The 113,631-nt window shown below is 41.1% G+C and overlaps 3 protein-coding genes and 2 long non-coding RNA genes across 13 annotated transcripts; 2 read left to right on the forward strand and 3 right to left on the reverse strand.

Moving 5' to 3' along the window:
- The first annotated feature begins 528 nt into the window (after positions 1-528).
- On the forward strand, positions 529-5,137 carry IFIT5 (interferon induced protein with tetratricopeptide repeats 5). The gene is made up of 2 exons (XM_061358857.1): positions 529-678; positions 3,107-5,137. Exons 1-2 carry the CDS (start codon positions 566-568, stop codon positions 4,542-4,544), a joined length of 1,551 nt encoding a protein of 516 aa, XP_061214841.1. The 5' UTR covers positions 529-565; the 3' UTR covers positions 4,545-5,137.
- A 5,554-nt stretch (positions 5,138-10,691) lies between these two features.
- On the reverse strand, positions 10,692-44,339 carry SLC16A12 (solute carrier family 16 member 12). 9 transcript variants are annotated; one of them, XM_061358862.1, is made up of 8 exons: positions 44,244-44,339; positions 28,341-28,492; positions 20,515-20,735; positions 18,315-18,418; positions 16,970-17,113; positions 13,959-14,550; positions 12,516-12,775; positions 10,692-11,419 (listed from the first exon to the last, which is right to left on the reverse strand). In XM_061358862.1, the coding sequence occupies exons 3-8, from the start codon at positions 20,622-20,624 to the stop codon at positions 11,157-11,159; spliced, it is 1,473 nt and encodes a 490-aa protein (XP_061214846.1). In that variant the 5' UTR covers positions 20,625-20,735; positions 28,341-28,492; positions 44,244-44,339; the 3' UTR covers positions 10,692-11,156. The 9 variants fall into 9 exon arrangements, with proteins under 9 accessions (XP_061214846.1, XP_061214844.1, XP_061214843.1 ...); XM_061358860.1 differs by lacking the exon at positions 44,244-44,339 and adding an exon at positions 42,217-42,370; XM_061358859.1 differs by lacking the exon at positions 44,244-44,339 and adding an exon at positions 37,128-37,252.
- Positions 44,340-55,150: 10,811 nt separating this feature from the next.
- Positions 55,151-85,619, reverse strand: PANK1 (pantothenate kinase 1). The gene is given in 9 exon segments (XM_061358868.1): positions 55,151-56,664; positions 57,237-57,362; positions 64,504-64,627; positions 65,035-65,211; positions 67,444-67,507; positions 67,510-67,696; positions 75,972-76,324; positions 85,258-85,315; positions 85,317-85,619. Coding segments are annotated over 9 exon segments (1,350 nt in total). The 5' UTR covers positions 85,518-85,619; the 3' UTR covers positions 55,151-56,604.
- Positions 85,620-89,201: 3,582 nt separating this feature from the next.
- On the reverse strand, positions 89,202-96,298 carry LOC133215103 (uncharacterized). The gene is made up of 4 exons (XR_009726311.1): positions 95,742-96,298; positions 94,435-95,488; positions 90,659-90,771; positions 89,202-89,617 (listed from the first exon to the last, which is right to left on the reverse strand). It is a non-coding gene; the product is annotated as an uncharacterized LOC133215103 (long non-coding RNA).
- Positions 96,299-104,652: 8,354 nt separating this feature from the next.
- On the forward strand, positions 104,653-111,387 carry LOC133215117 (uncharacterized). Its single transcript, XR_009726318.1, has 7 exons — positions 104,653-104,799; positions 105,718-105,775; positions 108,476-108,632; positions 109,144-109,230; positions 109,350-109,466; positions 109,660-109,798; positions 111,198-111,387. It is a non-coding gene; the product is annotated as an uncharacterized LOC133215117 (long non-coding RNA).
- Positions 111,388-113,631: the final 2,244 nt, after the last annotated feature.

A 113,631-nucleotide genomic window follows, 5' to 3' on the forward strand; every position in this document is an offset into this window, starting at 1 on the left:
TATCTAATTTGTTTTACTTTTATCTTTGCACAGTACAACTGCAGTTTGCATAGAGAGCAGCAACAAATAGTTGCTCTAGGTGGGATGAGATATTTAGTACTCTCACACAGTGACATAACACAGAGAAATACAGGCCTGGTACAACAGCAGATACCTTGCAATGTGGAAACAGAGGATGGAGTGCAGGCAGGGGCAGTAAGACATTGTGTGACTGTTATGTGGATAACACAATACCAATAAAAAGAAAGCCTAGATCATGATGCAGAACTGTGCAAAACTGCATCAGCAGAGGCAGGAGGGAGAAACGACCCTTCCCTAGCCTAGGCATGATAACCAGGTCTGCCTATACTAGCCTGAAACATTCTCCTTATCATAGATGCCTCTGCATTTGAACAAAGTAAAAGCTGGAAGCTATTAGGAGCTGTTACCACATTCTCCACAACACAGAGTAATGCATGGCATGGAGCCAGGCTAAAAAAAGCAGCTTAGTGAGAAGTTTCTATTCCCCACCAAGTGGCTCTTCTGCTTCTGCAGATTCGGCTAGAAGCTGAAGTTTCGCTTTCTCATGGATCACGTGGGGCTGGAGCATATAAAAGGAAAGGCACAACAACAGCATGTAGCACTCCCTTGGCTTTGCAGCTGCCTTAAGACAAGTGAGCAGAGAAGGATAACCATGAGGTAAGCCACCAACCCAGTCTCTGAAAGATGCTTTTATGCTATGCTATGGGAAAATAAAGCTTATTATTTACATAAATGTAAGTAGTGAGGGACTTTTTTTGGGATCCAAGCAGCAGAAAGTATTTTACAGAGTATTTACTGGAAGATCCAAAATAAAATAAGGATGCTACTTGAGTATTGTTATTGCTTCTCTGACAAGGAACAGTGTCTATGAGCAGAATTTGCAGTTTGAAAATCTGTATGCATGCAGTTCAGGGATGAAATCCAGGCTACAGCCATGGCTGGTGCTCAGTCAGATGGATGACTAGCACCACTGCATTTGAGAATTTACTTTGATCTCTATTAGTTTGAGGACCAGCAAACAGGGCAGTGCAGGTCCTGGGCTGCAACTTTAAGCATTAGAGTGGAGGTGACATTTTCTGAAGACTGCCACATACGCACAAGAGAGGCACACACACTCTCAAATAGGGCAAAGCCAAGATGTTTATGACAGTTTTGGAAACTACATTTACCAGTGACACATTGAACTAAGCTAAACTGTATTTAACCTGTATCACAAATCTGTTTCTGTGACATTCATGAATATTCATTTTCCACCACGCAGCTGCTTGCTCAGTCCCCCCCCTCCCAGAGGGTTGGGGAGGAAAATCAAAAGAATGTAAACCCTATGGGTTGAGATAAGAACAGTCTAGTAAATAAAGTATAATACAAAACTACTATTATTATTAATAATAATAAGGGAAATAACAAGGTGAGAGAATATAAAACTGAAAAGGGAAGGGGGGGAAAAGAACACAATAAGCACAAGTAATGCAGCCTGACTCAAGCAGCAGTCTGGGTCTTCCAGGTGACTCCTCCCAGTTTGTATACTGGGCATGACGTGCTGTGGTATTGAATACCGCTTTGGCTAGTTTGGGTCAGGTGTCTTGCCTCTGCTTCCTCCCAGCTTCTTACGTCCCTCCTCACTGGCAGAGCATGAGGGACTGGAAAGTCCTTGATGAGGGTAAGCATTACTTAGCAACACCTAAAACATTGGTGTGTTATCAGCATTGTTCTCAGACTAAAGCTGAAAACACGGCACTGCACCAGCTACTAAGAAGAAAAGTAACTCTTAGAGCTGAACCCAGGTTAGGGGAGTTGTTTGGGAGCTGCCAGTCACTGCTCCAGGATGGGCTGGGCATCGATCAGTGGTCAGTGAGCAGTTTCATTGAGCATCACAATGCAATACACACCCTTGTGTTTCTTAAGCTTTATTCCTCTCTTTATTTCCTATTATTATTATGAGAATATTTTACTTTATTTCAATTATTAAACTCTTCTTATCTAAACCCACGGGTTTTTACTTTTTTTTTTTTTTTCCCCTCTGATTCTCCTCCCTATTCTGTCGGGGTGGGGTGGGGAGAGCGTGACTGGTTGTGTGGTACCTAGTCATTAGCTGGGCTTAAACCACAACACCTAGTCAGGGACACAAGCCCCTACCCAGCCTTCCCAAGGGACCCTCAGCTCCATGGGCTAGGGGAACACCAAGGACTAGGGGTCCACTAGGGTGCCTAGGGAAATGTGACACATTACAGGATGCAGGGAAAAAAAGTGTTTGGGGATTGCACAGGTCTTGTTGCGGGACCAAGGGCAGAGAAACAAGAGATCTGAGAGATTTGCTGCAAAATCACATAGAGGGACCAGTTGTATCTAAACAGGGTCTGGTCATCATGCCTGCGCGTGTGTCTACGGGTGAGCATCTGCATGGAAAGAGGATTCCTGACCAGCTACTGGATATCCAAAGCCAGTTTCTGCAGATCTATAGGGTGAATGAGTGTGCGGTCTGTACCAGCAAGCAGAATGGGCTGGCACCCTTGAGGGCCTGTACATTCAAATGCCAGTAACTGGGGAGACTGGTGAGATCTGGGAGTCAGCTACTGGATACATCAGTATAATCCTGCATAAAAATGGTGCTATGATCTAACAAACAAGGATTTACAAAGGCAAGAAATTAAAAATTAAACTTATAATCCAATCCATAAAGAATACGGGCACATGGGAAAGCAAACATATCACTTTCACTATATTTTGAGGGAAGTTTTTTATGTGAGTATAATTTCTGGGTAGGTCTCAGAAGTTGTTACCAGCACAGGAAATATGTTCCTCTGGCCCAGAGGTGGGCCAGCTTTACCACAGATACTAGCTCTCCTCTGATATCCAGGCCACCAGCTCTGTTGCTATGTAAGAGGTGCCCTCATACACTGCAAGGAGAGTTACTAAAATAACTATTCAGATCTTTAGACCTCCAGCTTCCCACAGCTTTTGCTTGTTTGAAGTATTGTCGACTAGTGGCACCAGCTGTGGTATGGCCTACTTTATGTCTGGTTTAAAGACAAGAACAGCAAAAACCAAATGGGGTATAAGTATGTTTTTCTCTGATTTCTTCTAGTATCATCACCAAGAATTCCTTGAAGAGCTCCTTGATGCAGCTCCAGTGTCATTTTACATGGACTTTGCTGAAAGAAGATATGGATCTAGATAACCTAGAGGAAACAATAGGTGATCAGATCAGGTTTTTAGCAAATTCCAACATTAAAAACTATAATCTACTGTCCTACATATGCTATCTAAAGAATTCAAACGAGGAAGCCCTGAAATATCTCCAAAAAGCTGAAGAAGAAGTTAAGAAAAACTACCCAGATGAAATCGCCAGGAGAAGTCTTGTTACCTGGGGGAACTATGCCTGGATCTATTACTACATGGGAAGATATGAAGAAGCTCAAACTTATGCAAGCAAAGTAGAAAACAGCTGCAAAAAGCTTTCAAGTACTGCTCCAGGGAAGATTCAGCTTCCAGAGATCTATGCTGAACAAGGGTGGGCATTTTTAAAGTTTGGGAGAAAATACTATGAGAGAGCAAAGGATTGTTTTGAAAATGCTCTGAAGAATGAACCCAATAACCCAGAATTTAATGCTGGCTATGCAATAGTAATGTATCGTTTGGAAGATTTTTCTCTGAGAGAATGTGAACATGTAAGCCCATCAATTGAGGTCCTGAAGCGTGCAGTAGAACTGAATCCAAATAATACTTTTATTATGGCCTTACTTGCATTAAAACTTCAGGACATGAAGCAAGTTGATGAGGGGGAGAGGTACATTGAAGCAGCAATGCAGAAAACACCTGATTTTCCTTATGTCCTGCGATATGCTGCTAAATTTTATAGAAGGAAAAGAGAAGTAGACAAGGCACTGGAAATTTTGAAGAAGGCCCTAGTGGTGACCCCAAAATCAGCCTTTTTGCATCACCAACTAGGAGTCTGCTACAAAGAAAAGCTGTTTCAATTGAAAAAGACTACAAGATATCCACCTCAAGAGCAAGTGGAGGAACTCATCCGACTTTCCATTTTTCATTTTAAAACAGCGACTGACCAAAACACAAAATGTTTTGTTGCCTATATTGGCCTTGCAAACATGTATGCACAAGGAAGGAGGTATGAAGAAGCAGAAGAGACATTTCAGAAAGCATTTCAGATAAATATTCTATCCTATGCTGACAAACAGGAATTCTATTACCATTATGGCAATTTTCAGCGTTTTCACATGAAATCAGAATCTGAAGCCATTAGGAATTACAGAGAAGGGCTGAAAATTGAAAAAGGTTCCCGTGGAAGACGAAGTTGCATTAATGCCCTCAAGCAATTGTTGGAAAAGAGAATTCAGGAAGGTGTGGGAAATGCAACAGATTTTGGTACACTTGGATTCATTCACAATCTAGACAAAGAGAAACATAAAGCAATTGAGTGCTATGAGAAAGCCATTGCATTGTATCCCAACAATGAAGAATATGTGAGTGCGTTATGTAAGCTACAACTTTCCATCACAAGCTAAAGCTCCACAAATCCTGCATAAAAAAAACACACCTAAATCCCAAACCCAAGGACATTTCAACAGACTCTCAAAACCTTTTTTAAGGTTGAAGTTACAAGCAGATGAAACATCTGGTAGCATCGCTTTCTAGTGACAATGTAGAAACTGCAGATGATGATTGTTCATTTGTTTATTCACCAACAGAGCATGCTTGGAAAGATGAAATAATAGCTAGGCTGTCTTAGTCTTCAGTGCTAAAACACAACCTTTCTACCAGTGTAAGTGGTATCTGTAGAACACAGAGCTTTGAACATGGAAATCAGATCTTACCTTCAACTGAAAAAAAGATGAGGAGAAAAAAGAAAAGTAACATAGTATTTCATCTGTCCACTTAAAAGGCATGCTTATACACAAGTGGAATTTCTGATGCTTTTTCAAATATTTAAAGGATATCCTTTTTAGTGTTATTTAGAAGAAGCATTTGTTGAAGACTTCTTTAGTTTACTAACTTGTATGTTGTTTAGCTATGAAAAATAACCACTATTTGAATAGTTTACTGCCAAGCTTGCAAAGCATGTATTATTGTTCTGAACTATTAAAGAGCATTGCATCTATTGGCTGTTGCTTCTGGTATTTCTCTGCTGACCAGTCCTCGTGTTAGTAGATAAAAGAAAGGGAAATGGCCATTTGAAAAAATAACAAGGATGAAGTTTTGGCAGGATATGAAAGGGTCAGGACATGGCCCCATTTATTTTCCCAAACTCTCAGCAAAGCTGATTTCAGAGGTGTTGCACCAAAGAATTAACAGCATCCATCTAGTTTACTCTAAATCACACTCTCTGGAACTGCTACAGCAAACACCTGGAGAGAAAGGTAAGGCAGTCTTTGAAATGCCAAAGAGATGGTTACCTGCAGTCGTGCTGGTGAAACAAACCAGGGACAGAAAACAGACACAAGAAATGCACCAAACTGGGCATAAAGGGCAGAGTGCAGCTAGAACAAAATTTGCATGAGCACTGAAGAGCAGGGCAGTAGAACACAAAGAGCATATGGGAAAAGGGGTGAGTGCCCACAGAGTCTGTATGAGTGGAAGGGCTAAAAGGACAGGGAGAATGGGTGGAAGAGGCGATTGTCTCAGATACCCAACTAAAATTTAGTATTCTTTGTAACAGGCCAGACTAATTCCACAGTATTGTACCTTGGTATGATAGGTCATAGTGCTCAAAGAAAATTAACACTGTGCTTCCAAAACACTTCTGAGCCCTAGCAGTAGCTCAGAATGAAGCAGAAAGGTTCATTCAGAGACAAGAGCCCATCAGGAGGGATGCGCACTTTTATTTCCAGCCATCCTGGAGCATTCCTGTCCCTGCAACACCAGTCCCATGTACAGTCACGATGACAGGCCTGAAGGAGTGTAAAATATGATGCCAAATTGTAGAATCATAGAATAGTTAGGGTTGGAAAAGACCGTAAGATCATCAAGTTCCAACCCCCCTGCCATGGGCAGGGACACCTCACACTAAAGCATATCACCCAAGGCCTCATCCAACCTCTCCTTGAACACTGCCAGGGATGGAGCATTCACAACCTCCCTGGGCAAACCATTCCAGTGCCTCACCACCCTAACAGGAAAGAACTTCTTCCTTATATCCAATCTAAACTTCCCCTGTTTAAGTTTTAACGCATTACCCCTTGTCCTATCACTATAGTCCCTAATGAAGAGTCCCTCCCCAGCATCCCTATAGGCCCCCTTCAGATACTGGGAGGCTGCTATGAGGTCTCCATGCAGCCTTCTCCAGGCTGAACAGTCCCAACTTTCTCAGCCTGTCTTTATATGGGAGGTGCTCCAGTCCCCTGATCATCCTTGTGGCCCTTCTCTGGGCTTGTTCCAACAGATCCATGTCCTTTTTATGTTGAGGACACCAGAACTGCACACAATACTCCAAGTGAGGTCTCATGAGACCAGAGTTAAAGGGGCATGATCACCTCCTTCGACCTGCTGGTCACGCTCCTGTTGATGCACTCCATGAAACACCAGGAAGCCTCTCCCCACTCAGCTCAAAGAATCTTTCATAACGCAAGTGAAAGTGATCAGGAGCTTAACAGTGTACATAATCCAACCACACCTTCTTCCTAAGAAAGGGAGAAAAAACATCCCAGTTTCCCAGCTGCCTGCCAGCTTATCTCTTACAAGCAAGGGTGGCCCTACCTAGGGAAAGAGCAGGGATGGAGGAAGAAAGGAAGAACTGTGAGCAGGACTGACACATCACTCCTGAAAGCTGGTAGGAACAACAGTAGGGGTGATGCCAGGAGCTAGCAACTACTTCTGGTAGCATTCTCAGTTTTTAGGGCAAAAGAGTATAAAGTAGGTGATCTCACTGCCTTTCTCAGTCTTGAGGCTTCTAGCCCCAGCATCATTGCCATCCAAACCCTCCTGAGGGCATGGACAGCAGCAGGGAAGAGTTTGAAGAAGAAATGGTGGTGCAGGTTCCCAAAGCCATGGTGGCAAATCCATGCTCCCCTCCACATCCCACTATCAGGGCCTCTTCTTGTCTCTCTCCTGGAAAATGAACCTTGCAGAAATAAGAAAGAGTACTTTGGGGAAAACGTGTGCCTGGTTGTTTATGAAGAGTCAGAGCGGCTCAGTCTTGTCCACAGCAAAAAAATTGATTGTGGGGTGTAGTAGTGCAAGGAATCTATTTATTGTGCCTGAGCTGCTTCGGGCTTTGGAGGATTGCGCTGGACCATGGTACTGCCCGTGGATATGCTGGTCAAACACTGCTTTCTAGCTCTTGCGCAGTGTCTTGTAAATGAGGAGAAATATTATTTCCCACAGGGTGGTGCTGCTGCATTGTCTGGTGCAACACAGGGAAAGGCTGAAATTGAGCTTCAGCAAGAGGAAAAAACACCCATTTTGCAGTGTCCAAGTCCAGTGGACAACACCCAGAACCACACAGAAGCTGAACATCTCTCAATTCACACCCAAGTATGAATACATGACTGGAGCCTATGCTAGTGGTGAAGGGAAAACAAGAGTGAAGATAACCTGTCAGGAAGTATTCACTTACGATTCAAAAGCACTTTCTAAATTACATTGAAAATGCTACTGGAATACACCAGAATAGTCACTAAAGAGATCTTATTTACTGAGGGAATTACAACTAAGGACTTCCTTATGATGACCATGAAGTCCTGTTACAGCTTAACTTATACAAGCTCTTCCTTCTCACATAAATTTGTAACACTTCAGAAAGCAAACCAGGAACTGTTGTGGCAATATAAAATATATTCCCCATACAGAAGCACAGACAGCTTTTGTTTTTCAGAAGATAAAGTATCATCCAAGCTGGCAGAAAGGTTCCAGGCTCAAAGTTTTGGGTTTTCTTTTCTTTTTTCCCCCTGAAAACAGGGCTGTTTTATTTCAACAGAAGGGACTTGATTTTTCCAATGCTGTTTTCACACAAGGTACAATTTATTAAATGTTCCAAAGCTGATTTGGTAAAATTTACCATTAGAGCATAAGCAAATTCAAAGGAATGATGATTTCGACATTTCAAACCTCATGGAATGGAAACAGGTGGAATAACTTCAGCAACTGTAAGCAGTTTCACTTATGCGGAATTCCCATTCTTTGTACAGAATAGAGTGTTATTCCAGGCAGGATTCATCTGAGGTAGGATCCTTCTGTTTCTGTCTCAGGCATATGTTACCCCAGCCAAGTCTGACCATGGTTTCCTGGGAAGGCAGACAGGGTCAGTTGTGCAGTGCTCTGTCCAAGCTCACATCCATCAGTGTTCAGTAGGGCTGGTGAGCACATGCAGTGTTAGCCTGGCAAATTGTTCACAGCTAGCCCAGGTATCTCTGCTTACTGCTGCACAGCACCATGCCAGGAAATATTCTCCTTGGAGGACAGCCTGACAGTTTCCATTGCGTGGACCAGGGGGTGGAAGTTTGGCATAAGGCTTCACAAACCTCAACTATATTCCTATTTCTTCCACTCGCAGTTTATGCTTCCTTCCTTCTGCTTCTTACTGGGGAGATTCATATCTGATATTTCACAGTGTGTTTTATGCACATTCTAGTAGGTAAGTTTTTAGCCATTGGCTGAAGTCAAAGCAAATACAGTGATAGAAAACACTTAAATAATTCTACCATTTTCTGCAAAAGGTCTATGCATCAAAGCAGTTGAATGTTTTCTGATGAATTAGATATTTAAAACAAGAAATACTGCTGTGAACACATAAATGGAAAAAAATCCTGTGAAAAGAATAACTTGAAATAAAAAAACTACTTTAAAAATGCTAATACTGTATTACACAGTGTTGTTTACTAAGATAAAAATGCATATACTATTATTACAATGGGCTTTTACAGTATGCATTTCTGGTGTGAACAACTGCTGATGTGTTACGCGTTAAACAAAGTAATTAAATTCTTGTGAAGTAAATGACAATGGTAATTTACAACTTTGGAAAATTGCTTATCTTTTGTGTAGACCACGTTATTCCCTATATTTTTATATTAAAATTTTGCATTGAGATCTAAACCAGCATCTTCATAACTTTTAATTAATAAACCCACTTTGTCTTTTTCCAAATGTGCGTAGTTTTCCTAACTCATTAAGAAAGTCATGGATAATTTTTCTCCTTTTTCATGAACATATGTTAAAACCAAGCTTAGGGCTCAGGCAGAGCTGAAAAAAAATTATGTCATTAGTTTTAAGCTGTCTTTGAACTCCCATCCATCTCTTATTCTGTGGTCTGTGCATGTAGAACATGCTACTGGCTCCAACCACACTCCTAAAGCAGGGCAGCAGGAAATACTTCGTTTGGGCACAGACAGCTGAAGACAGACAATTTTAGTATGTTACATTTGAAATATGCATGAATAATAAAACTACTTGCCACACATACTATTCATATATATATATATATTCTACTCCTACGGCTATACTCTTGATCTAAATCAACTTGGTGAACATTAGTCTATGTTATTTTCCCTTAAGTGGCACAAAGTACAATAGGACATGATAAGCAACCATTGAATACACTGCAGACAATTACAAAACTACCAGTTCAGTACTGGTGAAAATTATTTGGACTCTGATCAATTTGCTTATCAAGAGAATACAGATGCATACAGCATCAAAGCAGAGAAATGATTCACATTGCAGAATGTGAAGTTCCTCCATTGCTGTCAACATTTTCACTCTGGAAACATAGAAACATCCCATTACATTATGAGATCACCAGTAATTTACCCCATGAACTACATTCAGTCTGTAGCTCCTGTGAAGCAGCCAGCTATAGCATATTCCTCACACAAGTAGAAGGAAACCCATGCAAATCACAGCTGTGATGTTCTGGTCATCCAGGACAAATGCCCTGATCAGCTCTTCAGATGGCACAAACAAGTAATTTGCTCTAACTGAGGCTACAGCTTCTGGGCCTGAAAAGAGGCAGACTTGCCACTGCAATATGCAGAAACAACTTTGCTAACATCCTCTTTCCTAATGGTCTCTAGAGTGGGCAGTCTCACAGTCACCTCTCACAGCACAGACTCATCAACAGCTGCTGATTTTATAGGGGGAAGATGCTCTGTGTTTGGAAAAACAATAGAGACTAGAGGAAACACTGCTCAAATCTCCAGAGCTCCCTTTGAGCTTCTTCCACTCATGCAGATAAAGCAGGTTTGTCTATCATCAAACCCAGTCCCCTGGCACAAATTTACTGCTCTTCAGACAGCAGACTGGCGATGGCACCTCTTTCACTCTCCCAGAAAAGGATCAACCGGAGGATCCTACCTGGAATGTCAATGTGTAGAAATTCAAGCTTTAAAGGTATCCAGGAAAAAAAAAAAAAAAAAAACAACAAAAAAAAAACAGCAGCCACCCAAAAATTTTGCTGTAGGGGGCTTGGGAAAGTCTGTCTAAAACTGTTTCTGAAATTAAATTGCAATGTGTGAACAAAATTTAGGCACACCATAAAAATTAAAGCTGCTCCAGAGACACTTTCCGCATAAATCACAGATTCCTGCCAGATCTAAACAAAAAACCAACAAAAAAAACCCAAAACAAAACAACAAAAAAAAAAAACCCAAACAAACAAAAAGCCAAGCCAAAACCAAGCCACCCCAAATTAAAACAAATGGCTTGGGCATCTGACACAGTTATTTGCAAAGAGTTTAATGCAGAATGATACATGAGGAAGGTTTTTGGTGGTGTGTGAGTAGTCCATTGAAACATAATAGACCAGAACTCTGAAAGGTTTATTTCATTAATACTGTTTTTTAAATACTTCAAATTTTATTGTTCAGTTTTTGTGAACGATTATAGGTTTTTTTTTTATTACAGCCAATTTTCATCTTCTAGATTACCTGTGGAGGCACCATACTGCATTTCAAACAAATCTGTGAACATTTGTATCTACAAACTCTATTTTTAGTCTAGTTTTCTATTACTGCATTTACTTGTATTACTAATGCTGTATGTAGACTTTAGCCAACTAAAATGTGCCAGAAAAATCTAATTAAGAGATGCCTTGTTTCACAGGAGTAGTATCTTCAGCAGTGTAACACTATAGAGCCACCTCTGTCTCAGTCACGGCTGTGCAGTACTGAATCTCGATGCACTTGTCATCTGTTGTTGTAGCTGTTTATATCCACAGCCAAAAATTGAACATCTTTTTGGTCTAATTCTGCTGTGACAGAATAAGCTATTGCTCCATTAGTCCAGATGTGCTGTTTTGTGCCCATGTCATTGGTGAGTGACAGCAAATGAGTTCTTTTGATTTTCTTTGCTAGATTTGCAAAGCACAATAACGTCGAACTAAATATCATAGAAAACCCACACAAGAGGAAGGATGCAGTGTAACTGCCAGTTGTGTCTACAAGCCAACCTGTAGGAAAAAAAGTCATGGGTTTTTAAAGGCCCACCAGAATTCTGATAATTTACAAATCCTGCGATCAATAGGGGTTTTATAAACTTCTGGAGTTATCACATATACATATGATCAAACAATACAGGCTTACATCACCATCACTATACTTTTACTTCCTGGGGCAGGGAGGGATTTGTCCTCAGCAGACAGGTAAGATTTTTATGGACTTTTGTTTGAAGGTCCAATCCATGAGAAAAGGCCCAGAAGTCATTGCCACAACAGTAAATAGGCATCTTTCAACTGGATGGATTTAGGTGGCAGTCTAAAGTCATGCTTAGAGAGCCTTGGGATTAAATATTGTGTGCATGACATTCTCATACATAAACATCTAATGACATATGCCCAAGGCTCATGTATCACTTCAAATAATATCACTTTCCAATGATTTCTGCTATGGCTAATTAAATTAAAAGATTCAAAAGTAGTGATTAACCAGGAATTGATGTGAACAGCAGACAAAATCCAGAAGACATATATGTACATGGAAAAGATCTCTGACCTTCCACAATATTTAAAACTTTCTGCTCTTATCCTTACTTCACTGTGATGGAACTGATGGGGAAAATGATGGTTAGATATTACAGTGATGAGCTTGTGACCAAAGAGTACTGAAGCTGACTCACCTACCTGTTCAAAACAGTTCGGAGATGAAAAGATCAAGTCCTCTGCACCAAAAAAAACCCACCTCGGAATGAAATCATCTTTGCTTACATTTTCAAAATCATGTAATTTCACAGTGAAATTTTACCCCTTCTACTTGCACAATTTCTGAACTATGTGAAGTGGTGATGAACTAAGTGAAGCTCTTAGAAGTCCCATTCCATACTGTTTTGCTTCTTAAATTTCAACTCACTCTATATGTAGAAATCATCCCATCAAGACAGGGCTCAAGATGATCTAAGAATCTTATGAAGGCCTAGGCATATTATTTCTCTGCCCAGAGGCTACCTCCACGTTTGGTGTGCATTTGCTGTCCTTCCTCTCCTTTTATGTCACACTGACAGGCAAATCTGTCTTAGCGATAAGATTATAGGAAAGTCATTTATGCACTGACCTGCAACAGGCGGGCTCACTAGATATGGTATGGCATGCAGAAAATACACAACACCCAGTGCTGATGATAAAGAAGAAGTTCCCACTACATCTGCTGTTATGACAGGGATCAGTGTTACGTAGGCTCCATCGAAGTAACCAAAGGTAAATGAGAAAGGCACAAGCAAGGGGAAGTTTTGGAGAACTGGTAGGAAAAGACAACAGAGGCCATCCATTCCCACAGCAAAGAGGTAGCAAAAGTGACGATGCTTCTTCAGACACCTGCAAATTTCAAAACAGAAAAGAACAAGATTATCACTGGGCACAGCATCTGTTTGTATGCCTTGGCATGCAGCACTTCAGTCTCTTTCTCTTATATAGCTCAAAGTTAAGTCCATTTTCTTGCAGAGTCTTCAAGATAAAAAACTTAGCACCAATGAGCTCAGGTAGGGAAAACTGCACATCTACACCTGCAGAAACATCTGGTAAGCTGCAGCCCATGCTGTCTGCAGTGGGTTTTGGGATGCTGTTAATGAGGGGAACCACCCTGCCACCAGGATTTCACAGCCTCTGAAGTTTCAGTGTTCAAAGCAGTATTCCGTTGGGCTTTACATCTCAGCTCAGCAAGGTGCTCCCAGTATTGTGTAAAAATATTGCAGTGTAGGTTTCTTAGATGTCATCCTTCTCATCAGCCCTTCAACGCTGGTGTTAGTGTAAGCTAAGTGACACGACAATTCCTTTCTCCCTCCCCCACAAAACCAATAATTGATTCTCCCACAAACTGAATAACTGAAAAGAATGTGTCCTTTAGAATAAAAATCCTTCTTAATTTAACCAGTCTCTATTGATGTTACAGATGCTGCACACAGATGTCTGGAGTGAGCTGAGTTAACAAAACATAGTGGAAAATGTATAACAATTTTATGATTCTATGATTCTATAATTTTAGGTCAGTTCTGAGTATCTGCCCAACAGTGGTGGGCCAGACCTTTGACCATTTCCCATTACTTTTGTGTCTCTCCAGCAGCACACAAGAGTTGTAAAGGCGAGATCCTCTAGGAAATAAGAACAGAGGATCATGCTCATCATACCTCAGAGGCAAGAGCTACATTTCCACTATCAAATGCAAAAGAATTAAACAAACTCAGAAGAGACAGAAATATTAAAGGCATTTTTAACAAAAACATTAGTAGGCATTTTTGACAGCTAGAGTGTGTGCTGGGGGTTTGGGTTGTGGTGTTCGGGGGGGGTTGTGGTTTGGATTTTTTGCTTGCTTTTTGTTAGGGTTATTGGGGGGGGCAGGGAGAGGTGTTTTTCTCATTTATTTATTGTTGTAGGTTCAGGGTTTTTTCAAGTTACACGTTACAGAAAAAATCCATAACGTTAACTTTTATTTCTGTTATACCTCACTTGCAGCAGCCTCCCACTAGCTAAAGCTTACACTTGCTTAGCCAAAAGGCATTACCTTCTGTCTGTTAGCCATCCAAAGGTGATATTCCCAATGATGTCTATGACACCGAGTATGGACATGAGGAAGGCAGCCTGGTGGTGACTCACTCCAACGCTCAAAGCATAAGGCACTAGGTAGACAAAAAGAGGGCTACAGCCATATGCCATAAATAAAACTGACACTGCCAGCACCATGAAGCCTGGCATCAGCAAAAAGTTATATTCCTTCCATGAACAGTAGCATAAACATTCATGAGACCACACTTTGATTAAGGGTGAACAAAGGGGCGTTCGCTTTAAGTCTCGTTTCTGTGCTTTGGGAACATAATCCTGTTCAAGAAACTCAGGAGCAGTTTTACGGTCTTCCTTAAGAGCAATGGGCCGCATCAAGGCACCACAGACACAGAGGTTTAAAACAAAACCTCCCAGGATGAGTAAAGCTCCACGCCAGGAAAACTGCTCAATTAAGAGCTGGACCACAGGGGCCAGGATGAAGGTACCGATTCCGCTTCCTGACATGGCTATTCCATAAGCCAGCGCTTTTCTTTTGTTGAAATATTTGCCCACCATTGCAATGGCTGGAGAATAACAGAGTGCAAACCCAAGACCTAGAAGAGAAAGCACAGTGCAGATAGCTTAATACAAAGCATGACATACGGAACACATTAACTCAAACCACACAAACTACTTTCATTAGCACAAAAAAAAAACAGGAAGCTTTTTCTGATCCTCTACTTCACAGCCCAGTCACAGTGCAAAGAGAAACTAGGATGACTCCTTTCCTCCATGTCAGTCACTGATTTGACAAACGTAATGGTTCGTTGTTAATCCACTATAACAAGCCTCAGAAAGAAGTGATGGGATTCACTTAATAAGAACAGGGACAATCAATAAACATCAGAGAGATGGTGTGTCAGCCTCTTCTGGATGCCAGATGAGGCATTGCCCTGGGGTCTGCACAGATGCTGGCACTGGATATAGTGTCCTGATGAGGTACCACTTTGTTTTTCAGCCTGCTACAACCCTGAACATTAATTTTCAGGTATCTGAAACCCAGTACAAAGAGTCTGTCTCTGTTACTAATGTTCTACAATAAACCTTTTTTAGGCAGCTAAACAAACTCCATGCAGCAGCTGCTTGGAGTCCTGGCTATTTTAAATCCCTGCCTACAAACAAGGGAGTGGGGGGGAAGCCTCAGAAAATAAAGCCACATCCAATTTACTAAACAAATGAGATCCCTCTCTGGGACTGCGAAAAAGATTGTGGTCTTTGCTCCAGAGCCAGAGAGCAGATTTTAATCATCAAATGCTTGCCTTATCATTAAAATGTGTATTTCTGAATGAGCTGCAGAAATGAGTTCCTGACCAGGGTTTTGTACCACGTCCCGCACTAAGGGCAAAACAGTCCTCACTGCTTTTGGCAGAACTGGCCAATACAGGAGATAATCACCCAGTGCTGTAACCAGCTTGCCACATTCTCCTCAAAGGCCACACTGTACGGGGCAGGCACTAAGCCTGCCCAGACAGGATAAGTGGATTAGAAGGACTATGGGCAATGAGTGCCAGCTCTGCCACCCCTCAAGAGGCAAGGGGAGGAGCAGGGGAGAGAGCTGGGATTGGACCTGTGTGGGCAGCCGAGCCAGAGGAGCAGCCCTGAGCTGGACATCATTACTCGAGAACTGTAAAAATCATACTCTATTTGGTGTACACACTGCTTATTTTTTTGTGAGCTGGTGGGGGAAATGTGCCCACAAAAGTCAGCAGTAATAAATGACCTGTGAAAAGCAGTAATGCAAAGCCTGGGGCAGGAAATGTTTTTGTGCCTCGCAGAAGAAACTCTGCTACTTACTGACACTGTGTATCTCACCTCTGCTTCACTCTTCACAGTTTCAGGTCCTGAAGCCTTTATGAATTTAGACAGTCACCAGTTATGGTCCCACCCCCTCTCTGGGCTGGGGCACCAACCCAGCCTTTACCAAGAGTTCACCTCTCCATTAATCAATCCCCACAGACTGGAAGTTCACTGCTTGTAGAACTGGCTCTTTACAACTTCATGTACAAAGTGCAACCGCTTTTCCACTTCAGTATGCACTGTGGTTCTCACGAAGGAAGCCTTAATGGCATTAGTGTGGTATGTGGCACAATCCCTCAAGTTACAAGGAGCCTTTTTATTTGTTATGAACACATTTGTCAAAGATTACCACTGTAATACAGGAGTGACATGCACTACTATAAGGATTTTTATTTTTTTTAAGACAAATAAGCTATGGCAGCATGTGAACTGCAGTAATTCCACCAACTCGTTACTAAACAGCAGGAGACCAGGTACAAGGGCTTATATCACCGTGGCTACCAGGTCATTATTAATGAGGAAGGAATGTCAGTGTGACCATCGGCACCTCTCAAGTTCCTCTGTGTGCAACAAACACAGAGAGACAAGGCAAAGACATTTGTTATCACCACACCTGAACACAATTGGAAGAGCTGCTACAGCAACACTACCAGCCAGCACTTTGTTTGCTTTTCAAGTGGAATATAATGTAGACAAAAATAAAGTGCACAGTTGAGGAAGCAAGTATTCACCCAGTGCACCTTTGCCTGATTACGCTTCTGTTTAGATTATTTTTTTTTAACATGCAAATATTTTTGGACAATCTGGGACTCCTACTACAATAAATTCCTCCCAGATCGCAGGGGAAAAAAAGAAAGGAAAACTCTTTGTGTATCACCTACAACAGCAGTTCTTCCTGACCTCCCATCATCTCAGCACTTCACCCATAGTCCTCTCTCTAACAAAAGAGTTGCTTTTTCAGAGTGCTGCGTTTGGGCTGTGTGAGACCCACTGAGTGCTGAAGCCCTCACAGGTTCTCTTTTTACAATGAAGGGAACAACTCTGAGTATTTCCATTTAACAGTGTGGTAGCAAATGACATGGAGAAAAGATCACCCCTCTTGAAAGGAAGGACCGTTATTTTTAACATTCCTGTGATGTTTTCCTGGCAAGAACAAAAGGGCTGAATGCCTCCTACCTGTAAGGACTCCTAATGATAAGTAGAGATGTTCCAGGCTGGTGGCAAATGAACTCAAAATTAGTCCAGTAGATGCAAGCAGCCCTCCTAACATGATGCCAACTTGGCAGGATACATGATTACTGATCAAACTCCCAAGCGGGGCTTCAAAGGAACAAATACAGATGGTAGTTAATGACAGGTCCTCACCCACAGTTCATTGCAATGGTCATCACCAAAAAGGAAGCAGTAGGCAGGCAGCAGAAAACGATGATCACATACACAGAGTGGTCTCCCAGCATCCCCCTATCACAATGCTGTGAGCACCAAAATCTTGTAAAATCGTCTTCCTGAAAGTCAGGATAAAACTGAAATTTCAAATAGCTTTCTCAGCAGCCATTTGTGTACACCAAAGTCATTATGGGACACAATTAATTCACAGTTCTGGTGGCCGAGAGAGGCCACAGCAACAGCTCACACTCTTCATTACTCCATGCTTACAACACTGAGACCATCCTCTACCTGGAATTTGCACTTCAGCCCTCATTAAATTCAGGTGTCCTTCCTCGCTCCTCCCTGGCCTTGTGGGCTCTGCATCAGACCCAAACAGGAGAGGTCTCACACATTTTGGACCATCTCCAAGGCTTCTACCCCTCTTTTGCACTTCTTCAATGTTGATGGCTCCCAGATCACCATGCCCCTACCATGGGGTATCATCACCAGCCCTCTCCCTCTCTCCTACCTCTAATGCCAGGGCTAGGTTATCCTTATTTCTTTTTTTTAACTCAAGATATAACCTGGCTGATACAGAAGAGTTGCTATGTCTCATTCTGGCTGTGTCCTTGTGCTTTTGTAGCAATTCTCATGGATTAACCCTCTTACACAGGGTGAGAAATTGGGTACAACTACTGCATTGATACATGTCATTTTTAGTAACACTGGATTTTCTTTTAAGGGAAAAGGCTGCTTGTAAACATACAAGTGTCTGTGACTTGATCTGAAGGCAAGACGTATATCCTGTACTAAGTCTCAAGTATGGTTCCAATCAGAAGGTAAGAGAAACAACTGCTCAGTGAATAGATCTCGAACATGACTTGTCCCACTAGACCTCGACAAAAGTACATTTCTGGAAACTTAGATCATTTGTCAAAAACCACAGTTTTACTTCTTTTCTGTAACATTTTTCTGCAATACAAAGACACTCCCTTCCTGCAAAGCTATGCTGGAGGAAGCAGCTTGAGTATACCATACCCCAGAGAGCCCACAGTATCTGTTTCCCAGCTGACTCCACCAACTTGTGAACATGCTAAAACCAGATGGAGCTGAAGAAAAAGCAGCCATACTAGTCTTAAAGTGTAATACACACCACAGAGCATCGTAGCACAGTCTACAATGGAGTGGATCCAAGCTGTTCTGGCATAGTCTTGCCCAAAGTATGTCTGGAACTCCACAAAAAAAATGGAGATGCACCTGGGAAAGAAAACATGAACTTGTTGAACATAGGATATTTGCCTCACAGAAAACAGCAGTCTTGCTCTTCAGGTGTGAAGAGTACCCACTAGAAGGTCCTCTCTAGCTCCCAGGAAAATCAAAACTATGATTTGTCTAAATCCCAAAGAGATGGAAACATTTTTAACAGTTTCTAAGGGATATTGGAAATGAAGGGCTACAATGAAGGGCTACGTTAATGCATAAGGGGCAAGATATGAACTGATGTGTGCAAGCTGAATAATTCCAACAGTACTCTGTGTAAGACACCTATGCTAGGGTGATTCAGCTTGAGAAGAATCCTTACTTTGCACTGGTAACAACTGAGTCACAAATTGCTATCCAACTATTATCCCAATCCAGTGAGATTAGACAATAAAGCCAAATTACAACCTAATTCAGACAGATAACTACTCCAGAGAGATTCTGAACATTATAATACCACATTTCTCACTGTAGTATCTGATGTTAGGTTTTTTAAGACTCCTATTATTTTTTTAACTAAAGTGAAATTGAAGTTGTAATTATCACCAGCAGTTTATAGCCCACATCATGATGTTGTTTCCCTTGTACACAAAGCCCCAGCTCCCCAGTGTTTCACTGACCTGGTTGCTTGTTAACGGTGGCATCCAAATCTGCACCAACTGGCTGGGCAGGGCCAGCATAGTAGGCCTATAGAGCTGACATCCCTATAGCTATGTGTTCATGGACACACAAGTGCAAAGTAAAAGCAACTCCTCATGAGCAGAGAATCAAAACACAGCAGGAGCCCATGGACCTTCCAACAGTTTATTAAAATGCTTCCAGGAGAGATTACTTTGCTCTGCTTAATGAGTCTTATTTTCTACCTGTCTCTGCAGGGGGACAGATTAAAAAGCTGTATAGTTTTATTCTGATGTCTGGGTCAGCAAGAGATCCGTTTTCCCCCTGCAATGAATGGCCACTCTCTTAAGCCTTTTTCTTTCACATTCTTCATTCTTGTAGATATTATAGATGTGTGCCAGCCATTAGATGACTTACTGGATGTAAAACATTTCACACATGAAAAAGGAATTAAATCCGCTAGGAAATCTCTAGTGTTATTATGGAATTAGTACTTTTGCATAGATAAACTAACACTGTGTGAACGTTTCCATTCCCCTTTTATGCTGTTGACTCCAAGACCCTAGAACTTAGATCCCTAAACATGGCAGGTTCATTTTAAAAGAAATGTAAAATGTAGGTGGAAAAGACTGTATTTACATTATACTGACTGTCCAACAAGACACTGTCTCAGTGTTTCTCACTTACCAGGGTGCTTCTGTCTCTGCTTAATATAGCTTAAATGTCCATGTTCACACACACCAGGCTCCTCTGTCTCCAGCCGACATCAAAGTCACTGCGGAAGCTATCTCACCCCAGATGTATACATTATGTTTATGCAGGGCAGCAGTCTATTCTTGTTCTTTCTATTTTTGAGAAGTATTTTTGAGAAAATGCTTTGTGCATATTTCAGATACCAGAGGGGCACAGAAAGGGGCCCCGGCCCCCCTCTCTAGGGCATGGACCTTCTCAGGCAAGACAGTAGTTGAAATGCTTGCAGTAGGAGAAGTGGGTATTTACAGGCTTCTCAAACTCAGGAGCCAAAGAAATCCACTAAGACTACTAAACATGAGCATGGCTTTGGGGTCAGAGGGACGCAGTGGACGCAAAGAGACCCTGCATGATTTCTCCCTCCCTGACCAAACCATCAGAGCCTGAAATAATGCTGTGTGCCCCAGCCTTTGATTCTGTAAGAAATCAAGGAGATAGAGCAGCTGTCAGAGGAGACGAGACTAAAACCAGAAGGCTTATAATCTCTCAGCTTCCCCCACAACCTTGAGGATTTCAGGAAGCCTTTAAAAACATAGCAAGAGAGAGTTTTGTACCTAGCCAGAATAACATTAACCCCTGCAGCTGTGGGACATCAGAGGAGATCCCAAATCCTCCTCCTAAACAAAAAATAACAAAAAATAAATGACCAAAAAAAAAAAAAGAAAAAAAGAAAAAAAAATCTAATGCTACAAACAGATCAGAAAGATAAGAAGCAGCCCCTTTACCTCGTCACAGCCCTGGTACAGATAGTGACAAGGAAGCAGCCGGCAACGATCATCCATCCCCAGCCTCCATCAGGGGGGCCGGCATGTTGGGTTGACCGCGGTGAGGCCATGGCACAGGATGGGGTGATTCCTCCCTCCGTCCTGCCTTAGTGGCAGGGACTGATTCAGGCTGGCACGCCGAGCACAGGCCCTGGCTGACTGGCACATGGGTTGCTGGCCATCTGATGAGAGAAAACAGAGAGTGCATCAGGGTAACCTGCGCAGCTGGGCTAGGACGTACTGCTTTAGCTTTAGTGCATAAAGGTGAGGGCTTTCTTTCAAACGCAGCTTACAGAACTTTTTGGAAGCAAAAGTGCCATTAGAATTTGGTCCTCTGTCCTGTATCATTTATTTCAGGGTAATTTTCCCAGCAGTTCCATCCTAGTGAATGGCAAAGAAAACCTTTCATGATCTCACAACAAAATGTGTGCTTGTCAAAGCTTTTGAGCAGTGATTTAAGGTGACCAGGGTTGAAATAATGGCCTTGAAAAATATCAGTGAATAAAAATATCCACCAAAAAATGGCAAAACTATATTATACTGCCATCCAGTTACAGAAGCTAAAAAAACCTACCATTAACTATCTGTTCCAGGTCTTTATGTATTCCTCAAGTATCATTTATTTTTGCCTCTGTGCTAGTCAACACGTTTTACTTTAGGCCAAAAATGCTGTATACTGTTTGAAATAAAACTTACTGTCCTATTTTCTCTCTTCATTTAATAGGCTTTGCTAAGATTTATATGTAAGTAAATATTTGTATAAAGCTCTCAAATAAATCAGAGCCCAAAGCAATGCCCACAATAAGCATTAGAACATGTACTAATGCTGTCTTTATTATTCTTTTTCCCTCCTTGTCATAAACATCTGTTTCTTTGTAAGTTAAATTGCATCATAAAGCTTTCTAAAGTCTGTGTTATTCTCTGTGTTCATATGGAGTCTAGCACAATAAGGATCTTCGCTGCAGCATGAAGTGTTATTGCAATATAACCTGCATTAATGAACTAGAAGAGAGCTCAGGTATGATAAAAAGATAATCTCTAATGATCTGCTTTCATTGTCAATTCTGTGGCTGTTCGGAGAGGTACACAGTGCTCTGCTCTGCCTGATAATGTAAATGCTTCACTCTCAGTATAAAGAATAGGTCACATCTTAAATGGGACAGCTGATACAGCTCCGGTTTATATTAGATAGCAATGGTCAAAGCAGCTCATAAAGATCAAACATGAATTCACAGCTGGGGTTACAAGAGGTTTTGTAAGCAGTCACCAAATGTGGCGCAGCAGCTCCTAAGTGAGTTTAAAGGGTCCCAGCTGGATGCAGTCGTTACAAGTCCACTCCTATAGCTGATTAGAAAAACCACACAAAGCAAATGAGGTCCAAATGAGTTTACAATTTCAAACCTCATCTTTGAAGTACTCAGTTGCTAGGATGTACATATATAAAAGATCACCGAAAGCTCTAGAACGGAGACCAGGACAGTTTGCCTTTTCTGACACAACTTTCTAATACAGAGCAGAAAATGCCGTTGCAGCTGAGAGAGCTTTCTGAGCAGTCTCTCTAGGTACTCCCATGACCCCAAGGACATCCCTGGCCTCTTCACAAGCCTTGTGATGTTTTGCTTGAAGCGTAAAGTCCATTTTTTGACCTTACCCATTTGCTTCAGGACAAATACACAGCAGTGCCAGTGTGTACCCAAACCCCCTTTGTCCCCCTTCTGTGGTCTGAAACAAACTCCCTGACACAAACACAGAAAAACTGAGGTAAAAAGGAGCAACAGCCTGGCTAATGCAGTAGAAGAAGAAAGCACATGTTGTGTAGGCAAGTATAACAAAATCTGTGAGGGAAGCTGAAAATGTTTGCATTCAAGTGAGTTAGAAGGTGCTAGGCACGTGATACAGAAGACACATCCATGAACTTGCCATTTGACACGCACATTCTGTATTTGCATTCCAGCATGTGCTGCTAGTCTGTGAGCAGACCATACAACTCATGTATTGATTCCACCCAGGCGACAAACAATTTTGTGGGGCTTATGTCACATTTTGAGTCAGCTGACATGAACTAATGACTTTATTTTTAACTAACGGAATCAGTTATATCTCCCTTTCTGCGTAGCTTCAAGCAACAACTGTCTTATTAGATACGTGCGAGTATTGGATCAACAAGTTATCTGATGGCTAAGGCAGCGATCACATGATTCTTCTTGTTGGATCAGTGAATGTCCAGATTATCAAGCAATACAATTTGATGCAAACCACCACCACATCCCTGTCTACTTAGATGGAAAATAAACTTCGATGCTTTTTTGGGTGTCTGCATTTGACCTAGCCACAGAAAAGCTGATATCCAGTCTAACATGAAGCCAGAGAGGCTCAAATAGGTTATATCCTGATTTGACAATCAAGTCTTACATTATATTATCCTGCCAAATTCACTTGAAGTAGAGCAAGTACCAGTGCTTTGCATCATGTGGCCACCACTTTTTGCATCTAACACTAAGGACCTCAGAATTGTATAATTGTATAATTTATATTGTATAATTGCAAACTTGTATTACTGCAAGTTTAATATGTTATATTCAAACGCCTGAATGATTGAATAGCCCATAAGAATCCAGCACAGCCACGTGAATTAACAGGACACTGAAAAAGTACAAATTACTTTGCTGAAGGTTTCCTAGCAATCACAAATAAGGCAGTTAGTTAGGTGGAGTTTGCATAAGCAGATGATATATAAGAGGGATTCTAAGCAATTCAGGCACATATCTGCAGCCCATTTGTGTAGTCTTGGCAAGGCAGGGTTTCTTATTTTAGATCTGAGCAGTACCTTTCACTGCCTCTTCTGGAGAGATGAAGAACTCATTTTAAATTCTGATTATTAAGGGTGGAGGAGGAAGTTCCAAGAATGCCAAAAGGGATAACAATAACTCTTCCATAAGCAGAAATGTACACAAAACTTTTCAGAGGAGTCAACAACCTCCACATACAGAGCCCTAACTAATTTTAATGCACAAACAGCAATAGCTGGGTGCCATGACCTCAGCCTAGTTCTCTGGCCCTGCTTCCCAAGCAAGCTTCAGATTGGCCCTGAAACCCTAGTTCACATTTAACTGTATGTTAATGTACTTGGGAAATATTTGATGACATACCAGGTTAAGCAAACATAGATTAGGTATTTGGTTACATGATTACTTGCTGTTATATTCTCAGAACCTTGCCTGCCAACATACACATGAGCAGGAAATATTTAATGAGGTTACAAGCAACCAAAACCAACCATATTATAAGAAATGTCCAACCGACACAGAAATAGGCCACCCAGACTCCCCTTAGTAGGACCAGCGCAAACCGTATCTTGACTTCACACTCCCTTCAAGGAGCACTGTGCTTGTCGGTCACTGAAGTGATAGGCAAGTTAAATAATTACCTTTCTTGTTGCTGCATATATCTAATAAATAGTTATTACATCAATCTGGCAATTTTATTCTGAGGTTAGAAAACTTGATTTACTTAAACCCTGGTGCTGTTTTCTAATTAAACATATAATGGATAGCACAGATTTAGACTCTGCAAATGAAGTCAGAGACAGAAAGCACATACTTTGAGCAACTGTGACCTCCCCTTCCCAACCCTACCTTGGCTTACTCTCATTCTGTATCTTTTTCTTAACCTTTCTGATTCAGGATAAGACTCTAACTGTGTATCTGTTCCACCTTTAGCACTGGTCTGATGCCCACTGGCAGCATTAGTTGTTATTATAACACACCTCAGATGTGCACGTAAGTTCCTGCTGCTTGAGATGACTAAAGGAAAGCAGGGCTAAAAGAAAAGCTCATAAAACAGCTCTTGCACTTTGAAACCTTTGCTAGATGATTTTTACTCAAGCGTTAAGTAAATGTGCTTTGCCACGAGTTTAAAGAAGATGTAAGTGGGGTGAAGGTGGCAACAAATTCTGCTGATCCCCAAGAAAGCCTTAGTTACACAGCGTGCCCTGACAGCTCACTAAAGAGTGACTCTGTTCCCCAAGTTAATACATTAGGTTTAATCTAGTAGGATAAATAACCTGTCAGTTAGTTTATTTGAAGATAAAACAGCATCTCCCTTACTCAGGCTGCTCAGCCAGCAGAAAGGAGTTGGTGAGGTTACTAAAAAGGCACTGCTATAACCTTGCACCACATCACGAGGTCTTTTTTGCGGGGAAAGAAGCACAGAAATCCATGGCAGCCTAGCAACTGGTCAGCACAGCGACAAGAGCCACTGACCTTTTAGAACATGGCACGCAGCCAGCAAAGCACTCGCTGCCCCCTCCACCTGCCCCTCCTTCTACTGTAAAGATTTTCTTCTTTAAACAAATTGATTTAATAATGATATCACAACAGTGTGAAGATGTAAAACATTTGTGTGACGAAGGACAGAGGAACAGCAGGTACAGTCCTGCTGGCCTGCCTGGAAGGTTGCTTTTGTCCTCCCTTGTTCAGCTTCTCCGTTTACAGCATTGATGTACCTGGGCAGCTCGAGATATGCCACTCCACCTGCCAAACAGTTTGGATGTGCCATTTGTAGAAGGATATGGCTTCGGATAGAAGGTGAGACATTTGAATAGGTTGCCCAGAGAAGTTGTGGATGCCACATTCCTTACAATGTTCAAGGCCGGGTTGGATGGGGCTCTGAGCAGCCTGGTCTAGTGGAAGGTGTCCCTGCCCATGGCAAGGGAATCTGAACTGAATGATCTTTAAGGTCCCTTCCAATTCAAACCATTCTATGATTCCATGATAGAACCACCGGCACAAGGGCACGTTTGTACCACAGCTGCCTCATGGCAGGAGCACTCACCCCCAAGATCATACTGTGAATTTCACCCTGCTGCTTTCTGCTTCTTTGCACTATCCTGGCTACACAAAATTAAAATGCCTTTGCAATTTCTGTCAGAACTGCGAGGAAGTATTTTGTGCAGTTTGTCCCAAAGAAGCTGGCCTAAATATGTGTACCAGCACAAATAAGCACAGAATCCAATACTTACTTTTACTTGTTTGATAATACAGAGATGCACATGAGAAAAGAATGACAAGCCTTGCCAAGAATTGTCTTTCAGTGCAAGATACATACATAAACATAAACTGTACATACCATTTGCTACCTTTCCAGAGGTGCTGGATTGGGCGAGGCCTGAGGAGTCTGTGACAGTCTCTATGTTCAAAATGTCAGAACACACTCCCAAGGACGGGTTCATCCACACCAGTGAATTTAAACTCTGTTTTTCTTGTGAACAACAACACACACAGCTTTCACAGTCACTTTAAGAACATCTCTGTATACGAATTTTACAAAGGACAAGACTAAAGCAGTCTAAGATTTGCTAGAGAAAATCCATTACTGCTTAGTGTGAAAGGTAATGGAATTTCATGTATTTAGTACATTTACCCTGTGCACCTAACTCTAGTGCAGTTTTAATATTTTCCCGTATTTACCCGATTCACATAGCTCTAAGGATGGTTCTTTCTTACTTTTCTTGTTCTTAAGATTGTACCAAGCATATCTGTAGGCATTTGCTACAGTCATGTTCACCTCCTGTTTGTGTTTCCTTTTCTTTGACTGCTGCATCTTCAATAAAGAGAAAAACAACTATGAATAAAGAAGGAACACAAACAATGAGTACCAGAGGATAGAAGAGAAAAAGAAAAAAATATAAAGTATTGTATGTACTATATGATAGTGGATTGTAAAATGTGTATAAGATTAAATATTTCAGAGGTTTTGAAAAAGTTAATTTCTTTTGCATGTCTTGAAGGATCAAGGATAACCACATCTGACCACTGATAGCTGTCCTCCCCAGAGTCTTACTAGCCCCTTGACTCATTCCCTACAGGCAATCAAATACAGTAGAGCTTATGTAAATGGGGCACTGTACTTGATACAAGCACAGAAGATGCCGAAAGCTGCAGAAGCTTCTATCAACTGGATTATTAGGAAATGGCATTTTTTTAGCCTCCTTTTGCTTCTCTCTGTTCCTACCACACCAACTGCATACCATCTAGATAACTGCAGTGAGCAGTCTGACAAGACATCTAAACTCCAAGTTGTTTTTAAATACACAGAAACTAGATTCTTTAATTCTGTACAGCTCTTGCAATTCAAAAGCTATTTCTAATCTATTTTCTTCAAAGCAGAGCTGTCTCATTCTGCAAACCAGGTTAGCTATTTAACTGGAAAAGAACAGCTTGGTTTGATTTCAGCAGAAGCTATTTGTCAAGGATTGTATTAAGAATTGCTTAAAAACAACCCAAGAGATCCTTTCCAATCCTTTGTTCCTAAATAAAAATAATTCCACTGACCATCTTAAAGCTGCTACTATATTCTCAGCTCTCTTCTCTGCTTAAAGATGTCTCTGTCTAGCCTCTAGATAAAACCAAAACTTTTCTAAAAAGACTGGCAGATGGATCCACACAAATTTCCCATGTGCAAGTCAATAATCTTGAGGATTATGTGTACCCATGTAAGAAGGGTACACATTCAGCTTCTCAAGCATCTACAAATTCAGTAGCTCTCCAGCCCTATTACAAACGGTTAGCAACAAGAGCCACTTACCTGGAAGTCCATTTAGGAAACTGTACCAGAACCAAAGTAAAAAAGTTTAAAAATCCCAAACAAACAACCCCATCCTTGCCTTTTAATTGCTGTCACAGCACTAACACAGGAATCACATTACAACAGATTGTAACAACGTTTTCCATTTCTTAATCTATAGTATACCTGCATAAATCTGGATGGCTTACTCAGCAAACTCGTTAATCTCTTATATACTTTTAAGGAGGGGCTTACCCTACGATACCAAATAAGAGAAACATTAATGACCTATTTGTATTCATGCAGTATTTTGGGGCTTCTAATCAGAGAGTGGATGTCACAGTGCTAGGCATCATATAAATATCTAATAAAACTTGCCTGCCAGCCAAAACCTATCAAGATAGAGAAGATGAATCATATAAAAACCCATCTTATTGACTCTCATCACTATGCTAAGCAGAAAATGTTCATTTGCTTCAGTTTATGAGGAAAGGAGACAGCTGCTGAAGAGGGTGGACTGAACAGAGCATAAATGTGAGAACACGAGAAGGAGCATGGAAACCAAGGGATGTTAAACAGCTAGTAGAGAAGAGAGCTGCCAGAGAGGGGTATAGGTGAGTGGTGTGGTGCAAAAGAGGGGCAGGAGTTGAGGAAACTCCTTTTAACTCAAGAGAGAAAATACTCAGAGGAGAAATGTGAAAAAGATGGTTAAAAGTAAGGACAACATCCATTAGTCACTCCTCTATCAAGAAGCATGTTACTGGCAAGGAAGAGCAGCACTGGCCTCCCATAATGATCACTTTGCAACACTGGCTCCTTAATTTGTCAAATTTGCCAGAAACTGCTAAAGCAAATGGCACGGACAGAGCCCTAGTAGAAATAGTTACTGTCTGCTGAGTCTCGGTACCCCTCAGATAAGAAATGTAATGTGAACTTCCTTTTTCTCTGGAAACCACTGTATGGGGCTAGCAGGAGACCAATGGCCTGGCAGGAGTCTACAAGATACAGCGGAAACTCTTTGACCCTTTAACATAGTTTCTGGCTAGGTTAGTCCTTGAATAATGCAGGTTAATTATAGCAGGTAAAACAATACAAAGGAAAAATTTTGTAGGAAAACCCCTTCGCACTGAAAGCTTGACTTCAGCATACCTAAGGCCACCTGGAAACATGCATTTTTGATCCACATTGTGAAAGGTTTTTTAATTACCAAGTGCAGTGCTCACCGTTTCACTTTTCACTGTGATGAAAACAACAGAGGGCTCAACTGCTTTCCTTGAGTCCACAGCTATTACTGAAATCCGAGCTGAGCCCATCAGCGTGCACAGCCTCAGCAAGGTTATGGTCCAGCATGTTCCATCAAACATGGATTTTCTCCCTGAAAGAAAAACACTAAGTATTACCTAACGGACAGCCAATAACCGTGCTGCTGTGAGTGGGACATGGTACCATCTCTGTCTTCATTTTAACATGTTTCTGCCTTCTTGCAAGTAAGTGAGAATAGCAGAAAAACTGTTACAAGAAGTATCAGGAAACCTTTTGGTGAGGAAAGGATCTGCCTCTGCTGTCCAATAACTGCAGTCATACACAAGACTTCTAAAACAATGCTTGGGAATTGCTGGTGTTGAGAGGTTGCTGATGACATACCAGTGTGTATTGAGAGCATGAGATAGTTTCACAACTGCGTGATGCTTATTGTTTTTCTAATATCTCTACATTTTTAAGTATTTCTACATTTTCCTACTATTTCTAATATTTCTTTTTACACATGATGGCATAACTATAAACATAATTATTTTTATCACGCTGTAAGCAACAGTTGTGGAAGGGGTTTTTTTGTTTGTTTACAGAGATACCTGTATGCTTATTGACTCATAATTACATTTATCTGTTACTTTTGAAATATATGACAAACCACTAATGATGACTAAACAAGTATGTGATAGTCCATCAGGCACTTATTAATATCCCATTATATCCTTAAAGAAATGGTCTAGAAATGAAACCATAATTGTCTGGAAATGCTGAAAGAGGATTTTATTCAAAGTGCTCTTCAGCCAACACTTTTCCTACATCTGGTATATTAATTTTCCATCTTCAGGAAAATCTTGCCCTGATAAAGAATACCACTGCAAAGCTACTGCGGAACATGTGGGAATAGGACATTTTTTCTCAGACCACTATGGAAATCACTGTTCTTTCCTTCTTTTACAGATTCTGCACCCCAGATTCTTCTTTGGTGATAAGGATCCAGAAATCAGCCTCTCATAGGTTGGCTGTAGATGACGTGGCAAAGGAGTTACCAAGAAGATGCTTTCCTGATCCCTCCAAAGAAAATCAGGATGTTATCAGGCACCCCTGGAGATCTCAGGTACCAATAGTGCAGCTGTACCTAGATAAAATTCAGAGGCTGAAGACTACAGAGATGCATCTTCCTGCATACACCTGGAAGTACCAAAGGCCACCCAAAAGCTGGGGTTGCTGCCAGCTTTTATACCCTGTCTCTGATAAGAAATCAATGTAGATGGAAACCAGTTCCAGCGCATATCCCTGGTGTGGGTCACAGCCTGGGGAAGTGCTGACAACTGTTCTGTGGTGTCCTGGGAGAGCTGCCACCCAGTGCTCAGACAATCCCTGGCAGAGGGGAAGCCAAGCAAGCAGGAGGCAGGACCATGGGAAACTATAGTGTGCCCTCACTTAGAAATCTTAGTGATGTACTTACAGAAAATGTACTTGTAGTTTGAACCCTTTCACAGTTGTCATCTTTTCAGCTCTTCCATTTATGGAAGGGCCTTATTCATGTTATGCAAAACTAAGATGTTTTATAATGTCCTTTAGGTTCCTGGTTGAGTTTTAGTAAAGTAAGGAACTGCATTTAAACAAAGACATCTTTTTCCCCTATTGAAGTGTTCAGAGCCTCAATAGCATTGTCAGGTTTTTAACAATTCACATGGAAAAATATTTTTCACTAATAATTTTCAAGATGTGAATCTTAGGGAAAGGAGATTACAGATTACTCTTCTAGAAATAAATCATCATACAGAACAAGCTACCCAGAAGATTGCCTCTATTTATCAGATGTTCTAGGGCTGCTGTTACTGTCAATTCATCATCTTCACCTTCAGTATGCACGTTCTGTTTGCAAAAACTAATAAGGCATGAAAAGGCAAGGTAGGTTATTTCCTTTTGTTCACACAAGCTTATGTTCTGAAACAAACCTATTAGGACACTTAATGCCAAACATGCTCTTCTAATGGACAATTTGCACCATATGATAGCAAATTGTCACCATGACCATTATTCTTCTTGGGAGGTTTTCGGCTGAAAGCTTAAACTCTAAAATTCAGATAGCCCTGCCATAATATCAAAGTCACTATTAATTTTTCTTTTAATAATGATATGATATAATCATTGTATATGCAATGGTACACTAATACAATCTCCAGCAGGAATGGAAGTCTCTAAATACTGAAAAGACAACAGTTTAAGAGAAAAAATCCATCTGCTGTTTGCTGAAACAGGCTCCTAATAGCAAGTACTAATGAATGTTGCTTTACAGGGTTAGGTATTTCTGAGAAGTCATTACTCAGATCACATTTAATACATTTAAAAAAAAAAGCATAATATAATATACTGTACATATTTTATATGTATTATAAATAAATAATATAGTTGTTGACACATACCAGTGAATATATGGAAGTGAGTACAGGAAGGCTTATATATATATCACTGCACACAAACTTCATAAAATGACAGGGAAGCTACTAAGCTTCCCTGGAAAGAAACATCAAATACTGAAATGAAAGACAAGGAAATAGATGGAGCCCAAGAGGAAAGATTCTTAGCATGCCATAAAAAAAAAAAAAAACAATAAATCTCTGACCAGGAAAAACATATTTGACAGCATGCATATCGTGAAAACATGCATCTACTCACAAGTAACAGTTTACCTTAGTGAAATCACATGCTGAACGTTAACAACCAACCAACACGTCTTGGGCAGATCAGCACATTCTTCATGCTCAGCCTTCCATTCAGCCTCACCAAGCCATCCATATTCCAACTAGATCCTTGCTTAACAGCTTATTTTAGCTTTAAGGGAATCTTTAAAGCTTTGAGAAAAGTGCCTCAAGTTCCCTCTGCTGAGTGAACACTGGTGCAGCTGCTTGATTACATCATTTGTAGGAGTGATCAGCAGGAACTTTCCATGCTACTTAAGGGTGTACTTCTGCTAATTACTATTGCAGCCCAAAAACACAGTTTCTCATTTTTTTATTAAAGAACATTTCTCTCTACAGAGAGAAATGGTGAGTGAAACACAAAAAAAATCTACCTGTCCTATTAAGTGTTGTTTTACCTTTGATCTCTGGATTTCTGGCTATTTTAATTCTCTAAAAGTTAATTTTCCATATTCTCTGATGTTCCCATACAGCTCCTCAGCTTGTATCCTCTTGGCTCCATAAACACAGAACTGTCAGCAAACCGAATATTAAAAGAGTTCAAACATGCTATGTTCACATTTAAGGAATAGAGGTGTAGCTGGAGAGAACGCTTGGAAAAATAGCTGACCACAAGCAGCATGGGATTAGCTTAACTCATAAAAAGCACAAGACCAAGGACTCTGCAACAAAGGACCCAAGAGCACCTCTGGCAGGAAAACTAACTTGTAAGTAAGGAGGACAGAAATTCTACAGGAGAGAGTTCGAGTTACGTTAGTAGTAAGGCAGTACATAGGAAAACAGGAAACCACTTTACCCAGATTCTGTATGTTTGTCTTTTCTCTTCAACAGCTACACTGAAAAGGCAGGTAGATATAAAAGACAGAGGAAAAGAGCTCATATGGAGCATCAAGAAAAGATGTTAGGAGTCATCTCACTAAATGGTAGACAGCAATGATAAGAGAGCCCATAAAAAGTGACATTTTAAAGGACTTGAAAAAAGAGAGAGACTGATGCTATCTAAGAAAAACAACCCAGAAATCTATGTCATAAAAGACTTTATAAAACTGCTCCATCTCTTCTTCCTATTAAACCCAGCCTCAACTACAGCAGCTGAGAGCAGCAGAGCATTTACAATCACGCAACCAGCCCAGCCTGCCAAGTCTCCTGTAAAACATCCAAATCCTTCTGTCAGTGAACTCTCAAATGGAAACACTTCAGAAGCAATCTGTGCAGGCTCTGCTGCTTCATGTGATCCTACAGACCAACTGCAGGCCATTTATCACAGCATCTTGGACCACTGCATTAGAAAGTCTGTAACAAGAAACATTGAAAGAAATTCAGGAAAAGACTGTGGAAGTAAATACAGCTTTCAACCTGATACCCTGCTCCCACAGGAGTTATGAGGAAGTTAAAAAAACAAAAAGTAGTCCTGGCTCCTCTATCTCAGCTACCTTATTGCTGTTACTGGTTAAGGAGCCAACATGAAGAAATGTATTTGCCACCTGTTCAGGTTAGACAGTCGTACAAGTATAATTTGGTCAAAGACTCACCACATGTCAACTTGGGAAACAAAGAACAAGAGACTTTAAAGGAGGACTCAACAGTCACCCTTTTATCCTGTTATTCCAGCCCACTGTTCCTTAACTAGATCCCATTATCAATAATCCTTTTAGTGGGATCAGTTTCACTTTAAGCAGCTTATTACATGGATGACAGATGAAGCTAAAACAACTCGAGAAGGACCAGACAACAAAAAATATGCTTAAACCCAATGTTTATATCTTGATACACCAAGGATGATATTCCTTAAAATCTTCTCTAGGTTAAATGAAGTTTTTTCTGTGAAAGAGAACAGACTCTAGTGATTTTTCTTTTCAATAACATGTTCTATTTACAATGGAATTCACTCTATATAAGGAATAAACTATGCCTATTATGACTGTAGTATTTAAATTTTATCTGCTGAATCACCTGAAAGAGTAACCTGGAGTATCCCAAAGAGCAGTTGCTACAGGGAACCGCTGGTTCACCCACAAGCTCATTGAGACCTTAGTATCAAAAGGATAATCTTTTTTACAATCTTATTGATCTCACAACAAGGCTGATAAAGGAAAATTAATGTCAAATAAAATTCATACCTATTTCTCAGCCAAGAGGTCTCTCACTGAGCTAAGCTTCCATTTCTGGTTAAGTAACACCTATGGATGCTGGCTGCCTGAAAAACACCTGAAAGATATTGCTTAGCAATGTCTGCCTATGAACCTTCCTGTATACAGCTCTGTTCGATGCTCTAATCCTGCATTGTTTTTCCTCTTGAACAGGCATTTCACACCAGGGTAGGGTGCATTTGATGCACTTTAAATTATTACAGACTTCCAAATCCACCTGAAAGGAAAAAAAAATATACCCCAACTCTCAATCAGTCCTCAAGGGCAGATTTTTTCCTTTTCCTCCTCCACAGCCACCCTCAGCCACACTCCACTTGTTTCATGCATTACCCTGCCTGTCACCACCTTCATGTCCTCTGAGGTCTTTTCCATTTTTCCCCCACCCAGTTCTTATTTAGTGCTTCTGTGCCTGACAGGAGGCACTGATATACTAAGTACATCATTTACATGCCTGCTATATTCTCTAGAAGCAATAAAACTAACCCTTAATTTTCATGGCTTTGCCCAAGGAGCAGCTTCATGTACCAGGTTTCACAGCTGTCTCCAAAGATTCAATTTGTCATTTGGATAAAAGTGAAAGAGTAAAGTTGTCTGATAAAAGAGTTCTGCAAAATACCTCGCCAATATGCCTGAGGTACCCATACAAGAGCTTTTACTTGAAGTAATTTATTATCCCATACTTTGGAATGTACGTTGGAAATGTGGCACTCCAGGGCAGCCTTGGATGCAACAACCACGAGATGGTCGAATTTGAGATCCTCAGGACAGTGAGAAGAGCATGCAGCAAGCTCACTGCCCTGGACTTAAAGAGAGCAGACTTTGGCCTCTTCAGGAACCTTCTTTGTAAGGTTCCATGGGATATAGCCCTAGAGGGCACAGGGGCCTAAGACTCTTGGTTGGTCTTCAAGGATCACCTGCTACAAGCTCAGGAGTGTTGCATCCCAACTAGAAGGAAGTGCAGCAGGAGGGCCAGAAGACCTCCTTGGATGGATAAGGAGCTCCTGAGGAAAATTCAAAGGAAAAAAGAGTCTTACAGAAAGTGGAAGCAAGGACAGGCGGCCTGGGAAAAGTACAGGGATGTTGTCCAGGAAGCTAGGAACCAGGTTAGGAAAGCTAAGGCCCAGTTAGAGTTTAACTTGGCTAGGGATGTTAAGGATAACAGGAAGGGATTCTACAGGTACACAGCAAATAAAAAACAGATTAGGGAGAACGAATGCCCCCTCAGGAAGCTCTTGGGAGAGCTAGCTACACAGGATTTGGAGAAGGCTGAGGTTCTGAATGACTTCTTTACCTTGGTCTTCATTGACAAAGGCTCTGACCACACCACCCAAGTCTTGGAAGGCAGACGCATATGAAAATGAAGACCTTGTAGGATAGGATTTGGTTCGAGACCATCTTAAAAATCTGAACGTGCACAAGTGCATGGGACCTGATGAAATCCATCCCCGGGTCCTGAAGGAGCTGGCAAATGAAGTTGCTAAGCCGCTGGCCATCATATTTGAGAAATCATGGCAGCCAGGTGAAATTCCCAATGACTGGAAAAAAGGAAATATAACCCCCATTTTCAAGAAGGGGAAAATGGATGACCCGGGGAATTACAGACCAGTCAGTCTCACCTCTGTGCCTGGCAAAATCTTGGAGCAGATTCTCCTGGAAGGCATGCTAAGGCACATGAAAAACAACAAGGTGCTTGGTGACAGCCAGCATGGCTTCACTAAGGGGAAATCCTGCCTGACCAATTTGGTGGCCTTTTATGATGGGGCTTACAGAACTGATGAACAGGGGTAGAGCAGTTGATGTCATCTACCTGGACTTGGGTAAAGCGTTCGACACTGTCCCACAGAACATCCTTGTCTCTAAACTGAAGAGACATCAATTTGATAGGTGCACCACTCAGTGGATAAAGAACTGGCTGGATGGCTGCACACAAAGAGTCGTGGTCAATGGCTCAATATTCGGCTGGACACCAGTAACAAGTGGTGTCCCTCAGGGATCGGTGTTGGGACCAGTCTTGTTTAACATCTTCATTGCTGACATGGACAGTGGGATTGAGTGCGCCTTCAGCAAGTTTGCCGATGACACCAAGCTGTGTGGTTCGGTTGATACGCCGGAGGGAAGGAATGCCATCCAGAGGGACCTTGACACGCTTGTGAAGTGGGCTGATGCCAACATCAAGTGCAAGGTCCTACACCTGGGTCAGAGCAATCCCAGACACAGCTACAGGTTGGGCAGAGAACAGATTCAGAGCAGCCCTGCGGAGAAAGACTTGGACGTGTTGGTCGATGATAAAATGAACATGAGCTGGCTTCACTGTGTGCTTGCAGCCCAGAAAGCCAACCGTATCTTGGGCTGCATCAAAAGGAGTGTGACCAGCAGGTCAAAGGAGGTGATCCTGCCCCTACTCTGCTCTTGTGAGACATCACTTGGAGTACTCTGTGCAGTTCTGGTGTCCTCAACATAAAAAGGACATAGGTCTTTTGGAACAAGTCCAGAGGAGGGCCATGACAATGATCAGGGGACTGGAGCACCTCCTGTATGAAAATCGGCTGAGAAAGTTGGGGCTGTTCAGCCTGAAGAAAAGAAGGCTGCGTGGAGACCTCATAGCAGCCTCCCAGTATCTGAAGGGGGCCTATAGGGGTGCTGGGGAGGGACTCTTCATTAGGGACTGTAGTGATAGGACAAGGGGTAATGGGTTAAAACCTAAACAGGAGAAGTTTAGATTGGATTTAAGAGGAAATTCTTTCCTGTTAGGGTGGTGAGGCACTGGAATAGGTTGCCCAGGGAGGTTGTGAATGCTCCATCCCTGGCAGTGTTCAAGGCCAGGTTGGACAATGCCGTGGGTGAGATGGTTTAGAGTGAGGTGTCCCTGCCCATGGGAGGGGGGCTGGAACTTGATGATCTTAAGGTCCTTTCCAACCCTAACTGTTCCATGATTCTATGATTCTATTCTAGCAAACAAGCGGAACTTGGAAACTCTTGACAAATGCCATTTTACCATCAGCCATGTGTGGGCCGTTTCTACGTAGCATGCACCATAAGCAAAAGGCAGAATTATGTCATGTGGGTTGTAACTCCACAGAGATTACTCTCCAGTCTATGAACTTCATTAAGAATAAACTAGCTGTGTGGGATAATTTACTCTTTCCAACTTGCCACTCCATCAGGCTAAATTAAATGGACACTGATAGAAAGAATTCTGTCCACAAACAAGGAGATGAAACACTGGCTCATGCTGCCTTGCTCTATTGCCCTACATACTCTGCATCTGGATCCCTAAGCAAACCAAAATGGTAACTGTTCAAAGGTTGGGTACCAACGAGCTAAAGAACAGTGTGTAGAAATAACAGTGTTTGCTTCCATAGGAAGCCAGCTCTGGCTGGGATGCAGAGATGTCTCTGCTACAAAGCTTTTCTTTGCTTTTCTTTTTCCCTAATTTGAATTGCAGCCACATGTCATTCTGCAAGAATGAAAATGAAATTTGACCAATTTAATTGTTCTTCAATTACATCCTGTTTTGACCACTGGAATTTTCACATATTTAGGGTGGAAGCCAGGTCCCTCAATACATAAGGACACAAATCGCTTACTTTTACTGTGAGTTTGAGGGCCCTTTGTGATCAGCTGTGCTGCTGCATTCAATACATTCTTCATCCAATGCAAATTTCTCTGCTGTCATCAAGTTCTATTCTATATCAGCTGCATTTCCCAAATTAAATATTTGGACCACTTTAATACAAAATATCAGCTGCACAGAGAAATACTCTGAACTGTTTGAGATGAGGAAACAGAAAATATTAAACAGAAAACGTTAATTCTATACTTAATAATGAAAAGCTTTTATACAAAAAGCCCCAGATGCTGCTGGAGCACAGCATTAATATCACTCAAGTGGAGAAACTACCTGGTCTTTGTAGTAACTCAGTCCCTTCACAAGAGGAAGTGCTGCTCCTCTCAGCTGGCTCTCCTTGCTCTGCCTGGTTTCCATTCCCATATTTTCTCTATCCACACAAAGGCTCTTTTCAGCCCCTTCAAAAAAGACACTTTTGCTAGCTGCTGGTAGTACCATGCTATAGCTGTCCCAAGGACCATCCAGATTAATTAAATAAACTCTGTGACAGAAGTTTAGCAAAAGAGAGAAAAAGGGACTCAACAGGCAGAGAGCATTTTATGAAGAAGCTTCCCAAATGCGTATTGCTTTTAGCCAAAACAAGTAGTATTGGCTTGTTAGATTAAGCAGGTTAGGCAGATAGTATAATTTTCAAGCTTTTATGGAAGAAAGTGTAGTCTAAGGGGATATTGGCATGAAAGCAGCATGGCCAACAGATACAGCCAGTAGGGAGAGAACTCTCCAGGAACATACTGCAGCACAGGACATGATCATAGTGAGAAGAGGTGGGCAGCAGTTCACTATCCAAACTGATGTGAGCTCATCTGGAAGGCTGCAGTGCTTAAAAAAAAGAGTGTGAACTACCGGAAATGAGGGAAGTTTTCTATAAAAACATGAAAAGCTGCTTCTAATGAAAAGTGTAGCAACATCAGCACATTCAAACAGGAATATTACATCAAATCGATTCCTGAAGTGCCAGCTCAGAGCACTAGGTTATAAACTCAAAAGTTAGCCCGTAGGATGAAAAAGGCAGCCCCTGTGCTCTCACTAAGTTCATTGCTTCAACGCGTTTTAAAACCTCCTATGGGTATTCATTGAACAGCAATGCTGAGCAGTGCCTCAAGGCTGTGTGGTGCCCCTGGCCCAGGAAATTTCAACCTCAACAGCTGAGACACCGGGTGCAGCATTTCAGTGACAAAGGTGAAGCTGGCACATGCCTTGAAAGTGGAACCATTTCTGGTTTTGACCCTTTTTATTTCAGCTCTTCTTTTCCCTGCTCTTTTAGTGGCTTTTATGGGGAAATAAAGGTGAACTTAAAGGGCTGATTATAGGCACAATCAAAGTAGAGGAACAAATACAAAGCCAAGAAATTACCAACCAAATACCCTGGTACATTGGGGAAAGCATATGAGTAATGCATAAGATTTCATGTGGGATCACATAGTCCATCACAGTATCAGCAAATGAAGACAGAGCAGAGAAGGCCCATAAAGAAGCAGGGCACAGTCCTGTACTACTGGCTTCTCAACTGAGCACTAACCAGCTCCAAACGCTCTGTAGAAAGAACTTGATGTTGTCAAACATTACAACTTGATGAGGTGAGTCCTAAAATGGACAGGAGGAGGAGGTATTTGCTTAGGTCAATGGACTAAATTAACAAGTTTTGTACAGTCTTCAAGAAGCTCTCAAAGCCAAGAAAGTATTAGATGTGTGAATTGCAATGAACACTATAAGACATGACTTACTAAGTAATGTAACAGTGCCAAAAACACTGTGGCCAGCAGGAAAACCATTTGAATCAGGAGAGACACATTAAGAAACTCAACAGCACCACAGACTGAGAAACCCCTGGAGAGGCAGGGGAAAAATTCCACTTCCACATTCACATTTCACATCTGAAAAATGTGAGTCATCACATCCACACTGGGAAAAATCCAGAAATACAGGAAGGAAGGAAAGAAGCTTTGAATTAAAAAAAAAAGGTGAAAGCCAGAAGACTGGTTCCATCCTGAACAAAGGGAGAGAAAGTGGGCAGCACTGTCTCGCTGAGGACTGAGGATGAGGAGTTAAATTCCCAACTTCAAAATTCCTTTTAGGTCCTATTCAGAAAAGGGGATGCAGGAGTTTGGTGGTTGTTAGCTAAAACATCTTGGGTTTTGTACTCAAAACTTGCCTCTAGGATCTTGTGCAATGGCTGGGAAATACCTTTTATTTTTTAAATGTCTAAAGACAGTGTTTTCTTCTTCTATTTGTCTCCTGTCTGGAACTTTGCAACCAAGGACTGAAGTTTCTATTACCATCTTTTCATCTGCACTCTTACCTAAAGCTTAAAAAGAAATCAAGAGGAGCTTCCAAACATGAGGTACACTGTTACCCCAGAAGAAATTGACTATAAATGGTGTGTGTAGCCAAGAACACTGGCAAACCGAGACAGCTGAGGAATCCCAGAGGTCTGGTCACATCTTTTGGAAAGCTATGGATATCATTTTGATGGTATCACCAAGTGTCAAGACCAGAAGACACATATCTCTCAACAGGCACAGGCCAGCTCTCATCTAGAAGAAGGAAAATTTACAATTCCCAGTCCCTCCCAGACTGCACAAGAAATGAAAGGGTGACAAATTACTTCTCCATAAATAACCTACCAGTCAGTTAAAAGTTAAAACAATAATGTACACTGTAACTAAATACCCACATATGGCCTGGGGTTGCACATTACCATTATTTCTGGACACTGTTAAGACAACCCTCTGGCAGGGGGGGTACTTACCATTCAAAAAGCATTCAAGGACAATATTCCCTAGAAAGTGAATAGATTCTTGTGACAAGCAGAACAGTTAAAGAAAATAATATTTTATAGAAAAAGGAGCCCAGTTTCTCTCAGATGTATTGGTTTTACATTAATTTTAACTCTATTCACATAACAATATTGAACTCTATTCACTTAGCCACCTTACACTTTCTATCAACTTGCAAAGCTGTTTCCAGGTGCATTCAAGTATGGAGCTACACCCACAATGTAAACCAGAAATATAACACATCTGAAAAAGACAGTTGCTTCATTCTTCTCTGTTATTTACTTAACACCCTGAAACAAGATCCCCATCAAAACCCAGAAGATCATCTTACAATAGAACACCAGAAAAGGAGGGAAAGAAAGAGACCAGCAGTCCTTCAGTGGAAAGAGGTAATATTGTCTAAAAGCAAATACTAGAGATCACTCCATTTACTGCCTTCTCACTTCATTATCCCATCAAATGAAACAAGCAGAAACCAATAAATATGACGCATAAAGCAAACAACAACAAAAGCGCTGCATCATTTAAGCCTCACAGAATAACAGCAGTAAGAACCTGTTTTGCAGATAACCTGCAATTGTCCACCACTGAACTGCAGCTGACACACCAGCCATTCAGTGACTTTTGTATCATATGCAAAGTAACCGATAGAGTTTTACTAACAAAGACTAAACACATCCCAACTCACTAATGAGATACATTGCCTCATTCCTTCAAGCCAGGTCCATAATTCCTAACTGCCACAGGCTATGGGGAAGATGGCTGCCACAAATTGCTGGCTAATCTTACCACTGAATAAGTTATCTTGCTGCTAAAGTGATAATCTTCTGCTTCAGGGGCCTGCACATCCTAAAATGCTTCTGAGACAGAAGTGATGGATTTTTGCCTTTACAGTGAAAGATACTGTACATGCATCCTGTCTATACCCTGATCTGTACTACCATGGTGTCTATGCCCTCGTTTGAGCAGGAGGGCACTCAGCACCGACGTGCCCACCAGTACCAAACCCAGATAACGCTTCTTCCGAAAGCAGAAAGATGAGAGACCTTAGTTCCAAAGATTTTGTGCTCAGAATGTCATAGCTTGCTGTGTGTCATTACCTCCAGCATCATACAGCCCTAAGAGAGACAATGAGACAATCCAGAAAAAGGCAGTCTCCATGTGGATATTTTCATTCAGAGCAGCTGAATTCATGTATAGTCCTATCGGCAACAGCTTTTCCATGTACCACATCATAACAAGTACAGCAGCTAACAGAGAAGAAAACAAAACTATCTTTGCAATCCAGTAGGCTGAAAAGAAAACACCTTCATTTTCAGTGAAGAAACACTGAGTGATTAGCCTGGACATCTTATTTAGGCTTAAAGAATTGCACCTTTCCAGTTTCTCCATATGACAGGTGAGGAGTCAATCTCCGGCAGGGAAGTTGTAGTTTACAGTTTTACTGCTCACAGACCACATCAATATATGTCAATTAATACAGGCAACAATATAGTTCATTAAAGATGCACTTGGTTCTCATAAGGCTGCTGGCAAGAAGTCCTTTTCCTGTTTGAAAGGATGGATAAAATGAGTTTTCTTCTATTTAATCTGCTTGACACTCTAAGAAGATAATCCAAACTGCACCCACCACAGACAAACAATAAAGGTAATGTTGTTCTTAAATCTAATACAGTTTATTGTTCTTCTAACCTAAATGTCTGGGACTTTTCTCTACTGAATAAGGACTGTAATGGCAAGTAATTACTCCTTCAAGTTCTGCTAACAAGAAAGGGTATCATCATTCTCTAAATATGCAGACATACTACACATGAATTTGTGTTCTGCAAGTGTTTTCTTGCTGGCCACAAAGGGATCATGACAGAGAAACTAGGTGTCTGAAGTAAGAATGAGAACAAGTCCTAAAGCCATGCACAAAAGCATCAGTGCTTTCCAGACTGAAAGAAGTTGTAGTGATTATAGAAAGTAAACACTCCACTGATTTTTCAGTTCCACTGTACCAATTAAAATGGTGCTACATGCCCGATCACTTCTGCCAGTCAGAACTTAACAGTAGGTCTACATTACATTCAAAAGTACATGTAACATTATGTGTACATGTAAAAGCATAAATGGCATGCAGGTGACAATTATGTTCTCCAGGATTAGAAGCACCCTCTTAGAAGTGGTTTAATCTTCCCTTTTAGAACTTTAGGCATACACCTATCCAGCGGAATATAATCTGATTAATAAAACTCATGTGCTTACAATGTCGAAACCTACTTCCCAGAAAAAATGGTCTTTTGAAATGCCCATACTGCAAGACAGAATAGTACAGGAAATGCATCCTGAAGTTACACAAACACATAGCTATACATCACAAAGGTAAAATCGTTAGGTGAAAAATCAGAATTACAACAGAAATACATCATCAGTTCGCTGCGTATGCAGCTAACTGCATGTGCACACAATTGCATTAAGGTATCTGAGCATTCAGCTACATTTTTAAAGTGACAGCCATAACCACATGTCATCTACTGCTGGTCACAGTTAGATAAGCAATTACTTCTTTCAGCAGCAGCGATGGCAGCAGAAACAGCCCTTACCTCCTGCTCCCTGCTACACACTCCCTCCTCCCAGGCCACCTTCTCAGCCCTAACACAGCAGCCACAGGTCAGGTAGATCAGAGTTAAAAGTAATCAATAACCAAAGAAGAAAAGGCACTTTTGAACCCGTGGCAGTTCCTCGATGCAGTCCACCACCAGCCCCACAAATGGTTGTACTAGTACAGCACAGAGGGTGGCAGGGGGCTGCTTACGCAAGCACGGTTCTCTAAGGAAACACATGCCAAATTTCTCCCTGAGGAAGCAATTGTGTTTGCACCAAAACATCTGAAAAATCTCCCCCCCTGTGTCCAGTCCGTAGGATCTTGGCCTGGGAATACAGATCTGGAAGGGATCCCTGGGGGTCTCCTAGTCCCCGTCCTCGGCTGTCATGGGCAAGAACCAAGCCAGCAAATCCAATCAGTCAGGAAATCTACTGCAGCGAGCCACTCGCTAGGTAAACAAAATACAGCTTGAAGCTGAAGTGAATGTGCAAGCTGGGGGAAAAGAAGGCTCCCGAGGTTCCCGCTTTTACATATCAATTAAGTCAATTCTGATAAAGCTTTGTAAATCAAGTTGCACACTGTGCTAGGTTGTCCTTCGCTGTCACTTTCCTGCTTGAGTTTAAGGCAAAAGTTAATGATTGAATTTTAAAGGCATTAGCGCGGAAACCCCTAAGGGTAGCCCTGAGAAACTTTCTATTAAAGTTTAGCTTCTGTTACATTGTTGCAAAATATATAAAAAAAAGTAAAAATTAAATACAATGTAACTGAAAGGAAAAAACAAACCAGAAAACAAGAAACACAATAATGCGTTACATATATACAAGAAAATAAATGCGGAAAGACAGTAACTGCTAATGATTTGAGGTAACAGTACAGCTCTAACTGAGGCATAACAGAACCACTCTGAGCAAAATGCAATCCTGTTTCACTTCATTAAGTTTCATGTTATCCTCCAGTTTCCCAGTGCTAACGGAAACGTTTCCTCTTTGCCACTGCAGGAGAGGACTTAGAACAACAGAGGGACGCGGCTACCCCAACCAGCTTGTTAACCTAATGAAATCAATTCAGTCAAAAGGCTACCACACAAACCCAAATTCATCCCAAATACCTATTTAATGACTTATCCCTAGACATATTAAATAAAACAAGTCAATAAAAGAGTGGCAAGTTATCAGAACATTTAAAATAAGGATATTACTCATTGTAACTTTTGGCATTTTTTTTTTTTTCACTGAGCAGTTTCCTGACCTTGCTTAGCCTGTCTGTGAACACAGGATTTCCTGTGAGACACACGCCTACAATATCACCTGGCTTAAGTATATTATTGTACATCAGGTTAAGTCCTGCAGTGGGTCCTGGAAATGAATTGTTAAATTCAGATCAGACAATCACCGCAATTAGCCACTTTCACAGCCAGCTCTGTCTGCAGAGCACCACGGACCAGCTCCCTCAGCCCACCACTGAGCAGTCTGCACCTCAGTCTTCAGTGCAATTTTAGGGGCCACTTCCACATGTGAGTGAGCCTAGGTGACGCCCAGGGGGGCCTGTATGCACATGGAGGTGGCACACACAGCAGAGCCTGGATCTGCACCTCCAACAGCTGCCGGGCTCTGAACAGGTAATATTTCTCCTTTACAACAGAGAAAAATGTAATCAAATTTTCTTCATACTATCTAGGAACTTGAGATGCTGTTTATTCTTTCACTAACTAGCATTCTACCTAACCAACATCTTACATATCTGGATGCACATATATACCGTTTCTTAATATAATGATGGGGGTTACGTTTATTTTTCATTTATTTATTAACGTTTCTGCTCCACGGTTTGTTCTATGCTCTGTGGTGCCTCAGGGCACCAAAGCTACCCATCCGGACCCCCTCCGGGTCTCTGCGCACCGCCGCCGGAGAGCACCCGCTCCGCTCCGCGCCCCGGCCCCCAGCGATGCCCACACTGTTGGAGCCCTCCCCAGCCCCATCGCTCCCCCAGCGAGCTCGCACCCTCCGAGCCCCGCGCAGCCCCTACCTGCAGCCGGCGGACCCCGGCCCTCCCGGAGCCCCCGCGGCGGCGGGACGGGAGGAGCGCGGCCCCCCGGGGAGGTGTCTGCCGGGGGCGAGGGCGGGGGCCCGGGCAGAGCCCGCCCCAGCAGGACGTCACCCCTGGGAGCCCCCAGCTCCCGGCGGGGAGGCAGCTCGGGTTCTGCCCCTCCCGGCCCCCCTTCGTCGCCCTCGTCCTGCTCCCGCTGCCTTCCCGGTGGGCTCACCATGGCTCCGGCTCCGTTAGGTTGTCAGCAGAGGAACCAGGTACCTTCACCAACACGGAAAGGGGGTCCTAACAGTGGCACAGGTACTTTCATCACCTTGAGAGGGTGTGTCGTCGTCGTCGTCGTCGTCCCCCCATCAAGGCAAAGCCTGTGCTGGGATTTCTGGATCAGTGCTCTCAGGCGTTTCAGAAGGTATTTTTAAACTGTTTCCAACTCAGGAAACACTGAAGAGTGGGAGTAACACCAAAACTTGTGCACATGGCTGGCCCTCTGTCACACACACCAGCCCTGCGTGCCCTATACACCATTAGAAGTCATGCTGCCATCGCCTGCTAGTCTAAATTTTCAACCTCAGTTCCAAACCCCAGAGCAGGAGAAGGACTCACACAGATTTCAGCAGGCTTCGGACCTTAGACTTTTGGAACAAGTTTCAAATTGCAGCAGCCTTTTGTTTATCCAAGGAAGATAAACTAAGTGGCCTGCTGAATACTGCATGGGTTTTCAGACAAGATCTGGAAAACAGCAGGTCTTTGCTCAGAAGGGACATTAAACATCCTGTGACATTTTCCATGAGAATAAATGAAACAAATCAGATCTTTTCTTACCCTTTCCAAACACTGTCGCCAGGCAAGGGCTGCTTGGTTCCTGTCTTTCACCCAGGATCTTACTGCCTTTCAGTGCTGTTGCAAAGAGCAAGTGCAAAGCTCCCAGGAGCACAAAAGCAGCGGGTGGCAGGGAGGTGTTTGTGATACTGCTCTCCCAGGTTAAGTTCAAAACCCTTCAATATAAAGAAATAGACACAATTTGGATAAGCATGGCAGCTCCAGGGTGGATTATTAATTGGAAAAGACTCTCCTGACCAGGTGACAGCTACTCTGTACATGACAGTGGCATGAGGCAGCTGTGAGAGACTGGCCTGAAGTGTTTTACCTCCCTTTTGCATGCCCTGTGATGAAGCTGCACACTGGGGAGCCCACCTCACCTGCATACATCTTCCCCAGAGCAAGCACACCCCTTCCTGCAGTGGCAGCTCACAGCAGCTGTAAAGGGGTAGGTTTTCCCCACCGAGTGGGTAACAAAAACTTGTTCATGAAAGAGAAAAAAAAAATGTAGCTCTTATTTCCATTGAATCATAGATCTGCTTGGTTTGGAAGAGACCTTAAAAATAACCTAGTTGCACCCCCCCTGCCACACCTTCCACTGGAGCAGGCTGCTCAAAGCCCCATTCAACCTGGCCTTGAAGACTGCCAGGGATGGGGCAGCCACAGCTTCTCTGGGCAACTTCTGCCAGCACCTCACCACTCTCATTGTTAAGAATTTCTTCCTCATACTTTCTTGATGAGTTTTTGACTTTTTCCTCTTTTTACAGTTCTGTTACAGTTTGGAAAGATCTCTAACCTTAGCTGGATTAAACTGTGCTTCATGTTGAAAGATTTTCCCTGCAAAAATACACTGCTAACGCAATTGCAAGAGTTTATTTGTACTGTGTAATACTTCAAGGGTAATAGACACCTCTGAACAAGATGGCCTGTGCATTAAGCTACCACTTAAGAGACTGGGAATCTCAGCATTGCAACAAACTTCTGCAAATCTGGTTGGCAGCATCTCTGTGACAGCTCCCATCGGCAGTAGGAATCACAATGGTTATCTATGCTGGCTGCTGACATTTTGGTGCCAGGTAATGCTTTCTTCTCTGTGGTGTGGAAAGGATATTGTCAGAGCACCACAGAACCACGTTGTGCATTGTACATACCAGCAATACACAGAGAGGCAGTTGATCTGGCCACTGGCACCACAATGGCTTTAAAATACTTTTGTGCTATCTGATTTTTATATAAATTCATTTTAAGCACTCAAGCATCACAAAGTAGGTGTCACCAAAACAATATGCATGACTTCATTTGGATCTCTGGAGCAATGTTGTAAGCAAAATAGAAATACAAGGGTTTGGTTTACATTCATGAAAGGCTTCCTCTTGTTACTGCTATAACACATTTTCTCATGCAAGTTTCAACTGCTAATACCAGATAAATGGTGGCTGCACTGCTCCATCTAGAAGTTTGACAAGCAACATACTATTACTCACCTGTAATGATCTAATGACCTTAATCATAAAATCATAGAATAGTTAGGGTTGGAAAGGACCTTAAGATCATCTAGTTCCAACCCCCTGCCATGGGTAGGGACACCTCACGCTATCACCCAAGGCTCTGTCCAACCTGGCCTTGAACACTGCCAGGGATGGAGCATTCACAACCTCCCTGGGCAGCCCATTCCAGTGCCTCACTACCCTAACAGTAAAGAATTCCTTCCAGGGCTGCAGGATTATGCATGTTGCTCCTCTAGAACTGCTATAACCAAGATATGAAAGGAATACGTTCCCTCATCTGGAGTGCCTGACCAGGTAAAGGACAACACAGCTGACAAGGGGATTGTTTTGGTTTGGTCCCTATGCAAACAAGAGTACTACCCTTGCTCTCTCTTACACTTTCTAAGCCACAGAAATAATCAGGAACTGTAACACTATAGAACTCAACAGGTAAAATAAAGGCTTTGAAAGTTCGGAGGATGGTTAAGTGCCATGACAAGTGAATAGCTTTCCTATGAATGTATGTACGTTCGTTAAAGGAACCTTTACATACAAATACCTGTCATAAACTAAAAATCCTACTACCCTCCTTCCTCTGCCTTCTTCTCTACCCTTGCTGTTACAGCCAGCCAACTTCATAGGGATACGCTGTAACTGCATGCTCAGAGTATCATGTTCAGATTTGGTCACTGCCACGTGGCTTTACAACCTTTGGCATCCTATAGCCAAGAGGACACCCTGACACCCTGGAAACTCAGCCAAAGACATCACAGGCTGGAGAAACTGTAGTTCCTATGGTTCCCTGAGTTCTCCCCACTGCAGCAAACCTTGCCAACTCCAAAGCAAGAAAGTGAAGTACTCATCACTTGTGAGCAGAGGCTCCTTTCCAAAGGTGAAAGAAAGCTCTGTTTCTTACCAACATACAGAGGCTTCAGGAGAAGACCAAAAGACTGCAGTCAGTTCCTCAAAATAAATATATGTATAAGTCCTATATAGAAACTGGGTCAGAAAAGAGAGGATACGTACTTGTTATTCCATGGCCCCTTCCCTTTTACATGGATAATAGCAGTTCTTGGAATGTAAGACTACACACAGGTATGTCTTGCAACCTATTTTGCCTGAGTGTTTCATCTTCCAGAATCTTTGGAAATTTGGGCAGAAATATCCTCTCTTTCTTGATATAAAGTAAGCATAGGCAGATCAATACTTACTATTAGTTGAACAAGAGGATGATTATAAGCTTCCCGATTTCAAACCTCCTGCTGTGGGAGGATGCTGTACTGCCGCTGCCGTTTTTCTGGGGTATCCCTTCTGGTCTGTCATTGAAAACCTTGGTCCAAGCACACACTGTAAGCTTTTTGGACACATTTTGCTGCACATGTTTTACAAAGAACAGCACTCCAGCTAGCCAATGCATCAGTTCTACACTGCAACAATTTTTCACTACAAAATACAGATAACATAAAAAAAAAGTCCTATGGTTCTAACAAACTTTTGGCTGTACAAAAGCAGGAGTTTTAAAATAGACCCTTATCTGTGAAATGATTGTTTTGGCAGCCTGCTAGACTTCCTGCTAACAGGCTTTCTGGGTGGAAAAAGGGGAAATTTCAAAATGTCAGAATTTCATTTCACATCAGAAGAAAAACTTAATTGGATGTTGGAATTTTTCACAGCATGAGAATAATAAATTTGAATTAGCTGTACTTGGAAGCAAGCCTTCGCACAGCGGTCCCAGTCTCTCTTCCATATCCCCTTGACTGTGGACAAGAGGGTTGGGCTATTTCAATCCATACGGGAATCCAGCACCAAATATAGGCTGTAACGTTGCTCTAGTCTGAGGAGATCTAACCATCTCCACAGCTTTGCAACCTTTCCTGGCACTGTGTTTTTGTTCTTCCTGCTGGATAACTGGTTGGGGAAAGAGTTTCTTTGCTTTAATATACTCCTTTAAATGTGCCCATTGATAATATCTTCAGCAAACATTTACAGAATTAAACGCACAAACTATTGTCATCCCACTCAGAGACAGTTACAAGTATCACAGATTCCTGTTGTATTTGGAGATGTACCAGATTATTTCCAGGGCACTTATGCAACACAAAACCTTACAGATAACTTCATTTTTCCTTTTACTTTGTGCAGGTTTCCCCCCCCTGCCATTTGTTTGCTTTTTTCCTTTCCAAGTTAAGCATGTGTGGACAGAGACCTAAACCAGAGCTAGCTAAAAGCACATCAGAAACTATCTGCTCTGTACAGCAAGATATTTTGGTAAATACCATGACATTGATTGTCCACAGCCTTCCATTTCAGTACCAGCCATGTAGCTGCAAAGCCAAACTGCTGCCATTTTAATGCTGTGAGAGTTTGGTTTCCCCTGGCCACACAGCAGTAGCTAAGCAAGGTGCCTCATGGGTTTTCAGCAGTCTTTTTAGCATGGAAATTCAGCAGCCCCTTGAAACGAGAAATGTCTTTGTCAGACAGGCGTCCCTCAGAGCTGTGGGGTGCCCAGAGGTGGTCAGAGGGGCATGGGTGCAGGCTGATTTGTGGTGGTGCTCACTTGCATGGATACTGCTTTCAGGTAGCTGTAGAGATGTCAGGTCCCCCGAGACTCCTCCAGACTAAACAACCCCAGTTCCCTCAGCAGCTCCTCATCACACTTGTGCCCTTCACCAGCTCCACTGCCCTTCTCTGGACTTGCTCCAGTGCCTCAATGTCTCTCTTATAGTGAGGGGCACAGAACTGAACACAGGATTTGACATGCTGCCTCACCAGTGCAACTACAGGGTGGTTATTACTTTGCTAGTCCTGCTGGCCATAGATTTCTGATTCAAGCCTGAGTAATATTTTACTAATTGAAGAGTTTTGATGTTTGTCTTTAAAAGCAGTTCTCTGATGTTTGTGTAATCAGCTTTCTTTTTTGGGTGGCCAGACGTTCCGTCATCAAGTTGCCAGTCATGTACCATCACTTTCCTAGTATATCAGGCAAAGTGGAAAGGTCAGGGACTGAAAGGGAACTGACTCTAAATTATCTTCTTTCCTACAACAGGTCTGCAAGGCAAATAGATGAGAAAAGGAAAAGCCAGTTCTTCTCTTACTCTTGTGAATAAAAAGATTTTTCTTGCCAAGCCTAACAATCTCTATGCATATGAAAAACAGATTTCTACAGTGTCTTGATACCAGTAGTCAAGGGACTCCACAGTAACAGCTCTTTCGCTCCTACACTGATGAAGGTACTTAAAATTTCACGGTCGGTATCCAAGAGCTTTATAGTAATGCATGCAAAACAAAACTCAAAAATCCCATAAGCCTGTGAAGCAGGTGTTCATGGAAATCTGACACAGAACATTTTAGAACCCTTACAGGTAAGAGAGCCAGAACAAGGTGAATTGTTGGATGGTTAAAAAAAAGCTCCTAATAGTGGAGAAAAAGATTGGAAATTGAAAAAGGGAAGTGCTCCTGACAAAAACTGAGCTGCCCTTGGTGATTCTTCCTATCAATAAAAGGTGAATTCATCTGCAGGGGTTGGTGATCTTATTATTTGGTTTTTCTTAAACAAAATTTCTCATGTGATGAGAGCACAGAGCAGAGGGGAGAGAAAACCCTTGTGAAAGTTCAGTTCCGGAATATTTTCTGCCCTACCTGTAAAAAAGCGGCTGTAGTATGAGATGGGTTATGGGTCAGCTCACAGGCACCATCAGAGGGCAGGTTTAGCTTTCCTTGTGGTGTTCTTCCCTTTCAGAGAAGAGGCAGGGAGCTGCCACACTACACAGGCAAATCTGCTTGACTTCAAACCTCTTCTATTTGAAGAGAAGAGATAACTTCATTTCTAAGCTGAAGAATAAATGACTAAAACAGTGGGAAATTTGGGAGTGTTTTGGCTTACCTTGTAAATATTTCTGGGTATTTTCATGCACAGCCTTTTGTAGCCAAGCACAATATGCTGGATGCTAGCTGGGTAACAGCATGCTCCATGCTCAGGACATAAGAACAGCACGTATTTGTTTACTTATTCAAATAACACTGGGGTGAGGTTGCTCAAAAAACAAAATTCTTCTAAAAGGAACTAAAATTTCTTTTCAGTACATTCAGCATTTTGCAATCCATTTAACCAGCCAGCTTTGAAAACAGAAAATTCATTTTAGTCTTTTGAATACGCATTATTTTACAGTTAATTTTTTAAAATATAAAAATAGTAAGGATAATTTTCAAATACCAGAGAGCATTCTCACTGTTCAAATCAGTTCCAGTAATAACTTATTTCAAACTCCAGGTAAAGCCTACCGACCTCCTCAGGGGAGAAGCTTCTCACAGCTTCAGTTGCCTTGCCCACATTATACTACTAAATTTCACAAGACAGATGTTCACAGACCACATTTACTGTGCTGCCTCCATTGCATGCTGGGCTAATGGTACGCTTCCAATCAGGATATTGATAGGATAATGCCAGTGGGAGGATAGAGGGGGCAGATTTAGCAAAGTAGACAAAACATGTGAAGATCTTAACGTGGTATTACATCTGCCAGTTGGTAATGATTTACTGACTTACACAAGAATACTTCGATTGCAGTCTCTCAACTGATGCAACTGTTATAAAAACTGCTAGGAAAGAACATTTTCATCAGCACATCTTTGCTATGAGCTTGAGGCATTAATTTCCTCATCCTTACTGGCACACACATATTCCCTATTCCACCCAGACAAACATTTCCATTAGCAACTCCTACAAGCTGAGAGCAGCTATTTTACTTTTGTGCAATTGGCTAACACATGAATGCAAACTAAAATCCCAAAAAACCTCCATGATGGAGTTAAAACATACCAATGGCCACAGCATCTTGCTGCTTGAAGCACTGATGTCTCCGTTGCGATAACCTGCATTACCAAACCAGTGGCTGTTCTTGAGGCTCTGTCTTGCTCTAAGCATTGTTCCTCGATGCTTTCAATGCAGCAGAGAATATGTATTCCCTCAGAAGGGAAAGTTCCTCTCACGAAGTAACTTAAACCAGAAAGTATGCCAGTTGGAAAAAATAATTCTAAATTTATTACATCAGAAAGTGGCAACAGGGTTAGCCAAGGCCACATCTGCATGGATGGGCATGAACGGAGATCTCTGTGACAGGGTTAAACTCTGCATACATCACCAAGGCTGCTTTGGTATATCATAGCGTTTGTTAGAGGGTACCTTCTACTGGGTTCTAGATACAGTGTTCAGATTTGCTCAGGCTTAAGTTTGCAATGAGACTGGATGGGTCATCCAGCCAAAAAGCTGGAAAACAGTGATGTTGTCAACTTGGAAAAGCACTTCTTAAGCTGGAAGTGCTCTGATCTTCACAACAAAATAAGCGAACCCAATTAAGAACAGGGAGTGACACACTGCTGTTTTAAGTACAACATGATGCTGTTTCAGGCTGCTTGCCCTCCTTCATTGACTTAAATCACACCTTTAACTTGGTGTTTCATAGTTGTTTAGGAATCCAGCAGGCAGGACCAAGGTGCTGTGCTGGGGGTCTCTGCTACCTGCACCACCCTGCCGTTGGGAAGCAGCCTGGGGGGAAGCTGCAGGAGGCTGCTGACCCCTTGCTGCAACCAGCTGCTTTGCACAGCTGCGCACAACAGAGCGAGCTGCTGAAGGCGAGCAGAAACAAGCTGAGTCTCTGCCAATACAATAAAGCTGGTTCTGATGGAAAAAAATAATTAAAATCATTTGGAGGCCAGTACATCCCTCACTGTGTGTCTCACGTACTGAGACAAGCAATGACTGAGACCAGGCCATTTCCCCACAATTGAGCGCACATCTGCATCTAGAGACCCAACACTTCAGCACAAGTCTCTTGGTATTTTACACAGGATGCTCGACGCAAGTAGCAGCCATTAACTGCTGAATTAGAACAACTCCTGCTATTCCGTCAAACAACCTGGGCTCCACATCTCTGCTGCCCATCTCTCACTGGTTGCACTAACAAAGAATTAGTGCATTGTTTACCCTGCAGTGCTCTTCTCACCTTGTTCGCATCATCCCCAGAAACCTCCAAAGGTGATGCTGCCATGCCCCTTTCCAAGGCACAGCAGATTCCCCTCTTGTGAGACTCCACTTTTCTCCCTCTTTTCTCTTCCAACTCCCCAAGTGCCAGTACCTGCTCTTGCTTGAGGTGAATCTCAACTCCCGAGGCAGTTGGAAGGTTCTCCCACTTTCACAATTAGAACCACAATTTTTATTTGCTGCTTGGGATTTTTGGGGTAGGTGGTAGGGGGAGGTTTGAAGAACAGACTCTTACTGCATGGCCTCTACAATTCTTTTTCTCCAATCACACTAGTAATCATGCAGCTAGTAAGCTCCTATCAGCATCAGAATACTGAATCAGAAACTTCATTTTTTTAGGCTTAAACAACCACTTCTTTTTCAGGACATCCTAGAGATGAGATGTCCTCTACCTCCCAGGTAGTGGGAGGTAGCAAGACACAAGACAGGCTGTGGTCTTTCTCATAGCCTGAATTTAATCCCAAATTCAAAGACACCTTGCACTTGAAAAACAGATCCCAGTAGAACTCATCCGACTGGAAACAATCATGTATGTTTATTTTGTCATCAGTTCAACCCCATATGGTTTCCCATCTCTAAAATTCTGCTGTGTCCTGCCAAAAATCACTTGCAAGTATCTTGTGACAGTCTTAAGCGCTGATAACAGCGAAACACCAGGACAGCTTTGCTGAGGTTGGAATGCACTGCAAACACCCCACTTGTCCTAGAAGTTAGAGTCTCTGAACTGTCCTGATGCACCCCATGCTGGTCTTCTTCATCAAATCTGATCAAGCAAATACTTTATCTTAGTCATCTCTCACTCCTCAGACCACATTAGCAACTTTTCCCAAATAATTTAGTCCCCAAATTTATTTTAAAACACAGAATTTCTTCCTACAGGATGTAATTAAGCTTTTTGTCAAAACCATTAAAATCAGGGTTTCTTGGCAGGGGTGAGAGAATGAGGAGAGTAGCATGTGTTTCAAGAAAAACAAATGTTCCAAGTCCAAAAAAAGCAAAAAATTGGCACAGGAGAGAGTGAGGAATCCCACTCATTCTGTTCCAATTTACCTTGTTTCAGAAGAGAAGCCAGATTAACATGGCCTAACTTCTTAAGATATCTCACCAATTTATACCAAAACGTGCACTTCAAATACACACTAAAACTGCAGACTCACTGATCTTCCTTAGGGAGGCCTGCTCCTTCACCCTCACCATTCCCAAGGATCTGGGTATTTCTAGATTCTCAATACAACTCTTCAATAGTGGTACCACTCAGCTTTGCTTGCTCAGATTTCTAGTTTGTACCAGTCACAGTAGAGGATCATCTACCTCATCAGCAGAGGTCAAGCAAAACTGTTTTCAGACTCTTTAGATGCCTCTGGATAATGAAGCGGGGCAAAAAACCCCTCTCATCAGATGACTGTAGACAGCTACTGGATACAAAATACAATCACAAAAATTCAAGACAACAGTGATGCTCCCAGAACAGCCCCAAGGTGCTCCTCTAAAGCAAAGCATTGGAACAGAGCTAGAAATCAACAACAGTCATTCATCCACCTTAACTATGATACATGGGAGGAAAACAGAAGTTGGGATTAGGGAAGGCAGGCAGAGTCTAAAGGCAAACTGCAGTAGCAGCAGATTCAAATGATGGTGCTGGTGGGGAAGGAGAAAAAAAAAGTCAACTGTATATTACATGGTAATAAAGAAATACTGTGGCAGTGGGCTTTTCTCCTTTGGGAAAGGAAGAATTTAACTTAAAATGGGTTTTGTTTGTGAGGGGTTTTTTTTTTGACTAATTTCTCCTGCTTAGTGAATTCTCAAAACTCTTCATCCTGTTAGTCTGCTAATATTTTCCCCAAACAAATGTACTCATTTGTGCATTTTAGAGTATTTTCCCAGTCCTTTAACTACAGCAACTTGCCTATTGAGCATTTTAAATTTCAAATCAACGTTTTGCAGTTGAAGTTTTATTCTGTGTTTCTCTTAGGGCTGCTGTCATCAACTTACCTGACAGTCCATGGAATCTTACAGAAAAAGATGGAATCTTTCTCTGAAACAAACCAGCCAACCCCACAAACTGCCCCGACTTCCACTGCTTTAGCAAAGCATATTTACATTGTTGATGTTATGCTTCCCTCTACTGTTTATCTTAAGAAATGCAGTTACCTCTTAAACATTCTGAAGTCTTCCTTAAAAATCCCCTACGTATAAACCAGTCAGTTGCAGGCAAGACTCACCAAGCTTAATGAAAGTTTCATTTTTAACACGAGATAAAGGAGGCACTGAGCAGAACTATCCCTACTTACCTCAAGCTCAATGTTAGATGAAATATCAACTACAACGTGCTATTAGACTCATGTTGTAGTTTACAGTCTATGAAAGAGTCAACTTCAAGCATGCAAAAAGCTTCATAGACCAAAGCAATGTAATGAAAAGTAAAAAAAAAACACTATCAAGAACCAAAGAATTATCATGGAAATAACAAATTATTTGACAAAACAGTGTTATGTATTTCACATCACTGATTTCAAGAAATGAATACCACAGAAACACTAAAACAGTCAAAACAGTAGTGGTCTTTATTTCCATCAGACTAGTTAACACTTTTGTCGATATTTATTTATTTCAGCATTTGGGAGAAATTAGTAACTATTAAAAAAAGTGAAATTAACCCTCTTCCAAAAATATACTGGATAATACATGTGTCTGAATTTTATACTGTTCCTCTGATGAGCCCTTTACATTATGTGATATCACATACAGTTTTTGCAAGACAAAATTTACGGACTGTTTTTCAGCTTCTGATTTGTGAGCCCTCAGGGTGTCCAAGAACAGCGAGTTTATACATGCTATGGAGCAACCTAACAACATAGGTTTCAAAAGGGTCTCAATTTAACTGGAAAAAAAATACAGAAATCCACAAATCAAAAAATATAGAAAATACTGTATTGGAAAACCCACTCAGGTCTTAGTGACCTGGAGGGAAAGTTAACCTCAGCTTAAAAACAGAAAACACATTAGTCAGTATTTCGCTAATTTTAGAAACTGGGCCTTGAATAATGCAATTATCAGTTGTTTTTGTTAAGAACAAGTTTAAAATTGCAGACTACAGAAAATTCTTCAAATAAATGAAAACAAACTCCTCCCTTTGTCATCGAACACCAAGTATGTACCATATAAATAACATCTGTACTACAGTACTCCTCGTATAGATCAGTGATTTTCAACAGGAACAGGATTTCATTTTAGTGTCAAGCAAATAATTAAGATTTTAGTTCACATCTTGTTTAAAGTTTTTAGCATAGAGGAGAATTAGGCCTGCAAAACCAGTTAGCACTCTGTTCCTGCTGCAAGTCATGACTACTGAAAACATTATAATCTTACCCCCCCTGCCCCACCAAGTTTTCTCACAGTCTTGCCAAGAAACCCATGTAGCCACAGAAAGGTTGTAAATTTATTTTCGGGGGGGGAGCAGGGAAGATGTTAAATAAGAAAGTGTCTCATCTAGTGAGGAAAGGAAAGGCAAACAAAATCAATGACTAGTTTTCACAGTAAAATGCATCAGCTTTGTAGTTTCATTTGAAACCAAGAACAAATCATGAAACGTCATGAAAATAAGATAAAAAAATCTCCTAGAGTGATTACTAAATGAAGTTATAATTACCACACTAATCAGTAAACCCCAGAAGAAAAGCAGACGCCTCATATCATAGGTTCTATATTAAACAGTATCTGCTTCTTAAAATAAATCCATAAAATCTGTATGTTTGGCCGCTTTGCACATTTTTCCCCTAAAAAATACAGTGTACAGAAAAAAATTCTCATTATTCCCAGTATGAATTCTTAAGTATAAGCTCAAAACCCAGAAGTTAAAGATCACTAAAGGAATTTTAAATTATTTACAAATCCAGCAGGTAGAACTACCATAATGGCTTCATTTCCATCCTTGTAGTGGCTTTCACTCTTATCCAGCAGCATCTGCAGTAGGAATCTCCTTCAGACAGCTTCATCACTGATCATCTGTCATTTTAAGCAATTCTAGAAGAGCCCCAACAGCTCCAAAATAACCCTTTAAACAAGGCAAAGGCAAAACAAAACCAATCAAATCCCAAAATAAGACATAAGCATGAACATGTAAAGTCTTCAGTTCTGTTAAGGCAATTTAAAGACCTTTCTTACAAGACTGCTGTGCCAGGTATTTACTTTAATATGATCTCACACAGTTGTCCAAAATTGTCAAAAAAGAAGGACCTACAGAAACACTATAATGATGCTGGACTGAAATAGGGCAATTTCCACTATGAACACATCCATCTGATATTCATCTCAAAATTATGCTTAAAAAATTAGTTTCAGTTCAGATTTATATACCACACCATGCAAAAGAACATTGCTGGTAACTGGGGTCAGAGAGCAAAAATGAGAGATGTGCAATGTTTAGCAACAAATACCACAAGACTAGTGATCAAGCCAGGGAGTTAACAAGGGATTTTTTCAAATGAATTTGTAATTATATTGATGCTGAACTGAAGTTTGTGCATTCACTTCAAAGCAGTAGCATTGAAACTCTCCCCTTTAACTTCACCAAGAACCACAAGATTTTTGGAGTTACAAAGAAAAGTCTGACGTGTATTTCCTTACCTCGTGTTCCAAAAAGAGAGCTTTCAGCTGTCCCTTGGACCAATAATCCATTGCATACGCTAGCACCTTCATAGAAATCATATTAATTCTGAGAAAGTTGCCAACAAAAACCACCTTGTCGATGTTCTGTAAAATTGAAAACCAGACCACAAAATTTATATTCAACTACATTATTTGCCTCATCCAACACGTACTTCTACCTCCACTATAAAGTTAAATGGGAATTTTAGGTAACATTTAAATTCTCCAGACTGAAAATTAATTACAGTTACTGACTGCTAAGCAGATATTTTGCAAGAGAGAAAAAAAAAGAAAAAAAGAGTTATCCAAAGAAAGTGAGAGGCTGATATCACAGATGGTGAATACGGTGAATGTTTGCTTAAAAGCTCATGGCCGTCCCAACATGAACAGGTTTACAAGTGTCTTGTATTTTGGGGGGGTGGAGGGGTTGTGATTGTTTGGGTTTTTGGGGGGGGCGGGGGGTGTAGGAGGGGTACCTTTAAATCATATATGACTATGACATGGCTGCACTGAAGACATCTTTCCCCCATTTGTTAAATGAGGCAACTTTTCAGTGATCACTATGATTATTAAATCCAGATGGACAACCTCTGAAGGGTATCCAAGAAGGATTACATTACAGATGGGAAGAAGCATCTTTCATTATCTATTATCTGGACTTTGGTTCCATTTTCAAAAAGCGAGTGAGACATGGCCAACATGATATTTGAACATATTGCATTCCTTTGTTTCAAAGCTCACTTGTACTCAGTTTTCATACAGAAGCTTAAGATTTTTGAACAATAAGCACTACACTGTCAGTAAGAAAGCCACACACTACCATTACCTGTACTCACACCAGTGCATGTAAGCAACAGTTCTGGTGCTTAAGCAATACCCATAACTATCTTCTCAAGCCCCCTTTGCCTGCTATACACAAAAACATACTTGCATTTTGAATTGGTGTACCATATGATGTTCACCACACAGTAAAATTTGTCTAGAAGACTCAGTAGAAGGCTATAAAGCCATGCTGGAGACAAGCTTTTACAGGAGTCCTGAAGGAGCTCTAAAAATGTGTTTTCAAGAGTCCTCTGCTCAAAATTACCATCAAAAATCTGCACAGACTAGAATTACCAAGTGCTGCTTCTCTATGTTCGTTCAGCTCTATCAAGCCCAACACTTGGCTCTGCAGCAATTACTCTCCCTGCAGACCAGTTTTGTCATGTCCGGTACTGTGCACGTGACATACCACAGAGAACATCCTCACGTGAATACTCAGTATTGGAGAGTATTAATAGCCAGATGTAATCAATCATTCATCCATCCAGTCTCTGATGACTGAGTTACATGCCTGATTGCCCTCAAACCAAACATCAACACAAACTTTAAATAATTCAGGTTTAGAGTCATCTATCCCCATAGACCCTGCAGCCACACAAAACACATTCATACTTCTTCATGGGACCTCTTATGACTGAAAATAAGAACTTCTCAATTTTCAATAGGCTGCTATTAAACAGGGCCGAGAGCACTTGCATCCTCCAACAAGGCAGTTTTGTCTCTGAAGTAATTTCTGACAAAGGAGGGACATGTAACTAATTAATTGCCTATAATGCAATCCCATCAAATTTATTAGAATCTACATTTGCATTTCATTTTAATGAATTTGTATTTTTTGCTGAATGCACATAAGCTACTGTTACCAAAAATCCAACACTGAATACCTACCACTGCGTACAGAAATCACTGAAAATTTTACATTTAAAAATACTAGTCATACCTACTAGAATAGCAGAGTATATATCAACATGCACATTTTGTATCAATTTCATTTTCCAACATTGCTTGACTTCACTAGGTTAAAAATTATGCCAGAAGTTTTCTAGGGTTTTGAACTGAACTAAAACCAGCTTTGGCATATTTCAGGAGTCAAAAAAATGAAGAAATGCTACTTTCATCTCCTAAGGAAGTCTTGCCAATTTACTTTTAAATTGTTCATTGCTGGAACATTCAAAGCTGAAAGAAAGAATTCTTAAACTGATGAACTGATAGTGATGAAATGACTAAGCTAACGAAATTACAACATCATGGAAGACTCTTTCACTTTGTAGGGTCTTGCTAACTTGTTCAACTACCCTACAGAAGAAAGCTATAATATAGCTTCAGTATAGTGTACACACATATTTCCAATATAATTGAATAGGGGAATCTGTATCAAAGATGCAATATAAAATACCCTCCTGCACGTTTTTGCAAGAAGCCTCATTCAGATGCAACTTACATGTTTTGCTAGGAAGAAAAGCATAAACCAGGGAGACTGGTTTCCTTTATGCAGTTCTGCTGTGCCTAAGATAGACTGTTTCAAATGATGTGCAGCCAAATGGTTCCAGACTACGGAATTTTTCTACCCCACTGCCAACTTTGTGCAAGCAAACTTTGCTTTGAAGTTCTACAGACAAAGTATTTCATTTATTCCCCAGCCTCATTTTTTTCTGTACATATGCAAGTAATTTTCAACACAATATTAAAGCTGCGAGCATTGAAAAAAAACAACCCAAAGCCAAAACACACCCAAAACCCCCCATCCAACAAACAAACAAACAAACCAACCGAAAACAAAACAGAAAACCAACCCCCAAACAACAAATTAAAACCAACTTATCAAAACTCATGCTTCAGGGCATAAATTGATTTTGACAACTTAAAAGTGAGCTTTACCATAACCCTAATCTAATACAGAAAAGCTCCACAAAAGAATATATCATATTTGACTGCTTTCTTAACCTCTTATTTAGGCATTTCATTCATCAAGCTTGGTGAGAGTAAGAGCCATATCACCCAAAAGCAATTTTGGTGCTAGATTATTTGGAAAACAATAGCATTACTTCCCCCCGCCCCTGAGAGCAAGCTCTCTGGAGATCAGCTTACTTGCAGTCATACATCATGTTTGGATTTTTTAATAGTATGTACAACTACTAAATGAAGGTTTCATTCTCTAAAGCTACAAAATAACAGCGCATGCGTTGGAGAAATGACACTTTGACATTGTTTGCAAAATGAAGACTGCTTTACATATCAACCTACATTCCTCCACAAAGTTCCATGGATCACGTTCAGTTTTTAAGTAAGCCCGCCCACAAAACAAAGATGTTAGGGAATTTTTCAGAAGCATTAGTTTCATTAGTAGCCCATTTCCTCCTCTGAATGCATCACATGTAGCTCCCTGCTGCAACTCTCCATGCTTTGATAGCCCTGTACAATGCTGCTTGAACTCCATGCCACAAGGCAACACTGTAAAGAAGCTGAAAGCAAAGAGAACACTGAAAGAGAATCATCCTGACTGAAAGAGTCAAATTGCCAAAAAGTAATGTCTGTAGCCACTCTTCAGGAAGAAGGGAGGTTATCAGTGGCATCTGATAGAGGCAGACACTAAGATTGGTCCTGTTCAATGTATTTTAAAAGTGCTCTACAGAGGAATATCAGCAACAAACATAACAAGTATTGGCATATAAAGATATTCAGGAGAGTCAGGATAAAAAATTAGCAGCACAGCAATGCTGAAGAGACACACAGTGGCCAAGGAGTAAAATAACAGATGAAGTTTAAGCTAAAAAAAAATGTGAAATGACACAAATGGAAGGGGGGAGAGAGACTTCAGTATTCAGACACAATGATAGGCTTCAAATTAGCTAACCCCAATCAAGACTGTGGAGGGACTGTGGATGGTTTCGCAAAAGTGATATCCACAGTCACAAAAATCAAATATTAAGAACTATTAGTAAAGGAACTCAGAACACTGAATTTATGACTATGTCATCACACAAATTCACTGTGCAAACACACTCCGAATACTGCATGAAGATCTGATCATTCGATCTCCAAATCAGAACCATAAAATATTAAAAAGATAAAATAGGAGGTGGAAAGGCCTAGAGGGAGATGTGCTAAAGGCTTATTAAAAAACTAAAACAAACCCCACCAACAGCAATATTTGGTATTTCTCATAAAACAAAAAGCTAGATAGGACGCAATAAAGTAATCAGATGGCAGTTTGGTGAGTCTCTTGGGTTTGTTTTATTAGGGTTTTGGAGGGGTGTGTGGGTGTATTGTTGATTAAAAACAAACTAGAAGCACTTTCTTCTAAACACAGAATGCTGTGGAGCTCAAGATATTAAGTATTAAAAAGAGATTTGATAAATTAATTGAGAGCAGATAAAGAATTTGATATCCTCAGACAGTGAGAAGAGCATGCAGCAAGCTCACTGCCCTGGACTTCAAGGGAGAGGACTTTAGCCTCTTCAGGAACATGCTTAGTAAGGTTCCATGGGATACAGCCCTAGAGGGCAGGGGGGCCCCAGAACTCTTGGTAGGTCTTCAAGGATCACCCACTACAAGCTCAGGAGTGTTGCATCCCAACTAGAAGGAAGTGCAGCAGGAGGACCAGGAGACCTCCTTGGATGGATAAGGAGCTGCTGAGGAAAATTCAACTGAAAAAATAAAAAATTCAAATGAAAAAGAAAAATTCAAATGAAAAAGTGGAAGCAAGGACAGGCAGCCTGGGAAGAATACAGGGATGTTGTCTGGGAAGCTAGGGACCAGGTTAGGAAAGCTGAGGCCCAGTTAGAATTAAACTTGGCTAGGGATATTAAGAATAACAGGAAGGGATTCTATAGGTACACAGCAAATAAAAAACAGATTAGGGAGAACGTAGGCCCCCTCAGGAAGCTCTCGGTTGAACTGGCTACACAGGATTTGGAGAAGGCTGAGGTTTTGAATAACTTATTTGCCTCAATCTTCACTGTCAAAGGCTCTGACCACACCACCCAAGTCTTGGAAGGCAGACACATATGAAAATGAAGACCTTGGCCCACAATAGGAGAGGATCTGGTTCAAGACCATCTTAAAAATCTGAACGTGCACAAGTCCATGGGACCTGATGAAATCCATTCGCGGGTCCTGAAGGAGCTGGCAAATGAAGTTGCTAAGCTGCTGGCCATCATATTTGAAAAATCATGGCAGTCAGGTGAAATACCCAATGACTGGAAAAAGGGAAATATAACCCCTATTTTCAAGAAGGTGAAAAGGGATGACCCGGGGAATTACAACCAGTCAGTCTCACCTCTGTGTCTGGCAAAATCCTGGAGCAGACTCTCCTGGAAAGCATGCTAAGGCACAGGAAAAACAACAAGGTGCTTGGTGACAGCCAGCATGGCTTCACTAAGGGGAAATTCTGCCTGACCAATTTGGTGGCCTTCTATGATGGGGCTACAGAACTGATGGACAGGGGTAGAGCAGTTGATGTCATCTACCTGGACTTGTGCAAAGCATTCGACACTGTTCCACATGACATCCTTGTCTCTAAATTGGAGAGACATCAATTTGATAGGTGGACCACTCGGTGGATAAAGAACTGGCTGGAGGGCCACACACAAAGAGTTGTGGTCAATGTTGTGGTCCAGCTGGAGACCGGTAACGAGTGGTGTCCCTCAGGGATCGGTGTTGGGACTGGTCTTGTTCAGCACCTTTGTCAGTGACACAGACAGTGGGATTGAGTGCGCCCTCAGCAAGTTTGCCGATGACACCAAGCTGTGTGGTTTGGTTGATACACTGAAGGGAAGGAATGCCATCCAGAGGGACCTTGACACGCTTGTGAGGTGGGCTGATGCCAACCTCATGAAGTTTAACCATGGCAAGTGCAAGGTTCTACACCTGGGTCAGAGCAATCCCAGGCACAGCTACAGGTTGGGCAGAGAAGAGATTCAGAGCAGCCCCGTGGAGAAGGACTTGGGGGTGCTGGTCGATGAGAAAATGAACATGAGCCAGCTTCAGTGTGCGCTCACAGCCCAGAAAGCCAACTGTATCCTGGGCTGCATCAAAAGGAGTGTGACCAGCAGGTCAAAGGAGATGATCCTGCCCCTATACTCTGCCCTTGTGAGACCTCACCTGGAGTATTGTGTGCAGTTCTGGTGTCCTCAACATAAAAAGACATGGATCTGTTGGAACAAGTCCAGAGGAGGACCACAAGGATGATCAGGGGACTGGAGCACCTCCCATATGAAGATCGGCTGAGAAAGTTGGGATTATTCAGCCTGGAGAAGAGAAGGCTGCGTGGAAACCTCATAGCAGCCTTCCAGTACCTGAAGGGGGCCTGTAGGGATGCTGGGGAGGGACTCTTCATTAGGGACTGTAGTGGTAGGACAAGGGGTAATGGGTTAAAACTTAAACAGGGGAAGTTTAGATTGGATATAAGAAGGAAATTCTTTCCTGTTAAGGTGGTGAGGCACTGGAATGGGTTGCCCAAGGAGGTTGTGAATGCTCCATCCCTGGCAGTGTTCAAGACCAGGTTGGACAAGGCCTTGGGTGATATGGTATAGTGTGAGGTGTCCCTGCCCATGGCAGGGGGGTTGGAACTTGATGATCTTAAGGTCCTTTCCAACCCTAACTATTCTATGATTCTATGATTCTATTACCACATAATAGTAAAGGATGCAATTTGCAGCTGAAAACAACTGCCTAAAGCACTTGTGGATTTTTTTGTTTGGTTTGGTGAGCTTTTTTTGTTTGGTTGGTTGTGGGGTTTGGGTTTGGTGGGTTTTTTTGGGTTTTGTTTGGTTTGAATTTTTTCTGGGGGTGTTATTTTTCCGGGTTTTGGGGTTTTTTGGGGAGGGCTGTTTTTTAAACTGCTAGAAGCTGGAAAGGTGTATGAATGGAACATCTCTAGCTATCATTCTAAAGAAAATAATGTAATAGCATTTGATAGGAGTTTGAGGCAGGATAATAAACTATATTTTTGCTCTTTCTGACCCAATAGAATGGATCTCATATCTAAACATTTAAAACAATATGCAATTTAAACCCATCATGCTATTGAAAGCAGCCAAACAAAATACTATTTAAAAAAAAAAGTATCTATCGTGGGTAAGACTGTTAATAACTACAAGGTAATTGGGAGTATTAATTTTGATTACAAAGATGTTAATACATACAGCTCGAGAGCAACTGAACAGCTCTAGGCATCAGTGGTTCAAGGAGATCTTTACATTCAACCTTTCTCCTTTTCTCCCTAACTTAGAAGCTCAAAGTAGCTTGCACTTTGCATCAAAGCATACACATAACACAAAGTTAGGACACCACATTAAACATACGCATATTTCCCAAGGCCAGCCACACATCTGCTATATCACCTATTTGCATTTTCGTGTTCTGATAATCTTACTATGTTGTTTGTAAAGGTTTTAAGCTCATAGTAAATATGCTATCTTACCTCATTCAATGCGCACATGCGAACAATAGAACCTATGTTGTTGGTGATGGTGACCAAAGTAGCTCTAGCCAAGTCCTCTTTACTGATGGAATCTCTCTTTTCTTTACTCATCATATGACCAAAGCTGTGTAAGGAAGATTATTTCTTTTAGTATGAGTTATTCAGGAGAGCTAAAAGCCCTTAGAAATTTTATCACTTAGTAATAAGCTTTGCTTGGATTTGATATCCATTGATTTGAGACAGACCTGAAATGTGAAAACGGACCTCATTGGAAAGGCATGACAATGGGCAAAAACATGTCTAAAATAACTGTAATTTAAATTGAAGGAAACTACACCAAGCACTGCTTACACCTGTTAAAAAAAAAAAAAAAAAAGGAAGTAGGTGAGAGATCTAAGGGCAAACAACATGATACATTCAGAGTGACATTTCCACATGGACCTAGTACATAGTTCAGGGATTACGCACTCAGCTCAGCATGCACAGTAAGTTTCCCAAGGAACTCCTAAAACCACCTCAATTAACACATACCTTGAGGCTACAGCAGACCCTTGAAGGCCAAACCGCTCATAGTCCCCTCCGTAAATATCCTTCACCAGCTTATCCACATTGGTGCTGTCTCCTTTTGCAGCCATTTCTAGTGCTTCTTCAAATGTCTCACAGCCAGTCAGCAGACAGCACAGGCCCAGGAACGTTCCTCCTCCAAGACTAAAAAAGCACAGTTCCTTCAGACCAGCATCTTGAACCAACTTTTACCACAGCTCTTCAGACTTCTGTTTGCAATATGGTCTACACAGCTACCAACTGTAACTTATAACTCCTCCTTCAGAGCAGTGAAGACAGACACCCTGAATTAAGTTTCTATTTAACACAAATGTCATCCAGCATGGTTTTAACTGAACTGCTCTTAAATCCTTAATATTTAAATCAGAGAAATGATACTAAATAAAGGGTTAGCAGAGAATAAAGTCCAATCCAACACTGCAGATGCCAGCTTGCTATTTGCAGCACTCTAGCAAGTTGCCCTTGTGCAAGAATAATTGGCCAGCAGATCACTTAAGACAGTGATGAAAGAATAAACAGAGATCAAAGCTAGATATCTACACTGGGGTAGGCAGCCAAGACAGATCTTGCCCCCCTAGCCAGTGGCAGGAAGCAGTCTGGTTGGTTCCTGTTCAGAGTAAGGCTAGTATCAGCTGTCAACATCTCAGCCCTCGGAAGAGCTCTTCTTCAAGAAGAAATCAGTCACTTTAGTATCTTGCATAGGCTCAAGTACAATATTTACTGACTACATAAATTTAGCAGATTGGTAACTCATTCATAAAAATTCTACTTTGGACTCTCAAGTCTTAACAGACATGAACTTCAACTTCCTAGGCTCCACATCCTCCCTCATTCTTTCTTATTCCTTGAGAAAGCTACTTTATTTGCACTGATCGCAGTCACAACAACTGTAGCCACTTTAAACGACAGCATCGATGAGACACATGCATGCACTTCGCAAGAAAGTAAGGGTGGTCAGATAGGAACACCACTTAGTCAGAACAGTCTAGCAGCACTGTAGGATATTCAGTATCTGAACAGTAGCAAGCTCTGTACACCAGAGTGCTTATTTCATCATCTATAGTAAGTCAGCAACCTACTGCAGTCATGTTTTTCCTTTTGTAGTAGAAAGGTGGAAAGCACGTCTACAGATACCAAAAGTGCTATGCTTGTAAAACAATCAGAATTGCAAGAAAACCAATGCCTCTTCCATTCAACTTGTGTTCATCTGTATCGTAAACAGAAAAACAGCTCATGGCCACCATGGCGGCAAAGATATGCTCTAGATAAGCCAACAGAAGACACATAGGCAGTCACGTGCACTATATAGGAAAAGCTTTATTATATGTATCATGCACTGAAGAACAGAATGCAGTTTGGAAGGGACTACAGCAAACCCAAAAAGATTCTTTGGTGGTTGTTTTGGAATAGGATTTTTATTTTTTTATTTAGGTTTCTGTTTTGGTGGTTTGTTTTTAACAGATTACTAAAAATGAAGTGTATCAATTTAGTTTGCATGTATGAAAAAAAGTGGGTTAGATTTATAGATATTTTTACTACTAGTCTGGACACATTTGTAACCAAGTGGTTTCCTATAAGTAAGCATGGTTGCCACCTCTATAGTGTGAACTTAAACATGCCTAAGGCTGGTTTTTGGCCTTGAGAACAAAATTCTCCATCCACACTACTGAAAACTTGGATTCCTAAACAGAGCAGTCACATCTAAATTTATTACTGAACATAGCCCAGAGACAGTTTCAACTCAGCTGTACCTCACAAATCATTTCAGAGAGCACTAGCTAAGGCAGGCTAAAATCACGCTAAGGACAAAGCAAGAATACAGACAATCAGGTTCTAGTCTTTATAGGCTGGCATTTCTTAATTTACCAGCATGGTCCAAAGACTAGTGCAATCAGTAATGAAACAAGAGATCTAGTGAGATCCCTCTGCCAAAATCCAGTAGTACCGGGCAATTCCACAAAGTTTTCCTATATCCTGGATTCATCCTAACTACTAAGCAAGAGGTTATTGTTTAACCCCAAAATTTTTCTTTCACTGCTCTGACTGGTCTGGAGGATCAAAGCAGGGGAAAGAAGATTCCTTTACTAGGACAGCTTTATTTGGGCAGTTCACAGCAAGAGATAGAATGTAGGTAAGAACACTAAGAAGAGACTAAGACAGCTCTAAAGTTGAATGGACCAATGATTTCCCTGATATAGACCCCCCTCCCCCCCTCAAAGGAATCCTAGGATATTTCCAGCCTTGGTACTGGTGGGCTTTTAAAAGAAATAAAAAGACAAGCACAATTTAGGGCTGCACCTACTAGTCACACTGATTGGTTCTATCTGCTCAATTAGTAGAGAAAACAGAATTAAAAGAACATGGAATTAAAATTACCTGGATCCTGTGACTCTCTTACAGTTGTCCTTAGAATAAACAGCTAGGATGCTGACCCCTGAACTATGTTAACCAGCAGCATAGGATATGGATTATCAAGGCAGTAAGGTTTTTTCTGGCACTGTTCAGGATCTGTAGGATTTTCAAAATACTAGCACTCTGGTTGGCCATTGAAACCAACAGAATCAACATACAGGAGGCCCTGGATCAAACAGTCCAATTCATCCAGTTTATGAAGCTGTAGATCAGCAATCTGGAAAACAGCAACAGGAAATTAATAAACAAATACTTCCTAGTATGATACAACACTCAGGACAAAAGGCTCTGCTGAAGCACTTTGATCACTTTAATAGTAACACATTATGACATTATGCTATTTAAACAGTACAAAGAGCTGTGTAAGCATGAAGTCCAAATTAAAAAGTTTGTTACCCGCCCAACAATGGGCACCTCCCAAAACAATGACATGCTGCACAGTAACATCGCCTAGTTCCTTTGTCTTTGAGACATTCCCTGCTCTGCTAGCAGGAAACATTCCCTGGCGTCCTCCCACCCTCAGTATTCTGAAGCAATAAATTTCTTTCCCCTTATCCCATGCCAAGGGGAGCTGTGTTCTGCAGCTTTTGGACAAGATGCAAAGCGCTGTAACTTATCATCCAACTGCATTTCCCAGCAATTCAATGAAATTTTTAATAGAAACTTTAAGAGCAAGAAACTCCAGTTAAAGAAGATAAAGCCTTACAAAGTGCACGTTTATGTTAATATGCATTAAATATGCAGTGGGTTATGTTTATACAGAATCATAGAATAGTTAGGGTTGGAAAGGACCTTAAGATGATCTGATGCTTTCCAAGTATGCAACACCAGTAATCTAAGAGAGCTACTTTTATTAATTATGATGAGCATTATAAGATGCCTCATTAGGGAAAAAAGAAAAGAAGAAGAAAAGAGGATTCCCCTGTTTGGTGAAAAACAGGATTTCACTGTTTGGTGAAAAACAGTGTAAAAAACCCCACAACCAACCAAATATACTGTCAGGCCCATGCCCCCAGCAAAATGTTAACAGAAATATCACTGTGACAGAAGGCAGAAAAACAATTACAAAAGCTTCAAAGGACATGCCCTCTGAGATCTCACAGGTCATCTGTGATAGTATTTAAGCAGGCGTGCCCACTTGCCATAGCATTCTGTTTACTAGAATTAGAAATCGCACCCCTTTCTTGAAATAGGATACAGTGACAATCTGTTTAGAAAGTCTCCTTTCCAGATGACATTGAGGTTTGACTTGTGTTAGGGAGAGGAGAGGGAGGGAGAAATAGTAGCTGTCCATCCAAACCCTGCAGTCATTTGCGTCCCCAAAAGCAGGTCCTACCCAACTCCACTTTCCAGCAGAAACAGTACAGGCTATTAGGAACAAAAGGAAGTGTTAAGTAGAAAGCTGTTCTCAAACATTTGCATATTTCAGGATGTTTTTATAACAGCTAACGGAGGAGATTCACAAGGCTAACTACCTCCTATTTTTAATTCTGGAAGCTATATTAAGTCACTATAAAGAAGCAAGTTATTTCTGTGGAACAGGCATGGCCAATAGGTTACATTCTTTTGAGCTATTTAAATCTCTCCCCCTAAGTTTTTTCTCTACTTGAACATAGCTCTAACTTGCCTCAACTGAAAGCCATTCTATTATTTGCATCTGTCTTTTTGTTACACTTGTTAATCTTCAAACTCTAGAACCACAGAAAAGAAGTAAAACCAAAAAACCCCAAACCAGCAGTCTCAAAGACCTCAATATAGATCCAGTTATTCATAGAACAGAGGAAGGTGGAGATACTGTCTTTTCAAGTACTTCCTCCTGCAACTTTTAAAATCCATTTGTATTTTTTCTTGAAATAATTTTCATTTATTATGAAATAATTTTCATTTATTACCACATAGCTACACAAATTACAAGCACAGAAGTGCAGCATAAAGGACTTAAACCACTTAGCCAACAAATAAAATAAACACAAATTGGAAGAAAAGGTTTTTAAAGAAATATTACAAAAATCTTTAGGCTGCTCCAATCAAGAGATACACAATACAAGGCATTAACAAAATAAATGCTTCATTCACTGTCTTTCACAGGTAACATTGTGAGCCCAAGGAGCCATCACTTGTCAGAGGATTTGTTTTATTAAAACACAACTAACATTGCACAAAGCTAGTAAAAATAAGGGAAGATTCTATACTAATCATGATCTCTCTCTAGGTTATGTGCTGTATATTCAATTTCCTCATCTTACTGTGTAAGCTACATGCAGCATGACCAAACATGACCTAATACAGATACAGCATGCATAAATATGCCATGAACCAGAATCCTGCTACATAAAGACTATAGTCATTAGTAGATTTACACCCCCTACTGTCAAAATCTCCATTCTCTCATAAGCCAAACAGCCACAAGCTGCTTTTGTCTCATCCATGTTATACCTTTACAAATAGGTAAGCATCAGCAAGAGACCCTGCAAGACACAAGCCAGCAATATAAATCTAAGAGGAAAACACTTTTGGTGTCAGTGCAAAAACACAGACAAAATCCTGGTTTCTACAAAGTCTCCACTAAGCCCACCAATCCTGTAAGGCCAGAACAAAAAACCCTAATCAAAGGTTCTTTTTCAAGCACTAAGCATAGCAGTTTTATTAGGTCCAGCCGTCCATGTAAAAAAGACATAGTAGAATCTGTTCTGCTTTTTATAGCTCTGTGCTATATTTAACAGCTGATATACTGTAAGCAGAAAAGCCCTGTGATTGCTTTCTTTCATGTATGATATCCATAGACAGAAAAACTATTTCCCTGAATTGTTGCAGCAGTCTGGTTTTCATTTTTGGGAGGAGCAAGGCTGACATCAGTATTCCATGTCAACCCACCTTCATTCAGAGAACCATGAACTCTGCAGCCACTAGACCTCTGAGGCTCCAAACAGCCCAATGAGCTATGACTGCTCTTATTTCTGAACACAAACGCGGGCAGAGTTGCAAGAAATGCAGTAACGCAGTCTTGCACAAGAAGTAATGATAAAACAAGGGTCACAAATCCCAAGACTTTTCCCTGTATATATAACTGCCTTTTCTTTGTGTGTTTGCTCAAGCAGCAAAACTGCACCACAAAATAGATGTGGCTGTAAAGATGATAACTGCTGTATCATTAGGCAAATGGTCAGGAGGTTTTCTGGTGCCATGACCTGACCTACCACACGCTACTAGTCCTCATCTTTCAGTTGTTGAAACTGCTGCTTCTTGAGGGAACAACATTTAAGGTGCAAAAATGCAGAGCAAAACCAGGAGCTGTGTGTAAAAGCATGTTTTAATGTTACGGGTTTTTTTTTTCTTACAACTTTTTACAAAATGCATTTGCAGAAAGCTTCCAGCCCTTTACAAGCCCTAATGTGACGGCAGAGCACATGATGGTCAACTTATCCTACTCTGTGTTCCTGTAACTAAGTGCCTATCCAGAAAAGATTTGTGTCAGAACGTTGTGCTATGCAAGGAAGAGCTGAAGAACAAAGCAGCATACAAGACCCTGGAGGGAAAATTTAAGATGGCTACAGGGAAACCATATGTACATTTCTTATAAGACCTATTTTTCTGCACTGCAGAAATTCCTCTTTATTTTAGACTGCTTTTTAAATACTGAGGGAAGAGAAAGAACAAAACACTTTGGACCTCTCACCAAACTCTTCGGCGCCATTAAAAGGAGGGACTTGGGACTTCAATCATGCTTACAAGCAGGTGCAACATAGCAAGGAAGCAGTGAACACATCTATGCACCCTAGCAGATCAACACTGGTGTACAGACATCTTTTTCAATGAAATTCCAGGCCAAGATTTCACTTAGTTTGAATTGTGAGGTACCAAGTTCTGATGAGCACAGAAATGTCCAAATCTACGTGCAGTAATGAGTTCATCTGTCTCTTGGACTTTCAATCAGACACATGATGGTGTTTTTTCCTGTAAGAAATTGTTAGGCACTAACATCTTGCAAGTTTTTAACTACCAATTACAACAGCCTCATTTAGTATACCACTGGGGCTCTTATATGCCTTCTGGGCATTGTGCCAGTTTTTATTTCTTATAATAGCTTACAGCCTAGCTTTTCCTTCCATTTCCCTCCCATTATGGATCCTCCACTTTCATAAAGACATACTTTTCTTCCTTTAGATTTTTATTGTCTTTACCTCAACTGCTAAACCTGCTTCTTTTTGAGCTTAAATGAGGTACTCCTCCAGCTGATTCCACACTCTGAGGCTGGGAAATAGCCACCCGTATTCAAACAAGACAAAGTCTAATGCAAATAAAGGGTAAGCCCAACATTTGCTGAGGCATAAAAAAAGCACTAGTCTGGGATCTTCTGCAGAGAATCTGCTCTCTTGCCCAGCATGGTGTAAGAATCTCTTTCCTCTCTTGGCAGGTAATGGATGCACGTTGCTTCTCCCCACTCCTACTGAAGAGTTTTCCAGCAATCGGTGGGGAGTCCAGTGGCGGTAACAGGTTAATCACACTTATTTCACCCATTCTCCAGATGCAGCTTTCAACTCCAGCCCAGTCTACACACTACAAGCCAGCATCTATGGCCTGAGCAGCAGCACTCAGCCCCCTCTCCAAGCAAGTGAGGTGCAACAAGATTTTTGAGTGACTTATACTAACCTAGAGTTACACAGCTTACTCATCCTACAACACGGGACAGTAAAATTTCTATAGGTGTTCAGTAAAGGAATACAAAGATCCCACTGCAACAGAGAGGAATTTTGAAACAGAGCAGGTTTAGGCAAAAGTCTGATTAGTCCATTCTTCCCTCATCCCCCATGTATCCTTTACATTAAGCTGCTTTAAAAAACTGAGTGACAGCTTATTAATTTATTCCTCATTACATTAACAGCATACTTTTGCACAAGTGATGTGACAGAGGAGTCACAAAGTATAAAGATATTTTTATTACAGGTATATAAGCACATATATTCCTTATTTTTACAGAATTGATGTTACTTAAGCATTTACAGAATATGTAAGGTAACAGTATGTAACTGGGTAAAGATTATCAGAATTAGATGACATATCAACATATTCATCTATGTTTTAATGCCACTGTTACTGAAAGTAAAGTCAGCAAGACATAAAAACCAGTTACATAGAAGGGAAGAAAGAAAAAACAAACAAAACCCAACAACAAACAAAACAAAAACCTATTCTAAGCTGGAAACAGTCCTTCAGTGCATTACTTACTTATGTTGTTCAATGAGTATAACCATACGGTTGGTAAAAATTATTTCTGTGGTCCAGTTTAATGCATAGACTGTTTTCCTACTTCTAGGCATTCAGATCTAGGCATTCAGATCTTAAGGATGAATTACATGATTTGCCAGGCTACTGATTGTTATTGCTGGCAGTTACCATGCAGTTCATGGAGAATTCTCCAGGTCTCCTACTATCCAACACTGTGGATCACATAAGAGGGAGGACAGATAGCTAAACCTAGCTATCTTTGTAGATTTAGCTGCCTTTCTATGGCATGTAAGACAGGCTTAAGGTAAACAGAAAACGCCTCCCTATTTTATTTTGTAATACACAGAAGAGATGTCTAGACCAAACCTATTTAACTCATTTAGGGATTTGAAATTAGACACTGGAAGAGGTGAGCAACAACATGGTGCTTGCTTGTTTGTCTATTTTAAGGAGAAAAAGTCGCTGTTATTTTAGAAGGATTCCTTATTTGAGATTTGAATGCTGTTTTGCAATACGTTGGATGATTTGTCCTAAACCTGTGCAATCCTGAAAGTTCCATAAGCATTTAGAAATACCATAAAAGACAAATAACTTAAAAGAATGTACATGGAGAATCAAGAGCCAGAACAAAAGCACGTGATCTGTATCAGTTTCATGACTTTCATAACTTTTAGTCAAAATTTTTCATGAAATTATCAACATTCACAAATGTACTTTGGTTTTTCCACATTACTTCCAAGTAACAGAAACAGAAGTATTTAAAGTCTCTTCCATATAAAGCATTATACAGTACTGAATCCTGCAACAAAAGGACTTGGCACATACTCTCCACTTCAGCAGGTGCATTAGTGATCAAATATTTGAAACAGACATTTCAATGCTTTGAAAGAGCAATCCTGAAGCTGTTGTCCAATGTCAATTTACAGTCAGCAGAACACACTGAGATAGCCAGGTGCTGTTACAATGGCTAATGAAGTGTGACAATTTAAGTGCTAGTACCCGGGACACTCAGCCCTTTGAGACAGATTAAGCAAGCAATCCTTCATGTAATGGATAGTATTGTGCTTCTGTAATACTCTATGGGTATTACAGTGAGCCAACAAATACTTCCTATAAAGGAAGGTGTGGAGCTGGGTAACTGTAAGAAGAGATGTCTAAAGCACCCACTTAGTTGTGAGTGCACTTCACTGACTGCTACAAAACATCCCAGCCAGCTTTTATGGTGTTTTTCTTAAACTACCTCTAAAGTGTTGCAGCACACAGAATGTTAACCAACACTGCAGTGATGTGGGATTCATGCTTAAGTCCGCCAGTAATCGCTACATGAACTCATATCTTTGTACAACAGCTAGCAAAACAGCCCCAACTTCAATTATGGCTTCCAGTGCTATGTTAATTATATTGCAAAAGAGATTACAGAGAGTTGTCCGTCACTGTAAGCTGCATATTTATACCGGATAAAGCCAAAGCTATGGAGAGAAATGCCAAGCTGTGATAGCCACCAGGTAACTTCCAGTTCAATTTTACTGCTAGGGGAGCAAGGGTCATGAACTTCCTTGTCAAGTAAGCAACTCTAGCTCCTAGCACAATATATACCAGAGAGGAATTTGGGAAGACTGATCATTCCAAAGGGATAGTCAGCCTCTTCAGAAAGTCTCAAAGTGACCTCCCATTATTACTACAGAACATGACCTGAATCATTCCCCAGACACATGAAGGATGCTTGGAAACCTGAACTTATACCACACTGACTAGCACTAGAATTAACCTCCTTAATGTGGTGCCAACATCCTTACACATTGTGAGACAAACTAAAACTTTGGAGGACTCATCATCAGCAGACCCTAACATGAGGGACTTGCAATCAGCCTAAAGGACAAGAAATTTGTGACTAGCAGTGGACCACTACAGCAATTCAGAAACTTGTTAGTACTTCATTAGACTAACTGCTTCCATGTCAAAAATGTACTGAAGATGATTATACAACACTATAAAAGCTGGGATTCATGTTGATCTTCAGCATTCTCTCTCCCCCTTAGGATCCTGGTCATTTGTTAGGTGAAGGGTATTCACAAAGAAAAAACCTCTTGCACTGCAGGAATAGATACTTGGAGTTAAACATGAAGCACACAAAGCCAAGGACTGCACTCAATTGCATTTTATGAATCAGTATGATAGCTCCCTAGACTGAAGCAGAGAGAGAAAAGGAACTGATGTAACCTGTCATACCCAGCAGCCATCCCCCACCCTCAAGATCAGGTCAAAAGTTAGGGACATAAATATCAGATCTGTCTGTCAAGTAAATCATTCACATTAATCTTAGTGAGATTGCTCTGGTGCAGGCAGATTAGTCATTCTTTTACAGAAAATAAATGGAGATATGCTCCAGTTGAGACACATACACAACAGGCAACTGTCTTTCAAATGACTAGTTCTAATAGTTTGTACAATGGCTCTCTATGCCTCTGTCACCACAATCAATTTCTGCAGTGCACTCAGTAAAGTCATCTGGGAGCTAGGACTACTGCTGAAGTTTATACAAACAGCAGCATCCCAATACATCAGATTTACATCACCTCTGTGTCTACAGAGGCTATTTTTAACTGCTAGGAGATCTGGGACCCCATCATCTCATGAACTGGTTTTCTTCATAATGTACTCCCAGAACTGAAATCAAAAGCTAGCTTCCACTGTTAAGCATAGTTTTCTGTTTAAGTTCGGTTTCACATTTGGTCAAGTTTCTGTTTAATGTTTGGTTTCATGTTTTCTGTTTTCTGTGAGGTTTACTGTTAAGTAAACCTTGGACCATGCTTGGCCTTCCAGGTTCTTGACTTGTGTCTGCTTAAAGATCAGTACAAGGGGAAAGGAACCTCAACCTCATCTCCAGCCTGCCTGGCTTCATTTCTGGTTTTCTGATAGATATCCAGTTTGAAAAGAGCACCTGTAGTCTCAGCTTCTAGGTTGTCATAACACACTCTCAGTTGATTATGAAGCACCTGATCATCACAGCTATACTCTAAAAAAAAACACAACACAACCCATTTACTAAAGATATCTTGCACAGTTAATACTTAGTAGAATACCCTCTTCCTGTCCCCTCCAGGATCTCAGCAATTCCACTAATTAACAAAAGTGAATTAATTCTGCTAGTCTTAAATCAGTTAGGATGGACTTACAAAACAGTTTTCTCTGCAAATTCTTACAGGACTCCTATGATTTCTTCCCCAAAGTACTTCCCACTGAACCCCTATGAACCATTCACATACCGTTCTAAAGTCTTCCTCAAACTTGTAAGCTCCACCTCCTGTGGCGCAGAGTGTAGTGTGCAAACTGGAGAAATTCTTTTCACTACCCATTTGTATGAATCTGTGCATGGCAGAGCTGGGAAAGCGGATGAAGTGCAGGTTTCCTTTTCGTCCACACATAGTCAAATTTTTCAGTTCAAGATGAACATCACGAATGCCAGTTTTACCATATGCTGTATTGGAGGTCAAGTATTTCCTGATGCTTTTCAGATTTTCCACTTCTTCCTGCTCCTCTTCTGCAGTAATGTCCTTAGGTTCAAAGTAGACCAGTTTAACCAACGTTCCACCGATATCCATTCCAAACCATGGAAATGCTAAGGATGAGGGGAGAGAGAAAGAGAAAGTCACTATAAATACAGAGGTTACCCGTATCTCTTAAAGCATTTGCTGAAGGACAATTTAGTGCAGTCACAATGACCTCAGTTAAGAAAAAGAAAACAGAAAATCTCAACATACTCTTCTCTGGAGAAGTGGGTTTTAAGAAAATGAAAATATTTTTCCCAGGAAAACATTTATTCCTCAGACAGCATCTCATGACAGAGCACATTTATTGCATTTCACCCAGTTGACTCTCGGCACCAGCTGTTAGAATAGATTAAGGAGGGGAGGAGAAAGAAACAACCAAACAGGAGAATAAGATTTCTCAAGTCACACTGCCACTGCGTAACACCTACAATTGCCTTTCTAATGCCAGATGGAATTTCCACTGTCAAAAGGCCCTGCCTGAGCAGCAATACTCCCATTATCCTGGGAGTCTCCAGACTTCAACCCACCAGAACTAGCAGCTCTGTTGGTACTACACCACTTGTATAGAATAAGATATTTTAAGTTCCATATTTACCACTGACAATTGTTTTGAGAAAATATGAAACATACCATTTGCTGTATGTGTTAGGCTATCATACAACTATACAAGAAATGCCACTATTTGCTTCTCTTCATATATGTACCTGCCACAGCCAGCCTAGACCAATCAAAGCCTTTGTTCTGCTAAGAGCAAATGAGTATGGAGAACATGCAGGCAGAAGACACTAACTCAACTTGACTGGTCTACCTGCTCTGCTTGTATATACACACATTTCAAATCGTAGGCCAAGTAACTTTGTAAAGCAATAAGAGGTGAGAATATAAAATACAGGTACTACAAAGGAAGGCAGCTAGCAATGTTTCTAGAGAAATGAAAATAAAAGTACTGAGCATGTGGCTTAACATCCAAGATATATTTCTAAAATAGGAGTCACATAGTCACTTTTCTGCTTTTAGGGACAATCAGGCAGACTTGCTAGAAATAAGATACTACCAGCTAGGACATGCCAACTCTGTGTTGCTACTAACTCCAAACCATGATTTTTCTGCCAGTGAACCTAAATGTAAGCAATCTGGGGCAAAGATTTTAACTAGCATAGGAAGCAGTGATCACACAGTTTTCCTCACATAATCACAGATTACTATTAGGTTACTCAACATTATGCTGAAAGAATTTCCTCCTTATATCCAATCTAGACTTCCCCTGTTTAAGTTTTAACCCATTACCCCTTGTCCTATCACCACAGTCCCTAATGAAAAGTCCCTCCCCAGCATCCCTACAGGCCCCCTTCAGATACTGGAAGGCTGCTTAACAGCCCCAACTTTCTCAGCCGATCTTCATATGGGAGGTGCTCCAGTCCCCTATCATCCTCGTGGCCCTCCTCTGGACTTGTTCCAACATTTCCATGTCCTTTTTATGTTGAGGACACCAGAACTGCACACAATACTCCAGGTGAGGTCTCATGAGACCAGAGTAGAGGGGCAGGATCACCTCCTTCGACCTGATGGTCACACTCCTTTTGACACAGCCCAGGATACAGTTGGCTTTCTGGGCTGCAAGCTCACACTGAAGCTGGCTCATGTTCATTTTCTCATCGACCAGCACCCCCGAGTCCTTCTCTGCGGGGCTGCTCTGAATCTCTTCTCTGCCCAACCTGTAGCTGTGCCTGGGATTGCTCCGACCCAGGTGTAGGACCTTGCACTGGGCATGGTTAAACTTCATGAGGTTGGCATCAGCCCACCTCACAAGTGTGTCAAGGTCCCTCTGGATGGCATTCCTTCCCTCCAGTGTATCAACCGAACCACACAGCTTGGTGTCATCGGCAAACTTGCTGAGGGCGCACTCAATCCCACTGTCCATGTCAGCGACGAAGATGTTAAACAAGACCGGTCCCAACACCGATCCCTGAGCGACACTACTCATTACTGGTCTCCAGCTGGACACTGAGCTACTGACCACAACTCTTTGTGTGCAGCCATCCAGCCACGTCTTTATCCACCATATTATGCAGATGAACGAGAGCTCCCTGAACAAGAGCTGCTGAAACAGCAAAAATGTAAACCAGGTGTTTTTAAAATAGGTTGTGCTTTTTTTTTCAGGGGTGGGGGGAATTATCACGCACTATCCTGTCACTCAAACACTTTTGGAAGTACAAGGTAAACATTTAAACAAGAGTGGTCTGGTCCACGCTACCAACACTATAATGCAGCAGAGCTCAGGATGCCAATTGCATTAGTGATTTTCACAAATCTTTATTTAAGCTGCTGAGAACTTTAATTACTTGTCCCACTGGACCAGTAAGTCTCCTCCTCAGATGTATCTTAGCTATGTAGGCAGGAAGTTTAATTTTAAAAGCAGCATGGCTGGACTGTGTGATACAGAACCACCCTGCAGCTAAACATAAGCCAACTTCCAATATTTGACATCACGAGCATAATATCTGCTACAATCTACCTGCACCAACAGTCGCTTTAAAGCTACAGTGTAGATTTACTCTTTAAGAGGGGGAAGGAGCATTCCAGCCTCCTATCAAACACACATCCAACAATAAAAGCATTAAGTACTAACAGCGCAGAGCCCATAAATGACTGCCAAGACATTTATTTTACATCTTAACATTTTGAGGAATCATAACTAAATCATTAACAAAGAACAGGTGCTGTAGAAAACAGTTCTTGACCGAGGTACAGATAATGCTCACATTTAAAAAGCAAGCAGAAATACCAAACACTTTTTTGTTCTTGTTGTTGATTCTTCTCTCTGTGAATCTAAGCTCCTTTCATTTTGTTGCAAGCCAAACAGAGCTGCAGAAAGAAAAGAACTTTGCTCTTAGAACAGCAGTTACCTTCAGCACAAATAAAGAGCACAAGATCAGTCCACAACAACCAGTATTTTGGTTACACAGAACAACAGCTTACTTTTCTTCACCGTTTTTCACACCAGCTGTCTGTTGAACTCACTTGCAGCAAAGACAACTATTTCGACTGGTTGACCAATTAGGACAAATCCCAAGACTCAAAGCTCCTGACAAGTCCCACTGTTAATTCATGTAACTTCCATAAAACTGGAGTGAGAGTAGAAACAATTCTGTATTCCAGTGATTATTTAACAGATTTTTTCATTGTACCTTTTGTTACTATTGTCACATTCCAAAATGAAACGTACCACTGAAGTTCCATCAGTTCTTTTCAGTATATTTAGACACCCCACTGTAGCTGGTACATAGGCACTTCAACTTCCCTGACACTACTGAATGCAGAGGTAATGGAAGCATACATGCAGGCTGCAAGGTGTTCCCGAGTTCTGCTGCCTCCCTGAATGCAGGCAGTAAGACCATACAGAGGCCACCAAAATTATTAGGGCCCTCACTACTACAAACTGGGGATATGAAGAAAGGTATTTATGTTGATACAGTCTCCACAGACTTGAGGGAAAATTGTGGAGTTTTTTTTAGGGTTGTTCAGATTTTCTGTTTGTTTTAAACTGGAAATTCAGCATTTGATTGATAACCAGAAAAAAACATTGAATAAAACTCAACATTTGTTGAGTTCTTAAAAGCCAGGAAAGCAAGGAGGGGAAAGTGAAATCCATCACATCCACACCTTAGGCTGATAACATTTATTCAAAATTGTGTGATTTACCATGAAGACTTAAGACACAGGATATGCTGCAGAGATGCTTTCACAGTGTAAAAAACACCCTTAACTAAAATTGTCTGGCAAGACTGTTATGAGCCAATTTCTCTCTTCTCAGCCGTCAGTATTGGATCAATACAACCCATTACTGTGGTGAAAACAGACCTATTCTACTGTACTGCTACACAGCAGTAGGTCATAAAAAGTAACAACACTATAATATCTAAGTCCCATGGAACTGATACAGCAAGTGTCAAGATGAATTATGCATTCTTAGAAGCACAGCCATGAATCAAAGACTTTACTTACCTTAACAAAATTAATTCTCTTTATGCTAATAAGCTCCACCAACTACTTACTGGTTTGTTACCTTGAGATAAAGATCTCCATTACTCCAAAATCTGCTGCACAAGCATGTGACAATGCAAACAGAAGGTACCAACAGCATTGCATAATTAGGTAATCTGATGCACAACAACAGCTGTGCTATCTAGGGGAAAGGTTCACTCATGAGAAATTCCATGACACATTTTACCTAGTTTCTGCACAAACTTTGAAGGGTATGAACCTAGAGAGCTATTCCTATAAGGCATTATTACATTCACAATTGAACACATTTGATTTTTAAAAACCCTGCCTTTAACACACGATGTAAGGAGGGTGGTGAGGGGTAAATACCAAATCACAACCTGCTCCACATAAACAACAGCTCAGGGGAAGTGAGAATGAAGAGGAACTCCTGAGTCCCTAAGTTACATCCTTCCTCCATTAAACAGGATAACCAAGAGTAATCCTTTTCATATATGTTTAAACAACCACAACATAAGCTTGGCTGAATCTTTTTACCCCTTAACTCTTAAAGACTGTGCCTGAATCCTGCTGGCTAGAACTTTCTTCTCTCTACCTGGCTCCTAGATTTACTCCTGACCAATTTGCAGCATTTTTATTCTTTTGCCAAAACTGTTTCAGCTTACACATCTCTTACAAGATACCTATTTCCTCAAATACAGGTGCAGTATCTCCTTTTTTTTTTTTTTTAACCAATAATTTGAATGGTGGTATCAATACTCTATATCTTAGTCATATATATCTCAGATAAAATACCTTAGGTTCAGCTGCTTTTCTTCCTGGACACATACATGATGAAATCCTATTAATCCCTTTGCATTTCATTTGCATTGCTTGACAGTCTGACGATCTAAGAACTTCCCATTTTAATTGGAAGAGGCGAGAGAACACCAAAAATAGTGACAGGGCAAGAGGAGATCAAAAAAAGAGACAGCATTCTCACAGCTTGTTAGCTGCTTTTTATTAAAAAAAGCCAATAATAGCTTAACATTTTTTTTCAACCACTCCTTCCTATTTTTCACAGCTATTTTGAGCAATCCAAATAAACTGTAAAATGGAAGCATTTGTTTCCTTTGAACAAAAATAAGAGTATGTATCTTAAAAAATAATTGTATCTGCTTAGTAATGGAAGTTTCTTCAAGACTTACAAAGCTAGAGCTAAATAAATCATGCACATATATGAGGTGATGCCTTCCAGTTCATTTTCAGCAGCAAAGTCTTATGGAATGTCTACCTCTTCAGCAGAAAAGGAAAGAAACCAAAAAAAAAAAACCCCACAAAAACAAACCCAAAACCCAATAAACCTGGAAGCACAGAGCTGTTTGTTAAACAAGTGTGACTATCACATGCAAGTAGTCATATTATAACAAGTTGACTTCTGAAGATAGCACTAAGAGACTAGGTCACCACCTAGCCTGTACAGCTTAATTAGAAAACTCTGAAAAATAAAAACCCAATTTGCAAAGCTACAAGAAGCAGTGATTAGCAATGAATCTCAATCTTTAATAGCACCCAACCCAACAGAAGTGGTAAGTTTAAATCTCCCATTCCTGTTGGATAAGTTGGATATGCAGTTTTAACTCATGGGATGTTGGACCACAAAACACCAACTAGTTCAGTTTGTTATGACTAGTCCTATTCCTTCAGCAACCCTCACTTTTAACTTTAAGAATTCCTTCAAGTCACACGCTTCTTAGGATTAAAAAGACTGGGAGATGTTCTAATGCCTTGGACAAAATTTCAGTAACTGATAACACTGTGTTTATTCACCACATCAAACAGCAGCAAGATCAAAACCATTTTCCCACTTGTAGTCTTCACTAAAGCAGACTAGATAATCATAGCTATCCATATGTAACATCACCACATATCAAAAAGCCTAGGTTTTCTTTCTTTTCTACCTGGCCTTAAGTGGTACTACACAAGCATGCTGCAGCCAGACATCACCCTAATAACCTCAATATTGGCCAAAAGCCTTCTTTACCATGAATCTACAACTCTTAAGTGTTCAGAAATTATCCACAACAACTATAATTCATAATAGCTGGAAACAGTCACACTACCTCAAAACACGCATTCTTTGACCCCTTAACAGCTACCACCTGACTAGGGGTGAGATACGATACTGATTGGAATTCACCCCAAAGCTTTACACTAATTTAAGAAAAGTGATAGCATTAAGATGCCCAGCTGGCTTCTTCTCTGTGTCTGATGTAGAATAACGCTGTGAAGCACCAGTCTAGTTAACTGCTGCTCTGAAATCTTTGTCCTCACTTGGCTACAGTGCTGTTTCAATAGGGACTGATGAAGGTACTTAACTGCTCTTTTTTTTTTCTTCTGTTCAAAGATCACATTTAAACTGAACAACATGACAGTTTAGGAGGCTTTTGAAATTTGCAGAGTTCACACTTTTATTATCTTCTGGAGCACTTCACAATGCAAGGCATCATAACAGGTATTTTTCTGCGTTCATTATGCTGTGCTGCAAAAAGGTAATGCAGACCTTAGTCTCACAAATGTTCTGCACTAGTAACTTGAACCAGAAAACTGAAATAAGCCAAATATCCCTGATAACTCACCTAGTTCAGCTAAGGAAAACACAAAGCAAAGACAAGCAACTCAGCAGAAGGCAAGTCAAAAAGAATATAAACTGGTCCTCAGATCCATTCTCACCGTACTCTGATCAGGAAAGCACACTGGTTTCAGGGAAATCTTCCTTTCTCAGAGGGAAAACAGACCTAGGAATATAGAACTCTACCTCATGCTGGCAGGAAGTAAAAGGGTCAAGAAAACATATAAGGATTTAAAGGAATAATTGTTGCAGAAAGATAGGCTTCATTTGTTGAAATATTGGGAAATGCTGATTACCTCATTATCTTTTCCACAGCACAAAGCAAACCCCACAATCAATAATGAAGTCTTACATGCCATGTGGCAACTGCTTTTCATTTTGCAATGTATCCTTAAACACAGAACAAACATCTGCAAAGGTTGGGATTAAATACAAAAACCAGTAAAACGGGACTGTGTAGTATTCACTGGAGGTGGATAGAGAGCAGAAGTTGAATATAATTTAATTCTTTTTTAAGATGGTGACAGTCTGCTATCATATTTTCCTGAAGGACTAATAACTGCAAATTTTTTTGTAAAAAACCCCAATCATATAAATTAAAAAGTACAATAGCAGCAAGAATTCATGTCATTTATTTAGCAACAAAAATGCCTACAAAATAGTTCTGCAAAGCACTCCCCTCATCTGCTGTTTTCACTAAAGCCTCATTTCCTTAAAACCCCACAATGAAGATCTGGTTGTCACACATCTTGGACAATACAGCCAGTCACTGATGCTCTTCACTCTGATGGACTCTTTTACCCCTTCAAGATGGGAAGGAAATTCCAAACTCCAGATTCTTTTTTATTCAGGTGATTCCATAAATCCTAAAAGCCTTAAGCTTTGCTTCAAAGTATTTTTTACTGTTATGAAGAGTTTGATATGCAAGTGCTGACTCTTCCTAGCTATACCAAATCAAAATGTGAGTTAGTCCATGTTCTGCAGTTTTTGTTGCTGAATGAAAGTGTGAAACTGGACAAAGGCTAATCCAGTTTGTGACAGAGAATGATTTGGTCATCAACATGTTAAATTTGGTAAATTAACTTCCAACAGATACACTACATGATTAATCAACACAGAGAACATTCTAAGGGAAACTGGTATGTGCAGCTCAGCAAAAAACATTTAAAAAGCTGAACAAGGTACTGGCTATTAAGTAGCCCTGTGAAAGCTGCAGCTCTCCAATAGTTTCTAACTATTTTGCTCTGATTATACAGAAAAGTTTTTTAAGCATTCAGTTCAAAAGAAAGAAAGAAAGAGATTCAGACCAGCTGAATGCACACTGCTTCCTACTGAGTAGAAACATCTTTAAGTTTTGGCAGTGGGTAGCTGTGATCCTGACTATTCCTGATTACCCTTTCAGAACATGCTGAACTTTCAACAAAGAAGCAAACATTTGTTGGCTTTATTGGAAGGACTAAGTGAAGTGGGAGTGCAAAGAAACAGAGCTTTCTCCATTGGATTGTTTTACTTGTAGAGCTCACCATCAAACTATTAAACGGCTCCATACCTACAAAGAAGTTAGCTATGATCAAGAAAGTAAAAGATATCATTAATCAACAAACTTTTATACAGTTAAGTAAATTACAAATATGGATGCTTGAGACTTGCAGCCTGAAAAAACATGGAAGGCAATTCACTAACACCTCCCAAATCAAGCAACCAAAAGCCACAGGCGATACTCAAAAGGAGCGTATTACAGTTTTACCCTGTTGGCAATACGCTCCCAGCCCCGTCAGCAAAACTCGCACTCAGCTCCCAGGTCTTCTTTCCTCTTAATTGTAACAGCACCTGGGGAAGGCGAAGGAACACCAACACCGCAGAGCCTTCCCACCACCCAAGGCACAGCAGCGCTCATGCCGACCCGGCCCGAGCGTTACTTACAGCGCTGCTTGGGCACTATGAGCTTCATGGGTGCGTCCGGGAGGCGGCAGCGACCGGCAGGACCCTGGGCACCACCCGACGCGATGCTCGGCGCTAGCACGAAGCTGCTGCCGCCCGCCCGCTTTCGTGCCGGACCGCCGCTCCCCGCCTGCCACCGCCCCATTGGCGCAGGGCGGGCCCGGCCCACGCGGAAGCGGGGCCGTGCCCGGCAGCCGCCGCCGCATTGGACGGCACCAGGGACCCTCGCTCCGCCCGCCCGGTCCGCGGAGGAGGGAGGAGAAACGCCTGCGGCGCGATCAGCCGGGTGGCATCCAGCCCCGGCCGGGCTGCGCTCTGGGCGGAGAGAGGGGAGAGAGCCGCAGGACCCGCGGCCGCCTGACACTGGGCCGATACAGGGGCCCGCTGGGCCGGTCTGCGGCAGCGCCGCACGGAGGGGGCCGGGGCGCCACGCTCGTCACTTACGTGGCCTGTGCCGGCGTCCCGAGTCCATCCTCCTGCGTAGCCTGCATTTCTTGGCCGGGGGGGGAGCCGTGCCTGAGCGGCGGTAGCTCCGGCGGCAGTGGCAGCGTGTGCGAGGCCTCTCCGCAGCCGCCGCTGCTCAGGGGCTGGCTCGAGGGGTGGAAGCCGTTCTGCAGCAGCCCGCCGAGCAGCGAGCAGGAGGAGGCGGTGGGCGGTGGCGGTCCCGCCGGGGCAGCGGGCTGTGCGCGGAGCTGCTCTCCCATGGCGGCAGCCTCTCCCCTTTGTCTCCCGGCTCAGCTCCGCTTGGGCGCGGCAGGGCCTCTGCTCATACCGACACCGCCGCCTGCGCCCGCAACTCCCTGCGCTGGGATGCAGCGCCAGGCTCCCCCGCCGGCGGTGGCGCACGGCGCAGGCGCCCTGCCCGCAGCGCGCTGCAGAGGGGCGGCCACTGCCCTCCGTCGGGGACGCGGCGACCCCCCCCCCCGGTCCCCCGGGTAACGTGCGCGCTCCCGGCCGCCGCGCCCGGCACCTGCGGGGCAACGCACAGCCCAGGAGCGCGCCGGGGAGAGCGGGAGGTTCGGGGTGGTCCCCGCTCGCACGGTGCGGGCTGCACTGGCAGCGGTACGACTGCAGTGCGCCTTCTGTCCCGCGGCCCGGCTCGGTGCAGCACACCGGGCAGGCCTGCCCCTGTCATTTTCGGTTCAAGGTGTCCACAGGGTCGCTCAGGTGACTCGGGTATCTACACCTCGGGGGCCTGTGACGCCAGGTGTGCCCTGTACCCCTCACACACCTACTCGGGCATCAGCATTCACGTTTTCGTCTACATCATCACATGTTTCCTGCACGGTGTAGAGGGACTAGTGTGACCTTGAGGGTGTTTGACCTCATGCTATTTTAGTGTCTTTGCTTTCCCTGCCCAGCAGTGGCAATCTTGTGACTTGTGATTTACTCCCAGACCACTGAGACCTCCAAGTGTAAAAATACATTTTTTGAATGAAACGTATTAAATATCAAGTGGACATAAAATACGGGTGAACTGTGCTGCAGTGTGTCAGGTGTGTAGCTGAAACACCAACTGAATTTTGCCCTGCACATGAAGGTTATTCCTATAGACATACTGCCAGTCACAGATGATTGTCCTTAAAGCAAAAACAGGTCACGTAATGGTCCCTCCCTACACCTAAAATTAGTACAGGACACAGGCCCTCCACTGTGAAACACCAACGGAGAATGAAGAGCTACTGTCTTTAACTGCCTCCAGAAAGGGATACTGTGTTAGGAAATTGCTGTATGAGATGTAACACGACATTCTCTCCCCTTTTTGGCTGGGACCAAAACATTATGTTAAGATATATAGGAGCAAGCCACAGGAAAACATGTACATGAAGTTGGGGAAATGAAGAAAGTGTTTGAGAACAGCGAACAAGTAAAATTTGCTTCCTAAAAACCAGCTACCAATGTTCCAAAGGGGATCAAAACACTTGACATTTTCCTCATATCCTAAAGCATAAACAGTTGCTGTAATTGCCAGCCCAAAAGCAACTGCCCTGAAGAAGGCAGGAAGGAAAGCAGGCTACATACATTTACTGCTAGAACTGTAGTGCTTCCAAAATTGAAATTCTTCAAGACCCCCTAACTTATTGAATTATGTTTAAACTAAAAACCAGAAGGCTGCTGCACAGATTTGCAGGGACCTTCACAACACTTGTTGGCAGTTCTATTCAGCTGGCTGCTTTATAAAATTCCCTTGTTAATTCATACCTCTCTTGGCATGTGGAATCCTTACTGCTACTGTCCCCAGGTGGGAATGGTTGTCCCTCACTCCATCCCTGACACAGGAACTGACTGCACACCCAACCAGCCCAATGTAGAACGGGATCAGTCCTACAGACCTGTTTTTCTCTGCAATTGCAGCGTAACTGGGAGCAGACACATGGGCAGTTACCGTATCTCAGCTTAAGGGTGGCAACTTTTTTCCTGATCCCAACAAAAACAAGACCACCTTTAACTGCATGCTTACATTACCTTGTGGTAGGATAGCTAGCATCCTTCCACTGGCTCTCCAATGGAATGCTGTTGTTTCAAGTATTTTGCCCAATTTTAGGCACTAAACTTCTGTAATAACTAACACAATATTAAATGAAAACATTAAGTTTTAGTCTAGAAAATTAAAGATTTGAAGGGATATTCAATTCTGGAACAGGTAACAGCAAAGGAAACATATCACAGTTGCTGAGAAACAAGAAAGGATCTATAATCAATAACTGCAGTAAGGGAAATTCACTTTAGACTTGAGGTGGACATTTCCTAGGATGAAGTTAGACAAGCATCAGGCTGCACTGTCAGACTCACTTGCCCATTGCTGGAAGCTTTTAGGAAAAGTTAAGTATCTGTGAGGAACAGTCTCAGTAGAGCTGATTCTGACTTAGAGCAAGAACAAGGCATGGCCTGGACACCTTTCTGAACTTCTTTCCAATATATTTTTTATTAAATATTTCCCTAATATTTCACTGTAAATACTGCACAACTGTGCCAAGGGTAGAAGTGGATTAGACTGTCCTGAACAGAAGAAGCAGGTCAGGAAAATACTGTTGGGATACGATCCAAATCACTGACAAGTCAGGTGCAGTGTAGACCAGTAGTATATAACAACAACAAATGTCATCCATCTCAAATAATGCTGGAGAAAATGTAAAAATGGAGAAATGTTAAAGACTGTCCAAGTCAATTGACAGGGTTTATGTAGAGGGACAGATTCACTTCTATGTGTGCAAGTTTCCCTGATCTTGTAACTGTCCAGCAGAAATGGATGAAAACACTTTCCAAACTTTAATTGTTTAAAGGTATAGTTTCAAGCTAATAAATATGCTGCTTTATCAAACCCATTTCAGACTTTTGTACTGGTGAATCTCACATGAGCTGATTTCTGCACTGCAAAATACCACCTTTTTCATATTGTTTTTGTTTATACTTGTTTAATTTTGGAATGAGCTTTTCAAAAAGTTTTACAGACCCTCTTTAGTTTTGATTTTGTAATTCTCCAGCTCTTCTACAATGTAAACTTTGGTGCAATCAAACTCAACTTTTCCTCTTCCTTTTACTCTAAATTCCTAAACAAACTCTGTGAGTCAGTTCAGTTTTCAGTCTTAGCTTGCAAGACAACAATCCAGGTAGAGATGCAGTACTGACAAAATCAAGGATGCTTCCAGTTCTTTCAATATTAATTTACTCAGTATTTCTGTCTTCCTTTCTGAACAGGATATACTTCACTGTAAAATACTTCACTGTAAAACAGAAATCTGCTGGGAAAAGGACAACAAACACATAGCATATTGAAGAATCCAGGACACGAATGGACTCAGAACAGTGAACAAGTCTGCTGTACTGACTCACTGCACATCACACATTTGCATGGCAAACACTTCATGGATTATTCGATACCTGCCTACACTTCAGACACCAAGCTTTCTATTACCTCTATTTATTTCTTTAGAAAACACAGAGAGCCAGGCTGCAATTTTCTATGAGTCAGCTTCAACAAACTAACAAGTACCTTGTGATTAAGATACTATGCCACAGGATCGAAAGTGCTGTGCTCCAGCCCTTACTGTTTCAAAACCAATGGCACTGGAAAACAAAACAAAACCAACCCAAATCAAAACGCCCCACCCTTTCAGGTATGTTATAATCAGGCAACCTGGCCTGAAACTTTTAGGAACATATCACAGAATCATAGAACATAGAATAGCTAGGGTTGGAAAGGACCTTAAGATCATCTAGTTCCAACCCCTTTGCCATGGGTGGGGACACCTCACACTAAACCATGTCACCCAAGGCTCTACCCAACCTGGCCTTGAACACCACCAGGGATGGAGCAGTCACAACTTCCCTGGGTCACCCACGCCAGTGCCTCACCACCCTTACAGTAAAGAATTTTGAGGATTAGCTCTTCCTCCCTCATTCCATGGGGCTCACATATTCCTGGTCTGAGGACAAGCAAAAAAACCCAAAAAACATCAAACAGGTGCAGTCCACATGTATATCCATCACCCAAGAACCAAACAGATATTACAGAGCACCAGGAGTGTTACTCTAATTCAAAGCCAGGCAGCTACAAAGCTTTGGTCACATTTTGGAGAGAAGTGGTAATGAGAAGCATCTACACATCTCAAATTACATAAACTGTACTACACAATGCAAAAGTGTAATGAAACAGACTTCTGGCACAGCTGCCTTCAGACTTATGTTCAAGGGGTTGCTGGCACTCAGCCGTTCCTGTTTTTATTTCCATTCAGGTTACTTCTATGGTTATCCTGTTTCTATATTACAGGACAATCACACTAGATTTTATTCAAATTTTTCCCTTAAAAATAAAGCAATACTGTATGGCTTAATACACTAACATAAAAATATTAAGCACATTCCTTGCAAAAAAAAAAAAAAAATATCCTGTTGATTTGGTTTAGGTATATTCACATTTTATACATATTAAAAAAAAAAAGTGCCAACTCCAGAAGTCCAGTATTTCTTCCCAATTTCTTTTCAGAACTGGGAAAAAAAACCACACTTTTTTGGTCTCTGCAGGTCTCTTCAGTAGACGTGTTTAAAATACACTTTAATGCTCTTTTCCCCTTACTTTAAATTGCAGGGCTAGAAGACCAACAGTCAAACGTAAGTATATAATAACAAATTACAGATGTATAAATCAAATGGGACAAAACAGCTCTAAAACTGTGTAGAATTCTTATCTGGAAAATGCAATGCTAGAGTATTTAAAAAGGACCCAAAGGGCTCTAGTATTGTCAGTGTGATCACAGGAAAATTCAGCCTTGCTATGACAACAGCTAGCTAGCATGAGAATTCTGCTTTCCCTGAACACTAACACTTCTGAGAGAGGGGGCCTGACTGCAGATGACAGAGAAAGTGAAGGGCTTAAATATAGTCATACACCTAAATCATTACCAGATGGAAGCCAGGAAAGATTATATTGAGACCATCAGCTCCTTCCCTCCCCACCCACCTCCTGGTGCTGTTATGCTTTCTGTGACACTTAAACAAAACCTGTAGATTTAATGAAGGAAAGTCCTGCTCCCCTGCAAAGAGTTGAGGCTATCTCCCCTTCACTTTCATCAAGGGAGTAAAAGATAAAGACAGTCTGCCTAAGTAGGAACTTAGCTTTGGCAGTCTGAATGGCCCTCCAGAGGAACTTTCTTTCACTTCATTGTTGACAAATGGGGCATAGATATATCTCCTGGTGCAAGGGCCAAGAGGAGTGTCCAGGCAAGGCAGTAAGAATGCTATCTGGGTAAAGCTGTCTGGACTAGGACATGACTTGTATATCTACACAATAGCCAGGACTAGAGAATAACAGTCAGAAGAGGACATAGGTGTAGTCTGGTCTTACCAGCCTGCCAATCCCTGTGGCCAGATTTTGCAGTGGCCAAAGTGGTTTCTGCAGTTATCCTCGGGCAGTTCTGAGATGAGGTTAGAGATTGCAGTTGCTGTCTTTCATCCCAACTGACAAAAAGCACACAGCAGTCACAAAACAGTGAGAATATTTTCCTTCTAAATCTTTCCCTGCCAGTACTTTTGTTTCTCTGTGTCCAACTAGACAATTACAAAAAAATTGCAGGTGCATTTACTCTCCACAGCTTTAACTGAACCCTGGCAGAGCTGTTGGTGCCCTTCTTTTATAGGGGACAAAAACCTTCAGTGCCTTCAGTTCAGTTTTAAACCTAGTCCTTAATTATTGTTTAGGAGTACAAGCCAGTGAAGATGAAGTAGGTGTTGGAGGTGAATCATCTTTTTTTTCATGGCAGTTTCTATTCTAAAGTGATTTTGTGAAAAATAAAAGGCCAGGTTATGGATTTAAACTATCAGGTATGTATAAAACCTTATTATTCAGTTACAGTCTCCTTTGACCCTACCCACTGTATCTCGTACCTAAGTATTTGGCTCAGTGTATTGCTGCTTATCTTTATCAAACTTAAATATACAAAATGTAATTGGAAAACATGAAAGTTCACAACCCACAGATGATTGAGAAATACTGTTCATCATCATAAAAAAAAAAAATAATTGCAACAAGTGGCAGAGTATTTGGTACAGAAAACAATGGCTTTGCTCCTGACTGCTCCCCCATAGACAATTACCCTCATATGTGTTTACATACTGTTTTTGCTTGGCTGTCTTCAATTTTTTCAACTTGGCATTTTTATGTGGTCTTACATAATGCCAAACAGGAGGGAACTGACAGTTTCAAAACCAGCATTTTGAAAGACAATGACAGAAAGGCTGACAATTACAAAATCATCTCTTCGTCATTCATCACTGCTACATCTGAAGAGGAGAAACAGGTTCTCCTATCAATACGCAGCTGTATGGTGATTTTTCACTTGCCTTGGTCTGTATTTCTAGATTTCACATGCTGACATTAAATCCTCATGGATATTAATGATTAGGAACCAGGTAACAACAGGGAACCAGACTTTCTACACTTGTATGGAGAAGGGATAAAAAAGACTTCTCTCTGAACTGTTTTAGCTAAACACGTATACCTCCAAAGCAGACAAGCCTGGCTTATTCTTCTAGTGCAGAAGGAAACACAGTGTCTGTCAGAGGCTAGAGAGGACACAGAATTTCTATGTTCCTTCTTCCAAACTAGTCCACAGATGGGAATCAGTGTAAAACAGAAACAGACCACACCTTTGGTACTTCTCCTTGACCGTCTTCAGTAGCAGGGGAATGTATGTCTGAATGAGCATTTAAGCATAGGGTTAAGTCTAACCACCACAACTAATCTGGAGTTAAAGTTTTAGAACTTGAACAATATGACTTTGCTTTTGGATAGATAAGCCAAAATTTGTTTAGGTTTTTGATGCTGAGAATAACATTTAATATGTCCTTGGGAGACTAAGCTGAAACCACAGACAATAAAACTCAAACGCTAACCTTATTTTTTAAAAATATCCTTTTATCCATGTTTGCAAAGAATGAGAGTTTTGTGTGGGAAGGGGCTGTGCTATAAATGACAAATCTGTTCCTAAAGGCTCCCACTACCTAGTAACAAAGAAGGGAAACAACCAAACATTATACTAACATTGGGTTGGTTTGCCATAGTTACATTCTCTGATATTTCTGGGACTAGTGACCTTTCAGAGTAAATACTACAGTGAATAGTCTGTTCTTTGCAATGCATTTAGTTTCGTTCAAGAGGCCAGTTTAGAGGTTTCAGATCTTCACAAGGTCAATACAAACTATGTACACACAAACCAAAAGAAAAACAGAACTAAAATCATAGACTTTTGTTTTCTCATTACAGACATTGAAGAAAAAACCTCAAACCAAAAGAAAAGCAATAGGAAGTAAGTTCCAGGGTCTCTCCTGCATAGAAAGCAACTCGCATTTCACTGCAGGAATCTTTGTGTCACCAAAATACTTGTTTTCTTGTACTAAAACATAACTAATACAAAACCACAGTTGGTCTAATGGGAATTTAAGATGCAAAGAGACCACCTGGGTCACAAAACAAGTTCCTTGAATCAATGATTAGCCTGCAAGGATCTAAAAAACATACATGCCAAGTACCATGGAGCACAAAAGTTTGTATTATTTTGTAACATATGACTGGACACCTGGGGATCAAAACATTATTTTGACATTCACATATAAAGTCCTAACTATCCACATTATTGTTGTTTTTAATCCAGAATGGCAAATCAGATTCCTTGGTCTCATGAACAGTGCTAACCTGATGTGTTGTATTTGTCCTTCATTGTGACATGGAAGTCAGAGAAAGGAACTACAGTTACTTTTGGTGCCAGTAATTTCACATATGGGAAGAGAAACCAAAAGCATTGTGCATCTCCTGTAAAACAGGAGACAAAGATACCTTTTTTTGTTTATAAAACTTCTGTTTATCCACTGAAGAAAGAACTGATATGGCTAAGACATGGACTTCTCATACTTTTTGCCTGGCTCCTCTAGAATTAGCAAGAACCAATTTATTTGCTTTTTCTCCATTTATGAAATTTACTTAAAATATCAAAGGAGACATGGATCTTATCTTCATTGCACTTCCTCTTAGAAGAAAGGAAAATTAAAAAGGAAAAGCACACAAGCCAGAAAGGGAGGTACAGCTACTGCATCATATGCAGATACAAGGAAAACACTGCCACAGTAGTTACGAGGCATGCACATAGGAGAATCCCCACCATGATCTAGTCTCCATTCACAGGCACAACTGTAACCTAGTATAAACTGGAATTGGTATGTCTGACCTAAAATCCTAACCCAAGAAAAGTTGTCTGATTTATGACGTCCTTACTATTGCCAGTTTCCATACCTTAAATCCTCCCAGAACATATAAACAATACATATATAAACCAGGTCATTTTTAGAGCAGATTAATTCCCACATTCTGAGGCAAACAGCACTGGATTGACACATCATGACTTTTTCCACTGCATTAATAAAGACTACATAATCAATGAAAACACTAAAAAATAAAGATCCCTTTCCCGCAGAGGAACCCCAGCTTCAGTGAACTAGACAGCCTGTGGCTGAAAAAGAAAAAGCAAACAAAAAGAACCCAAACCACTGTTTCTCCCCTATTCACCAACCAAGTTTAAGTTTGATTATAAGCAGATTGATTTCAGTCACAGCACAGACTGGCATAAGGAAAAAGGAAGAAGACAACATAGTTCTGAATTTAAATACTTTGCACTTCTCTGTCGCCACAGATCTTCAGACATTTTGCAAACTGTGAATCACTGCTCTTCTCACCTCCCATCTAAAGAAACAAAAGCAACAATGCTAAACCAAAAAGTAGTGAGCCAGCTGAGAAAGGACTTGCAGACAGGTTTCACCTACAAAATGAAATCCATATTTGGATCATTTTGACCCAAAATGGTAATTACAATACCCATGCCCCTGAACTGGAAAATTTAGTTGCAGTATTCCAGTCATTTGGAGATTTTTAACTCATTTGTCTAGGCAGGGTCAGTGCTGAAATGGAAATCTGAGATTTCTGTTAGAAAAAAATCAGAATATCTTGATTTTCTTAAAAAGAATTCCCGTTTTTCTCAGCCAGTAACAGACCCAAGAAACAACTTCAGATCCCCAGAAGTTGTATTCTCAACAAAATCAGATATTAATCTAGCAATTAGCAGTCAAACTTACATTTCACCAGATAGAATATGCTGTCTTCCATTTGATGTGTCAGGGCCCTGAAAAGACTCCTCCTTCATGCTGCTTATAATAATCAGGATCCATTTAGGTTTAAAAAGCAAACAAACAAACAAACCCCTTGCCTGCAGTTTCAGCAAATTAACTCATCAGTATTAGCTTCCTTTGCTGAAGCTCCTTGAGCCTCTTGGAAACGTACATTTTCATTTCACTGTCATTTTGCTGTTCTGCTTGTAAAATTCAGTGAAAAGCTACTGATCTTTGCAGGTACATCCACATAAGTTGTGTCATTTGGCTGTTACCACCGTGATCAAGGTTCTAGGCACACAGGTTACTGACCTCAAAACACGCTGTTTGAAGACCTTGTCTGACATAATTTGTGATTTAAACCATGACAGTGTTATTCTCCATGTCAACAGTAGTTTCATCTGTTGTCTACTATATTTACAGCTGAACAAAATAAAGAGAATAAAAACTACTACTCAATGCAGTTTTCTTAAGACATTCTCCTGTCACAGTACTAGAATTAATTTCAGCTATACTAGTAAGTAGCCTGCTTTTTAAGGGTAAGGATGTTGATGTATGTACAATGAAAAATTAATAATTTCTAATGTTACTTCAACTCCCAATTTACAAATCATACTTAAGAAACATGAACATCTCACTAAAATGTGCCAGACTTTCCTCTTCCTTACTTCAACTGAAAATCATTCAGAACTATTACAATAAAATTGTGTTCCATATTTTCATTGCATGATGAATGTTCAACATGGAGGTAACATCTGACTTCCTCAGGGAAGAGTGCATGTATAGCCAAATGAACTACATTCCCAGCAACCAGTGACACTGACCTTTGATGTGAGTTAATGATACAGAGGAAGCAACAAAGCAAACTGGAGGGGAAAGGGGAAGATGAGCAACAAACTTGCCTGGTAAGAGGCTAGAAATCCCAAGTTTGTGATCTGGGTTCTCTTCCCATCATAGGCAGGCATTGGCACTAGTTGTGGTTTCATCAGATCAACCCTACATTATGATACTACCTTGCAAACTGCAGCCAAGGAGGAGGGGGGAGGGCAGGGAGAGAAACAGGAACACAACAGAGAGAGAGGGTTGAAGCCAACAACACTATCTCCACCCCAAGTGAAGATGGCACAGATCTTCATATCATCCCCCTATCAATGTTCTCAACAATATACATCAAACAATTTACTAAGAATTCTGAGATGGAAAGTTTATTCATACGATGTTCCTGTGATGAGGCTTTAATAAATCACAGCTCCTGGATGGAAAGAAATACATACCACATTAAATCTTCCTTGTCTAAGTTCACTGTGGAGTTTCCTGATGACCATGGCTGCTTCAGATCCCCAGTACCTAGCTACACCATCCACCTAAAACTGGAACAAAAGAGTCAGATAAAAAAATTTGACATGTATAACACATCCTCAAGAAAGAACTCAGGGGTAATTTGCAGGGTATAGCAACATTTGTTATACATAAAATCAAGCCTCATGTTTATGTGTAACAGCAATAGCCATCTGATTAAAACAATAATAAAACTACAGCATCTACTTCTGAGTCATTTATCTTGGATAATTAATTTGCCAAGAGCATGAGTCACTCAGAAATGAGTTAGAGAATGACTCGTTTTAACTTTTATTAACATTATCCTTAAAATGAAAGGGTTCCTTCCTTACCCTTAAATTGTTGCACATTTTAGTGCTTTTCACAATGCCAAAATCTGCTTTATTTAGAATAGCTGGATTAATTGTTGAAATAATTATCTTCTTTTTATTATGCCAATCACTAAGAGATCTTATGGTGCTTTATAAATGTGTGTGTATTCTTTAGAGCAACCACATTTACGATAATGTAGTAGTATGACAGTACCTGGTAACATGACACAAAAGCACCTGACTGGAACTGCAGTTAGAACCTATTCTCTGTTGAAATAGCAAAGGGAAATTCAGATGCACAAAACTGAATTACAAACAATGGAATTTTGCTGTTTACATCTCAGTTTTTGCACAGTAGGATTTATTTTGACTGCAGAAGGTCAGATCAGACAGTGCTTGGTAACTTCAGTGGAAACCTTTCTATTTCTTCAGATATCAGCTGTGAGCAAACTTTCATTAAGGAAGCCTGGCATGTTTCAAAACCTGCTTTTCCTTGGCTGCAGCATGTTGTGACATCAGGAAAGGCAGCACAAAATTGAGAAATGTATGTGGAACTATGTTTGGAAATACTCTAACTCTGCAAGTCTGGATATGCCCAAAGGCTTGCAGTCCATTCAGCTGCCTGCAGTTTAACTCCTTGCTGAAGAATTGCCAAAGGTGCAACTTCACAAGCAATTCAGACAATCTAAGACTGCCTAACAGAAGAGAAGCAGCCCTGCCCTTCTGTCCCACCAGCATTTCTGCCTGTTGTTCTGCTGTTCCAGCACCTGTTTGGCCACATAGGTCTACTTGCTGATTTGGCTGAAACTACTGGTATAAAATGTGATTAAAAAATTAGCTGCTCATTAATCCACTCTTTAGAAGCAACTGAGACTTTATGAGTTTTCATCATCCTTCACTTGTTGCTCCACTTTCAAGGAAGAAGACTGTGTTTCTCTTCAAGGATTGAAAAGAGCAGTGTAGTCTGACTGCATGGCACAAATACAGGCACTTCTTTTCAGGAGTGTGACTTCATTCTGTGCAGGGCAGATGTCTAGTGTGTATTAAGCTCTCTGCATTCTGTTTTTCCTATAGGTTGGGCAATGCCAAGACTGAAATACTAATAAAATACAAGCTTAAAAAAAGAAAGATGTTAATTCCTTGCTCTTTTATCATTCTGTAGGATAACTGTGTTACCCAATATTAGATATTCATTTTGATAACTAAACTAATAGGATAGTGAAGAAAGCTAAGGCTTCATTCCTGACTTCCTCCAGGGGGTAGTTTAGTTACAGTTCTGGTGCTTACCTGTACCATGCAGCATAACTGCCCTTCCAGAACAAAAATTTAACTTAGACCTGAAACTGTTCTGAGCATTTCTCGCCACTGGCTCTACAGGAAGCCTAAGGTAAAAAAATCTGAAGGTCAGTGGTATGACTGTCCCACTTCAATCGCATCCTCACATGAGTTCAAGAAGCTCCAAGTGTCCAAAGCCATAATGACATTCCAAGGAACAGTAGGTACATAATGTCAGTGAACAGCACTAGTTTCTGAGGTCAAGGCAGACAGTTGACACTTGCCAAGAACAAAAGATCAGTCTTGGGTGTCAGAGCCAGAAAGATGAGTAATACTACACTGAAATACTGTAATGTATCCTGCTTCTTGAATTCAACCCATGTTACATGAGCAGCAAGCTTCTTGCTCTTGAGCTACATCTTTTTCAGGCACCTTGTATTTCTGACATGCAGAACTGTCCAGTCTTCCGGCTTCTACACAGAACTTATGTCTGTGTATCTATATATATCGCACATAAACACACACACCTCCCTTGAGTGGAAATCTTTCAGTTTCTTCAGCTATTAGCTATATATCTCATACCTATTAGATAGACCTTAGTATCTTGTCCAGTTTTCCTATTTCAGACTTTCTAGATACTTACTGACTTAATGTTCCAATTTATTTAGATTGTTTTTAGTAAGATGACACAGCAAAAGTTGAGAATGCAATGATCACTAGAATGTCTTGTTAAATTTTTCTGGAGCTGTTCTGAGGGGTCTGGAACCATTAGACAGCTATTTACAACCTATATTTTATGTAACACTATAAAAAAAGAAACTGTGTTCTCAAAACAAAGTAATCCTAACAGTTAAAGCTTGAATTTCTTATGCCATGGAGAATTTCCATAAGCAGCCTGGAACTGAAATAAAACTGAAACACACTTTTCATTTTAGGAAAGTCTGCCCTGAGATTTTACCTTTAAATCATGGTTGCCCATCTTGGTATTTATATAGTTCTGTGGATGACTGAAAAGGGATCAGCAACACATGGAGAGAAATAAAGTTTTACTAATAAACTCTGGAACACACCCCCAGCCCTTAACCTAGAGGTTACAAGCTAACATGCTCTGCAAAGAAAATAATTAACATCATGTATAGCAAAAAGGGGCAATAGGTCTAGGCCTAGAGTTGGAGCTAAAAACACATTATGCAAATATTTGCAGAAATTAAGCACTGGTTTAGGAAACCAAACAAAATTTGGATACATACTTCCAACACCCTTCATGAAATATAAGCAACATAAAAAAAAATAAATAATCTTAAGTAGTCAATGTTTCTGGACTGAATGTATCCTTCTGTATCAACAATACTTCTCCATTTTTATGTCCAAAGGATACAAAGACTTGAAATCCATAGGAAAACTGAGATATAAGACTCTGGCTATGTGTAATCAGTGACAAAACTCATACTCACTTATATAAATACGGGATTCAATTCAGTATTCCAGCTGTAGAGCCATTTCTAACAGTATGTCCTGAGACATCAGTATAATGTTGACTAGGAGGGAAGAATATTTTACACACCTAGCCAATACCAACCATCAGTCTTCCTGCTTGTGGATTTTCTGTTAAGGTTTCCAGTTATGCGATTATCAGTAGATCAAAAATGCCTGGTTTACATGATTCAGCATGATCACAAACCAAAGTGAGACAGAGTACTGGGTCTGGTTATAATGGAGTTAACTTTCTGGGGCACATCATAAATGCCCCAGAAACTGTATTTAGAAATCAGTTGTATGTAAAAGTGATCTGTGCAGAGTGGTTTAAAAAAATAAGACAGCATACAATTTAAAAGAAATCATCTATTCTCACATAAATATGCTTTCACAAAAGAATCCTTTGACTGTATATTTTTAAACAATAGTTACACTATTCACAACACGTATCTTAAAACACCTGATAACTAACTACATTATTTGCTACATGACTATGAACCAGACAGATAGGTGATACATTTGTAAGACAAATGCTTGTGTCACAAGCTGAAAACAGTTCTTACCATTTTCTCCAACAGAGGAAACTTTTACTGTTACATTGACTAACATGATACTGTGTTGTTTAGCCTGATCAGCTGACTTATGTCTATGCTTCAGCATCTTTCAGCAACAAAAAAACCAAAATACTTAGCCATCACTAGTGGTCTTACAGCACTGGTTGCTGGAGTTGCAGAAAGACCCTAGAAAAGGCAGAAAAATAGAAGTAATTGTTTTTTTTGTTGTTTTTTTTTTTCCTCCATTTAATAAAGCTTCAGTTTCCTTTGGAATAAAACACACAAAATCATATATATACACACACATACCCAAAATATTTCTCAGTTATTATTAATCTTGACAGTCTAATAAGTTTTACTCCAAATTGACAGTTCAAATGAGTAGGATGTATCTCAGAAACATTTAAGAAACATATTTTATCATAATTTATGCTGTGATCATGGTTAAAAACCCCTGAGGTTAAGAATCCCACTATATTAGGAAAACATGAGTACAGCTGCTGTAATGAAAAGCCCTAGTGATTCTGTCTTGAAAAGTTTCCCGTTCATAATAATAAAAGATTTAAATAATGGGTGGGTCAAAAAATATACATTAATACTGAAAAAAACACCCTAACTGCATTACTAATTCCTTGGAATATTGAAGCCATTTACTTGCTTTAGTCACCAGAGCCAGTATAGAACACTATCACTAAGACACATTGTTACACATGCTTATTAAAGAGCTGTTCAAGTTCAAATAATCTGAAAACCTAAAAACTCATACACTTGGTAAGCATAATGATTTAAGGCACATGATTATGTCTATAGGTATGTTTTAAACCTGTTGATGAGAGGTAGAAGGTTCTGATTTCAAACTCACTTTCAAAACGATTATTTATATTACTGCATTACAGAGAGTAATTGATTTGGAAAATTTTTAGTTTGATTCCAAGATTAAAAGTTTGGTTACAGCAGAAATGTTTTCTTTAGCTCATCAGAGAATTATGCAATAATTAAAAGAGGGACAGAACAAATAACCAGAAGGTTGAAAGAGAATCCAGACAGAACAGCAATAACTTTTGTCTCATTTGTACTCTCTCCAAAGACTAAGCCTTCAGTTATTCAAACTGAACAAAATACAAGTCAGTAAATTTATTTCAGATCTTCCCTGCGTAAGACAATATAGCTCCTGCTCAATACTATAGTATATGAATAATATTATGCTTGCCATGCACAGGTTTTCAAATAAAAACAGTACGCTGGGCACATGAAGCACATTTTGATGACACAAAACACTGGCAAGGGACCAGGAGGCCTCACAGCATCTACAAGAAGGGCACATGTGGCAATACCTAAACAAGCCTTCTTAACGCAACCAAATCTCCAGCTGTGAGCTCCCTGTCTCTTCTCTCAGTGAACAACTTTTTAAACAACCATAACCTTACTTTTTGAAGCAACCAGCCCTGGTCCTGGGAAGCAACCAGAAGCCAGGAATCAAGCCCCAGGTGCAGCATCAGACACTCCGGCTTGCCTCCAGCTTGCCTATCAACAATCCCATCCTTCCTCTCCAGGCTCCTACCTGCATATCCCACACTGGATTGTGCTCCTGAAGCCAGTGGGTCTACGATTCCTCATCAAACCTTTTTGTCAGTGGGTCTGTGATTCATTTTTCAAACTGTATTTTGTGCTCCCAGATGGCCTCACAACCATCCACAAACTCCTTCCAGTAAAGATCTCCCCTCACCCGAAATCCCACAATTACTCAGTTAACCAAATCAGACACAAAATAGCAGCAGCATTTGTGGCTGGCAGAAAGCCCCTACCCCCCTACTGGGGAAAGCTGCCCTTCACCACCCAGCCCCACTGCCATCCTCCAGCCCTGCTGCCATCACCTGCCCCAGGGCAAAATCTCATGAGCCACGGAACACCTGCGGAAGCTCTTGTTTCCCCTAGGCTAGACTGGGAGTCTTCTGCTGGGGATGACCTGAGAACCAACCAGGGTCAGGGTGGTGGAGGGCAAGCTGTGGTCTCAGTCCCAGCCAAGGAGGCTTCCCCAGTGCAGTGTAGTGAGCAGGGCTGGAAAGACCTCTGTGGTGGGGCCGAGGCAGTAACCCTGGACACTACTGCAAGCCTCACACTCAGGGCCATGCCACCTCATCTCCTGTAATCTACCTGATGTGTGTTCATGTCTGTTTGAAGCAAGAAACACTGTGCTATTCAACTTGCACAGGATGGCAACGTGAACATTTGCTTGCTTTCAGGTGGACTTCCTCTGTGCACAGAAGGGAAAGCTTGAACATATGCAACACTAAAGCAGGCTAAGTTAGACTGACAAACCCAAGCCATTTTTCTCTTAAGTTTGTGACCCTGAAACTAGTCTTGCTGTTTTAGATAACGTAATACCAACTTTTACAGAAAACCAAAAGAAGCTGTTTTAGGAGGCGTAAGCAGGAAACAAACAAATAGGTAAAGATTCAAAAGTCAACCCCAGAAAACCAATATTGAACAAACTGGGAAATGTGAGACTGAAAAGTAGCTCATTGCTTAAAACAGACGATAAAGGAAAACACGTCTGTATTACCAAAGAAAAATAAGCAAATGAACAGCCTACAAAGTCATGAGTTCATAAAATCAGTTGTTTATGCATTCAGAAATAAAAACACATGAAAGCAACCGATAGTGGTGGGACAGTGATGGTACCACTATATATGTTCAAATTAAAGGAAGCATGAAAAGCATCCACAGGACTGCAAGCAACAAGATGAATGACAAGCATTGCCCTGAAAGATAGGGTTGAAAAAGGGCTGATGTGGCAGATTCCCAAGAAGATAACACAACACACCATTTTCCTTCAGGACACCTCTGGGACAAGGAACGGGGGTTTTCTTGACAGTCAGCTGCAAACCCTGCAGAAGGACTTTGTCTGCAACCAGGATGGGAAGGCAGCAGTCAGAGCATGGAGAAGCACAGCAGAAACAGGAGGGCTGAGGAGAAACTGAAGTACTATGTTAATTCCCTGGGGCAGGCGAGTTGAGTATGGAGAAGCTGAAGCTAGCCCTGGTTTGGCTGCCGCTCAGATGTGCTGAAGGATGTTGGGCCAAGTCCCAGGAGTGTTGGCTGTGTCTCTAATTACTTCTGACAGCAATTTAAAAGCTAGCTGAGATATGCTGTCTCATAGGGCATCATCTCATCATTTAAGTGACTAGACCATCTATAACTTTGGAATCCTGTCCCAAATACTAGGAGCATAAGATTCTAAGGGTAATGGTGAGAGTTCTAGCAAGTAATTTATAGAATATCTTTTCCGCTTTGGGCAGTGGCAGCTTTGCTCCACAAGTTATAGAGAATTTGAAAAGAAACAAACAAATTTCGGAGGCGAATGAGTTAACAGTTTTGGCAGGAAATATTTTTGTTGCAACTGGCTGTGCTTGCACAAACCACTTTAAGGAGATGATACTGGTGGAAAGCCACAAAGGTTATTTACATAGATGGAGTTTCATCATCTCCCACTCCAAAGCAGGCTGGATGGTTTATGCTAATGTAATGCTTTCTTTATCATGGCTCGTGTGAAGCTAGGAACACGTTAGGTTGTGTTTTACTTTGCTCTTTCAGTATGCTGCTGGTAGTCCTTGGATACTGGTTTAAAGAGATACTAGTTTAAATTATGCAGCATGTGCAATATAAAAACAGTTTCAGAAATCTAATATTCAAACAAAACCAAAACATTGCTTGTACCACGAGCTTTATTATGCTCCAACTTAGCAAGAACAAAGTTGTGCCGGAAAAAGATCCCAACCTTTTTAGGAATATACCTTGTAAAATACTCCAACAAGTTGAAGAGAACAACTTTCAGGTTTGCTCCTAGGAGCTATTTTTGCATTTCCTTGACAGCCATTCTCAGTCCCCTCCTGGTATGAGAAAAGTATTTTAGCATTAGCTTAGTTCAACAGTTGGTATTTACTGTTCTGTTCAGGTCAGAAACCAAGATACTTTTTATTTAAAAAGCCTAAGTCTTAAAGCATGTCTACAAGAGCTTGTCAGTTTTCTTTGGCAACAATTTCAAATCCAATGTTGCATCATATTCTGCTGTTAGAACAGACCCACTCTTGCAACACAGCCTGCACCCAAACTGAGATTAAGTACGCATCTTTTTGGATATGACACAGCCTCTGTTTAAAGAAAGAAAGATGGGATTTAATAGTAAAGAACAACCTCATCAAAGTATCTGATACAAGATCTGTGTAGAATTATTCTTTTTCTAGGATTGCTTGCACTGGCTGGCATTCTTTTTATCAAATGAAAGACAAACATTTGGTTTTGGTAGTTACTGGGTATGTTCAAGTTACTTTTCTTTTAATTTCAAATTAAAGCAGGCAGACATTCCTTATTAAAGTTCAAAGAATTCCTCTCTGAATTCTCTGAAGTGAAACTTAAGATGATTTTCATTACCAAATCCTGTATATTTCCATACCCTGCCCTTCTAAGAAAGGATGATCTGTTTAGCATTATGATACTATTTTGAAAATAAAGCCAAATGATTTCTCTCATCCTTGTTCAAGAAATTAAATCCCCATCTTGCAAATAATGTGTTGTCCACCTGGGGATGGTTTTAAGCAAAGGCACCTTACTAAGCATTTTCCACAGCTGTCACTCTGTCAGTATTGTAAACCAACGTAAGGAAAAAGCACAGGCTGAACTTAAAACCGAAGTTTCCCAGTTCTGCTGATCCTTCCTCTGATACAAGGTATGTGCAGCTTGAGCAGGTCATCTGGCCTTTTCTCTCACCGCTTGCAAACAGTGATTATTCTGTTTGATACACAAACTGAAAAACGCCTGTGGAAATAGATTCCCTGCAATCACCCACAGAATCGACAAGCTTGAACTTACATACACCCTTCTGCCAAGCCTGAGGGAGACACAGCCCGGACTCTGCATGCAGCGAGGGGAGCAGGTAAAAGGCCCGGTGAGGCTATGGCGCCTTCCCGGGGCAGCCCAGCTCTTACCGCTGCGGAGGAGCCCGGTCCCGGCGGTTCTGGGTGCGGACAGAGGTGAAACCCAATAAGCACCCCCTCATAGCCCTCTACCATAGCAAAGCCTAACCGCGCCCTGAGCACACACACCACACACTGCACCACTACCCAAGTCCGGCCGCACCGATGCAGCTAATACCCCCATAACTACATTTCCCTGCGGCCCTTTCGTCTAGCCACGCCCACTCCCAGCGAGCCGCGCGACGCCGCGCACTGCCATTGGTGGGATTTGAAAAGAAGCCGCGGCCGTGACGGCAGCGTGGTACCGGTGATAACGGCAAGGGGTGCAGGAGAGTGGGGCGCTGGGCTGCCTTCGTGTGCCTGGAGCTGGCGGCTGCGCCCGCCCAGGGTAGCCTCGCCTCTCAGGTAAGTCGTGCGGGTGGTGGGGCTGCTGGGCTTTCCTTTGAAGAGGAAAGGAGGCAGTGGTCGCGGCCCGCCGGTGGCGGAGCTGGGAAGAAGCAGCGTGGGTGGCCGTCCTGGGGGTGGTGCTGGGGCCTCTTCTGCTCATCGTGGCTGGCGCCTGCGGTTGGGAATGGGAAGTCTTGGGGTGGGGGGAGTCTGAAAGCGCTTTACGGCTGCCGGACTTGAAAGCCGCGGGTAATGCTTGGCCCAGGGCCGTGATGCTGACAAGTCAATGTGCCAGTGTCCAATAAAACCGGGAAAATAGTGCAAAGCCTTGAAGTGAAAGGTTGATATTTGCAGAGGGAAAATGTTGGGGTTGGTTTTTTTTCCTTTGTTTTCATGTAACATCTGATGTCAAGCTGCCGGTCTGTGTAGAGCCTTTTCTATCCTTTCTTGTGCTGCTTAACAGAACTGCACAGCCTCTGTCTGTGTCCTGTGACTGTAGTTTGCTGTGTGTGCCTTTCTGGATCTCTCTCTGCTAGGGTCCCTGCAGCTCTAAACTCTACTGTCACTATAAGCAGAGTTACAATAACATATCCCAGTATGTAAGTACACTTTGGTGCCTACAGCCAGGTAGTATACCTGTTTACATAAGAATACCTATGGTAATTACTGTGCTGTATGACATGCTGTGGAGATGGACAGTCTGCATCTTGGGTTTTCCATGTTGTCTGGCTGAACTTTACTGGTTTTAGTGCTGGGCTCATATGAGCACTTGGAGTTCCAGCTTTGCAAACATAGCTTGATGTTTTTTGAATTGCATAAAAAGGTACAGAATAAGAGCATACATAATCTTCACAAATCATATTTTAAGTTTATATTTAAAGTAATTAAGGTGTCAGTTATCTAACAAATATTTTTCCTGTCAAGTCCTGATAAGAGTTTTACAGTGTGACTTTCTGTATCTGATCAGTAAGACTACTAGATGGTGATAGCACAGGTATGTTTGTTTCCTGTAGTAGCTTAGTTACAGGTCAGTGTTTGTTCAAGCTGTGATAGTATTTCAGGCCAAGTTCTCCTCACTTTCATATCAGGCCTGACAAAATAAAACTATATATTAGAAGGAACAAAGTAAATGTTGCTGCTTAGTTTACCTATAACTACCTCATTTGTAGCTTGGTGATGTTTGCCTAACTTAATGTTAAGTTCTGTGTCTGCCTTTTACAGGCTGGGTAGAGAGACTAAGCCTCGAAGTGGTTTGGCTCTGAAGTGCAGACGTGTTTCAGGTTTTATGCTGGGGGGAGCAAAAAAGTTACAACTGCTTTATAAGCACTACTTTTCCTGAGTGTCCTGGTTTAGCCCACAGCCAGACAGCTTGTTACCCACTCCCCCCCCCTTCTTGCCCTCCCCCTACTCCTGGGGGAACGGAGAGGAGAATCAAAAAGAAATGCAACTCCCATGGGTTGAGATAAGAACAGTTTAGTAACTAAGGTATAACACAAATCACTACTGCTGCCACCAATAATAGTAATGATAAAGGAAATAACAAGGGAAGAGAATACAACACCCCATCACCAGGCGACCGATAACTTGCTCCCCCCAGCCCGACGAAGCACCGACCGATACCTCCTCCAACCCTGCAGTCCACTCAGTCCTTCCGGCTAACTCCCAGTTACATCCTGGGCATGACGTGCTGTGGTATGGAATACCTCTTTGGTCAGTTTGGGTCAGGTGTCCTGTCTCTGCTTCCTCCCGGCTCCCCTCCTCCCTGGCAGAGCATGAGGCCCACAAAGTCCTTGGCCAAACCAAAACATCATTGTTTTTCAGCTCTGTTCCCAGCTGGAAGTCAAAACACAGCACTGCACCAGCTACCAAGAAAGAGAAAAATGACTGCTGCTGCTAAACCCAGGACACTGAGCAAAGGGGCTTTGAACCAGCTCCGATCTGTCCACTGCTTTAATGAACACTGCATGTGCATTTCAGAACTGGGAGGTCATGTAGTAGGTGTCCAGGTGCTACAATGCTTGCTGCCATCCTCTATGAGCAATTGCCCAATGAGTTAGTTATTTTAAACTCAATCCATAATTAAAGCTGACAAATTACATCTGTAACTCCACAGGAAAAAGCAGTAAGAGAGTAAAATGCCAATAAAATATCATGGCTTGACTTCGCGAACGAAGATTCCTGAGCAAAGGGGCTTTGAACCAGCTCTGATCTGTCCATTGCTTTAATGAGCACTGCGTGTGCATTTCAGAACTAGGAGGTCATGTAGTAGGTGTCCAATTGCTACAATGCTTGCTGCCATCCTCTATGAGCAATTGTATAATGATTTACTTATTTTAAACTCAATCCATAATTAAAGCTGACAAGTCACATCTGTAACTCCACAGGAAAAAGCAGTAGGAGAGTAGAATGCCAACAAAATATACTAACATTTTTAAATGCACTTTAAAAAAGTTACTTCAAAATTTACCTGTCTACTCAACATTGAATTAATTTATTTCATTTTCAATGGCAAATTTTCGCTTCCCAGGTTCTAGGATGGACAGAAGTCTGTAAGTTATGGATTTATAAATGAATTGTTGATGCGTAAAATGGTTGAAAAATGCTAAAAGGCAATACTTATACTGTGTCATGGGGTCTTCTAATTTTCTAGTGTCCCCTTAATAGCTAAAGGTATTGTCCTGGGTTTAGCAGTAGCAGTCATTTTTCTCTTTCTTGGTAGCTGGTGCGGTGCTGTGTTTTGACTTTTGGCCTGGGAGCAGAGCTGAAAACAATGATGTTCTGGTTTGGCCAAGGGCTTTGCGAGCTTCCTGCTCTGCCAGGGAGGAGGGAAACTGGGAGGAAGCAGAGACAGGACACCTGACCCAAACTGACCAAAGAGGTATTCCATACCACAGCACGTCATGCCCAGGAGGGAACAGAGAGTTACCCAGTAGGGCTAAGGACGGCAGGGTTGGAGGAGGTATCGGTCGGTGATTGGTCGGGCTGGGGGGATGCGTTATCGGTCAGCTGGTGATGAGATGTTGTGTACTGTTCCCTTGTTATTTCCTTTATCATTATTATTGGTGGCAGCAGCAGTGATCTGTGTTATACCTTAGTTACTAAACTGTTCTTATCTCAACCCATGGGAGTTGCATTCTTTTTTATTTTCCTCTCCGTCCCTCTCAGAGTAGGGGGAGGGCAAGAAGGGGGGGAGTGAGTGAAAAAGCTGTCTGGCTGGGGTTAAACCGTGACAGGTATTTTTTAGTCTTTGGAATTTATCAGGTCCTGCAGAGATACCCATGAATTTTGGTTACCCGTGCAATGAGTATTCAAAATGGATGCTATAATGGGATCATGGACAAGTGGGTGTGGAGCAATATAATTTGTTTGGTGGGGGTTTTTTATTTTATCTTCCTTGTCAGACATATTTTTTAGCAAAGTTGTGGTATATGTGTAAGGCTTTTCCTGGTAAGCAGTTGCTTTCCATTAAAAGAAGAATGGGAGAATGGCTGCTCTTGTTTCATCATGGTGCTGACCCCACTGAAGACCCTCTCCCCAGCTATCAGAAACTGGCTATGTAAATTATATATAGAATAAAGAAACCTTTCTCCTTGGAGAACTTGAACCTATTGGTTTCAAATTGTATTCTAAGGGACTTCACGAGCTCTACATTATATGATCAGAGAGCAAAAAATAGTTGTGTTTTATCTTGCAGGATGGAACCAATGCTGGATAATGAGCAACTTTTCAGATGCTTCTATACTACTAGTATTGAGCCACCTGAAAGAACAGGACCAGCATACGTGGAAGATATTAAAGCAAATCTCTCTACTGCATTTTCTTTGGTTTCTTCACACTCAGATACAAGCCAGGTAAGAAAACTTTGATGCTTGCATTGTTTGGATATCTTTTTTAAAGGAGTTTAGACCTTTCATGTATAACAATAATCTGAACTTTACATAGAAGATGAAAAGCATCTTTAGTATGTCTTGAATTTGGAGAAGATGCATAGGATTAGACTAAGTATTGTGGCACTGCACTGTTACCTTGCAGGGTGCACCAGTCTTCTGTGAATGAGGCTAATTGCCAGTTTAGAGCAGCTTAATCATGGAATGTTTTTGTGTTTTTCATTCTTGATATCTAGTTGGCCTGTATGTAGCCTATATACATGTGCTGCTAGATTAATAACTGTAAGTTATGACAGTGACATTTTGCAGGGGCCTAAGCACTTGTAAAAACTGATGTAATGAATTACTTTTGCTTCCCATGTCTTCAAATAAGTCTGTTCAAAATAGCCCCTTGAAAATAAAATTGCCTTAACATGCTACTTACCATAGAATCTTAACAAATGTCTAACTTTTTTTTTTTTTTTTTTTACTTAAGAAGAGCAGTTTGGAGTCTAAGGGACACATAGAAGTTTGTCTGTATATTAGGCCATTTACATCATTGGAAAGAGAGAATGAATTCCAGGTGTGAAACTTAATTAGTTTAAAAATACCTTAAATGTGTAGTTTTTGTTTTTTTTTTCCTCTAAGTTCAGCTTTCTATGCTCTTTTCATGCCTGCATTGATTATGTTTCCTTTTAATAGGACTGTGTTTCACTTGAAGACTCAAGAAGCGTCATCCTGAAGGCCCCCTAAAACTCTTTGAGTCAACTAAGTGAAAAGAATGCTGGACAGATGATACAGAAGTTCACTTTTTCAAGAGTAAGTAAATTGTCTTTAAATGTTTTTAATTTATTCACGGAAAAACTTGGTTCAAATTATTTAGTACTAAGCAAACTAGATTTTTAAACTGTCAATAGTCTTTAAGTTTGCAGATATATAATATTTAAAAGATTCTTTAGAAGCCTCTAATGATTGCTTTACCAAGAGATGTCTTTATTTTGTTTATGCTCAGGTGTTTGGACCTGAAACAACTCAAGAAGAAGTCTTTGAAGGTGCCATGAGGCAACCTGTGCAGGATTTCTTAGATAGATATAATCGCCTTATTTTTACATATGGTGTTACAAATGCTGGGAAAACCTACACATTCCGAGGTATAAGCAGATATGAGTTCTCCTTGAATGAAATTTCTTTCTTGAGTGCTCATTGCTTTTTACTTATTATAGCTTTTTACTTTATTTAAAGTGTAGGTCCTAGACATTGGCTTATCTTGAATATTAATAAATAGCCTTTGCAAGCCCCCTTCCATAACAAATATTGCTAAGCTGCCAACAGATGGAGTCCCTCCCAGAATTAAAGTAAGCATATAGTGATTTGTAAGGTTAGAATAATTTCAACCAGTTGTTTGAGTTTTCTTTTCCCCTTGAAGGATCTAGAGTGTTAGGGAGGAGAGGGAGTTAGGAAAACATAGCTTCTGTGTACCAGGATATGAAAGGTATGTAAGTTACTCTACACTAGACTAGTGTTTGGGTTTTTGTGTCTTTTTTTAAGACTCTTTATTGTTTGCCAGTGAGTGTTACTTTGTTCATGTTAAGTTGACTAACAAATGACATCACAATAAACAAGAAATTATTAGAGAAGAGAGACAATGATGAGAAATAAACATAAGGCAACAGTACTTTAATTTCCTATGTTATTTAGTTCTTGGCTTGGTTTTTAAGTGCTACCAAGATTTTACATCAGTTCTGATTTATGTGGCGCAGCTAGTGCTGTAACTCTTAGAAGCCCATCTGTCTCAAGAGTAGCAGAAACTATCTCAGAGGCTGGAAGATAATGCTGTCGGAGTCTGAGACAGAACAGTAGTTTCTCTTCTAGTCTATCACATTCTCTCTGGTTTAGGAATCAGTTAAGTGAACCCTTCTTAAACTTGCATCTGGATTCAGAAAAATCCAATGTGCACAAAATCTTTTATTAGACTCCTTTTTGCCTTTCAGGAGCAAAAGTAGTATGCTCTGAGAAAAGGGTCTGGGGTAGGGAAAGGCCTGTGTCTTTCCACAAGGTTTCTAGTACTTCTTTTGTCAGGTCTGTGGAATTAGTACAGGGCAACAGCTGAGAGATCAGTAATGACTTGTATTTCAGGATTACTTCCTTGAGAGAGTGAGTGAAGACAGCCTATGAAATGTGATTTCAAAAACTGCAGTTCTCTAAGTGTCTTGTTGGTTGTAGTATTTTTGTTTGGGTTGTTTTTTTTCCTTTAAGGCTAAGCTTATGAGAATACCCCAGCAGTTTTTTGTTGTATGTTTTACCCCTCATTGTCAGAAGTATAGAGCATAAGCAGTTGCTGAAAGCCGAATACTTTCAAAAACATTAATGATGTTTCTGTTCTATTGAGAAAACAAACGAACAACCAAAACCCTACTGCTTGATGCTGTAAGTGGCCTCCAAATTCCTCATGTATCCCTTGAGATTAAGATTTCTTATTTTTGTCTTCATTTATCTGTTTATCTTGGTCCCAGTGATAATTAGGATCTTTCTTTTGTATGTTGCCTTCAGGGACAGAAGATGATGTTGGTATTCTGCCAAGGACTATGGATATGTTGTTTAAAAGCATTCGAGGAAAGTTATACACAGCAATGGATCTCAAACCCCATGGTTGTAGAGATTATATAAAGCTGACTGAAGACCAAGTGAGAGAAGAAATTGCTATTAAAAATTCAATACTTCGCCTAACAAAAGAGGTAAAGAATCACTTCTTCCTATACTGATGAGTATGCACATCTTTAGATAGCTCAGTGTTACCCTGTTCATTTCTCAAAAGAAAGACATTGTATTTAAACATGGACATATCTGTTTGCTGTCAGCCAGCCATTCGGATGAGCAGTAAACAGATATGTCATGTTTAAATACAATGTCTTCTTTGAGAGAAATGAACAGGGTAACACTGACTTATGTAAAGATGTGCTACTTCATCAGTATAGGAAGAAGTGATTCTTTACCTCTTTGTTGGCGAAGTATTGAATTTTTAATCAGCAATTTCTTCTCTCACTTGGTCTTCAGTCCAGCTTTATATAATCTCTACAATGGGGTTTGAGATCCCATTGCAGTGTATAACTTCCTCAAATGCTTTTAAACAACATATGGCCCTTGGCAGAATACCGACATCATCTTCTGTCCCTGAAGGCAACATACAAAAGAAAGATCCTAATTATTACTGGGACCAAGATAAACAGATAAATGAAGACAAAAATAAGAAATCTTAATCTCAAGGGATACATGAGGAATTTGGAGGCCACTTACAGCATCAAGCAGTAGGGTTTTGGTTGTTCGTTTGTTTTCTCAATAGAACAGAAACATCATGAATGTTTTTGAAAGTATTCGGCTTTCAGCAACTGCTTACGCTCTATACTTCTGACAACAATGAGGGGTAAAACGTCAAAAAACTGCTGATCTCATAAGCTTAGCCTTAAAGGAAAAAAAAACAACCCAAACAAAAATACTACGAACCAACAAGACACTAGGGGAAAATGCAGCTTGAAATCACATTTCATGGCTGTCTTCACTCACTCTCTCAAGGAAGTAATCCTGAAATACAAGTCATTACTGATCTCTCAGCTGTTGCCCTGTACTAATTCCACAGACCCGACAAAAGAAGTACTAGAAACCCTGTGGAAAGACACAGGCCCCTTTCCCTTACCCCAGACCCTTTTTCTCAGAGCATACTCTTTGCTCCTGGAAAGGAAAAATCTAATAAAAGATTTTGTGCACATTGGATTTTTCTGAATCCAGATGCAAGTTTAAGAAGGGTTCACTTAACTGATTTCTAAACCAGAGAGAATGTGATAGACTAGAAGAGAAACTACTGTTCTGTCTCAGACTCCGACAGCATTATCTTCCAGCCTCTGATAGTTTCTGCTACTCTTGAGACAGATGGGCTTCTAGGAGTTACAGCACTAGCTGCACCACATAAATCAGAACTGATGTAAAATCTAGGTAGCACTTAAAAACCAAAAAACCAAGAACTAAATAACATAGGAAATTAAAGTACTGTTTCCTTATGTTTATTTCTCATAGATTGTCTCTCTTCTCTAATCATTTCTTGTTTATTGTGATGTCATTTGTTAGTCGACTTAACATGAGCAAAGTAACACTCACTGGCAAACAATAAAGAGTCTTAAAAAAAGACACAAAAACTCAAACACTAGTCTAGCGTAGAGTAACTTACATACCTTTCATATCCTGGTACACAGAAGCTATGTTTTCCTGACTCCCTCTCCTCCCTGACACTCTAGATCCTTCAAGGGGAAAAGAAAACTCAAACAACTGGTTGAAATTATTCTAACCTTACAAATCACTATATGCTCACTTTAACCCTGGGAGGGACTCCATCTGTTGGCAGCTTAGCGATATTTGTTATGGAAGGGGGCTTGCAAAGACTATTTATTAATATTCAATATAAGCCAGTGTCTAGGACCTACACTTTAAATAAAGAAGAAAGCTATAATAAGTAAAAAGCAATGAGCACTCAAGGAAATTTCATTCAAGGAGAACTCGGTATCTGCTTATACTAGGGAATGTGTAGGTTTTCCAGCATTTGTAAACACCATAAAAATCACAATATGTGTCTCAGAGAATCCTGCACAGGTTTCTCCACCTTTCAAAGACTTCTTCTCAGTTGTTTCAGGTCCAAACACCTGAGCATAAACAAAATAAAGACATTCTCTTGTAAAGCAAATCGTAGAGGCTTCTAAAAGAATCTTTTCAAATATTATATATTCCAAACTTCAAAGACTATTGACATTTTTTAAAATTGCATTTGCTTAGTACTAGAAATAATTTGAACCAAGTTTTTCTGTGAATACATTAAAAACATTTAAAGACAATTTACTTACTCCTGAAAAAGTGAACTTCTGTATCTTCTGTCCATCATTCTTTTCACTTAGTCGACTCAAAGGGTTTTGGGGGGCCTTCAGGATGACGCTTCTTGAGT

Source organism: Neopsephotus bourkii, unplaced genomic scaffold (genome assembly GCF_033783945.1).
Source record: "Neopsephotus bourkii isolate Nb327-2 ecotype Australia unplaced genomic scaffold, CSIRO-AGI_Nbou_v1 NB_951, whole genome shotgun sequence".
NCBI classification, from domain to species: Eukaryota; Metazoa; Chordata; class Aves; order Psittaciformes; family Psittacidae; genus Neopsephotus; species Neopsephotus bourkii.

Coding starts and splice junctions, on each gene's coding strand:
- IFIT5 (XM_061358857.1), top strand. CDS start 566: ATGGATCACGTGGGGCTGGAGCATATAAAAGGAAAGGCACAACAACAG. Junction 679..3,106: donor CAGAGAAGGATAACCATGAG/GTAAGCCACCAA, acceptor GATTTCTTCTAG/TATCATCACCAAGAATTCCT.
- SLC16A12 (XM_061358862.1), bottom strand. CDS start 20,624: ATGGCCTCACCGCGGTCAACCCAACATGCCGGCCCCCCTGATGGAGGC. Junction 17,114..18,314: donor CTGTGCTACGATGCTCTGTG/GTGTGTATTACA, acceptor GTTCCTTTGAAG/CCCCGCTTGGGAGTTTGATC. Junction 14,551..16,969: donor ATCATTAGGAGTCCTTACAG/GTAGGAGGCATT, acceptor TTTCTCTTCTAG/GTCTTGGGTTTGCACTCTGT.